Source organism: Haemaphysalis longicornis, unplaced genomic scaffold (genome assembly GCF_048455015.1).
Source record: "Haemaphysalis longicornis isolate Haplotype H1 unplaced genomic scaffold, Haemaphysalis longicornis Haplotype H1 scaffold_2, whole genome shotgun sequence".
Classification (NCBI taxonomy): domain Eukaryota; kingdom Metazoa; phylum Arthropoda; class Arachnida; order Ixodida; family Ixodidae; genus Haemaphysalis; species Haemaphysalis longicornis.
In genome coordinates, this window is record NW_027526295.1 from 288537277 (window position 1) to 288679810 (window position 142534).

Here is a 142534-nt window from a genome sequence, read left to right on the forward strand (position 1 = left end):
AAGAAAGGGCTATGGATTTGTTAAGAACACTTCGAGCATTTGTGAAAAAGATGGATGCATTGTTTACGTTTTGTGCGGAAGATAGCTATGTGGTAGTGTCTTGGGGGCCAGCAGATAAAGCGTTATCAGCGGCTTGTGTGCTTCGGGAAAATTCAATTTTGCATACACTGTCGGTGGCTGCGCTGTAGATGTAAGTCTTTTTGTTGATTGTAAGCTTGTTAGAACGGAGCGAGTAAGTCTGCCCGCTAGCTTTGCCGAACTCTATCAACTTCTTTCGTGATTGAAGCGTTTCACGACAAAAATCTTTGCTGATAGAGACTCCTGTGTTTTTTAGTTTTGCCTTTCGCGACAGAATACTATCCTTTGTTTTAAATGACAAGAACTTTACGATAATCGGTCGGTTTCAGCGAGCTACGGTTACGGTTACGGTTTCGGTTACGGTACGGTTACGGTTTCAGCAAGGCTTTCCTCCTCAAATCTTGTAGTGGCGTCACGTTAAGAAACCAATCATAGCCCCTTTGTCTGCACAACATGTCGGCGCATAAGAGCGGGAGCGCAAATGGTCAGGAATAAAGTTTGTTACGGAACACTCTTAAAAAAAAGGACGGGGCATTCACTAATGGAATATACTAACAAGTTACTACTTGTCCCAGTACACACTAGGTACTTAGTAAGTGGAGGTAGTAAATGTAGCACTTGTAAGAATTACTAACCGAAGCAGGCAGTAAGCACCACTACCCCCACTAGTAAAGTCCGAGCGATAGCACTCTTCTGAGCTACATGCGTTTACTAACTGGCTATGCACAAGCTAGTCATAAGCACGACCTTAATCTAGTGCATACTACTTCCTACACTCAGTTAATTTACTAACCATGCAGTTGTTAGTGGCAGAACCTGCGTACAAAAACCGCGGGTAGTAAGGTTCGTAAGGAGTTAGTAAATACGGCCGTTACTACCTTTTTACGACCTTTTTTATTAGGAATGAATGCTTACTAACTAATAAACTCTGTGGGGTCGGGTACAGCTACAACATCGGCGCCATGGTGACATTTGCCCGCAACTCAACAGGCGATGTCGATCTCTGATACGACGGATCAATATGGCCGAACTCCCAGTCAACAACGCGGGCGAGCGGCGCAGTCAGAAGTAGCCATGTTTTAAGTAAACCAAGTATTTGTCAACTGTTTACGCTGTTTCACAGTAGTTTAAACTGTCGTCCTGCTAGCCTGTATTCTTGCTCAAACTTGCCAACGTGTCTCACACAGCCTCTAATGAGAATTACGCGAACGTGAACTTCCTGACCTGAAGGGATAAATTACAAAAGGCATAAAATGGAAATTACTACCTGAAAACGTTTATCTAAGGAACTTCGGGTAGTCAGGAATTAATACCAACCCAATTTTTACTCTGCAAGCGTAAAAATAAGGAGCGAGGAGCAGTGATACAGCGCGTCGCTGAGTCCCACCATCACGCAGTTGGATTGCTTTCCTGCAATAAACAATGCAGTTAACGTTGTTTCATCTATTGGGTATGATCCCTTATGGTTTACTGCAGAAGTATTCAGCAGTAAGTTCGCTGTTAAAGCTCTTCATAGTCTATAATTTATGCAAACAAACCAAAACGCTGAGCAGCTTTTAGGTTGCAGTTTTCGGCCGGGCTCGCTCTTTATGTCTGTGGTAGAATGAGCAAAGTGTCCGACTTCAATGCAGGTTGACCCAGTGGCAGCAAGTTCATATCACACACGGTGTTTTTTTTTTTTTTTTTAGAGCGAAGCTGTCTATGGCTAGATTTCATCAGGTCGTTTCCGACTAGTGATATAGACAAGAATCGCATGCGAGCGTAGCGCCACCCGGCCTTCAGGCGCCCACTCAAATCACGGGACCGTAAAACTCCCCCCACACCTTCACCTTGTGAAAAAACTCATAAAAATGAAATGAGCTCATACTAACGCGTAAGACTTGGAGGTAGCGAAGCTGTACGAAACCTTCACGACCACCACGACAGTTTAAGGCCACGATTGCAGCCGATTTGCTTCTGGGCTGCCGCAACGACTTTTACTCCATCATTATTGCTAAAAGTGTGAGCTTTCTTCATTTTTTGGAAGTGATAATCACCGGGCATCACCTTGGAGGGGCGTACAGTATGACGCGTCTTTCTCGTTGCGAGCAGGTGTCGTGACCATTACGGCGAACGCTAGTTTTTTGTAGTCAATCTTGACCATGCAGCATCCCTAAGCGGGTATGCTTGGCTTGACAAACGTGCGCCGGGGACGCTTGGCGGTCGCCGCAAGCACGCACACACGAGCACTCGGTGTTTTTTTTTTATTATTTAACTGCCGGGCGGTCGCCGCAATCTTGGTCAACCTCTCTAAGTGGGTGTGCTTGGCTTGACAAACCTTCCCCGGAAACGCTGGGCGGTGGCCGCGAGGCACGAACACAGGAGCGCTCGGCATTTTCTTGGTATTTTTGACTGCGCACATGAAAAAACAATGATTTGTTAAACAGCTTCGCTGTTAAAAAAAGCACGTCCTAGGCCTTTATTATTTTGATAAAAGACGGCTCATACTTGTCTTCTAAAAGTTTCTTTCACGCACGGCATTTAAGTTTAGAGGTGCAGCCAATTTTATGGGGATCGGTGTAACCTTGGTCTTTGTAAGATGGCTTCCTCACATTGAGTGTTGCACAGTGAAGCATGTGCATCTACGGAGGGAGCCTATGGTAACATAAAACAGCTCTAAATCTTGTTCTACTGAAACTGCCCCGGAACCGTTTAGACAATAATTAGCCGGCAAGAGAAATCCACCATTCGGCCTAGTTTCATTTACTTGCCACGATTAGTTAATTCACAGGGAAGTTGTAAATATTGTGGAATTACCGTCAGCTGTAAGTACAGGTGCCGTCACAAGTAATTGGAGCCCGGGAGCTGTGGCCAAACCACATAGGAGCGCTGTGTAGCTGCACCGGCGTCAAAACAAAAGGACTAGAACACGCATTCGCACCTGAATTCGGGAACTGAACCTGAATTCGGGAATTGTTCGCAGCATACATCGTCCTCGGCAATGGCGCTGATAGCAGGCACATCTGGCAACGTTTTTGGCACACTTTCAGTGCACGCGAGCCGCCGAAGAAGTGGCGTTCTCACAGGGATCTGCAGTTGCAGCTTTTTTTCTTCAAATATTTGTTGGTGCGCATGCGATCAGCGCCATCGCCGAGACCAGTATGCTGCGAAGAATTCTCGCGTTCAGGTTAAAACAATTAAGTGTTTGGAGATGTTTAGGTGGGCTATCGCCGTCGGCAGGTGCGAATGCGTGTTCTAGTCCTTTTGTTTTGACGCCGGTGCAGCTACACAGCGTTCCTATGTGGTTTGGCCACCGCTCCCGTGCTCCAATTACTTGTACATGGCTATGTACGGAGGGAGTATGCTTTCAGAAAATGGCTGTAACTCTTCTTTTATCTAAACTATCCCGGAACAAATTATATGTCAATTAGCCGCTAAGACAGATGTAGCATTACGCCGAGTTCCATTTACTTTTCAAAATTGCATATCGCGCAGTGAAGATGTAAATATTGTGGCGTTCCCGCTCGCAGTGAGCACAATCAGGGAGGGAAACGGGCAGCCCATGTTTTGTCCGCTGTAATAAAACTCGAGTCCGCCCAAGTTTCGTTCGGGTAATCCAATGCGATACGCTACTGTCGCATTCATGTAAACGCGCTTAAACAAACGTGTTTTGTTTCGTGCACTCCTTGGACTGCGCCCCGGTAAATGCACATTGTCGCTCACGTTTAGGCTCGACACCACAGCTTCGCCAGTCATCCTTCTTCACAGAGCGGAAGGACCCTGAATTTTTTAGAAGTTTCGCTTTGAGTGTGCCCATTTCACATTTTTCAACGGCGCATGCCCCGTGCGATAAACGACGCCCTCCGAATACGTTTAGCTGAAAGAGAGGGCTTGTCCTCTCCTGCTTCTGTTATGTCGTGTCTGTCGCACTCTATTATTCGGAACAATAGTACGGGTAATGAATTTCGACCTGAAGAACTCGGTGATAAAGTCAATTTCCTATTATCTTTTATAGAAGCTGCACACAATCCACTGGAGCACCGCGGCAGCTGGAGTGTCGGTGGCGAAGTTTGCCTCTCCGCGTCCTCGAAGAAGAGACGAGATTATGAACATCTACAGCAGCTGACCCTCCCCTGTGTTTGTGGCTGGAGTAAGGCCGACGCCAAGCTTGCGGAAATGTCACACGAGCCCGAAATTCCCGTGAATGACATCAGCATGTCTCCTATCCACATTTACGAAGCGAGAGGGCGAGGTGGCACTGCTGCGTGGCGTAACACAGAATAGCAATTTCGTAACGTGGCATGCCGTAAGAGTATGCCGACAAATAACTATCCCCTCCCCCTTATCTCCCCTTTCTTCGCCGGTCTCGTTTGCAACCGCCGTTCTTTTTTTATTTGTCGGGGTAAAGTTCAGGAGAAGAGCCAGGGATCTTCACACAGCGTATACGGTGTTCACTTTCCCCACTTAGGCCCCCAGGCTCTCTTTCTTACTGATTCGCGCGACACATCTTTAAGGCAAAGCTTTCTACGCTTCTCTGGAGCAGTCCAACCACCGTTACGCCAAGACGCACTGCTGGAAAACCAACGTACGCAATGAGAGCCTCAAACAAGGAACACTTGCCGGGGTTGGAATCGAACCCGGGTCCGTCGCGTTGTGAAACCGACGTCTACCCTGTTGCGCCGTTCCGACATTGTCTGAACATCTTGATGAATTCATAGCGTAGTTGGAAGTTAGCGCTGTGTTATGTGTTCTCTCTCTGTCCTCGTCCTTTTTGCGCTATGAATTCATCAAGATCGCCACACCAACTTGCCCAAGAATCCGTACTAGTTGTCTGAACAGTTTGGAAAGTTTTCACTGACTTGGCTCAGGCTGCGTGGGAGAGAGCTTCACATTTTAACCGTCTTTCTTATTTATTTTTCTTTATTGATACTGCAATCCCACATTGGGATTTTGGCAGGAGAGTACAAATGATGAGAAGATCACAGAAAGGCCAACAACAAATACATAGGTACACAAGAGAAAAAAAACAGAATAACGGGCATATAATGTCAGCACTAAGTTAAACACTGAGTTCAACAAGGTAAGTGAAGGCTGTTGTACTTGGGTGTTAGTAAGTCGACTCCATTCAGTAATGGTCCACGGAAAGAAAGAGTACTTAAGGTATTGTTGCGTGTACGAAAAGGAGTAATTGTCATTCGATGTCCTTGCCTAGTGGCATATACGGACGAAAATGTTATCTTGGAAATGTCTCACTTTTATAGGGCCTTTTGTTATTTGAGACAGAAATGTTAGCCTGGATGAACGGTTTCTTCAGTGTGGTAAGTTGGCTCTGGATAACAGGGTTGAAACAGAAGTGCACCCGTAGCTGTTATAAATAAATCCTGGACCGCCGGCGTTGGGCCCGATCACCGACCCCTAATGAATGCCAGTGAAGAAAGGGCTTGGATTTTTCGTCGGACGGCCCGAGAACACTTGCCGTAATGACTCTCTCTCTCTCTCTCTCTCTCTCTCTCTCTCTCTCTCTCTCTCTCTCTCTCTCTCTCTCTCTCTCTCTCTCTCTCTCTCTCTCTCTCTCTCTCTCTCTCTCTCTCTCTCATTCCCGGATGTTTTATCGACGAGGCTGCGTATTAAATTACGGCCAGCGTTCCCGCCTCGAGTGCACGCGAGAAACGCGAAGCATAAGGCGGTAGCGCAGAGCTGCTTGTTTTCTTCACGAACCCGTTACGGACCCCCCCCCTCCCCCCGTTTTTCTTTTTTTGCCCTGGCAGTTTCTGCGGGGCTGTTTCTGCCAATTACGGAGGGCTTTTTTTCCCCTCGAGGAAACGCGCAGAGCGATTTGTTCGCTCGCATCCATGGTCTCAGGCGAGGCAGGTTCTGCTTCCGCGGACCTGCAGCCGGAGCGTCCGAGATCATCCGTCTCCCTTTGCCTGGTCGGGGTTGACTGCCCTTGGCATGGCCCACACAAAATAACGAGGAGAGAGGCGGAAGAAGCCGGCTGAGCGCATTCTGTGGCTATCTTCTTTTTCTTTTTTTAGGAATACATGATGCACAGATCGTACGGAGCACCTCATGTAAGCGCCCCCCTTCTTGGAGCGTTTTCTGACAGGTGCCCTGCGCGGCGCGTGGCCCCAACCGTGGTCCGCGGCAGCCGCGCGCGGAGCGTGCGGAAAGACGAATGTGGCGCGTAATTGCGCGCGACAGCCGCCGCGGAATCCCGCTTTCCAATAACGTGCGCGCACCGAGCCTCGCTCGCAGGCAATCTCGACCGGTCAGGGCGCACTTAATCGGTGCCCGCCTGAACAGCAGCCGAGCGAGCGGCGGTAGCTTCTCTCAAGTGTAGCGGTAGTTTCACTCAGTGCATTCGAGACAGCGTTGGATTTTTGGAAAAGCCTTTACCGCTGGTGTCTCGCTTCGTGTCAGTGGTTTAAATTTAGCTCTCGTGCGAGACAATGCGCGAGCAATCGACCGAAGAAAAGAGTTCGAGGGCGCTTCATTTTGCGATCCACCTGGACGCTTTCAAACTGCTTCGATCTGCCTCCCACGCGTTTCGCCGCTGCTCGTTCCTGCCACCGTGTGCGGGAGAGCTGACGGCAATTTCGCTGATCGTCGTTTAGCTTTCCTCCTCCCGCTCCCTTCATCCCCAGTGGACTGGTGCGGACGACCAGATCTTGCTGCTGCTAAGTTTCAAATCTCGCCATGGAACGTCCCGTGCATTGGAACGCTTCTCGAGCACCGTCTCGCTGTCACGGACGCCTGCGCCAACGTCGCGCCGACGCCAGCCAGCCTTATCGCTTAATAGGTAATTTAATGCTTTCGCATTAAAAATCGGGAACACAACTTTCGCTTGCGTTGCTTTCTTCCGTCAGCTTTGAATTGTTTCTGCAACAGTATTTGTCGTTTCAAATTTCCTCTTTAACGTTATCTCTCTTTTGCGTGCCTTCCCAACCGCCGCTTTCCTCCAGACGGCCCTTCCTGGGGCGCCGCCCCAGAGAACGTGTGTTCGCGTAGCAAAGACTGTACAGGTAGAAAAGTTGCGCAGAAAGTCTCGAGCGCGCAGTGGCCAAGACGCGCCAGCGAAGCCGGTTTTCCTCTCCGTCGGCTATTTCCACGCGCGTGAAATCGTTGATTGTTTACAAGCGCTCCGCAAAACGTGACCTGGCTACGTGGCTGCTCTCGCTACGGACCTCGTTAGAAAAGAAACTGCACGCCCACACGCAAACAACCGCACGCGCGCGTATATTGGTATATCAGGTGGGGAGGAGACAAACAGATCTCCTAAAGTACTTCACTTAACTATGGTAGGCAAGATTAGCCAATGACCACCGTCGTCACGAGAAAGCTTTGTCTAAATCCACTTTCGTGAATTTATATAATTTATACACTAAAAACCCGCACTCCTCCGTCTGACGACGGCGATGGTTGAACGCGAAGCTTTCTCGCGAGGGATTCTTTGGTTGGCCAATCGGCCACTGCGAGTATGTGCTACTCTGGAGGTACGCACCACTTTTCTAGAGAGAGAGAGCCAAACTTTCGTAATACCCCCAGGCCTAACATTTGGGTTCGGGGTGCACGGCGCGAATCGGTACCTGCTGCTTCGCGTTCGCTTCGACCATGTCGAAATGGAGCAGTCGGATAGACGCCGGTTTCATAGCGCCAGGGACCCAGGCTCGATTCCGGCCTATTACGCGCTAGAGTTGCAAGCACAATATGACCGAAAAGAAGGAAAATGCGAAATAAGCTTAGCTAGTTAATTGGGGCTCTTCGATTCTAAACTGTCCCGCGTGTAAATCCTTACCGAACTTCAACTACGATAGTCCTTCTTGGGTATGCCTAAACCCTGACATTTTGGTCTGTCTGTATGTCTGTACCGCGATGCAGCCACCCAGTGCAAAATAGTCTGAAACGAGAAGTTTATATAGGCGAAAACCTTTCAAAACAACTAAGTCATGGTACCATCCTTTATAATTGCTAAGATTGTCGAGCCAAAAAAAAAGAGCATCAAGCAAATTTTAAGACAGAACGTCAATACATACCCGGTGCTAGGCATTGTTCGTTCTTTAATTGGAAATACTAGATATGCGCTTGATACTCGCGATAGCAAATAAGAAAGCGAAGTTTAAACCAAAATTTTCACCTCAAAATGCAAAGAAAGACTCGCGCCCGAGCACTTTTTGGAATGCCTTGGGGCGGATTTCCAGGTCCGACGGTAACGGGAAGTTGCAATAGATGGCAACGCTGGAAAATTGAATTGACTTGAGCAAACCTCCACAGTGGTTATCGAGGGATCCCTCGATAACCACTGTGGAGAAAGAGCGTGAGAGGCGGGCGAAGGAGAGGGGAGAGGCAGTCGCTTGGCAGGGGTGGCAAGGGACTCTCGTCTGTCGCCTGTATTTGAAGCGAAGTGAGGAGATACGCGGCCATTCACTTTATTCCGATTTTTTCCAACGCAAGGGCAGGCCTCGGACTGCCCGCGGGTTGTCTATCGCTCTTCGGTACTCGTCAATTGAAGACCGCAAAGGAAACTAGCCAACGAAGAATGCAGTCTTCTTCGTTGGCACAAGTGGCACTGGCGACTGAGTTCTTTACCGTAGCAGTGGCGATAAATTGGGAACTGAGTTTTATTTCCCCCCGCTCTAGAAGTAATTTCTTCTAACGATAGTACAGTTCCCCACGTGAAAATAACGGTATTGTCGGCGCTATGTTGATAACGTCGGGAGTACAGTGCCTGGCCTAAAAAAATGGCGCAGTGGGTCGACGGAACCAAGCGCTCTATGCTGGTCGAAATACGGCATCGGCAATGTAACTCGAATTTTTTTTATTTTCTTAAGCACAATTAACGTGAGCTTATAGCCGTGTTAAGAGGAACTTCGAAGCCAACGGAAAACTTGTCCAACTCATTCAATTTTAGTAAAAGTGCAAGAAAGCACCTCATTAAAAATAAAAAAGAAAACATGGAACACAGACGGAGTGAGAATAAATAAACGAGATGGCAATGAGGAGTTAGAGAAAGGTGGAATGGAAGATGCTCGAGATAGTACGCCTTCCCTTCCCACGAGACAGCTGGCGGGTTGGCAGCGCAGTCTGCAGAACTGGTTGGGGCTACGATCGTAGTCTGAAACATAGCAGCCCGACGCGCGGTTTCACCATGTTCCACTCTGGAAGTTAACACGCGCGCTGATGCTGGCGCTGCTGCCCCCATGCGCTGCCCCAACCCACCGGGAGCGTTTCGTCGAACGAGCGGTAGGTGGCGACCCGCGTCCAGCAGCTCCGCTCGGCGCCGCTGACTGCGCAGACGGGCGGCGAGTGAGGCTTCGAGGCTTTCAAGCCGGCGTCGAGGGAGCCGGCAGTCGTCGTGTTGTGTTGCCGGTGAGCGGTGAGTGGGGAACAGAGCTCAGTGCCGATTTCTTTTGTCATTCCTGTGCTGTAAGCCGCCGGCGTTGCCGCCATGGCCGTCAACGAGGCTGAGAAAACTCAGGTGAACGAGATGGTGAACGACTTTATGCGGTACCAACTGAACCGGCGCGGCCTGCAGTGGAATACGTGCCCGCCATTGCCGCGACCGTCCAAAGTGGTTCTGGTCCTGCGGACGCTGGGAGAAGAATTCATCACCAAGTACCGCGAGGAATTCAGCCAAATGTGTGGCCGGCTCGACATGACTCCATCCGTGGCTCAGACGGCCTACATGGACGTCCTGAACGAGCTTTTCAGCGAAGGGATTACGTGGGGCCGCATCGTGGGTGCCTTCGCATTCAGTGTGGAGCTGTCGGCGCTCTGCGTCGAAAAGAACTGGTCAGAGCTGGTGGACAGCATCGCATCGTGGTTGTCTTCGTACGTATGTACGAGGCTCCTTCCGTGGATAAAAGACCACCAAGGATGGGTAAGCAGCGTTCAGCCCTGCGTTGGCCGAACCGGCGCATTCAAACGCAGCCAACGGCTGCCCCGCTGCTAGACTAGTTGTATCCGGCTGCCACGCAAGATATTGTCTGTTAGCTGCTGTCGCCGCATAATTAGTCATTCAGTTAGTCATGCGTATTCAAATTTCCCCGCTGTTTGATCTGAATCCCAAATTTCTTCGTTCAGTGGTCTACTAATCGTTAGCAGTCGCCCCCTGTGGCTAGCTAACTGGTGTAGCAACGCATAACGAATCATAGCACGGGCTGATATTGTAAGTTCTTGTTGCTGTCTAGGAGGGTTCATATTTGACGTATCATGACCATTTGTGGACATAACCAGTTACTGCCATCCCTGGTCGTTTACCGGGGCAACGCTTTAGGGAATATATTTTCAAAGCTCATTCGAGTTCTAGTGAAGTTCCTTAATCACACACATAATATCGGCCGAGGCAGTGCAGTAATGGATTCCAGATGTTGGCGTTATAGCAAAAAAGATAAACGATAGGAGCATTCAAGGCGCTGGAGCCCAACTTTTGCACCAGGAACAAAGCGCATCAGCCTTTAGCGGCGCCTTGCTTATTGGCGTGGTGGCAGTGTCGCAAGCGCATACCTCCGTCCTTTCAAAAGAATGTTCCTCGCCCAGTCAATGGGGAGTCTCTTCCGGCTCGTTCTGAGCTCTTATCGCGTCGCCAGGCTGAGTGCCCTCCGCTGTTCCATCGCTCGGCGTCTTCTCAACGGACCTTTCTGGCGGAGGGCCCCTTGCTCAACGTTGCCCTTGCTCTGGGTCACACGCTAGTCTCTGGTGTCATTTTTCGGCGAGTTGGCGTTATTACGAAGTATAGCTGCCTCTAAGGTGCTTGCTCCACTGAGGGCCGCATTCTGTCCCTTTTTTTTTTTGTTTGTTGCTAACACGCATTTATAGGAACGCAGTGACGAATTCCCGCTGCCTTGCCGCGAGACGCGCATGGCGTCTGTGTTTTCGGGCAGAGAGCCGGTCGGCGGACGAACGCGTAGTAATGGTTTGCTGCTGCGTACCAGACGATCCGCATTCGGCCTTGCGTTACCTCGGGTACGCGTTGCGTCCGACGAGGCAGCCCTCAAGCAAGGCGCCGCGTGCCCTACTGCGCAGCGGCCTGTTTTTTTCCAAGCCGGGCCGAAGGCGGGCTTCGACTGGGGTGCTGGCGAAAGCGGCGCATCTTGAAGTACGCCTGCCACGTCGTGTTTGTCGGCCGCTGGTGGACCCATTTATGGCGGTTCGCTTGTAGCACACGCTGGCCTGCGCTTTTTTTTTTTTTTTTCTTAACCGAATTTGTTAAACCAGAAAAGGCGCGAGGTACGGTGATAGCGGGACTGCATCGTCACATGCAGGGAGCAGCTGTGACGGGGCATCGTTTTATCGGCTCTATCGTGGCCCACGGATCAGTTGTCTCCGGTAGGAATGGCTTTGCTGGGGGAATCCGGCAACTATTTGCCTCAACATGCGCCAAGCGATAAGCAATCTCTGCCACCGCGTAGCTCTCGGCGCCTGTTTTTGTTTGCTATTGCTGAGCTTGGGGAAATTTCCTGCTGTTCGTCTACGCAAAACGAGGCCACGGCCCGTTTAGTTGCATGCGTCGACAGCACTTGTAAATAAAATCGGCGCCCTCGCGTTCTTGGCTCGTTTTCTTCTTCAATCGGCCACCGCGTAGCTCTCGGCGCCTGTTTTTGTTTGCTATTGCTGAGCTTGGGGAAATTTCCCGCTGTTCGTCTAGGCAAAACGAGGCTGCGGTGTTTTCAGTGGGTGTTCCATTCCTGATGTCTGTCGCGATGTTCGTTAATTTATTCGTGCACAACGATGATATTCGTTCTATTCTGTGAATGATTAATTACTTCGTCGTAATTTCGAAACCCTCTTTGAATTAGGTGAAAGCTTTTGGTAATTCCGCTTCTACACTAGGCAAAATTGGCACGTTAAGTATTAAGTTGCAACACAACGGAGTGGCTTCCACGCTTCAAATGAAGTTTAAGCACCTGAATGTACCTTAATCAGCGTCGTCTATTTTTGTGAATACTCTTACACTTGGCATTGTGAACACTTGAACTGCGGCGTCCGTTACACGGTCGTCGCCATTGGCTGTACTTGCTCAACCCGTCAGGTCAGGTTATTATAAGTGCACACCAGGTGATACGGGAACATCTCCAGCTACCGCGGTGCTCATTTGCACCCGAGATAAATGTGTCATTGACTGCGCTGGCTCACCGATTTAGTTGCATGCGTCGACAGCACTTATAAATAAATAAAATCGGCGCCCTCGCGTTCTTGGCTCGTTTCTTCTTCAATCGGAACCGCTGGTTGCATTGGGTCTTTTCTTTCATCGTTTTCTTGCGTGCCTAGTAGGGATAACGAATTCGTTCAGGCATGACCGCGTCGAAGGAATCTCGACGAACAACGCGATAATTCCATGGGATCTGACAATGTTGGCCGCTGAGCCAGGGTGCCCGTAGCCCTGTTTGGGCCACCGGAAAAGGGCCGTAATGGTAGCAAAGCGTCGCCGCTGCCCGATAAAACGGTGGGAAGGAGGCCGTGCGAACGCGCCCGAGGCAGTCAGTGGCGGAGGCCTTGGCTCCACATCCGAGGGGGCCCAAAGAACTTGGCTGCGGCGATCGCGAAGCGGATCATGCAAGGCGGCCGGACTAGCTGGTTTATTGCGAACGCGTGGTTTGCGCTTAGCGCTGGCCCTCGCGTTGCAGCGAATTTGCACTCGGTAGGGGCGCCTTCCAAGGTGAGTCGTGTCGTGACTGCCGGCGTCTGGCTCTGCATGTTGCGCGACTGGCCTGGCCTGCTCGCTGTGAGCGTTCTCTGGAGTAAGAGGTAGCGAGAAATATCTGCGTTTATCGATCAGGAAAGAAAACCGGTTATCTCCCAAAGGTGGGTGGCATTCCTTAGTTCGGGGTGGCCCTAGGTGTCTCTGGCGACAGGCAAAAATAATTCGCTACCAGTGCTTGAGATATGTTGCATACAGGGGTGAGACAGCTGCGCATATTGCGCAGATTTGATACAAATTTGTTTTCCTGCGCCAGGCTGCTCCAAAAGCTTGAAAATTGTAAAAATTGCGCCAAACTGCTCCAAAACAGTCTGAAGCCAAGGATTTTAACGCTCCCGTCAGTTTCAGTGGGGGAAATGCTTACTGGCGGCATTATTTACCAGCACCCCCAATGTGATGGTGTTTGTAAAGCTTAAATCTGATTGATCATACAATTGTACCAGAGATAGTTTTTTTTTTTTTTTTCGAAAGTCACAATGTCGGGTTGCACATGTTATAAACTGTGCGTTTTCGGTTTTTCCATCGAAAACTATTGCAAAGTCCTGTAGAAAAAATAATTATGTCTACTAAGGCGTCAAACTATTTGTGCAAGTTGAACAAAAACGGCAATTTTTGGAGCGCCGTATCTCCGGAGACATTACTGGGCGCCGCCATCTTGGTGTGGTAAAGATGGGGAAAACATGGCCGCCGGGCGAAGCATTTGCTTGTGGTTCAGGCAGAGTGCTCTTCGCCGATGTCTACCTTGGTTTAGTTATGGGGTAGCTGGGTTTACATTTAGTCCTTTGATCTGTTGCGGGGCTCGAAAGACGGGAGTTCATCCAAAACAACATGGCGCCCGCGAATTCGCGGTGTTTCGGCCTTGAGTGTGAGTCCGGTGCGTGTTTGAAGGGAAATTTCGGACTCGTTGCGGTGTTATAAAACGCTGAGTTATTGCTGCCTTTCACAGCGAGCTTGCGAGTGGCAGAAATGGGACGATCGATGCTGCAGAAGCAGCGGTGCAGGCTACATTGCCGCAAAATGTTTAAGCAGTGTCCGATAGCGGGACGGGCTATTATTTCACGCTAGTAATAATGGTTCATTTATCTGAAGTGAAATTCAATGCCAAGAGTACGACCGTTTTGCGCAACTTTTGCCGTGGCTCTACACTTGTGCGTACAGCAGAGTCCGAGATAACAAAAATAACAATTTCGGCATTCACATGATTATAAAAATGCCTTACGATTGCTTAGTTTTTCAATTCGATATTTTCAACGGAGCTCTACTATATTCATAGAACCTAAGAATTTAAAAGTGGTTTATAAAAAGGTAGTGCAGTTCGTACCTCGTGATACTCTGGCAGAAAAAAAAAAGTTTATTGAGAGGCTGTTTCAGTGTTCTATAGTACGTTCGAAACCGATTTAAGAGTGCATTTCTTCCCCACGAGTTGCCAAAAATTTGATTTTTTTTTAGTCCCCTGAGGTGACATAATATATGTCGTTCTTCTGCTACAATTCAAGGTTCTTCTGCTCCAAAATCGAGATTTCGCTGCTCCAAAAACTGCTCCCAAATCTCATTCAGCTGTCTCACCCCTGTGCATACAATCCGCCAGTTGAATAGGCAGGGGGGGGGGGGGGGTGGCAGTTTGCGTTTATCCTGTGATTCATAATGGGATCTGATGCGCCGATGCTACGTATACACCGAGGCTGAGTGGCACTGAAGGGCTTGCAGTCGCGTTATTCAGACTCGGGCGGCAAAGTATCGCGCACACGTGCATACCCCCGCACTTCGTGTGCTGCTTCGCACACAGCGCATCGCCGGGCCTTCCTTCGTGTCGACAGTGCAGGTTGCGCTGCTTCGCCGTTTCATTCGCTTTCTGGCCGTGGCTAAGGCGTGTGGGGAGGCAGATTGAAGGGCTTGGCTGGCATACCGAGTACAGCAGTAGCGAGCAATTTCGCGCAGTGCGGGCCCAGTCTGGCAGCCAGACACGAAGATGCATTTTACAGGACGACTGACTGCGCTAGCCACTTCCAGGTTTCAGTTCCCGGATGCGTTTGGTGTACGGCTAAATAGAGCAACTTTTTTTGTCAATTCATGCGTTTGCGAAAGATACGGGGAAGGCGTTCGTATCACGCGTTTTTCCCGTGGCGTGGCGCGATTTCTTCCTCGTGTCGGCGAAGATATTTTGTATCGAATCACGCTGCCGTTCGGTGTCCTCTTCTGCAGCCAGCTCGTATCGCGGTTGAGCGGCTGGCTTGGCGTGAGCGGCGACAGCTGCTCAACTTGGAATACGAATGGCGCTCGGCCTGTGTAGGTGGATAGCCCCCTCGGGGCCGTTGAACCGCGCTGGCCTGTTGCAAGACGCAAGCGCTTCTTTGCTCTGGAGACTCTAAGCGCAGGTGCTCTTGTCGGCGCTGTTGCTTCTATTTTGTTGCCGTTCAGAACGGAGGAAGCGACGTGCTTCAATAGGGATAACTGTTGTTACGACAAATTAATGCAAGAGGACACGTTTGGTAGCAACTGAGGGTTGCGCTACTGATTTCGCAGCAACTTGTCTGCGTTGGTACGACCAGTCGAGTGCGTCTTAAGGGCAGTGCGTGTTTTAGCTGCAAAGCTTCGAGGCAGGCCTATACTTTAGCGGTCAGGTAATATAGCGGTGGTTAAACCAGTCGTGAGCGGGGTCAGTGGGATCGCAACATTGGACAGCTTGGCAGGGCTAATTTCTCAGAACGAGGTGAGGCTGTCGTCTTCAGCTGCACCAGGAACAGGCGGTGGACCACCCTGGTAGCAGAATGGCCACGAGAAGGCTGGGGCGAAGGTAGAGAAATAGTATCACGGAGAGTGTTGCCGGAAGTGCAGGGCGTTTCTAGATGTGCTTTAAACGACCGATGCCAGATCGTGATATACCGTTGATCACGGGCTGAACAGGGGATGTCAACAATATCATCACAAAGGGCGGAGACACGATGGAGTTTTGGTCAGTACCGAATGGAAGATGAGGCATTCGTACAGGTGCTGAATGATGTTGCGAGCGTTGTTAGATGGCGGCAGAGCAGGGTTAGCCGGTGCTTATTGGCTGTGCCGCGTTGACCCGATCGTCGCGGAGCCACACTCGCGCAGTGCGAAAGCCGTCTGCCGAGCTGGCAATGTCAGTTGGACATCCGGTTGGCAGCGGCAACGCGGAAGGCGTTTGGACGGCTGCCGCCTCCCCCACTTCTCGTTTGCCGCTCGGAATGTTTCTGTAAAGGCCGATCCTCGCGACGGACCGAGTCCGCGGTCCAATCGGCCACGTGATGAGACGTCACGGTCCGCCGCGGTCCGATCCAAAGCAGAGCGCATCCACACGGCGGGCCGGCTGAACGGACCGCGACTGACCGTCTGAACTCGCAAGCTAGAAAGTTGAACACAGGCGCCGTTTGGCCGCGACAACATGTTGTAACGCACAAGCCTGCACGAAACGTTTCATCCCCACAATAACAGCCACCCGCGTGGAAGCCGGGCGGCCGCGCTCACGCAGCCGCCGGCGTCGTTCGCACGAAGGCGACACGACGAGCGGCGACGGCGGGCCGACCCGGCCCTTCACCGCTCGCTGTAACCGAACTCTTCCCGTAAAGTAAGGTCCACATGCGTGAAACAATGTGATAATGATGGCTAGAATCGCACTAGTAAGAGCCATAGGATCCGCTGGTAAAAGCGCGGATCAAGTATGCGTCGCTATTGTAAGCTTAACCCGCCGCTTATCCCACCGGGGGGTGATTGACAGGCTCCTTCGAGCGCTTCGAAACAGCCGCGAACTTTACCCGGCTTCGCCCACGCCAGACCACACTGATTGATGTCGCGGTCCGCCGTCGAGACTGCGGACCGAAAAGCCTCGGCGAATATTTGGACCGCGAGCGCCGCGGTCCTGCGCGGACCAACCGCAGTGCGCGAGAATTGGTAACGTCCTATCACGTGATGCGCGTACCGCAGTCCAAATAATCGTTTTGGTCCGCCGCGTGGATCGGCCTTAACCGCTCCCTCGTGCAGCGCGCACTTTTAATGGCACGGCAGCGCAAGGGGTGGTCGCCGATGGCGAGCACGCATCCAGGGTGAGCGTGCGCGTCAACCAGTCTTGACAGTTGCGGAACTTTTCCCCTTTTTTAGAATAGTTCCACGTTTGCGAACTATCCCGGACATTCAGCGCATGTGGTTTCAACCGAAATGGGGGGGAGGGGGGTGGGAGGGGAGGGTACTTAAATCTCGTCACTCAACCTAAGAAGCAGACTAGCTTCCACAGCGCCATTTAGACGGGCGGGCGGAACCGTTTAGCCACGCTTCACGGTGCTATGCCGACGTCATGAGGTGCGACGTCACGGCATCTGTTGTTACGCGCCACGATTTCTGCTTGGCTGTGTACGTCATTGTTTTGTTCAGCAGCACATTGCAGCTTTTTCAGAAAGCGTTGCGGGTGCGACTGGTGGCGTCTCGGTGGGAGTTTAATCGAAGCCTTTCGGCAATCAGTGGCGGGAATATTTTGCTCGGCGCTGGAAACGGCAGCGCGTATTTCTCCCACGGGCAGCGAACTATCGAGGAGGGACGCGCGTCGTCCGCGCCAACCGTGTGCGCCCAGCTGCTTGTAGTGCTGGGGCGAACGTGCGTTTCGCCAGCTGTTCTACGGCGTCCTGTTTGGGCAAACATTCTCCTCGCCCGCTCCCCTTCTTCAACGTGCGCTTAGCTCTGCCGGTGCCAACCTGCGAGCTGCTCGTGGGTGTCAAACCAGGTCGTCTTGGGCACGCGCTGGTTGCTGCCCGCTGGCGCTGTCTCCCTTGGCACGAACGTCATCCGAGCCTCATTCGTGCTGCGGTAATCCGCCCCACTAACCCGGACTGCGACGTCGCATGTATGCGTGTGCACGCTGGCCGTTCATCCGCACTCCCATGCATTTGGCGCTGTTTTGGGACTACCGTTAGTGCTTTGTAAGCATGGAACAGGCACGCCGCCTGCATGTGCACATGTAGCTTGCCGGGCCAGCGTGCATTCTCACGTTGGGGGGAAAACCAGCGAAGACACGAGGCAAAGAAAGGACAACACACTCGCTGGGGAACACGTCAGCGAGTGTGTTGTTCTTTCTCCCGCGTTTTTTTTTTTTCTTCACTGGTTTTTCCAAAATGCATGTGGGCATTGCCTTGCTTCGCGCATGTGCCTCTTAAGAGAAGAACGAGAATTCCATCCACTGCCCAGGCGACCTCTAGCCTTGGAAGTAACCGATTTTGCCCGATTGTCCTTGGCAGACCTCGGGGAAGGGGGGGGGGGGGGGGGGGGGTCTCGTAAATCGGCGTCTGAAGGTATCCTGTTGCCAGTGTCTTCAGTGTGGAGAAAGTTAAGAAACGGTGTCGGAACTCGCGCTGGCCGACGAAATAGTATGGGGTGACAGCGGTGTAGTCGCCAGCGTCTTGATTTCAGTGGGACTTACGAAACGCCGGCAGGCACGGCTTGTCTAGATGTTGCAGCCGCCGTGCATGGCGCACTCTGGCGGCAAACCGAATGTTATCGTGCGCAGGCGGGGCACCGAATCCCCTCTCCGTGGGGCGCATATGTACAGTCGAAAGCTTTATGACAGTTAAGCAGAGCACTCTGGCGAGAGGCTGGCGCGCTCTCGCAGTTTGTGCGTTTAGCGGCCGCACTCCCTGAAACCGCTTTATCGCGCGGGTGCCTGCTGCATTAGTAACGTCACGGAAGATAACGCATTTTTTATCACCCAATCGGGGAGCGAAAAGAAAGTTTTCACGCGTTCGGTGGGTTTTGCGCTTTATAAAAAGCCCCTCATCGGCACAAGTATTCTCTGGAATCGTTTCCGGATACCCAACGTAGCTTCCGCAGCAGACAACAGCGCAATCAACCGTTTTCGGGGAGTGGATCCGCCGAATGTACGAACTACGTAAGTTCGTCATCTCATCGCTAGACCGCTCTGCATGTACTGAAGCGGCACGCGCTCCCGTGTTTACTGTCACAAAGCTTTCGACTGTACAGTCGGAAACAAATGAGAAGCCAGCTTCGAAATTGAAGCAGAACACGGAGAAGCGAAGAATACGCTTCGGGGAGGTCACCAAGCGACTCGTTGAGGTCCACGTATTCGGAAAGCCACATTTACAGACTTTGTAGCTGTTCTGGAGCCTTGGATGGAGAGAAGTCGCGCTGTTCGTGTGTTCCCGTTCGCATTTCATCTGTCCGTGACTGTAGGTGGCGATCCGGGCGCTGCATGGTCGTCGTCCTTCCCTCCCTGCCCCGCAGGCGCGCAACCCGTCTGCCCGTGGGAGGCATCTCGGATCGTTCACACGCGCGCCTCGTGATGCGCCAGACGCGGTCGCTCTGCGGTTCGCCGCGAAGCGCGCTGACGCTGCTGCTGCTCACGCCCTTAATGGTTTGAGAATTTCGCCGCCACCGGGTTCCCAGGATGACGAGCATTCTCGAGATGACGACGCCCACGAGAAACTGGTGCTCGGTGCATGACTTTTGCTTGCTGCTTTGTGGACAGCGGAACGGGCCTGTTTTTCTGTTTTTCCACCTTGTTCACCTCGTTGTACCCGCGATATGAGCTGTCACCTTTTTCTTTTTGTTTTCCTGTGCGAATTTTTCGGGCGTTTCGCGTGTTGCTGTTGTGCGATTGGTGAGCTTCGGGAACTGTTCCCTGTAGGAGGAAATGATGTGCGCCCCTTCGCGACACACGAAGGGGGAGGGGGGTATTCGAGTTGTATTTTGGGGGGTTTGCTGACGCTCTGGAGAGCCTTGCGCTGCTGTGGAGCTGTTAGCAACACTCTTTCGCAAAAGAATCAGGCGTAGCGCGAATAATTTAAGGTCTTGAGGAGCCCTGCGCCTTCTTCAAAACATAGGACGCATTGCTATTAGCCGGAATGCCGAATGGGCGAGGAGCGCGGGCAGATCGGACGAGGCGTGTTCACTGGGAAACAACGAAGCGCCGTGCGCCGCGCAGCTGCCGTTTTTCCTGCGTATATGGCGGGCTCCTCGCACGCGGTTTGCTCACATGGTTAACATCTGCCGTGGCTCGCCGTTGTGGAACTTCGTTCCCGAAGACTTCGAGGCGCGCACAGGACGCCAGTTTGTGTCTGTTGCGCATTGCAGCAGCGCGTGTTGTATCCGCACAAAGAAAAGACTGCCATAAACTCGGCGGGGGAGGTCCGTAAATCAGCGGCACGTAATCGCCGCAGGCCCGCGTTCCTCGTGCGCGCTTTTCTTTTGCCCGCGTCGTTTGCCTTGGTTCCCACACTGCACGCATCCTCTCTCCGGGACCGCCTTTGCATTGGCGGCGGGACAACCCGACCGCCGGATGAGGGGGCCTCCCGCGATTTGCATCCTCTTCCCGGGTGTCGTGTTTCCGCCGCCGCGGCATCCCGCATCTCCTCTTCGTCTCCTTATTCCGGATCGTCGTCCCTCCTCCTCCACCGCGTTGCGGCTGCTTTCGCGGGGACTGCGCCGCGTTGAGTTGTGGAGAAGGAAAAACGAGCATGATGGCTGTCCGCGATTTTTTCGTTCTGCCCTTGCCCGTGCAGTGCGTCGTAGCGGACGTATAACGGCAGTCCGGCTTCCCTCCCTCGTCGTAGGCCGCCCTTGGGGTGCATCGCTCGTTTAATCACGAGGCCGCCTCTAAGTGGGAGCGGCATTTGCATACGCCATGCAAATGGCCGCCTTCGTTCGTCGCCGGCCGAGGCGGCAGCCGCACTTTTCGCCCCCTTCTCTCTCGGTAATAGGCCGCCGCGGATATGATTTGTTCGCATTTGTCTAGCGATCCTGTCATTGCCGACTGCACTCCCCGCCTCGCTTTGCATGCGCGCCTTCGTGCGGAGTAGCACTTGCGCTATCCGGACGTTTTGCAACAACCAGCGGACCGGTGCTGGCGTTTCAAGTGGTGCGTTGAGGCCATGCATAGTGGCTGTGACTTCGGGCCCAGACAGTTACTTATTAGCGCTGAAAGTGCTATTGATTGGATATCGAGGTCCTTCTTGCAGGATTCGGGTGGGAATGAACTTGTTTGAGCGAATGCAGGTGCCTTTGAACGCCGTATCCGTTGTCGGGATGCTTTTAAAGCCCTGCAGATGTGGGTCTGGGCGTCGGCTTGCCTGTGCATGTTCAGTTCCTTAGCATTTATGTGTTCTCACCGAGGAAACCAGTCTGTAACGCTTGATGCGGTACACCTTCGGCGCCCAAGAAATTGCGATATTGATAAAAATAAACGTAATGCAGAAAGAAGTGAGTTGGTGGTAAGCAAAAGTAGGCTGAATTTTCGCTGAAACTACAGCCCAGTAAACTACACACAAAGACAAGAAAAGGACATACGCAGCGATGACTTCTAACTCGCTGTTAACACGGAAAACATTTATATACATGTAGCATATGGTAGCACGATAGCTTAAAAGCAGATAAACGATAAAAACGCAGTACATTTATCCATCCGCCGTTGCCGTCCAGCGCCAACACGTACTTCAACAGCGCCAACGGCAGCTAGCCCAACACCTCAACCTTACTGAATTTATGGTTCGAATGCAGGGATCTTTTCAGGGTTCGAATGCAGGCACCGTCCGTTCGTTCTCGCCAGCGGCGAAAAATAGGTCCGTGTGTATCCTTGGCCGCCAATGTGGCCCCGGGATTCTAGCGCCCTGCCGCGGTCCTCCCTGGGAGTGGCACCGAGTCTAGAGGAAGCACACTCGACTGCATTCCCATGGCTGTTGTGGCCGGGCGTGTCTCCGCGTCGCAACAAGGCGCGCAGCCCTGTTCCATGCGGCACGCACTAAATCCCGAATCGGTGCGCGGTGGTGTGCAGGGCCGCCGCGTCCCCCTTGGTCACCACACTGACCGCTCACTCATGGGGTGTTCCAGTGGTTATCGGGCACGCTGCCGGCTGAGTCCTGTTTTCCTGGGAAAGGTCAGCAGCGGTGGGGGCAAAATGGCTTGTGTGTGATGATCTCGACCCGCGTGGCTTTCTTTCGGGGTTCGATTGGGCGCTCTGGCGAGGCAGTGTGCAGATGTCGTACACCCTGTTCACCGCAGTGTGGCGCTGTGAACAGCCACCTGTAGAGGAAGGACGTGGCCGTTCCCGAGTTCTTCCGGTGACCGGTCGTAAGGGCGACCGTCGTCCCCCAGTTTGGCACCTCTGGGCCGCCCCGTCGGTCGTAAAGAGCGCCGCTGTTGGTGGGCTCCTCTGGGACGAGTCTCGGGTTGTTTTCGTTCCGTGCCGCCGCCGCCGCCGCAGTGGCATCTTTCCCCTCCCTTCCGACGGGGACGCCTTTGCTTTCTGCGAGTGGTGTTTTGTCGCCGACTGCAGTGTTTGTCTTTGGGGTTACTTTTGTTTTGTTACGCTTCTTCCCGGTGTTGTTTCGTTCTTTTCTTTGGTTGCCTGTGGCTCATGAGAGCCCCGGTCATTTCTTCGTGAGCAGGATAGCAGTATCTCGGGGATGGCCCTGTTACGAGCTAAATGTCTTCCGGAAATGCTCGGTCAGGAGAGACAAGAGCTCGCCCGCCAGACAGATAGCGGGTCCGCAGAAACGACAGCGATAGCAGAGCTGCTCACGACGCCTGGTTTTTGTGTTTGGGCAACCGCTGTCGTCGTCGCGTTGGTTGCCGAGTGCATGGCGAGGTTCCCACGCGGAGCCCTGGACATCGCTCAGCCGGCGCATAGGCGTCGAGCAGTGACCCCCGACGATGGCCGCCGGACCCTTGGTTAAGCGCGGGGGCGGCCGCGCGCGGAGCGGAAACAGGAAGCGCGCCGCTTCCGACGGGCGTGACGCCGGCGTGGAAATAGAAACAGCGGCGAGGGGGAGGCCAGAAAATGAGGGCGCGGGGCTGTGGTGGGTGGGATGAGGGGGGCCCCCTCTTCGCTCTCGCTCTTCCTTCGCTTGCGTCGGGTGGGGGGGTCGAACTTGCTTCTTTTTCCTTCTGTTGCGGAAGCGCTTCCACCCTACCTCCCCAGATTTCGGGGGCTGTAATGAAGCCCTAGCAACGGCGTCTCCGTTGCCAAGGGGCCAGCCGGAGTGCTGGCGGCGCAGTAGGGGAGCAGCAGGGTACCTTAGGCCTGAGGTTATTGTGGTCTGACGTCGTCACTGGTAGAGCCACCAAATAACCTGATCTAGTGGCGCTGGTCACTGGGTCACCGCAGCTTAGCGTAGAGTTCACGTTGCTTCGAAAGTTTCCAAGGGTAACGCTAATGCTGCCAAATGTTTAAGCCTAAACGTTGGTCTAACAAGGGCGATCCGCCGAGTCTAGTCGTACTAACGTTACTGGTCAGTCTCTCGCGGCTTCGAAGAGTAAGGCCTCGTTAAACAAACCGCCCGGTTTCGTTTGGTTATGCATGCTCATTGTCAGTGTTAGCTGCCAGTGTGTCGGGGTGTCGCTGTTGCAGCCATGTTCGCTCACGCCGCTAGGTTTCCTGGAGAATAATCACGGGCGTAATCGTGATGGATTACCGTCGCGTCGCTCGGGGTCTGTACGGATTTTCACGCCACGTTTTGATCAGGGAAGCAGAGGAACACGGAACAATTCCCGCGATGACTGAACGCCAACGAAATGTCGCTGTTACTTGCCGCGCCGGGGGCAGGAAAGCCGAAGGCCAGAAATGTGCTTGGTCAAGGAAGGCGTCGGGCGTGGGCCGGTTCCTTTGGCCTGCTCGTCCGAGGAGCGCGCGTCTGTTGGCGGCGGCGAGCCCGGTGATGGGACCAGCTGCTGCTTCCGGGTTCCCGGCGGCGGCGTTTTCGGAACGGCCTGTTTTTCTTTCGCCCGAAGGCCCAGCTGGCTCCTCTCGGAGGAGCGACGTCTGCACGCTTGCGCAAGCCCAGCTTAGCCTCGCTTTTCGGCGCGAGTACACACGGAGCGCGCAGGAGGGGACGGGCCGCCGGTTCCGTGCAGATCGCAACGTTTGGCCCAGCTAGTCGCCGTTGATGTTTCCGTTTCGTCCTTGGTGCGCTGGGATATGAGAACCTATCGGTCCGAATGTTTGGGTCGCACTGTGGGAGCTGCGTTGGCACTATTACAAGCGACAGACTGATTGGGCAACTAACTGTATAGCCCTTGGTTGCGTGGGGTTACCTGAAGCAGCCATGCCTGTGGTTTCTCCCGCGAATCTCCGTTTAGGAGAACTTGTTGGTGGGTGAGTTGGTGCATCTGCAACGTCCTTTTGTTCTGCAGCGACTCTCCGTTCGCGTCGCGGAGCGGGTGCACGCGGTAAAACCCCGCGAATGAAGGCCTTGCATGGGAGTTTGGCATGTCAGGAGGGAAACGGGTCTCCAAGGGAGAGAAGGTGCCCATTCCGTACAGGATTTAAAAATTCTTGGATGGTTTACGCCGCCGGTGGTGGATGCCTTGGTCGCCGTGCATGACAGCGCGACAAAATTTTCGCGCTCCGCCCCCCCCCCCCCCCCCTTTCCTGGGCACGTGGGTTGTAGTTGACCCTTGCTTAAATCGTGCGTTCTAGTTCAGTGGCATTACAACCAAAACGGCGCAAAACAGAGTTAGCTAGCCTGGAGAGACGCAGCCGACACCCATCCATGCTTTTCGCTTTCGTGGGGATGCGGTCTGGCAGGTACGCACCATTGTCGTGTCGTCGCTCTGCAGGCCCCTTGGCCCGGTCCACGAGCGGCCCATGGGCGCGGCACCACCGACGTAGCGCTGCGGATGGGCGACGGCGGCTGTGGTGCTGCCTTGGGTGGTGGCGTTTGGCGGGTGTTGTTCGGGCCAATTAGTCTCGCCTCGGAGGCACCGATGCAGGCTCGGCTGCCCGTATACAGGATCGGTGGCCGAAGGGAGGCTGCTTGAAGGAAGAACCGTTGATGAGTGAAGGCCAGTACTGCTGTCGGTGTGCGCGACTGTTTCAATTTTTCCCCGGAATGGAAAAGTGTGGAAAGCCCGGCCGTCGGAAGACATGGTTTTATCCGTAAAATGGCGCGGCTTGCACTAGTGGCGCAAGGCTGGAGAAACAGCGGTGGTCGACCTGGCTCCTTCCGGTTTCGCTAAATTTTGCCAAGTTCTGTTAGGTTTCGCAATGTTCTTGGTAGGCTATGCTCAGTGTTGAAGGGTGAGGCCAATTCCAGCCGATTTTACAAGATGTTCTCGAGCAGCGAGCGACACCACATTCGCGATGCGCGTTGCACACTTATTTGGCCGACCCGTGTTTTGCAAAACACGAGTCGGCATGCAGAGTCGCCTGGCGCTGTGTGTCGCCGCCGGCGCTTTTTTTTTTAATGCCGCACGTTTCCTGAGTAAAGTTGAGCCCGGCTGCGAGGCTAGCTCTCGGCGCTGCTGGAAGCCGGAGCCCTCATGGGAGGTTAGGCCGGTAGGCTAGCGCCTGCCCCGGGCTGTTATCTGACACGCGCTGCTTTTTCGCTCTCCTTCCTCGCCAGGAGGCACCGCGTGCGTCTTCTTCCCCCATTTTTTTTCCCTCGTTTTGTTGCATACGCCACCGAACCCAGCTCAAGCCTCAACAGCTCCGCCTTTAATAAGGCGCCTGACTGGTATTTGTACTGTGCATATAACAGCTAGTGTTTGTGATGTGGCTGCTCGCATTCTGCCTTGCGATCTCACCAGCGTGGCGTCCGACTTCACCGAATCGCACGTACTGCGAAATGAAAGCGGCACTTTGAGTGCAATTGATTTCGTTTTTTTCTGTCCTGCGTGCGTGTGTGTATGTGTGTGAGAGAGGAATTGCGGGAAAATTGGCTGCGAAACCAGTAATGCCGGCTTTGCACTATGAAATTCTGATATATTTACGTCCCGATAAACGCAAAGTCGGCCGTACGGTGATGCGCCTAGTAGACGCGGTGCTCAGCGAAGCTGGCTGGCTGACTGAAGCACGCGAACGCAGGGAACGCGCATTTACGCCGTCGGCTTTGAACTGTACCGACTGACCAAGGAACACGGGACGTATCCCCCCCCTCACTCGGAGATTGCGCGGTGACCAGTGTAACCCTAAAACAACAAAGGATTGCTCGGCTTAACTCTTTCGCTACCGCGCCTATCAAAATCGATCAATTTGATCGATACTTTTGGGAGCGCCTTTTCATAGCGTTCCAGGCGTTTCTCGAACAAGTAAAGCTGTTCGGAGTTAGATCAGAAAATGGCCTTTCAAAATCAGTTTTGTTTTCATTTTTGCAACGGAAACGTGATTTTTGACACGCTTTTGAATCACCTGGGTGTGGAAAAGGGGCGTGGTCTTCGCGCGTCACGGCTACCAACGAAGAATGCGTGCAACTCGTAATTACTCCGCACCAGCGCTTGTTTTTTTGTTATCAGGGCGTGAATGGGGAACTAGCAAACGATTTTCAATCGTCAGGTTCGCGCTCTGACAGCAATAATCCCAGAAATCGGCTGAAAATGTCAAGCAGTGCCTGGTTGCAAAGTTACTTTATGATTTTAGGCAGTTTTATTGCCTTTGCGCACGTTGTTCTAAGTACTGCGGTAGTTCTACTTACCCCAGGACCATTCGCAAACAGTTTAAAACAGTTTCGGTTTCGTTTCTGCATCGCAAAATTCATATTTAGCGCTACTACGCAGTTACCCGACTTCAAGGCTACCTGCCATGGCGCCTGAAGCGTCCGCGACTGATCCTCGAACAAAGCACGGCGCTCCTGATTTCCCCCCACCCTAACCCGATTTCTGCAATAAGAACTTCAGATGCAAGTCAAAAGGTCACACCCAGTCGCCAGATATCTGTTCCGCCGAGGACAGCGCTTCAAACCGGCCTTACACTGCCAGCTGTTCGCCTTCCAGTTTCGTTTCCATGCGAGTGTATATCCGGGCTTCTAATGTTGCTGCTTAGTTGAACCACGGCCGGGCTCGACTCTTCTCCTCCCGCGCTCCCCTTACGGCCTTCGCAAAACCGGCTCGGCGCATGGGATTTTTTCTGACGCCTAGTTGGGGCGGCTGACCGCACGAGGGCAGCACCACCTCACCGAAAGGTCCGCGTCGCCGCGTCTCCGCGCAAGGGAAGAGCAAGGCAGCTTGAGCGTCGACAACATAACCAGTGAGCTTTCGCGGTGGCATTTCCGCGTGAAACGGGGCAGTTGGTGTAACTGATATGGCCCAGATTTTTCTTGTTCTGGTACAAAAACGATATACACGGAAGGCACCGTCTACGCAATAAAAACAAAGCGAAAGTTGTTCGCGTATATACTATATTTGCTTGCAACAATATTCCTGACTTGAGGCGCACCGTGACACAAAGTTTTATTTTATGCCCAGCTTTATACAATTTTGGGAAAAAAGTATATCCCGTATGACTATACCTGAATAAAAAAGCAACACTCCTCACAAGAACTGCCTAATGTAGACGTGTAAAACGCAAAAAATAACACCAAGGACGAAAAAGGACGACAGGCACAAGCGCTACTTCCGACTATATTCGTACCTCAGGGATGCGGGTTCGAATCCCGGCCACGGCGGCTGCTTTTCTGGTGGAAGCGAAAAGCGAAAAGCCTGTGCGTTTGAGATTTCGAAGGACGTTTAAGATACACAGATGGTCAAAATTAATCCGGAGCTTTCCTCTACGGTGCGCTTAATCGCCTGTGTAGCGTCGGCGCATTTAACCTCATAATCAATCAGACAGCATTTATTCGTAAAAACGCTCATATATTACACAAAAAATGCGCACATCAGCGAACAATTAGATTCCACAGCGTATGTAACCATCTGTCAGGCGACAAAATGGCAATATGTTCTGACACAGCTCATGTTCTTAAGTACAGATAACGACTAGGCAACAACCGACCACTGTGTGACACCCGGTACCACACATAAAAAAGGAAGAAAAAAAACAAGGCATATAAAGCAGGGTGCGGCCGTTTGGAACTATTCAGGGGCAAGATACCCAATTTATTTGGCTGATAAACCGAACGACGGTATACATATGGCAGTGTGACCAAGGCGAGTCATCTACAACGCCAAATGCTTTCTTGTGCGAGCTGGTTTTTCTGCTTTGCTACCCTACAGTCTCATTAAAGAGAGGCGTGCATTCGCATTTCCGGCAATGTGCACTGAGTTGCAGTGTATATATAAAAATATATATTCCTTGTGAGCTGTAGTGTTCCTACCCCGTGGTGCGAGTTTTTCCGATTGATTCCTCGGAAAAATTGGCGAGTCCTGCATATTTATATACAGCTTGGCAATCCTCCTTGACAAATCGTAAATCCGATTGTTGAGTGTATAGCAGTTTAACGATGGGGCTTCAACTGACCAAATAATGCTAGCTTGTTTGAAGGCAACAGCACTACAATACAGCAGCCACTATGTTAATGTAGCGATTTTAAGTCCTTCAATTGAACCTGCAGAACACGAAGCCATTTCTCCACATTGCGGTCGATCTTCACGACATCTTTTCATGGCGCCACCAATATTTTTCGCCGCTATGGGTGCTGGCCAGCGTTAGTAGGTAATATGCTAGCAGCTTACTCGGCAACAGCGCATATTCATGGGAGGATGTGCAACCATGCACTTTCCGCGTCACAAGTTGTCACTCATGTGGCAGTAACCGGCGCTGCGGCGCACACACTGCGCCTGTGAACGGGCTTGGCGGCGGCGGAGCAACAGTGAGCTAGCAGCGCCACCCCCAACTTGCGGCGGCAGGCAGCAAGGCGCCTCAATGCGAAGGCCGTAAGGGGAGCGCGGGAGGAGGAGAGTCGAGTCCGGCCGTGGTTGAACATGTCTATTCGGACGGAGTCTCTGGTAAGTTTCTGTACTGTTTCATTTGAAAAATGTTAGGTGGCGCTGCAATAGATAAGGCTCGTTGTGCTGATCTTTTTTAGCGCGCAACTGCTACTCGGCGAAAGATCGCAGGGCACGATTCTAGCTCATCGTACCTCATTTTGGCGAGCAAGGCTACAATTGCGAGTAAGAAGATTATAATAAAGCTCAGCTTTATGTTTTGAGAGATAACTGACCGTGAACGACAACAAGCATCAGCCACGGCGTTCCGTTTTCAACTTCTTGCATGTTTTTTTCCGCATCGCGTGCTTGTCCCAAATATTGTGCTCACTGTAAATGCAAAGTCAGCCATTGACAAGATGTTTTAAGTGCGAATGCACTTTATAAGCGACCCCAAACCATCCACCGCCGGCGGCGGCGTCGGCGGCGGCGGCGTCCGCAGTGCTCCTCTATATTTAAAAAAGAAACAGCATCCGGCGCCAGGTTTCGATCCGAGGACTTTGCGGCCGCAGCGCGACGCTCTACCGACCAAGCCACGGACGCGACGCTGATATCAGTGTTAGTGACGCGCCTTATATCTTTAACGCATTCAAACTACGTCGTCAGCGGCGTGCGTTGGTGACTCAGCGGCGTTATAGCGGCTTGATAACTGCGTGGTGTACACGTGATACTACAAACCCGATGGAAGAGATGGAAGAGAAGGCGGCGAGGCGGTGGGCTGCGGGGGCCGAGCGCAAGCGGGCCGACAACCGTGCATTCGCACTTTCACATTCTCCCCCTCGGGGAAATGCGGGGGAATTTTTTACGTTATGTGGGGGCAAATCGGTGCCCCTGATAATGACAAACTGCCAGATTTATTCCAGGAAACCACCCGAAATTGCACATTTTGAATTGGAGGTTGGGCTTCACCGCATGACACGAGCACCGTGCATGCTAACATTTTTTTTTTATATCTGACAAACTGTTCCGCGCAAGTCAACATTTTTTCTAGGGCGTGTTTTTGAAATGTTTTCCTACAAAATGTATATTCTAATTTTTTTCTACTACCGGTGGTTTGATATACACAACTCCTTTTTTATCATTTTTTTTCGACAACTTGACAAATTTTGGGTTTGATATTTTTTTACAACTATGATATTGTCGCGAAGCCGAGGTCTCTTGATGTTGTTGGTTCGGTTTTTGCGTTCTGTGCCCGCAGCCAGGGCTCTTCCTCCAAAGTGTTGTGTGTAAAAGCGCTTCGGACGCGGCTGGGCCCTGGGCCTTTTTTCTGAGAAACGGCTCCGGCGCGTGTGTCTGCCCGTCGGCCGACCGGGAGACGACGGCTGTTGGGGGAAGCGAACCCTCGCCTCGGCTTGTACTGGCGTCTCCGACCCCCGTTGCGCGCCTACGCGGGCCGCTGTGTTCTTCCGACGACCTTCCCTTTTCCCCTGTTTACTTTTGTGCGTTTTGTCTAACTACTTGCTCTACGCCCGTAATTCTCCAAGCGCGCGTTTTCGAGTCGAAACCTTGTGTCTGTGTTTTTGGTCCTTTTCACTTTGGCGGGGACATGTCTGATTGGAGCTTAGAAGCGTCTTCCTGATTGGCTGCGGGTGTGCCTAAGACTTGCTCCCGATAGTCCGCACACGCTAGGATGCGCTTTTTCCCCCAATGCGTCCCCCCAAAGCAAATATAATGCGGCCCCTCTGGCGATTGAGGGAGAGCAACACCAGGACAGCCGCTTGCTGCCGATCGTCGGGGCCAGACGCCGGGAGCCCTTCGCCCGCCAGCTATGTACCAAGTACTCTTAATCTTTTGACTGCCTCTTTTCATCTATGTAATAAGTGTAACTGTTTCAACTTTGTATGTGCTAAATGTCACCAATGTCATCAGTAAAGTAACCAAGTTAACTTTAAAACTTCTTCGACGTCTCGACTTTTTCCTTCGGATCTTCATGCTACAGTAGCGGCAGTATGTAACCAAAATACTACGTTACAATATATAAAAACCTTTAAAAAACTGGTATTATTCGAAACGCCGTCAAATAATCTGCATTTTGTGCTCCTGCAATTAGTGCCTAACCAATTTTTTAGCAGGAAAAAAAATGTTTTCTTGGACCCCTAAAATTAGTCAATTTTCCGGCGGTAGCGAAAGAGTTAACCCCTGACCGATATCCACGCGACAATACCTGGTGGTTACACAGACGAGGCAGCCCAATCGTCGTAATTTCTGGGCAGCTTTTGTGATGTCCAATTCTCGCGACGCCCTCTTGACGAGTGAGCGACGTGTTGAGGCGGGTGCTCACCTTGCGCTCTTCCTTATCTTCTCGTGCTCCCGTTAGCCGAGGGAGGGGGAGCTCTTGGGCGCCACCTATTCATTTGGGTTCTCTGCGCTAATCCGAGCGTTTTCCGGCCAGGGAAGGCGCTGTGCTCCGGCAGTGGTGTAGGCTGGGGGAGGGCGAAATCGAATTAGGCGCAGCTTCGAGGCGGCGCGGAAGATGGCTCTTGCTCGTGCGGGCTTTATGAAAGAAATGAGGCCGATCCCGCTTGCTGGTCTGCCCCCCCTCCCCTCGCGCGGCTTTCTCATTCACCCCGGCTGCGTATGTTTGGTTGGGCCTTTGGCGTCGTCGCCGTCATTATCGTCTTCCCTGGCGCACCTTGTGTGGCCTCACCTCGTTCGCGCTGCGGCTGCCCATTTATAATTCAGCGCTCCGCTCCCGCCGCCGGGGTTCGCGCTCCTGAGTGCGCTGGGCGAAATTGCGTTCACCGAGCTGCCGCAGAGGTCCCTCGTGGTTTTCCCGCTCGTGCCGTAGGCCAGCGCCTCCTCTGCGGAGCCGCTTTCTCCCGTTTAATTGTTGGGGCCGCTGTTCCTTTCGGCAGATTCTACAGGCCGCTGAAGTCTGGCGCGCTCAATGAGAACGTTAACCTTATTGTCGTACTGCGAGTAAAATAATGCGGTAATTTGTTCGGGCACGTGACACCCCTTGCCATTTCCTCGCAAAGCAGCGCATGTCGTGCTGATTTACTGAACGAGCGTCCGCGTGGGAAACTCGCCTCGGAGCGCGCATGCACTGCGGCGACCCTTGAATGGTGCGGCCGCGTGAAAGGGAAACTGCAGCGCCGACCACGCAGTGCTGTGACCCCATTCGTGGCCTCCCTCGGACGCGACGTGAGTGCGCATTGTCTTTCCGGCCCGTCTTTTCGGTGCTGCCGGTCCCGGGTCTCTTTGTTTCTCCTAATCATTCTTGATGGCACTAATAGGCGCTCGTGCGTTGTCCTTATCGTCATTCTTAAATGGCCCGGTACGCGGGGACGGCTGTGCTACTACGAGGGGAGTGGCTGGAAGCAGACCGAGATCGTTGCAGGAGTTGCACAAACGTCGTCGAGAAGACCCCCCCCCCCTCCTCCTCCTCCTCCTCCTCTGCGAATTCTCTCTGAAGCGTGTCAGCCGGCAACGTAATCTTCAACCCCCGGCCTCGGCCGCTCGCGTGTCTCGGCCCCCATCTGGCGGGCGAGCAGCCCATTGTTTCGTCCTCTCCGTGCTCGTTAGAAATTAGTGCCTCGCGGCTGCGACGCACGAGGCCTGCAAACTGCGCGGGTGCAGGGAAGACCAGCATTGTCCTGGTTCCGCCTCGCTGCGCTTTCCTCGGCGCTCGTCTTGGCGCTTTCCCTCCTCCGGGGTTCCTCGCTTCGTTCGGTGCCGTCTCTCCGTGTGCTCATCGTCTTCCCTCTCCCTCTCGTTCTCCCCGATTCCATTCTTGCTGCTGCCCGCGCGGGGGAAGCCGTACGATCCACGGAACGGTGGTTCATTCTGCACGGTTGTGGGCTCCGTTGATTCTGTCGCCCGTCGTCCTTCGCGCCGCCAGCCGGGCAGTGTTGGCCCTTGTTCGCAGCGATTCTTGTTTGCGCCGTGCTTGTTCGTAGGGGGGCTGTGCTTGTACCTTTACACTGACCGGACGTTCTCTCGGACTCGACGAAGCCAGTTAGTACCTATTTGTTGTTCGTGCTCGGAGTTTGTCTCGCGCCTCTCGACCTGCACCCTCCTTAACTTCTATCCGTCCTCGAGTGTTTTCCCGAGATGTGCAATCAAATCCTCCTCCCGTTCAGTGGCGGTCCCAAGGGGGGGGGGGGGGCGAAGGGGGCGGTCGCCCCCCCCCCCCAAAGAGGTCCTCAGTTTCTTATTTTTAGTTTTTTTAAGCATTCCTCTTGCGCGAAGTTAAATCCCAGCGGGTTGCACCGCATACGCGCACACGCCTCCATGGTTATCACCACCTCCGCAGAATTGGCGCAAGGAGGCGAGCGAATCTTAATTCGCCTGCCCCGCCTCCCCCCCCCCCCCCCCCCCAAAAATCGCCCCCCCCCCCAAAACCGATCTCTGGGACCGCTACTGCTCCCGTTCCGTGCTCGGAACAATCCCTTCCCCCCCCCCCCCCCTCTTAGGTCTCCCATTTTGACGGCCGGCTTCCCTCGCAATGTTAACGAATTCTCGTCTGTTCGGAAAGCGGCTTAGTTTTGTTTGTCTGATAGCCACGTAGTGGGCACCGCTTGCGTCAATTTGGCTGCGAATTTCGCTTCGCGCGGCTTGGCGGCCCACGTGGGCGGGCCGCCGTTGTGGGTCCACGTGCGTCGGCGGCGGTCGCTTTCGCAAGCTTCTCCTTCGGTCGCCGCAGAAAGGCCTCTTTGAGCTCTGAGGCAACGCGCCGGTGTGTTCACTTCAGAGCTGCCCCCGGTGCGGGGAAGGGGCAGTTTGTCGCGAGGGGGCGCGCGCCACATCTCGGATCTTGGGGAACGCGCGCGCCCTTGCGTCACTTCCAGAAATACCCGCTGCAGCTGAGTCACGGGTTGCGTGCCTTTACGGAACTGCAGCGCACGGATCGGAGGGGAAGATGCCCTCCGTGTAGCGTCATTGCGCACGCTTGCTTGCACAAGTATCGTCTCCCGGAAGGAAGGGGAAAAAAAGACGTCGAAAGCGACTTGCCTGGTTCCGCGCGTGCTTGCATGCGTGTGTTCTCGGAAACCTATGCGTTCACAATCGCTAGGATTGTGGACCTCCTACTACGAATGGAGACTAGAGTGCCTAACGGAAAGCTCTTGTCGGTTCGCTCCGAACGCTCGACAGCTTTGTGTGACTGGAGAGTTAATTCTCTCCAAAACGCGTGCGAAATTGACTCCTTTTCTTTCGTGAGGGGATTGGGTGGCTCCAACGTGCGCGGATCTTCATATTGCGAAAGCATTGATTCTGACTCGGTTGCGGATGTGCTCGGGCACTCACTAACGCGGACTGGTTTTGACGCATACTAGCCCTTGACTTGTCGGAACGCACCTTTCCTTGTTCCCTGAGGATTTGGGGCCCTCCTCATGTGCTTGCCTTGGTGCTTGGAGATAGTTCCGGCGAGTGCGATCGACCTTAAGTAGCTATTTAATTTTCACCTGGAAAGTGCGCGTGATGAAATGCTAGCTGTTAGAGCAGCTATTGGGCTCGTCGCGTTGTGCACTGCTTGCCTGAGCAGCCATTCCAGTGCTTCCACGTTTGTTTTCGTCGGCGCCGCCGGGAGCGCGCCGACGAAAACAGTCGTGTCGGTGGCGCCAGCCTTGAGCGCGCCTTTTTTCAAACATACGCGTTTCCCGCGCCTCTTCCGGCCACGAGGCACCAGGTGCAATTCGTTACGGCACACCAGCCGCTGGGAAGGGGCGCGTGTCTGGCTGGAGGGAGGCTGCGCGCGAGATTTGCAGCCTGATGAGACTGGCTCCTCACGATCCGAGCGATAATGCGGGGCCGCCTTCTGGGAGCGGGGCCGGGGAGCGGATAAAAACGGACCCGGGGTTGCGGTAGGTGAACGCCGGTAAGGAGGCCGTTCTCCAGCAATGAATGTCTTGTCCTTGTGCCTTGTATTGGGTATCGTTTGTGGCAGCACGTTTCGGGCTGGTTGCCGCCTTTCTGACGCTGAACCCAGATCGCATTGGCACGGAAGTTCTACGTTTACTTTATCCAGTCGTCGGGGCAGAACGGAACACCCTGGCGCTAGTGCTCGCAATGGATTTTGCTGCGGTCTTCCCAATACGCTCAGATTGTTGCGGTCATAACTGTCCACTACGTTTTGTGGGCGAGCAGTGGCAGCGTTAATCACAGCTGTTAATACCATAACATCTTGGCAACAGTGCGAGGAGGACGGGAACATGTTAAGCGGACAAAAGCGCTGGTGGGCTTCCGAGCTCGCCTTGCATCTCCCCCTTTTTGCGCTGATGCCTTAGTGTCAGCGTACCAACTTGCCCAGCTTACTACCACGATGCTGCGACGTTGAGGTACCGTGTTTTGGTCGTTATTGGATCTGGGGCTTCGCTCTTTAGCGGCACCTCAGCGCCGTGACGATCTCTGCGACGTTGCCTGCGCGTTTGCGCCACAGCGCCGGACGCCCTGGACATGCGGGAGTGGTCGAAAGCGCAATCGCCATTGGGGGAACTTTCAGTCGCTGCTAGAAGCGAATGCGCAGCCGGAGCGACAGCCGCCGAGCTCCTGCGACAAAGGTTGTTGGGTTTGGAGGCATTGTGTGCGTCTTGGCGCTCCATAATGACCGGTGGCCTCGGCGACTTGCGGCACAGCGATTATGGCCAGCCAACGGACGTCCACTTCCGGCGCTTAACGAACGCATTTCGCGCATGACGGGCCGGCCACGCACGGTGTGCACGCGCAGGAAAAGGCGACGTGTCGCGCGAGCAGAGGCCAGAGAAGACAAAAGGTCGCCTTGAGAACGCGCTCCTGGCATAGTATTATGCAAGCGCGCAGGTGTCTTTCTTCCCCAAGTGCGCCGCAACGGGCGGCCCGCCAATGGACGGCGGCCTCTTCCTCGGGAGGCGACGACGGCAGGTGCGTCTCCTCCTCCTCACGTTACATTATCATTACCACGAGACGTGGTTGCTCTTCGTGGCCTCCCTCACCGCTCGCGCTGGGAACGGCGTCTTCTCAGCTGCGAACGGGTTGCCATGGGCCGTCCGCGCAGGCGTAAGCGAGCGACCTGAAGAAGCAGTCACCAACGCGAAAGTCGAGATGTTTACGTGCGGCCCCTCGCTGGCACGTGTCAATTCGGAACTAGCGCGCGCTAAACTCTGGTCTGCTGCGGTCCGGCGCTGCTGTCGAGGGCAGGCAGCCCCCACCCCCCAGTGGTTGCTCCAGCTGTCCGCGACTCCCTGCATTGCTGTCCGGATCGTGAGGCTCGCGCGCCCCGAAGTGTCGCTAGACGCGTGCACGAGGGTTGCGCGCAATTTCTGAGCGTCGCCCAGACAGCCGCTGCGAATCGGGGCTTCTGACGCGGCGTCAGGGCAATTGCGCGCTGACTCCCCGAATGGATGGCGCTAGGCCCGCGGTCGCTAGCCCCGGCGTGCACGTGGAGGGGACCGTTTCAGGACTCGCGAGGGTGACACGCGCTGGAGCACCCGACGCCCAAAAATACTTCCTCCTGGCCCCGGGTTTCGAGCGTCGACCGAGCTCCCTCGCCCTCATGGCCACGTTTGGGACGCTCTGTCTAAGTCGGCCTTTCTCGGGGGAAAACCCGGGCAACTCTCGCTTGCACGTTGCCCTTTCCTTTCAGGACTTTTCTGGCGAACGCATTGTGTACAGACTTCACCTGCCGAACGTTTATACTACACAGGACATGTGTGGCTCCATTTGCAATGAAGCAACGCGCATAATGTGTTTAACACCTTCTAGCTCTTATAGACAGGGTATTCTCGAATGTCACGCATATTTCCGGCCTGGCTTTATGGTTTCATTTCTTGGTAGCACACGGCTTACGTCCAAGGGCGTCGCAGAACGTTTTGCAGGGGGGGGGGGGGGGGGGGGGGGGGGGGGGCATCCATTAGGGGGGGGGGGGTGAGAGTACGGTTGGATAGCACCAAAAAGGCGCTATTTGTGATTACAAAAATTACAAACAGCGAATTAGAATAAGACCTGAAGGATATACATGGATTTTATTACCGAACAAAAAAATAAAGTTAATTAAGAACATGCGAAAAGTTACTGTCACAAGAAGAGTGGCCAGTCTCGCTGCGTGAGAATTCTTGACTCGCGCCAACTGATCACCAGCACAATACATTCACATACATAGAACTGCACTCCACCAATCTTCCTTGAATAGCAGCTGCAGACGCCTCGGCTTTTTCTGGGCAAATTGCGAGATGACATGTGTGATGAAGTCTGTTGAAATGGCTCACACAATAAAGATACTACTCGCCTCACTGGCTTTCAATGCAGTACAGGCGTACAAACGTTTTGAGGGGCTGATTTATAGGTTCTGTTTAGGGGCTTGGGTGGTGCCGACATTTCGCCATTTCGAAGGAAAGGGTGTACAAGGTGATGGGACGGCACGGGAGGATGTTACTCTCCCTACTAGGTGTAGCGGTTACGATTTCTTTTTGCTAGATATAGCTGCAACTTTGTCCGAAAACTGAAGTTCTTGCGGTAAGACTGCATAAATCTAGAGTTTAGGGGGAAAAAAGACAAAAAAAAAACGTCAAACCTTTCAGAATTGTTCGCTATTTTCAATAGCCAGCACAGACAGCCTGTTTCACTGCCGTCACATGACCGGCAATGTTAGTCAGTGTCTAAAGTGCAATGTTCACCGCAGTCCTGAAGGGCGTTTCTTACGGATACGCAGGACCTGAGTGTGCTAATCATTTGAGTACCGTGGATTGTTGCGCTAGTTGGTTCACGTACATAATTAAAAAAAACTTTGCGCTAATGACGCGACAAAGGAGAGAACGTCGGTGTCGTTCTCTCCTCTCTTCCGTCCTTCAGGGCAAAGTTTTAATTATGGGCCAACCAAGCTGTGCAGCTTTTTGTAGTGCATAAAAATATCCGAATTTCCAAGGGGGGCAGTTGCGCCCCTTGCCCCCCCTTTCAGACGCCCATGCTTACGTCACTTTTTCGGCGCGTGTGGACTCGTGCCCGCCAAATGTCTGAGGGGGCCAGGACTAGCAGGGCCGCTCGGCTGTTCAGACACCTCCGAAGGGAAACCATTGGCGGTTGAACGTCTCAGCGGCAGCGCATCCCACTTCGTTCCATTCATGTGGGCGCCAAGAGCTGTTCCTAGCCCCCCTTTGTTTCTGCCCCGCCGCCATGTTTCTGTGCTGCTGGCATGCGAAGGCACCGGCGCGGAATGCCGCTTCCCGTGGGCCTTTTGTTGCCGCATCCTCTTCCTATTGTCCGGCGTGCCCGGAGACCTTGGACGCGCGCCATTGTGGAGGAGAGAGCTCTGCGCGGCTGCCTGCATCAGTGCGGCATCATCGCAGTAGCGGTCCGTATTGTTGCTACGCGCTTATGAACTTTTGTGCCGCGGTGTGCGACGCCACCGTAGGCGTGGGGGGTACCTAAGCGAACCGCCGTCACCTCGTTGCAGTCGCGCTGCCGTACCGTGCCCGTGGAGCCACTCGTTTTACTCCGATGCTCGGTACGGCGTCGTCCGACATCGCACTTCGGCTTGAGTAAACAGCCATAAATCGCGCTTCCCGTTCTCGCTGCGCTCCGTAGCCGGCGCCTTGGCGCCGCAATGGAGTCATAACTTGCGTGGGCACCCTCCCCGGCTCATTTCTTCCCGCTTCATAATCCGCGATGCACACACACATTTATTAAGCGCCCGCCTCTTTCTTTTTTTTTTTTTGCTGCTGCCCGGCCGTTCCTGTCGGGACTTCTTCTCGGTGCCCGTGAAAGTGCGTGTTCGGAGTGTTTGCATAAGGCACCCGCCTCTGCGCGGAGTGTCGAGCATCTGCGCGCATTAAGGCCAACCCGTGTGGCAGCAGCAGCAGCAATGCCGACCGCGACACTGCTGAGCCTCTGGCAAGGCTGCGTCGCTCGGGGGACCCGCCGTAATGACGGCCCATTAGCCAAGCCGCAGGGACTCCTCACGCCTGCCGTGTTTTCTCGCGCATAAGGGGAACCCGACCAAGCGCACCCTAGAGCCTTCTCACCAAATAGGCCGTGTCCAATGTGACGTGTATAGAATGCAAGCGCTGTTGCGAATAGGTCTCGATTACGAACGCAAAGCGAAAGAAACGTCTTCAAGTCAGGGGCAGAGGATACGTTACCTGTAAAGAAAATCTCTTTTCTACATCCTCATCACGTGCAAGTAAGTAGTGGTGGTTCGACTGATACCTCTGTTTCCGCGCACCGCAGCTTTCTTGCACCGTTTCATACACGCCTAGGTCGGCAGCTCTCGTGGGTCCTCAGCGTGATGGACGCAGGTATGTGGCAGTCGGACTGCGTAAATCCCCGTTCCCGTGATGTCTGGTCTTCCGCACAGTGCGTGGGGTTGCGTGCTGTACCCGAGGAGACGCGGTGTGTCGCCGACGGCGCGTGCACAGCGCGGCGTTCCTTGCATGCCGATGAGCCGCACGTACACTGAGTGGGAAGAGCTCGGGGGCCTCTCGTTTATCAAACTTCCCTCCGCGGTGCCTGGTTGGGAGCCACTGCGGAGGTGTTTATAGGAATTCTGCTGCGCACTGGCTGGGGGCGGGGGCTAGCGAGCGCGTGTGGTGCCCATTTCTGCCCGCGGCCTTAGCTCATTTCGTCCCATTTGCGGCTGCCTTGTGCAGGGAAACTTCGGTGAAAGGAAAACAGTCGTGCTTCTGTGCCGCCGTCGAGGTTTTCAGGGGATGAATCCACGGAAAGATGACGCTCCTGGGCTGTTTCGGGCACGTCCACTGTCCCGATGGATCATCCGCGTAGGTAAATGGGTTCGCCAAGCGAGACGAGGCTTATCCTTCCGCCGTGCTCGATCCACTCTATCTGGGCGTACGAAAGAATACATAGTTGCGCCACGACGCATACAATTAAGGTAGGCGGCGCGGGACAAGGCGGCGCAAATGATTGTTTTCCGCGCGGACGGTGTGCTGCGGTCACTTGCGTATGTCCTTCCCCGATCACGTGCGCTCCTTCGACCTTGATTGGCGAGAGCTAGGCCTTTGTCCCGTGGTTCCCCTGGGCTTTATCTAATTCGGTGCCGTGCGGTATGCGACGGTACGCGATGGTCTCTCGGACGCCAAGAGCCGCGGGCGCGTCCTCGGTCAAAGGTGCGCTTCCAACTTAATGGGCCCCGGGGTGGAAGGTCGCGGCGTCGTTGCGACGCCGTTAAATGCGCGCACTTACAGGCTGCGCGCTTTGTCTCCACGCTTGGCAAATGGTCACGGGGCAGGTGCATGCATATATCTGTCCGCGAGCGAGAGATGGATGGCCCTATCCCCGGGCGTTGTGTCGCTATCGAGCCAGCAGCATTCCTCCTTGGTTTCGCTTTCCCGCGACACCTGCGGAGGATGTGGGCGTGTTCGTGGTGCTTTTTCACCTTCCCGCTGATCCCCCCCCCCCCCCCCCCCCCCCTCTCCCGCACGCGCTCTTCTCGTGCGAGGTGCCCGGTCGGTCATCGTAATGCTCTTTTCCTCTGGACTGGGTCCCCACCGCGGTCCTGTCCCGTACCATTTCCCGCCGGTCGTCGCGAGTCACGGCGCTTAGCTGCTGCTTCTTTCGAGCTGCTGATCATTACCGCCAGTCCTCTTGCGGGGTCCTTGAGCCGCGCACCCTGTGTGTCGCCACGGTTTTGCTAGCAGGGCCCCTGCAACCGACGTCGCCTGCAACTGCAGTGGACAAGTTCACCTTGGTGGGGCGCATCGTGCGCCAGCTTTCTTTGTGACGTTAACGCGGAGGTCTTGCGAGGCGCACTGCGAAGGGGGGCCGGTTGTGGGCAATGGCTGATGGGAAATACCTGCACGCTTGAATTTGCGCTGCATTCTGCAATCGATGCATTGCAGCAACTGGTTGTGCCAGTACCTTCGGTCGCCATTGCTGCAGCGCCACTGCTTCGGGGAGTGGCAGCGCCCTTTGGCTCGTAGGGCGAATGTTTCCGTTGCGCTAAAGTTGACCAGACGTCCAGATTTAGGCGGCACCTGTCCCGGTAGCCTGCTTGTGGTAGGTACTACAGGCACATCAACAAAATTGGAGAATCGATAAAGGCTATTCATTCAAGCAAGGAGTGTTTACTGGCCAGGAAAAAACCTGGAGGACCAGGAAGGCGGCTTGGTGCAGATGTAGTGCAGTCTTTCACTTAAGCTATGTGCCTCGTTCATCCTCTTAGCCCCGTCCCGCTTTGGGGTCCGGGTAATATGGTCACTTTGGTGTATACGTGACCATCTCGACCCTCTTTCTTGGCAGGAAACTGATTTTTGTCGCAGGAAAGGGCATAGCAGGACGATGCCTAGCATGGAGCCTTCTCGTCATCATTCGAAAGCTTTTTTACGGGAAAGTCGTGCTGTTCGTTGTTGGTCTAGACAAAGACTGGCCCCAAAACTTAGCAACCCTTTCCTGGCGTCAGGGATGAACGGAACGTCGTCACTGCCTGTAGTGATTTTGCCATTCAGTGACTGTGTTTTTGTATGCACGTTATGGCCAGCTTCGTTATAGGCCATTTGATCTGAGATAAGCGTGGGTTATTTTTATTTTATTTCCTTAAAGAGTGTTCGGGATCACCATTTATTTCATTGAATGCTCTCGTACGCGTAGCTCTCCCCACGCACGCCCTCCTCCTTGGGAGAAAAGGCGTGTCGGGAATAGGGAGCTTGCAGCACTGTCGCAACCAGCTAGCAGCCCCCGTGCGCCTCGGTCGGTCTTTTCACTCGTGGTACACACGACTCATTGTTTGGAGCGAGGCGCTGGGCCGAGTGAATCCCGACGGACGAAAACTTTCGTATTCCGCCCGGGCGCCCCGAGCTTGCTTTCTTCCGTGCAGCGAGTCGTAGTGCGAAATCGGTTTCCGGGCAGCCATCCATCACTGTGCGCGTTCGCCAACCTCCCCCAGGAAAGCGCGGTGCCGCTCTGCCGGACCGAATCCATCACGTGCGCATCCTGCCCCCCTTCGACGATATTATGCGGGCCCGAATCCGCGCCGCAACTATCGACACACGGGGGACGGAAGAGAAAAAATGAGCCGCGACCCCCTCCACGCCGGCGGCGTCTTCCGCCATTCGGTCGGCGCTTGCGGCGCTGAAAAGCCCCCGTTTCCTCGCGCATCCCTCTGCTCTACTTGCGCCGCCCCTTGAAAAACGCGAACGTGTACGCGAGCCTGTCTGTGCACTTGGGAACGGCAAATTCAGTTCGCGCTGGGGCGCTCTTTTGTCGCTCGATGCTCATCACTGTGCCGCTTCTACGAACGCCGAGTCGACTATGTCGGCTTTGTTTTGTCGTCCGCGTGCGCTCGTCGATTCGCACCGACGGTATAAGCGTTCAGTGGACATGTCTGCGTAGACATCAGTCGTTTTCATGACTTGACCTTCGTTGCAATCTAACATACCGGTCGTAAAAGGGCTCGCTAGATATGTATTCGTTTTATCAAGAAAAATGCCAAAATTCAGAGAATTGTGTCATTCTTATGCCGCTTGTGTAGTGCGTGTTCTTTGCAGCCAAATATGGCTATGGGTTTTTAAAGTTTTGTTTCTTTTCGCCAGTGATGTAAATTTATACTATTAAGCGAAGTGCCTTTACTTCGCTAATTGTTTGCTTTTTCCGAGGATGCAAGTTGTACTGCAAAGTGGGTTCTTTTTAGCGCTTTTTTTTTCGTTTTTCCAACGTTATTTTGCGGACTGGTTGTGTGTTCTTCGGTTTTTGGGGATAATGTGCAAATGCATGTTTTTGCTTTTGTCAAATCATTTTGCTGATTTTTTTTATTTCTTGTTTTTCACATTTCTGCCCCTCCAATCAAAATCCATTAATTTTGCGCCATATGCTGCATTCTTTAAAGTCCTCAACGTACAGCTCGTCTTGAAATTTAACGGCACTTCTGCGGCGAGCGGAAAACAGGGCGCAGTCGCCGAAGACACGCGGGCAGGAAGGAGCCTGCGGTTCCCCGCGCGTTCCACGCTCCCGGGCTGTGTAATCTGTGCACCGGCGGCGCATCCATCATATTCAAGTGAGGTTCGTGCGCGCGTACGAAAATCGGTGCAGACCGGGAAACCCTCCGGGCTTGGGGCCCTGAATTCTTCCGATTGAAGTAGCACGCGCCTGTTTCCTTTTTCGCCTTCTCTCCTCGATCAAATGCAGCTGGCGGTGTATGTATGCATGTCGAGATTGAGCCTACTCTCTCTTTCGCCGTCTGCACCTCCTCCTCCTCCTCTCCTTCCTCCCTGCGGAGGAGGCAGTTTAGAGCAGGAAAACAGCGCAAAAAAACTAGGTTCAAGGAATACACAGACGAGGGCTGTTTTCCGGTTCAGATTGAACCAACTTGCCCCCAGTTAAGGCGTGCCTGGGGCAGTGGCGTGAGTGTTGATTTTGTGCAACGTTTAAGTTCGAGGACGGACCTTTTGCAGCTGAGAAACATTACGCGTCGGAGTGGGTGTTTTACGGTTCGAGCTGCAGCAGTGGAGTGCCGCGGACTAATCGCACCTGAAGTCGCTTGCCGTTGTGTACACTAGCATTGCTTTATTTTCTCCTTCATCGGTGAGGGAAATGGCACCACTGTGCGGTCTCAAATTGGAGATTTTCGGGCACAGTGTCTGCGTGGTGCATTGGGCTCGCCGCTGAGCCTCTGCCGCCGCTCGGAAATGAACCCGCTCGGGAGTAATCCGCCGCGCATCTGTGCCCGGGTTCGGACGCCGTCAAACGGCATAAGCTGCCGCCGAGAGCGCGCCGTGCGATGAACCCGGGAAATTCGATAACGAGCTCGAGCGCCGCTGTAGAGCCCCCTCCCGCGTTCGCCTGGGCCGGGTTTGTGCGAGCGGTGATCGCGTAAATGAGTTTGGATCCCGCCGGGGCGCCGCGCCTCTCCCCCTTTCTGTTCGGGCACGCGGGCATTAGCGTCACCTCCGTCTGGCGTGCCACCTAATTGCTGCCGCCGTCGTTCCTCAACCATAGCTCGCGCAGAGGTGCGCCAGGAGATCACCGTCAACGTGCGCGGGGCGTCAAAGACTGCTATTGCCGTGTCATTCTCCGAATGCCGGAAATAGAGCATGGACGGGGCGGCAGGCCGTCGTGGCGAGGGAGCGTGTACTCTCCGTAGACTTCCCACAATTCGGCGCTTTGGCAGTGGTGTTTCTTCTTTCTTCTTTCTTTTAATGTGGGAAGGGGGGTGGGATAGGTAGTGCTTTGAAACGCACAACTTAAAATTCGAAACTTATAGTCGCGCGTTGGGTTAGCAACCAGCTACCTGTGTACCACGTTGGTCGCATATTCGTTACTTGGAAGGAATAGACTCGTCCGTGAGCAAGAGAGACGTCTGGCCAATATAAAAGTGCTCCCCAGACCTTTTCTTTTTTTTTTTTTTCATATCTGGCTTGTGCTGAAGAAAACCGAAACTTCTGCAGCTGAGCACGCGGTTCACCACGCGCGGCTCCTGTGGTCATTAAAATTCCCGTTCTTCGCTCCACGTGGGCGGCTAGGTATGCCATCACGGGCGCGCGTTTCATTCACTACTGGCCTGGGAGTGGGCGCCCCGTCGGGCGCCTCTGAGCATCCCGAGGGCTCATCATCAGGGGAGGGCTTGTGCCGCCGCGCAAGAACGCGCGCCCGGACTGCGTCGCAGTTATGAGAGTGCGCTCCCCATCCCTCGCACCGGGGTCCCGCTTCCCGCAAGCGTCCTCGGCTCTTCTGAGGGCTCGATGGCGTTGCCAGTGACAGTGGCATGTCCACTCTACGTGGCAGGCTGCACGTGTGCGGAGACAACGTCGCCCATTGCCACTTGGAGCGTGCCACTTTTCCACTCCTCCTCCTCAGCCCTACCCTTAGCGGTCATCTGCCGCCAGCTTGAGACCGGATCATTCCCCACCTTCGCCATCACGGCAGCGATCTTTTTGGCATCTACGCATGTCGGCGCTGTTCTGCCCCTCGCGCATTGCTATCCCACATTGGTTCGGCAGTGATAGCATCCCACTATCCAGGATCCAATCCCATGCCACCCTTCTTACCATCACCAGCGATGGGAGGCAGCCCTGGGTGACCAAAACCCCCGAGTCCAAGAAGACGTGGCACGCTTGGCCGACGGCACCGGGACCCCGCGCGAGAGGCCCCCTGCTGCCCGACGGACGGGCTATTTGCCTTAGGTCGCAGGTGTGGCCAAATGAAGCTCTTCTGTCGGTCGTACGGCATTCCGTCGAATGCCGTACCGACCGGAGCGAGAAACGACGGACGCCCGTGCTAAGTTCCTCTTTTCTTCAGTGTGTGACGTGTTTGCCACGCGGATAGTTGCGGGAAAGTTGTAGCCTTCGTCATTCCTTTCTTGGCGCATCTTTTCCGTACTGCTGTCTTTGTGCGCGTTTCCCGTTCCCGTGACTTCCAACCATCTACAGTGCCTGAGTGCCGTGGCGCCGGAAGTCTTTCTGTGTCCGTGTTTTATTTCGCGCTGTAGCATCTTTTACAATGCCGCTCCGCCCTCGCGTTATAAGTTTGGCATTTTGGCGACGCTGTAAATCTGTGTTCAACGTTCACATGGATAACGACCAGCGCCAGTCTTGCTGCGTGGGGCGTGCGCACACCCATAGTCAGGGACTGTATTCTTCCCTCCTCATCGTCACCGTTTCTTCTCCCTTCGGGGTCGTTTCTTCCCCGTGGCTGGTTCGTGCCGTGGCAGCGCAGAGCAGCTATCTCTCCCCGCAGCCGTGTCCGGCGCTTCCAGGAATTGTGCAGAGAGGCGCGCTGCCGGGTCCGGCTCTCAATTTGTGAAGAACAGTGGGCCGTACTAAGCGAGTTTCGCGCACTTTGCGCCGCCAAAGTTCGCTTTGCGGAACCGCGTGTCCCGCAGTTTTCTCTGCCTGGGGAAGCGTGGCGAGAGCGACAGGCCAGCCGCGTCCCATTATCGATTCTCGCGCAGGCCCTTCGCGCTCCCGCGGCTTGGGACGCGAGGGTGGGGAATCGCCCACTTATGCTTGTTTGCGGTTCTCCTTTTTTTTTTTTCTTTTTTTCTTCGGCTAGTGTTGAGATGGCTGGGGAGCAGGAGAGGGATCTCGGGGCTAAAAGAGCAGCGGATGGTGCGGCGCATGCGCGCTCTTCCAGCTAGCTTTCCGCGCGGCATTCGACGGGCTTCCCCAACGCACTCCAGATACGAATGTCTCACCCCGGCGCCGCGATTCCTGGAGGGATTGAAGGCCTCTCCGGCTTCGTAGTGGCCGATATGAAATGCTGCTCAGTACGGCTGAGTTGTCAAATCTGGCGAGAAGGCGTCAGAGCCCTGGATGACGGGCAGGCTTTCTTCGTACTTCGACGCACCTCTTTCTGGCTTAGCAAGAGCTGCACGGGAACGGAGGGGGGGAAAAAAAACTGAGTTGTTTTTTTTTTTACAGGGTACAGGCGATATGCTGTAGCGTCGTCAGTATGGCTTCCTTTGAGGCGGCTTTAAATCTGGCCTAGTTTTTATTTTTATTTTTTTTTCTCGTGACGTCGTCGTTCTTCGGCTCGCTTAGGCGACTCCCTTGTGTGCTGCTGGTGTTTTGAGAAAGCGCCCAAGGGGGAATCTGCAAGCACAGCATCTTCATCCACTCCCTGTGTTCCATCGCCGCCGATGGGGCCCGCCTGGCTGCTTTGGTAAGCAAGGGAACAAATTGTTGGGAAGCGCGCACCGCACAGTTGGTGCGATACACTATGCTCGGGGCGTTTGGCCAAACCCCGGTCTCCGAATTTACTTTTTCCTTTCCTTAACAAGGTTCGCGCACTTTTGTTTGGGTCAGAGTACCGTATTTGCATGATTCTACCGCGCACACGAAATAATGCCACCAACAGGCGCCTCAAAATATCCCAAAACATTTAATTTAACATAAATCCGCACACCTTGTGGACAGCTAAAGCCCTTCAGTGAAGCTCTGCGCTTAAAATGTGGTCCCTTTGTTTTCGGCCATCGCGAACACTACTCCGGAACGCCTTACGCACGGGCTGCTGTCCGGTTTAGTTCTGTTCCCGCGGAAAGGATGACTGGGCGTTTAAACGAGGCCTCCATCATTCATTGAGTTTGTTTTTCTTGAGGTTTTTGTTTGATTGTAACGCGCAGGTATTTTTTAACGCCTTTTTTCATAAAACAAGGTGCGCGTCACAGTCGTGCAAATGCGGTACGCTCTGCTTCTCGTCTCGGTCGCTCAATGGAAGCACGTGTGTTCCATTTGCTTGCTAAGGAACCGCTGCCCTTCCAGGTCGCGACTTGTTTGAGCCAACTGAAGCGTGTAGTAGTCAAGGAGGCTCTCATTGGGAGCATTCTCGGAGTGCGTGAGACGTAACACTGGTACGGCGTTTTAACCGTGAAGTAGTAATGCGCGTTTTATCCTTCCTCTGTAGAGTAGAGCAAGGCACTGTGCAGTGGGCCATCTCAAACAGCACAGCATGTCGCTTCGACTTGGGGAAATAGAGGAACAGGCTCGTGCGTGACTTCAGTAACTGCAAAGACCGCCGGGGCCACTTTCACATTGCAAACCTTCCAGCGTGTCGCACCGTGCTACCGCAACCAAGCGGCCCCGGTGCCGAGTGCCTCGGCCCTGTCTGTCCGGTCTGCGTGCCTGCGACTATTCGTGCCTCCTCGGCCCGCCGTGTCTCGAAGCGGCTCACGGTAGCCGGCGGCTGCTGCTGCAGGGCCTGTCCGCCCAATTTGTGTGCTTTTGCTCGCGCCGCCCCGATGGGTGCCGGGCCGATGGTCGGCCATTACCCGTCCGGGTGACGGACTCTGTGATTAGCCGGCTTCGACCCGCCGCGTCTCCCTTGGCTGCTGCTGCCGCGGGGCGAGCGAGGAACGCGGATGTAGCCGCTCGTGCGCGCTTGCTTGCAGGTGCCTCGCGGAGCGAGAGATTGCGCTGTTGCAGAGCGAGCTCTGCAGTGCCCGGCCGCTCTCTCCCTCCGGCCGGCCGGCCGCGCCGGTCGCGAGTACAAGTCGTTCCGGGAATCGAGGCCAACGGGGCCTTTTTTTTCTGCCATGTCGGCGGCGCTCTGCTGCAAGGTGCCGGCCGCTGGCTGGTCCACCCCAGTCGCCTTCTTTCTGCGGGCCCTGCGTCGTCTTTTCCTCAGTGCAGTCTCGCACAGTTCGGCCTTTCAATGCCGTTCACGCGCCTCGACAAAAGTACAGGTTGCGCAGATATACAGGCAGTCGTCAGTTAATGCCAACGCGTTCTCACGCCGCTTCACTATGCGTTTCCTTGGTGACATTTTTCGCGATATTTTTTTAATGAACTCGTGAGGGTGCTGGATTAGACGCGATGGTTTCTTTTCGTCTCTTCCTTTTCAGTTCTTATAGACGGAGCTAGGAGAACCGAAATGTGTGAACGCCGTTTTCTTTTTCTTTTTTAATTGCGCGGCTTCGAATATTGTCTGGTCATTTTTAATTTCTCCAATTTTTTTTACTACCCTAAGTTTACTCTACGCCTTGTTAAGGGGGATGGAGGGCAAAACCGACTAAAATTTGCTTTTATTAGTGCCAAAATATTCGAACATTTTTGAGAACGTCACCAACACGTGGCATCCTCGAATGCGCACCAGAAGTCATTTAAAAATGGCTCCAAACGCGCCCCCACGTGACCCCGCCTAGTCAGTTTCGTGTGGCGCACAATGGTATTTAACATTGTTATATTTTGTTTAAAAACACGCAATAACGTTTATTTCCACAATTGCTTACATAGCTCTAGCTCCTGTAATTTTTCTGTAATTCAGTATATGTCGCCACGGTGCTGCGTTAGTTGAATTAGCATTTCGCATGGATTGCGAAACGTTTGTTTACGTTGGCTCGGTCGTCTATCATTGTTTGCGCGCACATAATTGGTTTCTTTTTCGACATATTAGAGCGATCTTTCACGCCTGGCGTCAACTGTGCTACTAGCATTGCTTTTCGCAGAATCTGCGCAAAAAACAATTAAAAAAAATGAAGTAAAAACTTTGAAGTGGGATTTCTCGTGACACCGTTTCCGCTGAGAAAATGAACATTTTCTCTTCAACTATTTCAGTTTCCAAACCATTTCTTTGTGAGTGTTTTATCAATCCTGTGTACACATTCTGAACCGAACGAAATTTTTTTTTCTCAATCGCACTTTTTGATGACGAAAATAATTAAAATTTGTGCTTTCTAATGGTTTTTTTTTTTAAGAAATAGTTATTGCGACCGTTATTATTTTGGTTCAGAAGAAAGCGTGGGGCATTTAACACAAATGTTTCAGCCCTGTGCCTATAAAAACATTTCTGAAAATGCTCCTAAGTCGAGCAAAAAAAAGCTAAAAAAAACTGGAATGTTATTATAAAAACCGTTAAATATTTCTGTATGATATTTTGCACACGGTTAGTAGATATTCATTATAAGTATACCCAAAATTTAAAGTTGGTTGCTCAAAAGGATGCGGAGTTAGCCGCAGACGTGGTTGGGATACCTACGTCCACTATCGATCCATCCCCACTTAAGGGCCTCAACTTTGCCATTCAGATGCAAGGTCGGTGCTTTTCTGCGATTTTATGCTTTTTTGCGATGTTAATGCTATAGCGTTATATTGCGCCCACGCCGCTTGTGCGTGTTTTTATTTTCAAGTGCGTAGGCTGCTTGCGCGCACGCTGTTCGGTTTCCGGTGCTGAAGTTCGGGCCATCGAGGCGTCTCGCAGCTGCCGCTCTTCCAGTGCGGCTCCCTCTGCGGCAGGCAGTCGTCATGTTGCGGGGCCTCGTCGCCTTCGTTGCATGCCCACTGCTCTTGGAATGTCGGAAACAGCGGCGAAATTACCTGGCCGATTGGGCGCCGGCCACGCATTCTGTCGCGCTTGCCAGGGACGGGCAAGCGGCCACGCTGGCGTCGCCGTCCAGCTCCGTGAGAGGCAAAAAGAGGCGGCACCGCTGCCCCTGCTCCAAGAACGGATCCCTGGAGGGGGCAGGATGTCGCTTTTTGGTCGCAGCCCCGGCAACCCGCCGCGGCCGTCGTCTGGCGAGAGGCAGCCTCAATCTGGCAGATAAGCCGGCCTATAATCTCGCGCACAGCGCTGCCTGTGGCAAACCGGTTAAGTCCACTTTCTCCTTCGGGTGGCTGCCCTGGCGTCGCTGCTTGCGGGGCCTGTGCCGTCCAGCGCAGCTGTATTCGTACCTGGGGGAGGAGGCCGGCTCTCCGTCGTGTGGGATGTGCAGGTATGTCGTGGCGCGGGCGAACAGAAAAACAAGACAGCAAGAGCAGCGGGAAGAAAATGGCGCACCCCTGCCCCCTTTGGGCCCGCTCCGTTAGGCGCTGGCAGTTGTGCTGCCTCTGCGTGTCCCTGCAGGCTGGATCGATGGAATGCGGCGGGTTCGTGGCCCCCGAGGGAAGCGGGCTGTGTGTGTCCTCCCCTCTGGCCGCCCTTCGCCTCCGCTGGGAAAAGGGTGACGCCTCGCTTCCAGGGCGCGATGGATGACACCTTACGGGGGGCCGTATACCGCAGGAGGTGTGCGCTCGGAACGGTCGCGCGTTGTGGGTGCGCACTACATGTGTGCGCGACAGTGAGGTACACTCCACGTAGATAGCCAATGATTGCTGCGAGTGGGTTGTCTCCGCGTCGTCCATCTTTTCGCTTCTGGACCATTGATGTGTGCGGTTTAGTGTCGGCTATTAGTTTATCGGGCCTCTGGCACGCTGACTACTGCGTTGCTAAACCGAAATCTCACGGGACGTTTTCGCTTTTATAGGTGGCACTAGCATATTCTCGCTTTTGTAGCCGAAGGCCGTAGCGTTTTCGGCCGGGAAATAAGCCTCGGGGTGCGCGTCCAAGCTGTTGTGGCGCGGAGTGAGGCTCATGCGGCTGCGCAGGGCATCCTTGCGAAGGTGCCAGTCTACGTCCCAGGCGTCTGCTAAGTGCAACAAGGCGCGCACAATGGCTCCCCTCGGAGGAGAGAGAGCGCGCGGCAGGTGGGAGAGGGCAGGGGAGTCGTGCGATTCAAGGGCCCCGTCTCGGCGGTCAAGGTTAGTTGCCGCTGGTTAACGGCACTTGACCGCCGCGGGTAATAGTCGGCGGCGCTGATCAGTCGCCGTGTTCGTCACGCCTCCTTCCTTCTCCGGGGCGGTCGGGCAGGCCCTATTAATTGTGCCCGTCTCGGTGGTTGTGCGACGGGCACGGAGTAGCAGTGCTTTCGCCGCCGCCAGGCTGGCGTCGTCTCGTTAACTGGCGGCCATTGTCGTCGTGTCATGGTGCGCCGTTCCTCCGGCACGGCCTCGGATTGGCTCTCGGCGCCGGACTGCCCTTGCCTGGCAAGCGTCTGAGGTGCGTCCAACGAAATTACTAGCATAGTGGAATGCCTGCACGGCGTCGCGGAGGCTGGATCGCGTGCCTCCGTTTCCATTGAATCCGTTAATAAGGGGCAGTTATTCGACATCTCTGGGGAGTTTCCATATCGCTAAGGAACGGCACGACGCCACATGGTGGTTCTTGCCCCCGGGACCCGCCGTGGTGGCTGAGGCGTTGTGCTGCAGTGCTGAGCCCAAGGACGCGGGCACTGTACCGGCCGCGGTGGCGTTTTAAAGACGATTGCCTTTCTGGGGCTACTTAAACCCAGAAATTTTGGTCTGTCTGTCTGCAACTCGATTCAGCCACCCGGCCAAAGTAAAATGCTTACTGCGCAATAGTCTTGTATACTCACAGCCAAATGTAAACGTCTAAGTCCGGTTTATATGTTCATACTTGTCAACTTTGTCGAACAAGAACAAGACATTACGCAAATATAAGACAGGAAATCAGTACACAAGGGATATTTACAGTGTTCCTTTATTTAAAAAATTCCTGGGTGCTTGGTTTTTCGATAGCAGATGATATTCGACATCTGCAGCACAACGCGTACCGCCTGGTGTTGCCCGAGCCACCTCCGGGCGGCATATGAGAAATCACGCGGCAACAGCAAAGAAAGGTTCCACTAGCTAGGTTTCACGTTCTGCTTGGAACGCACGTGGAGCACGGCAACGCGGTTCTTAAACCTTGAAGTCGGCCGCCTCGATTCACGCGCGTCTTCGTAGTACTGCAGCGCTGGCATCGTCAACCCCGTTTGTAGCAGTGCAACGCGGTAAATTTAAATCGCCTTGAGCAAACCTTGGCAAATGTCTACAAAGACTATCGTCTTTTGACGACATTTGCAACGAAAGGAGCAGATACGCGGCCAATTTTTTTCATGTGGAGGCGGTAAGCAAGAACGGCGGTGCGTATTTCGGCGCACGTTCACATCCCCAGGTGGCCAAAATTAATCCGGAGCCCGCCACTACGGCGCGCCGTGCTCCGCTGCGTTAAACAAAATTTGATTCTTTCCCCATGGTACATTGGATACTTTATTTGGTGGCCGTCTCCACTTCGCTTAATTTCATTTATTTCCACCTTAAAGGCCCGCAACTTGTTACACGTATTACTCAGCTTGAAGAAAACAAAGTTAAAAACACGAGAAAGAAAAACATTACAAAGATACAACAAGCGGAATGACGGTAAAGCTAATGCGCACCTGCCCAGTCGCTATGCTAAAACTCTAATAACACGCGTGAAGAAGGCATAGACGTGATATGAGCCAGGGTGACTCGAGTGGATGCAGGTTGGGGGAGGACTGTGAACAGATGAAGCGGGCGGCACGATTCTGTGTGGCTCCCCATTTCTGAGTGAGGTATGCTTCTGACGGATCATCATCATCATTCCAATGTGGTGTGCGATGTTCAATTGAGGGCTGCACTGACGACTTCCTCTGGGCGGCCCTTTGATTAACCGAAGCTGGGAGTCGGGGGTCGCAAAATCGAATTTAGGCACCGCAAGGTTTCGGTGGGGGTAAATTTGTGTGACGAGCACGTGTAAATTGTGCTGTCAACCGTCCGCCCGGTGCGATGCTTTTGTTGACCAGCAGATTTATTTACTCTGGCCACTGCCGCGTCGGCTTCGACGAGAGCGAGCCGTCACGGAGCGGGTTCTCAGCGGCCGGCGACTGTGACGTCTGCTCTGTCGTCCCCTGAACCCGGCTCCGGGGCGGTTTCGTGTTGCTCGCCTGTGGTGCAACCGCGCGACCACCGCCGGCGCCCAGGCCCCACTCGCCTGGCAGCGGCGGGAACAGATGTGGGGGACTACTACTACTAGGTGATTGGGGTGAAGAGGAAAGCAAGTGCGCTGGGGATATAATTGCGCCCAGCGGGGGGCTCACCTGCATGCAACCCATTGCGGGGGATGAAAGGTTAGAGAGGAGAAAGGGGTGACAAAAGGGATGGGTAAGCTAGGAAAGAAGAGCCTGTAGGGAAGCGCTCCCGGATCGCGCATTCACGTACGTTCTCGCAACTGTGCTAAAGGTATTTCCAGTCTTGGCAGCGATCACCCGCCGAATGTTGGTGGAGAAAAGCTATAGTTCATCTCATAAGCTACATGCAGCACTGTGGAGGCTACATTGTTATCAATAGTGCGCCCACTGAGGGCGCCTAATCCGCCGTGAAGGGGGTCCTGAAAGGACACTCCCTTCTCCCCTCTCGGCAAGTGGCACCGCACGGCCCCGGCGCCTTTTGTCGCTTCCTTCGCGGTGAGTTAGGCGGCCTGAGGGGGACAACAATGTAGCCTCCACAGTGCTGCATGTAGGTTGTGAGATGAACTATAGTAATAGGCTAGTACCTCGTCCCTGCGCTCGTCACGACGCAAGGACATGGCGACTAGTAGCCGCCGGTCGCTCTTGAGGTGTAGGATCATGGTCCCGTCCCAGGTCGGCGTAACTGTCAGAATGTTTATTTAACCCTATTTTTTTGGTCGTGGGTCACTGCACGCGGCAGGTTGAGATTTTATTTCGCTATTTAATTGCTCACCAGGGTGTTCTCATAGGCATTGATTTAAACGTGAGCGTCGACTTTGTTCGCATTACAGCCTCGCTGTGCGGTCCTGCCCTTGAGGTTTCAGCCGCGGGGCTGTGATGGCTGGCGCGTTTGAGGAGTGCAGCCTTCTTTATGCTGTTTGTTTTGTTCCCGCTTGACCGGAGAAAGAACGGGTCCACCTGGGTTCCCGGAACGCATTCCGAGAGGGATTTCACCCGCGGGAGGAGGAGGAGGAGGAGGGAGGCGGCTCTCTCTCGCCGGGTACAAGGGCGTCGGTCGGCGCCGAAGAAAAGTGAAAACAACCCATCTACGGGCGGGGTGGGGGACGCCAGTTGGAGACCGGCGGTGCTCGTGAAGGACGTCGGAGAACCTTCCCGTGCCCCCCTCTCCTCCTCGTCTGCCGGAATTCCCAGCGCTGCAAAGCTCGCTTTCTTTGTCGGTAGGCGTGCGTGGACGGAGTGCGCCGAAACGATTTCTTGCCGCTGCAGGCTGTCCCATTTGTTGGCAGCCTTGCAATTGCGAATCGGCCCCTCACCTGTCCGCTCGTCTGCACGTCGAAGAGCTTTCCTCTGCTGCTCATGCCAGTTCGCCAGTGTTGTCGCGCGGCGTCCGTCCTCGGCCTCTCGCGCAACAGGCCGCACGTCGCTTCCCGGCAGCCTCCCGTCGGTGTCCCACTCCGATGGCGCGCACTGCCGCAGTGCTCGCAGCTGAGCCGAGCCGCTCGTAAATACGTACGCCGCTGTTTGGCCACTCGGTCACGTCTCGGCTGGGAACGGGTCCCTCCACCACCGGGGAGGTCTGGGACCACTTGTGGCGCCCTCCTCGACTCGCGCGCACCGGGGCCGTCCGGGCTTTCCCGCGGAACACGCGAGCATGGGACGCCGTCGTCGTCCCCTCTGCATTCCAGAGACCCCCTCCACCCTTCGGTGGGTCCTGGGAATGCTCCGAGTGCAGGTGTCGCTGGTCCGTAGGGCCTACACTGTCCCTTCTCGTGCTGTTGTGCGCGCGGGGCTAGTCCCGCTAGTGTTTTAGCAACTCGGGGCGACAGACCCCGCGCTACTAGCGATGCGTGTGGTTGAAGTATGCGTGAGGGTCGACGTGTAGCTTGTTCGTTGCCAGTCGCTGCTTTCCATGTGACGACGACTAGGCGTCGAGGGCAGTTGGCTTGTCGCCTTCATTTCTCAAACTGTTGGGGTGTGCGAACCGCCACAGCGCCGGCATCATGCGGCGTCATTTATCTCTCAAAGACCGGCAGCCAGCTATGCGAGAGCGTTGGCTTCGGCCGAAGAGCACGCCTGGCAGCGGCGGTTCGACGGCCCTGCGAATTCCTCCGGAGACGCGGCGTTCCTTCGAGGGCAACTATCGCCGCCGAAGAGCGAGTCGGCCGAACGGCGGCCTTTTTACTGGCCGCGGGGGGAGGAGGGGGCCCCTGGGGGGGTCCCTCGTGACGAGGGCAAGATAGCAAAAGAGAAAAGCGCGTGGCGGGCCAGGGGAGGAGGAGCGCATTCCATCGTGCCCAGGAACAGGAACTCAATGGGAAACGTGCGGTCCCACGACCTTCGCTGCTGGCTGGCTGGGAGGGTCCCTTCGCGCCGTGCTGGGGCTTGTTGCCGCCCCGGCCCTGCCGAATTTCCCGGGGAGGGACCTGTGCCTCAGCACGGACCGGCAGTCGACGCTTTCCGCGTGCGGACGTGGGGCGGCGGAGGAGAAAGCCCTTTGTCGGCTTCCTGGAGGGGCTGTCCGCAACCAAGTGCGGCCTCCACCTCGCTGCTGGGGGCTGTGTGTGAATTTCAGGCACAGTGGTGTTACTGCCCAGGAGGGTCAGTGCGTAACAGTGTAACGACGAAATTCGTCTGTTTTCTCCTCTTGCCATTTTGGGGCGAGCAAGGGTATCGCAGCGCGGAGTGTTTCTGCGGCCACTGCGGCACGCGGGTCAGCAGGCCGTGTGTGTCGGCCGGAGGTGAGCGAGGGTGCCGCGGCCAACGGAAGGCCCGACCTGCCGGATTCGTGCAAGGTGCGTGGCTCGGAAGAGCTGCGTGCTCGGTACAGCGGTACAGGGTTCGCGAGGAGAAAAGAAGGGAGAATTAGCGGTGGCCCGTTGGGAGGGTCGGGGTGTATGCGCCACCGTGCGACGACTTCGGGCCCCGAAGATTCCCCTCGGGGAGGGGACTGCGTACGGTCCAGGCGCACCCGAATTGCGTCGCCTATCAACGGTACTCCACCGCAGGCGACCAGCGGACCGCAGCTAAGACATCCCCCACTCCCTTTCCCCACTGTCTCTAGTCGTCCACCCTCCTTCACGTGAACTGCACTAACTTGTTTACCAGCCTCCCTGAGAGATATCTGCCGTGCCTTTGTTAGTAGTTGGGGAAAGCCACCAAACCCGGCTCTTGTCCGCTTTACTGCCCCCCTTCCTGTCGCCGCATTCTTGGGCTCGTGTCGGCGAGTACCGTCTTGCTTTGTCTTCGGTGTACCCTCTGTCGGTCTGCGGTCCGGTTCGGCTCCAAAGGGGTAACTGAGGCGTGTGCACGTAGCGTGCGTGCCGTAACCCGCTAGTGCATTTCTTCTCGGGGCTGTCAAAGTAAATGTGCTTGTTCATGTAATGGGTATGCCGTGTATCGACTCCTGCCTCACGCTATTGGCATGAGCAGGCGTGAACCTGAGCGGGTCCGAACGGCATCCTCTGATTCGCATGCAGTTGCTTGTAGCCCCTCCCGCCCGATGCATCGGCCATTGTAGCGTAACCTTTCGTTCATGACGAACATGTACGAAATAAGCTATGGGCCCATCCATGTTGTACCCGAGCATTGACACTCGGGTGGCCCAAGCGGAGTAGGTTCAGCTTGCTCGCGGACTCCTCGCTATCATCCAGCGATCTGCTCCTCTTTTGGAGGGGGCTGAGAAGGGGCCCAAAGCGCTCCCCGTCATCGATGCGGTCGCGAGGCTGTAGGCGTGTCGGCCGGCGAAGGAAGGCGCCTGGAAAAGGGTTCCGCACCTCGGCGGACGATTGCGCCCGCGATCGATGCTCGGGAGGCCTCAGCTGCAGGGCTCGTCCCCCTCCCGCTTGTGCGCAGGGAGGCCGACCGCGCCTAATTAAATTTCCCGAAATCGCGGAGCTCTTTGTCTCCTTCGAGTGGGGTTTGTCAGCCCTGTCTGCTCGTCTCGCTTCTCGAGTGCATTCGCCACTGCTCCGGGGCCATCCCTTTCCGGCCGGCAACCGCTTCTATCTGGCCGTTCCGCGGGTCTATGCGCCGTGTGCCGCGCTTTAATGTCGGGTTTACTTTGACGTTGTTGTGAATACAGTACCTGCGTAGATCTGGATAGGTTTCTGAATTTGCTATAGGATGGCTTCTTCTGTGCCAAGTTTTAAATGCAGAGCATTTCTTTAACTCGCATGTAGCGTCCGCCGTCCGTCCGCAACAGCTCAGCGCGCAGGCGCGCCCTCTCCCCCACTCCTCCTCTCCCGCATCACGCTACCCTCCTCGCTCTCAACAACAGGTCCGCACTCCTCCCCTTACACTATATAAAAAAATAATACTCATCGGCGCCTGGTTTCGATCCCACGACCCTGCGGGCGGAACGCAAGGTACATGGTGCTCTACCCACTGCGCCAGAAAGCCGACACAGAATGAAAGGCTACGAACGCGCCTTATATCCTTGACTCATTCAAACTACGTCAAGAAGCAGCTGATACAACGCATTCACTACCACCAACTCCCCAAACACTAAACGTTATCGCAATACACCCACCCCCTATGCGACGCATTTACTCAAGTCCCCCTCGCGGGGAGATGGGCCCAATTTTTTAGTAGTGTGACGAGTGCTCCCATCTAGTCCTTCGTGTCTAGCGGACCTTGCCATGGTTTTCGGCCGGCTTGCATCACTTGGAGCACAGTCATCCAAGCCGTCGCCCTTGCTATTTTTCGGAGGGTGTGATTCCGTAGTGACGGGGAGCTCTTGCCTGGGCTGTACTGATGTCTGTCCAAATGCACGTTAGCCGTCATTTCTGGTCAGTCCGCCGGGGTGTTTTCCTCTCAATAGGGAGCGGCTCGTCTGCAGGTGATGCCTCGAGGATTGCTTCTCTACTCGCTCGGTTACCCGCAGTCTAGGGATTCTCTAGGCGTCGCTATTTCCTTGCAGTGATGCGCTGCATCCCGTTTCGAAAAAGGCCCTATTCTTTCTTGCGTCTCCCACCGTTGGCCAGAAAGGAAGCTGCGTTACATTCCGGGCACTCGTACTATTCCATGGCGTTGAGATAATAGAAATGTAAATAAGTGGTTCGCTTTATTTGACCTCACAGTGCTGGGATACTTTTCACATGTGCTGCGGCTTTTGTTTGGTCATGTTCGGCATTGGGTTGTTGAACTCGTACACCCCTCTCCCCTCCCGTGACGAGACATTTTTAAACTTGAAATTGGTTCCCATTTTCCCTGTCTTTGTACACGCAACGTAATTGGCAAGGCTGGTCAAGTAACATTGCGGGCATTTGAAAAGGTTTGACAATTCGGAGTGAATTAATAATTGTTCGGCAGAGACGAGTGAAGACCGGTCAAACGGCGCGTCTCGTATATTGTGCTCTTATTTACACCTATCACCAGGTTAGCCCAATTTTTCATAGTTTGCGTCTTGCATACCCAGAGGGAGAAGTCGTCACCTCTGCATATGTATATACATACACACACCGCTACGGAAAGCAGCGAGTGGTTAATCGCATCGCATATCGAGACAGATAAACAATCGTTATGCTTGTGCGGCTGCTGGCCAATTCCTAGCGCTCGGATCGCACGGCCCTTGTGCAGCTCGACACGCCGCCTCTCCGCGTGCCCATGCATCCATTCGACAAGCCAGCGCTCGACGGGCCGTAAAAGGCCAGCCGGGGGAGAGAGGGTGCCGGCTGTCTTTCTGCGCCGCTCCGGTCTTCCAACGACTGCGCGGCTCTGCATGCATGAAACTAAAGCGACGGAAAACGTAAAAGGAGTTTCTTCCCCTCTCTCGTCAGCTGCGAGGGGGTCGCCGTAAAAGGAAAACAAAACTCATTCGCTCGTTGCTTTCTTCTGTTTAGGCGCTTTCGCAGGAGGCGCTCTTTCTCGCATCCTTGCGCCCTCGCTCGCTCCCTCGCCGCCCGTTCTCCTCCTCCTCCACCGCTGCCGCCGCCGTGGTGCGTTCTTTCGCCGGCAGGCCGGCTTGGCGTATACATAAGTTGTAGGGACCGCGTTCCTGGAATTTTCTCGCCTCCTCAATGAACTTTCCTCCTCGCCCGGTTGCCGTCACGAGGCGTAATGGAGGCCGAGTCACGTGCCGCCGTCGCTCGCTCCCTCCTCCTCTTCCTCTTCGGGGCTCCTCGTGGGAACGCGGCTTCTTCGCACCCGGCGCCGTCGGGTCGTCTGCTGCCGCCGTGGTCGTTCGTTGCAGGCCAGGCTGCAGTCGGCGCCGTACTTTTAAAGTTTCCGCCCGACTGTGTGTGTTCTTTGACCTTCGGCCCAAGCCGGCACTTGCAGTTCGTTTCTGTGCGCGGTTGCGTGCCGGTTAACATCGCAGCTTCTTTTGAGTCCCGCTGTCCTGGTTCTGCATGCGTTATACGGTAGAGGCTGTCAGAGTGGCCGGTTTTAGTAAGGACTTGTCTTGGAAAGAGATTAAACTGTTTAATGACAGGAAAAATGATTACATTGCGTTATAGGATCGGGGAAATAGCACTGAGAACGTCCGTCGCGATGCGCGGCGGTGGGGCGACTCCCTGCGCACGAAGTTCAGTTCACCCTCGCAAGCGAGAGTCCGAAATCCGAACCACACGCACACAACACGTATAAACGCTGGCGCCGTCTCGGGGAGGCGTTGGCGGCGTAAGCTGCGGCGGTGTCGTGTACGCTGCATGGCCGTCTTCTCCGCTTTCCGTTCATACTTCTTTTCCTTTCGTTTGTCGGCCGCCAGCGAATTATTCGTAGCCCCTGACAAGGCAGTGGTGTGAAGTGCCCGAAACGCGAGGCACCACTGGGAATAACGGTTAGGGCTGTACGTTATATGTTGTGTAGTCCCGTCGTAGTTCATATGGCCCACTCCCCGAAAAACCGTCGTCGCAGTCCTGTCAAGAAAATGCCCGGCGCTGTAAAAAAGGCATTTGTGGTCCCATGGGATTCGATCCTGGTTTCCACAGTCGAAGCACAAATCTTTTTTGTTGCTGCGCCAAGCAAAACAAAAACATAACAGCTGTACGCAGCAAGCAGTGATCCGGGTAACACCTGGACGGCCAGCGCACTTTCGTCTCCATGGGTGCTCGTAAGAACAGGCAACACTTCCTCGTCGCTGTTTTCTTTCTCCATCACATTGCGCATCCTCGCAGAACTCTCAACAAAACGGTCCCGAGCGCCAAAAAACGTTATCTCCGCACTTTGCCAGCGATTGAGCAAAAGTTGGAGCAGCGCGTGACAAGTGCACGTGCCGGCACGTGAGTGGAAGAGGTGCACCCCAGCCGCGCAGGACTCTGAATCTGAGGAAGCTGCGGCGTGGGGCACGGGTTTGCTCGTTCAAGTATTTCGCGCCAAAATGAAATAAAAGCGAATCAAAAGACGCTGACACATGTAGCACTGAAGCAGATAGCGAGTACCGCCAGTCTTTCGCCTTCAAAGCACGTGAGCAGACGGGTGTAGGAAAAAATGGTCCCGGAAAAAATGGTCCCGGAAAAAATGGTCCCGGAAAAAATGGTCCCGGAAGAAATGGTCCCGGAAAAAATGGTCCCAAATCCAAGGTAGGAAAAAATGGTCCTGGAAAAATTGGTCCCGAAGCCAAGGCAGGAAAAAGTAGTCTTGTTCGAGTAAATCCGGTTAATCGCACCAAGAACGTTTGTTTTACTGAAATTCAGGTTGGGTTGCTTTCATGGCCTCTCCCATATTTATTTTCTAATTTGCCGTTACGCTAGCTTAATCCACAGATGTTTCGCATTGATGACGTCTCAACCACATATAGCATGCATAAATCTCAGCACATCTCTGTGTTGAATCCGCACGTTGTGTGAAGGATAAACCGCTTCTACACAACCTCGGCAGGTGAAGGTATACCGACACGAAAAACAGGATCCTGGTATGTGTAGTGAAAGGAACGAGCGTCAGAGGGGGCTGCCCAGGGGGCTAATCAGGCGTGGACGGGGGCTTTCGTACGACCTATTGTAAAGTTTGTACGAAAGTTCAAGGCACATCAACAGAAAATTTCGCCTTCACATTCTCAGAGTTGTAAGCACCCCCTGCAATTTTTTACATGTTTTTTTCCTTAACTTTTCCTTACACTATTTGTTGATATTTGTTTCTCTTGAATGCTTTCTTCTTTTGTTTATTCATGCTTTGGAGTTAAAGATTGTATATTTGAATTGTATTTACATTTACATTTTGGTGGCCGGACATTTCGGTGCACGCACTTTTCAGCGCACGGTCGTTTCAGCGCACGGACGTTTCGGTGCACGATGTCTCGGTGCGATCATTTCGGTGCACGGGATGTCCCAGACATTAACTTAAAGCTTTAGCTTTAATATCTTAATTTCGATATGACTTTACGTTCGAGAGTTGAGTTTGGGCCGCGCTGCGCAGAAACGAAGGCTAAACCAAGGCGGAGCATCAGCGCGTAAATCCCTACCGTAAAATTCCGAGCAAGCGCCCCCCCCCTCAGCAAGTCGGAATTACCAGCAAAGTGGAGGGGGGGCGCTATCCCGGAACAGCACCGAAATTCAAGATGGCGGCGACAATTGTTTTTACGAAAAAAAAACGCAGTGCGCGTGGTTTTAAACTTTCATTAGGAAGATGAACTTTATTACGCAGAAGATGTTACTGTTAGTTACTTTGGAAACCATTGAAAAACTTAGCAGAAAAAAAAAAAAAGTTCACAGCACTCTGCTGCCCCAGTCTTCGGGTGCCACGGCTTGATCTTAGTGCTGTTCGTCACTTTCGAAACCATCCACAGACTCCTCAGTGTCTGTAGCAAAAAAAAGTTCGGCGCACTCGGCTTCCAGTCCGCCCCGGTCTTCTGCCACCACGGCTCCGACATCTGCCAGCCCGCCGTGCAGGTCGCCGTCCTCGGAGCCATCGAGTGCGTTGGCAATGCCGCACCCCTTTAAGGAGCGCGCCACTGTTTCCTCCAGTACAGCAGCCCACGCCTCGGCAACAAAATCAAGGACCTGCTGCCGCGACGGCTTCTTAAAGTTGCCTTTTGGCGTCATTTCGCCATCGCAAGGAGTTTGCGGAAGTCCGGAAGGCGCTTACTGCCTCCGCAGATTTCTTGGGCGTCCTCTGGCTCTCGTTCATGGCGTGGCGCATTGCAACGCCGAACCGCTGCTTCCACCTGCTTATGTAGTGGCTGAAAGCTACAAAGTTACCCAACTGCATGCTGTTTTCACAGCCTCTTCAGATAGCGCCGGTTACTAACGGCGCGTCCCGCACTTTTTTCGCGCTCTAAGAACTCGAACAGCGCATCCACGTACTCGCTGAACACTGGGGCGCAGTTCCGTAGCTTCCGTCGAAGTTTTGCTTTTCCAAAGTTTTGCTGCAGGAGATTGTCGAAATTGTTCTCCCATTCCCGTATGCGCTTTCGGTCGAGCTTAAACTGTCGAGAGGTCCGGTGCACGTTTTTTCCGTGCTCTCGGTGCCATCGGATCACCTCGATTTTCTTTGCAACTGTGTAGGAATGCATGACCTACCACCGCCAAAACAAAGAAACAAATGGCGCGAACTTCGCCGCGAAGTTGAAACAGGATTGGATTGGACTGGATTCTTAGACTGGATCCGGCAAACCAGTGTTGCCTGCACGCGGTGCGTGATAACTGCGCGGGAGGAGGGGGGGGGGGGGGCGCTTTCCCGGAACGGCGCGGAAATTTGAAATTAGCACTAAAGTGGTGGGGGGGCGCTTGCACGGGTGGGGGCGCTTGCTCGGAATTTTACGGTATTTCAATTTACACCGATTCTGATAAAACCTCGCAGCGTAGAGCTTTAATGACCTTCCAGACACTGAGATAGCTGTGTCCGACTAAGCTTCTAAACCGGCGGTTCCAGTCCTCGCAGTTGTTTGTGCGGTTTTAATCCAATTACTTGCACTAAATTTTTAATCGATGCTCAGCCCTACCATCCATCCATCCATCCATCCATCCATCCATCTGTACATACATCGCCCACCCATCCATCCATATTTTAGCCTCCACAGGAGTTAATTTCTGCCCCTTGTAGGAATATTAAAGCATTCCATCTCTTTCTCAACCCTTTGACTAAAACGCAAGCGCACAAAAGCAAAGCCGCAAAAAAGTTGACTAACTTGAAAATCTGACTAACTTGAAGAGAAACACGTCGACTGGAGCATGGGACCATTTTTTCCTAGATGGTCACTGGGACCATTTTTTCCGTGACCATTTTTTCCGTGACCATTTTTTCCGGGACCATTTTTTCCGGGACCATTTTCTCCGGGACCATTTTTTCCGGGACCATTTTTTCCGGACCATTTTTTCCGTTTCCGAAGCAGACGTCAGTGCCTCGAGCAAGTGTGTTTCCAAATGACCTGGTCCTCTCTCGGCAAAGGCATTGTAGTTAGGGCAATTTCTTGCCTTTCACTGCACTGCTCAGCGCTGCGTACAGTTTTTAGTTTGCATCCTCCGCGCAGTCCCAATGTTTGGGCGCACATTACTCTTTGAGCGGCTACGAAGGGCGGGGCAGCGCGTCGTCCCGTGAGAGATGATGGCGGCCCGATATGGCGGCGGAGGTTCGGCTACGGACGCTCGAGAACGGCGGTGCAGGCGCGGGCCTCGCTCAGGGTGGACGTGCCGAGCAGACCCGGATGTGGGCTGTGGGAGTAGCGGCACGTGAGCACCAGCGGCACGTGAGCACCTCCTCGTCCCTCTGGGCCCATTGTTGCTCTTGGCCGGGCGCCCGCCGATCGCTAAGGGGCCGCCGTGCACGGCGGCAAATGACGCCTGCACCAACACCAGCCTCCTCTTTCGGCGGCGCGATTCTTTGTGCTCCGCCGAGATTGGGGGCTTCGATGAGAGCGGCCTGCCGGGGAGGATCTTCTATCTTGGTCGGTCCCGATCGCTGCTGCGCGGCCTCCGGCGTGCTTGGCGGCACGGCGGCCGGTACCTGCTGGGCTGCCGGCTCCTCGTTTACCTCTCTCCCGTGTGTGCGTGTATGCGTACGCGGGAACGCTTCCTGCGAGTCGCGGGGGACGCGTTGTTTTCTCTACCTCGAGCACCTGGAGGTAATACTTTTCGCGCTCTCCTGCCGGCTTCCCTTTGATGGCTCTCCGACTTTTCGCCACAGTAGTCCATCCGAGCCCTGGTGTTTCGACCGCGCGTCTCACTCTGGAGACGGGGTGCGATGCGCAGCCAGTTTTCTCGGCACATCCTCGCGTCTCTTCTCCAAACCAAGAACACGTTTGCAGAGTTGCCTTCTTTCGCCGTTGCGAAGTGGATACGTCTGGTCGTCCTATGGCGGCTGGAAGTCGTGTGTGAGCTGCAAGTTTAACGCGCAGGTGTCGCTGTCTGCTTCTGGGTGAAGACTGTTGTTGTAGAAGCATGTATTTGAGCCGGCAAAATTAAATAGAATGCCCTGGGCGACCGCTGCTTCTTTGACCCTGGCGTTCCATAGTGTAGAGCTGGGAGCCGACTGGTCAGCCCGCCCTCCCACTGCTCCGGGTTGGGTGGGGAAAGTAGGAGGGGGTTTGGGTGGTCGGTGCATGCACATGCGAAATGGTTCGTCGAATGACATGTTGGGCAGTCGCAAGCTTCCCAGTTGACGAGAAAACCCCCCGGGGGTGGCGTCCCGCAAGCCCGAGGACCCCCAAGGGCCGTGTTTTGGCGCATTCCTTTGGCTACACGTGCTGGCTGTGGGGAAAGGCCATCCGGTTGGGCGAGGAGTGGTGTGCACGCCGTGGGGTGTGGCGATCCGTCGAGCGGGCCCTTTCGACCCGTGTGGCGTCTTCTCCTCTGGGGCGGCACGCTTACATGACAGGGCCCGTTGCGCAACGGCCCATGGCGGCGGCGTCCTGATTGACCGGCGCGAAAAATTCGTGGCATGGGAGCGGGTGAACGTCCGGCCACGCTCTTGCGTGTGCGCCGCCTTGGGTTGCTGCTGCAGCGACCGTCACACGAGTGCGTCTGTCAGCTGTGCCAGACGGCAGCGAATGCACGTCCGAAGCGCCTTTTCCAAGAGCGCTCCGAGGGGACTGCAAAGCAAGAATGCTGCTTGCCTTGCTTGAGTCGGCGTCACCGCCTGTCTCACGGCCCCGTGCAGATACGGCTGGCCATGAGTCTGCTACCGCGTATGCCGGTCTTTCTAGCCAGTGTGATATACCGTAAAATTCCGAGCAAGCGCCCCCCCCTCAGCAAGTCGGAATTACCAGCAAAGTGGAGGGGGGGCGCTATCCCGGAACAGCACCGAAATTCAAGATGGCGGCGACAATTGTTTTTACGAAAAAAAAAACGCAGTGCGCGTGGTTTTAAACTTTCATTAGGAAGATGAACTTTATTACGCAGAAGATGTTACTGTTAGTTACTTTGGAAACCATTGAAAAACTTAGCAGAAAAAAAAAAAAGTTCACAGCACTCTGCTGCCCCAGTCTTCGGGTGCCACGGCTTGATCTTAGTGCTGTTCGTCACTTTCGAAACCATCCACAGACTCCTCAGTGTCTGTAGCAAAAAAAAGTTCGGCGCACTCGGCTTCCAGTCCGCCCCGGTCTTCTGCCACCACGGCTCCGACATCTGCCAGCCCGCCGTGCAGGTCGCCGTCCTCGGAGCCATCGAGTGCGTTGGCAATGCCGCACCCCTTTAAGGAGCGCGCCACTGTTTCCTCCAGTACAGCAGCCCACGCCTCGGCAACAAAATCAAGGACCTGCTGCCGCGACGGCTTCTTAAAGTTGCCTTTTGGCGTCATTTCGCCATCGCAAGGAGTTTGCGGAAGTCCGGAAGGCGCTTACTGCCTCCGCAGATTTCTTGGGCGTCCTCTGGCTCTCGTTCATGGCGTGGCGCATTGCAACGCCGAACCGCTGCTTCCACCTGCTTATGTAGTGGCTGAAAGCTACAAAGTTACCCAACTGCATGCTGTTTTCACAGCCTCTTCAGATAGCGCCGGTTACTAACGGCGCGTCCCGCACTTTTTTCGCGCTCTAAGAACTCGAACAGCGCATCCACGTACTCGCTGAACACTGGGGCGCAGTTCCGTAGCTTCCGTCGAAGTTTTGCTTTTCCAAAGTTTTGCTGCAGGAGATTGTCGAAATTGTTCTCCCATTCCCGTATGCGCTTTCGGTCGAGCTTAAACTGTCGAGAGGTCCGGTGCACGTTTTTTCCGTGCTCTCGGTGCCATCGGATCACCTCGATTTTCTTTGCAACTGTGTAGGAATGCATGACCTACCACCGCCAAAACAAAGAAACAAATGGCGCGAACTTCGCCGCGAAGTTGAAACAGGATTGGATTGGACTGGATTCTTAGACTGGATCCGGCAAACCAGTGTTGCCTGCACGCGGTGCGTGATAACTGCGCGGGAGGTAGGGGGGGGGGGGGGGGGGGCGCTTTCCCGGAACGGCGCGGAAATTTGAAATTAGCACTAAAGTGGTGGGGGGGCGCTTGCACGGGTGGGGGCGCTTGCTCGGAATTTTACGGTACGCTTAAATATACGTATGTGTGTGTGTGGGTGTGTGTGTGTGTATATATATATATATATATATATATATATATATATATATATATATATATATATATATTGTAACGTAGTATTTTGGTTACATTACTGCCGCTACTGTAGCATGAAGATCGGAAGGAAAAAGTCGAGACGTCGAAGAGGTTTTAAAGTTAACTTGTTTACTTTACAGATGACATTGGTGACATTTAGCACATATGAATTAGAATGAATACACTTATTACATAGATGAAAAAGGCAGCCAAAAGATTCAGAGTACATAGCGGGACATAGTTGGCGGGCGAATGGCTCCCGGCGGGAGGGCACGACGACGAGCGGCAGAGTGCGGCTCTCCTGGTGTTGCTCCCCTCTCTCCGCTCGCCAGAGGGGCCGCGTTATATTTGCTTTGGGGGGACGCATTGGGGGAAAAAGCGCATCCTAGCGTGTGCGGACTACCGGGAGCAAGTCTAAGGCACACCCGCAGCCAATCAGGAAGACGCTTCTAAGCTCCAATCAGACATGTCCCCGCCAAAGTGAAAAGGACCAAAAACACAGGCACAAGGTTTCGACTCGAAAACGCGCGCTTGGAGAATTTACGGGCGTAGAGAAAGTAGTTAGACAAAACACACTAAAGTAAACAGGGGAAAAGGAAAGGTCGTCTGAAGAACACGGAGCCCGAAGGCGAGCAGCGCACACGCCACAGGGGGAATGGAACGCCGCGGCCGCGGTAATACAAGCCGAGGCGAGGGTTCGCTTCCCCCAACAGCCGTCGTCTCCCGGTCGGCCGACGGGCAGACACACTCGGCAACACGTTTCTTAGAAAAGCGGGGCCTCGGTGGCCGAGCCGCGTCCGAAGCGCTTTTACACACAACACTTTGGAGGAAGAGCCCCGGCGGCGGCACAGAACTAAAAACAACTAGAAAACATCATCAGACCTCCGCTTCGCGACACCTTCCCCGACGGAAAAAAGAGTGCCCTCACTCTTGCACAAAGTCTAAACCATAAAAACACATTTTCACAAACTGACGGTGATACTCAAATGACATGGCATACGAACTCAAGAATAAGAAACACAGACTCAAACACAGGAGTCGACAAACTATCTCCGCTGAATCACTCACCACATACGCGTGCACCTAATAGAGTTCCGTGGCGCTTCACGCACGCATAGTCTGTTGTCCAGCACAGGCGAAAACATTCCATTCACACGAGACAAGAAGAAAATAACAAGAACACCATTAATAACATTGGAACAGCATGCACGTTCTAAAACTCATACACTAAAAAGATCGAAAAGCCAGCTCCGCTATGCCGCACACTCAGTTCTGGGGAGCTTGACGCGAAACAAAATCTGTCCTTAGAAAACAGGTCGCATAAACATGACGCAAAGTACCCACTATCCAACTTCAAGTAACCAGCAAATAAAAATAAAAACAAGCGCATTCCCGGCCATCGTCACTCAAGCAAATACTCAGTGCCTTAAAGATAGGAGTACAAACAGTTCATAAGAAGGCACTAGAAAACTGAAATAAAATTATATCCGAGGGCTCACTGTATTGAACTCACGCACAAGTGCAAACCTACGCACTTCAGCCACTGTTGGGCACTTTACTCGACACAACATTTCTGGATTCAACCCAACTCGTACAAAACAGCCCTACTCGTCTCCCGTACTTAAAGTAGAACCGCACATTCGTTAAAACACTCGAAGCTAAAAAACATGTTACAACGAAACTGCAACTCTGTAAACATGAAACCTATGAGGCACAAAAACTTGGCGGTCGCGCATATGAGGTATGATACAAAATAAACATTGGCGCCTGACGAAGCCTTTCAGAACAGTTCAGACGCTCCTAACCGCTCAATACTCAGATACAAACAATAAAATCGAAAGAAAAAACGTTCATACTTGTTCATGAACACGAGCGGAAACGATACAGCTAAAACATGATAAATAGTCTAAGATACCGTACATGCTTACAGAAGAAGAAAAGAGTCATATCTCAGCAGTGGTGAGAAACTTCCGCCAACCCGACGCATTCGCAAAACTGCGCGCCCGCTAGCTCTCCCCGTCCGCGGCATCCCGGGCACCCCTGCTGGTGTCTTTGTATTGTACTTCGAGCAGCGGCGTGCAGCGTAAACATCTCTCAACTCCTCGTTTCCTTCAGACCCCCAACCCCGAAGTGGCTGCCGTATTTGCTTCAAGACATAACCTAATTCCGGTGGAAAGGAGCCGAGGAAACGGATATCAGCAATCTCTAATATAGCGAGATTTGCGCGAAAATCAGCCTTTTCATAGGCGCGTGGGGGTCTTCTTCGGGGCTCCTTCGCCGGGAGAGCCGAACGCTTGTGCCGTTAAGATTCTGACTACAAAGCTGTCCAACTCCCGCGCGAAGAGCCCACATACCCCACGATAAAACTGCTGCACGCTCATAAATGTTTGCCTCAGCATCAACAGCGGCTAGTTACATAAGCAGGCTGGTGCTGGCAAAGAAAATGAATCAAAGACAACCAATCAGTGGGCGCCCCGGACGCACGGAGAAGGAAAGCCTACAGGCCTACAGTCATGCGGTGCGCCGAGAGGCAAAAATCTCTCACCTTACTGCATGCGCGGGAAGTTCACCGCCGCGGTGGAGATCGGCGGTCGCGGGGACGGTCGGTCTGCGTCTTGCCCGGGGGGTCTTCCTCGCAGGAGCCGGTGGCGAGCATGAGGGGCCCGGCTTGCCTCGGGCTGGTAGCGCGGTGACGATCGTGGAGTTAGACAGTCTTTTGCGCTGTCGCACATGTCGCTTGCCTTGAACGCCCATGGTGCCCGGAAGAATGAAGCGAAGTGAGATGAGTTTTGTCCGGTGCACTGGATGAAGAGCTTGGCGATGAGCAGCAGGAAGATGAAAGATGAGGGGGGGGAGCCCATGATGGTAGAGGGGGTCTTCGCTACCGCGCACCTATCACCACTTTTGTAACGTAGTATTTTGGTTACATTACTGCCGCTACTGTAGCATGAAGATCGGAAGGAAAAAGTCGAGACGTCGAAGAGGTTTTAAAGTTAACTTGTTTACTTTACAGATGACATTGGTGACATTTAGCACATATGAATTAGAATGAATACACTTATTACATAGATGAAAAAGGCAGCCAAAAGATTCAGAGTACATAGCGGGACATAGTTGGCGGGCGAATGGCTCCCGGCGGGAGGGCACGACGACGAGCGGCAGAGTGCGGCTCTCCTGGTGTTGCTCCCCTCTCTCCGCTCGCCAGAGGGGCCGCGTTATATTTGCTTTGGGGGGACGCATTGGGGGAAAAAGCGCATCCTAGCGTGTGCGGACTACCGGGAGCAAGTCTAAGGCACACCCGCAGCCAATCAGGAAGACGCTTCTAAGCTCCAATCAGACATGTCCCCGCCAAAGTGAAAAGGACCAAAAACACAGGCACAAGGTTTCGACTCGAAAACGCGCGCTTGGAGAATTTACGGGCGTAGAGAAAGTAGTTAGACAAAACACACTAAAGTAAACAGGGGAAAAGGAAAGGTCGTCTGAAGAACACGGAGCCCGAAGGCGAGCAGCGCACACGCCACAGGGGGAATGGAACGCCGCGGCCGCGGTAATACAAGCCGAGGCGAGGGTTCGCTTCCCCCAACAGCCGTCGTCTCCCGGTCGGCCGACGGGCAGACACACTCGGCAACACGTTTCTTAGAAAAGCGGGGCCTCGGTGGCCGAGCCGCGTCCGAAGCGCTTTTACACACAACACTTTGGAGGAAGAGCCCCGGCGGCGGCACAGAACTAAAAACAACTAGAAAACATCATCAGACCTCCGCTTCGCGACAATATAGCTAATCAAAATAGAAAATGAGGGGATCGTAGAAATAACACAGAAATAAGGGTTGGCAGCCAAGAAAACCTCGGAAAGCAAAGGGGAGGTTGTGGTAGGTCATTGAAACAAAGAATTTGGAAAGAAAGAAAGAAAGCAGAGGAAAAATGCCCGCCGCTTTCTTTCCGAGTAAAAAACCAACTAGCCCCATTTCAAGCTCTGATTGTACCACGTTGACGCTGGCGTGCAGCTAACGGGCTGTATTAAAGATGATAGTCTTTCGTGGGCTACGTACGCGCAGAAATGTTGGTCTGCTTGTCTGAAAGAGAATTTATTAGCAGGGTGCCTCACTTCACGCGCGTCTCCGCCGTACGGCAGCGCTGGCATTGAGGCAACCGACTTGGAGCAGTGGAACGCGGCAAATTTAAATTCGCTTGAGCAAACCTCCAGCGTATTACCTTGGGAGGAACGAGACGGGAGAGGAACAGAATGAGAGGTGGGCGGAAAGAGAGGGGCGACAGTGGCGCCAGTCGGCTGTCGTCTTCCGTGGTCATTTTTTAGTGTTCCCTTCTGCGTCACTGTTGACGTCGTGTAGCACGAAATGTTTTTTTGGTTAAAGGAACGTATTTCCTGAATGAGCTGATTGAGTTACCAAAGACTTTTCTGAAAATAAAAGCAAAATAGCGCGAAAAACGACGACACAAGAGAGAACAGATACAGCTGTGTGTCTGTTCGTTCTATCTCCCTTGTTTCGTCCTTGTGGCGTGGTGGGAGAACGACCATCAAAAGAAATGAATTACTGCGCAAAAAAACGACATTCCAAACTTAGGCCAGTCTGAAAAGGTAAAAAAAAAAGTGTTGGCAGTGTGAGCTAGATCGTGACTCGGATGAAGATCGAATGGGAGAATCTAGGTTTTGAGAATTTAAAGGTTTAATTATTGAGAAAAACTGAGGTTGCAGTAGATCAGGACAGAGGAGCACGGGGAGAAAACGTCTGACGCGGTGCACAGGCGTGGGGCGACTCTCTTGTGAACAACACACACGTAAGCGAGAGAGAGAGAGAGCCAACATAAACACCCGCGTTGCGTCTGGCGTCTCCCTGTTCTCGGGCATAACACACCCGAGCCAGGGGCGCGTTCGTGCTCTTGAAAAGCTCGGGTCCTCGCGGCGCGGCCGTGGCCGTAAATTGCGGTCGTTCTCCGCGTCTTCAGGCGGCAGCTCCGGTGGTGTTCAGTGGCTAAGTGCCCCGTGGCCGTCCGTTTTCACTTCTCGGCGCAGGGAGTTCTTGGAATCGTGGGAGGCAGCTGACAGCACTTTGAGAGCTGTGTAACTGCAGAAAGTGCGTATGTAAAGCTGATGACGTGACGTACTAAAGTCAAATTGTCAGTAAAGCGGGAAGTGTAAAATCAAATTGTGGGCCGTAGATCGTTCTGGGGCACGGTACGTGCCAGAATTCCGAAACATGAAAAAGAAAAAAACTAAAAATGAAAATCTAGTTTTGAAAAGACCGGATGGAGTATGTAATGTTAGAAAGCTGAGACGCCTGAAGAAACTTGAGCAGAACAAGCGAACATTACTGGGTAGACTGCAGGGACTGAGTATTATATCTTATAGCGCTTTCCATTGGGCGAACAGGAGCACTTCTAACTGCGCCCAAAGTGCTCTCGCGAGTTCTGGCGTCTTCCAGTGGTCGGGCAGGAGCAGGGGCGTTGTATTTCATTGGTCGATGAGGAGCACTTTTTTGGCGCTGAGAGCAGCCGAGAGCAGTTCTCGGTGCTCCGTCGCCAGCGGCGGAGTAACAGGGAACGCCGAGGAAGTCACATGACCTCTTTTGCGTCACTTCTGGTTTTATCCCCGGGTGGCGGAGGAAAAATGGCGGATTAATCCAGCAGCCGCGGTAGTCGCTCAGTGCGTACGGCAGCAGCTAAGCGCGGCCGTCTGGACAAGGAATTGCTGCTACTTTTAGATGATGAAAGCACCACAGATTCAAGCGCAAGCTCATCATCTGACAGCAGTAGCAGCGACGACGACGACGATTTGACATTGCATGAGTTTATGTTCGAGCACCTGTTCACCCCGCCGGAGCAGCGACCGAAGGTATACATACAGTCGTATCTGGAAAAGACGGTGGACGCTGTTATCGTTCGCAGCTAATTTTTGGGAGACACGATGGTGACCCCTTTATCATGAACATGAACATCCGCTCGGCTTCTTCATTCGTCGCCATGCGGAAGGTAGACACAAAACCACCGGCACGTATCTGGCAAAACTGGCGAGGAATAACTGCGTGTGGACATCACGAGCGCGCGAAATGCTCGGGGAAGCGAGCGCGGGAAGCGTTTGGTCACATGACTCTTGACATCTCGCCCTCCCCCTCTTTTCACTGCTCCCGGAGCAGCGCGAATGTTTCATTCGCGGAACGAAAGCACACGTCCCCGTTACTCCCGAGTGCTGCTCTGGCTGCTCGCTCCACTTGCTCCTGTTCGCCCAATGGAATTCGCCATTAGAAAGGGGGCTGGACACTCGTCGCAAATGCCATACGCACTAGAGTAGTGGTGGTCTCAGTACTACCCCGACCGTTTAACGGTCAGCTTGCTCGGTGTCTGTTAATTGGCGTCTTGCGGTCTTCTCCTCGTGAGAGGCGGCCTCGTCAAATGGCCCATCTGAATCGCGCGGGGGGCAGTTTCCGCGTGCAAAAGCGAGGCAAATCTCGCCATGCGCACATTACATTTTTACTGCGCTGCAGTCGTGAAGCGACGGTTGGCGTCCGCGAAGAGCGACGCGATCGTTATTTTATCCCCGCGTGCTTGGCGGCTTCTTGCCCTCAACGCGCCACAATCACGGCTCGGTCGCTCGGTGTACACGCGGATCCGCTTCGCGCTTCCACGGGACAGGCAGGCAGGCAGCCAGCCAGCGCAGGCGGCGGCGCTGCGGTAGCGGCTCTGCTTCGGCTCTGCCGGTGGGTGTGCTGTGGCGGCCGCAATGTTTTTCGACCTTCAAGACACGCGCTCGTCAGGCAGTGCACTCGTGCGCGCCGTGCGCGGAGCACCGTAACAACCGGCTTGCCGCATGATTCACGGCGACGACCGGGCGCCCTCGATCGTCGCCGCCGCTGAGAACACGTGCCGGTGCAGCGCCACGTACGGCGGCCTTCGCCGATGCTCGATATTGAAGTCGTTGCCGGTTGCCTTTAATCGCTGTCAGGGCTTCCTTCCCCCGTCTCCGTTCGTTGCCTGTGCCCGCTTCCTTCCAGCGCCCGAAAACAAACACCCTTCCCGATTCATTTGCGGGCCACGGGTTACGTGCGACAGTGTCCCGACGCCTCTGTCGCGAATGTCGGAGGAAGGAGGAGTGTGCAGTTAATTGTATGCGCAACATTAACCCCTGGTGTCTTTACCCCGCGAGAACACCGCGCACCATGTTCTGGGTGCCTTCGGCGGTGCGGGGCCCAGCCGAGGGAACGGTTGGGCTGATGCCGAGCCCCACTTGGGCCCCGGCTTCTCCTGGACGGTGTCCGAGCGGAGCTTTCTTGTCTGCCGAAGATGCGTATGCCGTATGACAAGCTTCCCGTTAAACGCTTTCCGAAAGGGAGGCACGTCGAGGCCAAGCTTTGCAGTTTCCCCTGCTTTCGACACTTTCATGCAATGCCGTCTGAAAACGAGAACGTCACCGTTACAGATGTTACCTGTTCAGTGCCCAATCGTTTATCGAGCATGATGTGAGCCGGATCCGAAGCACAAAAATGTCAAATGGTGAACTGCCTATCGAAGTGCGACACACCAATAAAGTTGAATTAATGACTAATGCAGAGAGGAGGCTCAAAAGCCCTTTGGGTAGGGGATTTGAAAAAACTTCACTAATTAGCTGTAGTACTGAAGTTGTAACAAAAAAAAAACTGGTTGAGTCCTCTGCCATAGGAATCAGTCGAACACGAAAGTGAAATGTGCAGCGAAATCTGCAGCTGAGCAGGATTTGCGCGTCGGCGGTTGTGTTGTGGCTGTGCTTGGCGAGCGAAGCAAGCTGTAGTGGCGTCATTTCCGTGACGGGTATGACGTCAGTGAAATCTTGGGGTATGGCTGCATAAAACACTTCCGTGTTAAAATATAAAACCCGAAAACGAACAACCGTAAGTATAAAGCACTTTTTAGTACTAAAGGTTGCTTCCCCGCAAGAAGTTGTGTGCAAGGGTGCACCCTTTACAGGCCGCTTGCTTTGTTGTACAGGCCTCACTTAGCGTCACTAATTAAGGGCTTTAGTGACGCTAGCCTCACTTCCGTGGCGAACATGACGTCAGCGAAATCTTCGTGTATCTGGGAATAACACTTTTCGTGTTGTGTTCGTCACCACTCTTTGAACACAGTTCGTGGTTAGCGGACTTTCTGAAAACTGGTTGCTTGAAGGTTTTCTTGAACAAGTTAAAGGGCAGTGGAAGCGGCAGTAGTATAGCATGAGGCTCGTGCAGTGCTGGCATCTTGCTTCTGGAGGCTTTCGGCACTATTTTCAGATCTCGTGAGTGCCAAGAGGACTGTTGTAGTTAATGGACTGTGCTGCAATATTACCACCCTGGCAAAAAAAGGGGGGGAATGATAAGCAGCGTAACAGGTGTGGGGTGACCAGCGCATGCTGCAGTGCAAATAATCCGGTGCAAGAGGGAGAGAGAGAGAGAGTAAACGTTATTTTGACCTCCGGTGAGACGCGTCACGCTTTCTGTGTACAGTCCATTGCCAGTCCATCGCTAATGCCTCGAGCGTCTCCCAAGCTACCGGCCGCGGTGTCCCGATTTGGCGTACTCTGCGCGTAGTGTCATTTGTAGCCCGTTCTTTCAGTGCGCAAAACCCGGGGCGCCGCTTTCCAATAGCGAACGCCCGCCCGAGCCTGGCCGGTGTGCTTTTCGATCCGCGCGAGTTGCCACCCGTTCGTGGACGGTGCGGGAGCGTTTCTTGCGCGATTAGCGGCGAGCGAGAATCCCGCCGTTTATCCTGCCGACACCTTGTGTGCGCGAAGTTCCCCAGCGCGCGTCTTGCCCCCGTTCCGGCACTATTTCGACGTTTCAGCCGCTGCGAAATCGTTTGCGCGGTCGAAAAGCGGTTCCGTTTGATTTGCTGAGCCCTGCATTCCGCGTGGTGTGCGGTCCGGCGTTCCGGGGGCGTCTCAAGGAGGGCGTTCGTGGCCCCTTGCGGACAACCCACGCAGCAGCGGCGGCGGCCGACGTGAGCCGTAATCCTGGCTCTCCGAGAGGCGCCGGCGACGCTATCCGGCGGACCGCACGCGATCTTCGCCTTGTGTCAAGTGCGCGTGCACCGCGTCGTCTCCGGGCAGCGCCTTTCGCCGTGGGAGCGCGAACTTCGCCCCCTTTGCTCGGCGAGTGCTCTTCCCTCTTCGGTGGTGAGCAATGCCGCGCGCTTTTCGCGCGCTGTTGCTGTGCCGGTGCGGTTTCATTGGATAACGCCGATTCCTGCGCCGTTGAAGCCGGTCGCACGCTTGTCCCCCTGCGATAAATGGCGACATTCCGTCGGTGTAAGCACGATAACGCTTCTGGTCTCCCTGAAGACGTCTGTGATGTCAACTCGCAGAAATTCTGCGCTCGCTGATGGTTAATTTTGCGGTTCCTTCATTGGCTTATTTCGCCCGTCACTTTGTGAGCGTCCTCTGTGCTTCTCAATCATCCGCGTCAGGTGTACGCTCAACTTTGTGTGTGCGTACCCTGCTTCTCCCGCATTGTTTTCCGAACGCACATCCGGCGGCCGCTGAGCGTGAGACGCGGGTTCTTCTTTCGGTCGCCTGTCAGCCGCTTCCCCTTCGATGACGGACGTCGACATCCGCCGTGAAACAAGGCGCCAGAACGCTCGTGTTATCCGGAATTCGCCGCTGTGGCGAGGGCGAGCTGATGTGCGTCGCGTCTTTCGTCGTGCCGAGGCGGAAGAGGCCGCCGACGAGGTCTGAAGAAAAGCGCGAGGAGGAGGGCCAAGTCGCTTGCATAGGAGGAGCGTTCGCGCGCTCGGGCGTGGGAACGTCGCCTCCAATCGGTTCTGGCGGCTCGTCTTAGTCGTTCTTCCCACTGTTCACGCAGTGCCCGAACTTGGTCCTTTCCCGTCTCTTTTCTCTGTTGCTCTTTCGACGCCCCCTCCCGTGGTTTCGCCGTTGATTTGGCTCCTATCTTGTTTGCTTCCCACGTGCGTGCGCGCGCGCTGCCGGCGAGTCAAGTAAGTGCTGTTGCGCGGCTTATTCGTGACGAAACTTTATTGACTCGGCCGTCTCGACCTGGCTAGCTTCCCGCCTGTTCCCAAGTCCTTCTATTTTGCTATCCCGGGGTCGGCCGGCTGTTTTGTTCCGGCCACACACACGAGCTGAAATGGCCAAGTAGAGCGGTAATGTGCGAGCGGAGGCGCCCTTGCCGCTGCGCGCTGAGTCGTGTGCTCGCGCGTGCTGGTGAGTTTCGGGATTTGGCGCTCTCCAGCAGCTGTCTCGCGTACCGTGAAGGCGCCGTCGACTTCCCACCCCGACCTCCTGCGCGTGCGCCCCATGTGCTTGCGAGAGAGACAATTTCCTTCCGCGGTTATGCGCCTTGGAAAGGTCGCGCACGTACCATATTACCACGCCCCGACGCGCAGCCGATTCGGGTATCGAGGTTCCCTACGTAGCCACCTCACGCTGTTCTGCTTGCGTATTTAGGCTTTCATGTGTTCGCTTTCGAAACCAACGCAATCTTGTGTAAGCAAATTTTATTTCTCCATTGATACAGCTGGGTAACTAATATCCTCGTTGCATTTGTCAGGGGCTACGAAGAATTCGCTGGGGGCCGACGAACGAAAGAAAAAAGAAGTACGAACGGAAAGCGGAGAAGACGGCCCTGCAGCGTATACGACACCGCCAACGCCTCCCCGAGACGCCGCCAGTGTTTATACGTACCATCACGTGGCCCCGAGACGGTGCCGGCGTTTATACGTGTTGTGTGCGTGTGGTTCGGATTTCGGACTCTCGCTTGCGAGGGTGAACTGAACTTCGTGCGCAGGGAGTCGCCCCACGCCGCGCATCGCGACGGGCGTTCTCAGTGCTATTTCCCCGATCCTATAACGCAATGTAATCATTTTTCCTGTCATTGAACAGTTTAATCTCTTTCCAAGACAAGTCCTTACTAAAACCGGCCATTCTGACACATTAAAAAAGAATCAATACCACGCTGATGCAATGTATTTTTTGGTGCACATGTGCGGATGTAATTGCAGCGTTCCTTATTTTTTTTTTTTTTTTTTCGGGTAATGGTGTAGCTGCTTTGCCGTGCTTCACGTGCTGGGAAGGTGCCTGGAGACGTGTACGAAATTTTGTCGAGGGTCTCGCATGCGCTGGCTGTGCGCAACCGGGTGTCGAACCCCGCGTGGGCGGTCCCAAGACGGGCGCTCCCCTCTCGTCGCTGATTCACGCCGTTGTCGAGTCTGGCGCCCGGTCTCCTCCGGCCGTCGTTTATGGCCACTTTGGCCTTATTCCGCTGTCGCCGCCGAGCGCGTCGGGGCCTGAGGAGGGGCACTTATTAAACGGCCGCCTGTCTGTCGCCTTCCTTCCTCGCGCCGCGTTCGGCATCGTTCTTCCGGCCTACGGCTAGCGTCTATCGCTGTGCGCTTCCACCAGGCTCCATTCATCTCTCTCTTTACCGCACTTCTGGCCGACGAGCCCCTGGATTGACAGACTTCATTTTCGCGAATAGCCGCTGTTGCTACGGCTAACATCCCGTGCTTCGTTAGCCACTCCCGCCACGGCTGGATACCTGCTTCTCAGTTCTGATCGGATCGACCATTATCAGCGGTGTACCGTCGGGGCAACTCTCGGCAACCGCAGGATGAAATCATATCCGAGGCTCCGATCCTCTGGCTTCCTGGATGCGTCCGTTCTCGTCTGGGGTCGCGCGGCCACCTCAATCTATTCGCGAGAGCGCTCGTTGTGCTAGCCGGCCTCCGGGATGCGGATGCGGCTCTTGAGCAGGGATCTCCCCGTGTCGTCACTGCAGGCTGCCACGTCGCCATCGGATGCGCCGCGTTACGGTGCGCGGTGCGTCTTGTTTCTCAGCGCGCTCGCTGGTTCCCATGTCGCGATGACTCGGCATCGGCGCCGCTTTTTCCCATGGCCCCTGCGCCGCCGTTGCTATGCTCTCGCCGTGCTGCCTCTGTCGTCTTCGCGAGGATGCGGGGAAGGGCGTCCCGCGACCCCAGAGCGCGATCTCCTTAGATTCGCCCCGCGTAGCTTTTTTTCTCCTCCTCCTCCTCCTCCTCCGCTCGCGTTTGCATTTTTCGGTTACGACCCGCGCGGTGCGCCAGTCTCTCCCGCTCCCTCTCCCCGCCACGTCGGTGTCGCGTCTCGTCTTGGAATGCGGTTCATGGGCGGTGCCGCGCCTCGGAGTCTGCTTTGACGAGCCGTCGAACGCCGCCGTTGGACCGGCCGTGAATCCTGCGAGGCGCGCTTAGAAGGAATGCCACTCCTCCAGACGGCTGCTGCGCGAGTGCCCGAGGTCGCGACGGCGCTCTTGTTTTGTTGCCAAAAGACAAGCGTCATAATGAATACGTGGCGCTGTACAATCCGGCCTAATTGTGGGAAACAGACCGCAGAAGAGATGCTAGGAGGGCCTGGCCATCCCGCACGGTTTCCGTCTGCCCGTAACAGATTGGATGTGCGGGGGAGGTGGAAGCGTCTTTCCCTGTCCTTCGCACTGAACGTCGTGGCCCGTGCCACCACCACATGCCGCATCCATTCGCGCTGGGAACTAGTTGAGTTAACTGGGCGACCAGGAGATACCGCTTCGTAAAAATTCCGAAGGTGCAAAGGTAATTAGTGCCCTTCTATTCTATGAAGATGGATAACCTGTGAAGCTGGACGCGAAATATATCTCGGGAATCACGTTGTCCCAAAAAGATTTCTTTTCCAGCACGTGCTGTACATCAGGTATGACTTAACTTGGCATCTGTGTAGATTGTGCCAAGTGCGTTAAAGCGTGTTGACGTGGGGGTGTGCTATTAACTGTTTTATGTCTGTTTTTAGTTTTATCTCACTTTTTACTGGTGTTAACATGAAGAGTGCCTATCAAAGGTGCAAGGTTTCTCTTATTAAATTTAGTTGGAAGTCAGCGCTCGTCCCGTGGTAGTGTCCTTGTTCGCGCTGTATGTAGCTATTTTCTAAGTTTAATTTATCGGCCGCCCAGCTAGCCTTATTGTCTGTTTCCCGCAAAGGCCAGAAGCAGTTTCATTTCACGCGTGTGGCTGGCCGGACTCCCCCTCGAATCCATCACGTTTCTTCCGCCGATCCCGCTCGGCGTCGTTAGTGGCCGATGCTGTCTTTCTTGGCTTCTTCGGGATGCGGCTTGGCCGCGGACACGAGGCCGAGCGCCTCCCGTGACCGGACCTTGGGAGCGAGGAGATGATACCAGTAGCCCGGTCGGTGCCCGGGAATCGATTACCGCTGCTGCCCCGTGACAGGGGATGCCGAAGAAGCGGAGAGGCGGGTCGCCAATCCCCCCGCAGAGGTGTCCATGGCCCTTCTCTGGGGTCGCTGGTGAAGACGGCCGCTGTGGAATGCTGCCCCCCTGCCAGTGACGCGGAAGGGGTTTCGATCGCTTCAGCGGATAGCCTTTCGTTGCGGCAGTCGTTTTAAATGTCAAGTTGCTTCAAGAAGCGGGGCCCGCACCCTGGGTCAAAGCTCGGACTTGCTTGGCGGGGCCCGCTTTCTTGGGGCGTTGTGTTGGTGCCCTAACGGCGGGGTTCGGCCTTGAGGCTGCAGTCGAGCCACCACGCGGAATGCAGTAGCAGGCTCCACTGGCGGTGTATGTACGAGTCCTTCCATTTCAGCCACTCGGCCAACCTCTGCGGGGTCGGCCCAACGACTGCGGGCCGTCGTGGCCTCTGCACGTCCCCGCTGCGTGGCCTCCGCGCCCCTCCTCCTCGAACAGGATGCGGCGGAATGAGGCGGGCCGTTGTTCCCTGTCAATTCCAGTAGCAGGGGCGCCGCATTCTCGGCGGGCCGTCACGGCGGCCGGCAAAAAGGAGGCGCTGCCGAACCGACCACTCTTGGAACGGGATTTGTCTCGGAGGTGCGCTGCTTTTGTTTGCCTCGAGCAGTCGCAAAGGCTGCCGCCCGTACGCATGCCAACGCCCGGATGTTTTCGGGCACAGTTGGCGATCCTCGCGCTTGACGGCCCCTGCGGCCTGGCGGCAAGTGCTGCAGCGCTCTCGGTCGTCTCGCACATGTCACCCGTTTATTGTCTGCGGCGCTCGGAGACTTGCCGCGGTGTGGTGCGCGTTCTCCGTGTGTCTACCGGGAAGGTCGCGGGATGAACGTGTGCGCAAGCCAGAGCGGGCAAGAGGACAGCCGTTGTTCGAAGATTCCTGTTGGGCTCGCCGTGTCTGCTGCGTGACAGTTCGAACTTGGCGAAAGGACCCGCACCCGGTTGTTTAGGCGCGCTGTCCGTGAGTCGGAGCCACGAGCGCTCGTGCTTGGATGCAGCAGAGCTCGTATTTTGCTCCCTTCTGGCGCCGCGTCGGGGGCAGTCCAGCGGCCACTTCCGGGTCTCGCAGAGAGGAGGCCGCCCATGGTTCTGCTGCCACAAGGGACGCGCCCTCCATTCCGCGCCGCCTTCTCCGAGTGCGCTGGCGCGAAAGAGCGGCGTCGTGTGTGGCGCCTCGTGGCTTTATTCTTTTCGGTCCGCGCTGTAACAGCCGCCTTGTACGCCCGGACCCGTCGGCAGAGGAAAAAGCAGCGCCCGCTTGCATACGATATATCCGCGTCGGACGCTGCGAGTGCGGTACAGTGGAGACTGTTTCCCGTTCAAGACAAGCAACTCCGTGCCGCGATCGTCAGACTTTTTGGCTCTGAATGGCTGTCTTGATAAGAGTAGAAAAATTCACGGGACACCCAGGTCTGCTTACGTGCTCTGAAGGCAGAAGCCTGGCGATACTTAACTTTTTCTTTGCTGCTACATCGTATTTGCGTCTGTTTACTATTTCATTTTTCTTTTTCTCTTTTGGCGCGAATTCGACAGGCTTCCTCACCATGTATCTCTCTCTCTCTCTCTCTCTCTCTCTCTCTCTCTCTCTCTCTCTCGTTTCTTCGTCTTACGGCGCAAATCATGCGAGCCAGCTGACTGGCACACGCCAGTTTCCCTAGAATCAAGGTTCTGCGCGGCTGATGTGCACCTGTTTTGCCCACGCGCCGTCGCGTTCACACGGCACGCAGTATTCCTTCTGCCACCTTTACGCTTGCCATTCACAGTGAGGGAATTTTGTGAAGCGGGCCCATTAGCCCCTCAAAGCTTTCGATTGCAGGCCAATCCCCCCCTGAGTGTCGCGAAGAAAAAAACATCTCTTGCACCGCTGGCAACGTGACGAGATAGCTCCGTGGTATCGCATGTGGCTACTTTTGTGGAGACCCGGGTTTATAAATCCGATCGAATCATGTCTTTTCGCAGTTACTCTTTATAGCGGCGGTCATTTTCTTGACCGGACGACGACTGCTGCCGATACAACTCGGGCTTGTACTCGTGCACACGTTGTGCAGCGTAGGGGCACGACATGACGAATTTCTCTCCGCGTCTCTGAAGGCACTTCAATTGCGCTGTTGACACAGCAGGAAACAAATGCACGCTGCCCAGTCTGTCTGGCTATATCCAAATCTGCAGTTGCACCGTTGTATCGCGATTGTTCGGCGGAATTCGCTATGACCAGCCTTATGGAGTTGCAGTTTTGTCTAAACTTGGCCGACCGTTCCTTTATTACATCTTAAAGAAAACAAATGCGGTTATTTCGCACTTGCATGTCGACCTTATGCGCAAGGGTTCAGCGCAAATGCGCAACATCATCCGCGTTTGCACAGCATTTGTGAGAATGTTGTGTAGTGGGGCACCCCTGCTGGGCGTCAACCGTTGTTTACGGGGTTTCGTCCGAGCCGAGTTCGGGGTCGGAGCACCGGGTTGCCGCAAGGGGAGCCTCGGAAGAGCACTTAAGCTCCGGGATATGAATCACCCGCGGAGGAGGCCGCGTTGGTTGTTGGGTGGGCGGATGAGGAGGGGAGTGTGGGACCTCGTTGCGTCTGCGGCGAGCAGAAGAGGGGAGGCAGTGCCTCCGTCGGGGGCGTCGTGGCGGCCTGACCTTGGACAGCCTCGGAGATGCGACAGCCTCCGCATCGCTCAGCGGCCCCTTGTTGTGGCTCGCCTCACCCTTGTCGACTGATCAGCAGGCTCGCTTCGTAGTGGCGATCCTTCGACCGTAGTGCTAACATAAGCCCTTGTTGCTCCGGGTGCAGCGGCGCAGCGCGGAGGCTTCCCGGTGGCCCTGGGAGGCGTCGTTTGAGCTCAGCCTGGGAAAGGGCCGCGTCATCGGCCCTTCCGAGAGCGTGAGCAGCGACCCTGTCGCCGAGTGGCGACGCACGCGCAGTTTTGGCCAAAAGCGATCTTCACCTGGAAGCTTGGTGCTCTCTCTGCATTTTCGATTGGATGCTTGCGTGTCTGCGGCCGAAGACTGCAGCGTGTCCACCAAGGTTGCTGCGGTACTGCGTGTCAAACCCTACTATTCACGTGCGCTGGAAAGCAGCCGCTGTGAAATCGCTCCTGGTACGAGCGGTGGTCTCTCATGGTATTTGTTTCCACGGCATAGCTAGACAGCGCTTTTCTCCAGAACCTCGTTGAATATTTGTGCTGAGTGATCGTTAGGAAAACGCTGCGGTTGGGTACCGTGTCGGCTTGACAAGCGTACCACAGGCAGAAATGGGCCTTCTGCAAACCCTGCGTTGCGTTTGATTTCTTCGGCTCAGCCAACGCGTGAGCCGCATTCCCTCGCGACGTATTCGGGATGTTTGGGCACGTGCTGGAAAAGGCCAAGGAACGGCTTTATGCAAAGTAGAGCAAGGGTTCGTCTCGCCTTCGTTGAGCGCTCCCATCCGCCCTTTACGGCGTGCAGACTACCCCCCAGCCTCAGATAGCCCCATCACGCGCCCGCGGACGCCGTGACCCACGATGCGTGAAATCCGGGGGCCTTGGGCGATCCCATCCTCGGAACGCGATTTGTCTTCTCGTGGCTTCCTCTGCTTGTTTGTCCCCTTCTTTTTACTCTTTCGAGGGGGTAACCTCGTTACAGGCTGCGGCGGCAGCTTGCCCCCGTGTCCTTCACTTTTCCGCTGTTTGTTTCTGTGGTTTCCCTCCCACGGCCCGCCCTGTTCGTCTGTTCAAGTGCGGTCACGATCGCTGCGCGTGAAACCGGTGGCGCAGAAAACTCTCCGACGGCTGTTCGGTGAAATGAGCGCTGCTAGCTCCTGCGGCGAGTAGTCCTACACGACGTGCGGTAGTCTGGCGCCGTGGGTCCGATGAATTTGCTCGCTCGTGCTCCAGGGCTCGCTGCCAGAGTGCGTGGGCGTTATAATCGAGTGCGCCGGTCCGCCTTAATACTGTTTACTTCGAGGAAGCTCGCTGGCAAGTTGTATGATCAAAGCCGGGTCAGGTACTCGGACGTTGAGGTTACAGTTCACCGTTAAAGATCCCCAGGTGGTCAAAATTAATCCGGAGCCCTCCACTGCGGCGCGCCTCATCGCCTGCGTTGCGTCGTCGCGTTAAACCCTACAATCAATCGAGGGGACAGTTCACTCTGCCGGGACGACGCGCCTGCTTTCCTCGACCGCTGTCAATGCTGTAGCGGTTAGCGGTGCACGCCGGACAATTGCGCCGCCGGAGATGACGAACTGGGCGCCGCCGCCTACGCAGAGGAGTCGGTCGCCAGAGCACGGCGGCGGGCAGCAGCTCTCCTCCGAGAAGATCCGGCTGGGGAGCCTCGCAGGAGGAGAGCGGGGGCGCATTCCTGAAGGCGCGCGAGGAGCAGTGAGAAATGGCGCTCCGGTCTGCGCAGTCCGTCAAGCCGGCTTCCCACGGCCAAGAGGCGGCGCCTTTTCGGCGGCGCTCGCACAGATCGGTGGGCTCCTACGTGCCGAGGTGGTTGGCTGCTGGCCGTAAACGCCGCTCGCGTGCCCCGGGGAGGAAAAGTCCTTCCTTAGTGGGAAGTGTGTGTGTGGCGGTCCCGAAAGACAAAGCGCCTTTCCCCGCGAGGCTTCCTTCCGGCTATCTTGGCGTGCCCTGATCGAGGCTGTGATTTACGTCCCGCCGGGGAGGCCGAGCGGTCCTCATTTTCTGCCGCTGGCTGCGCGGCCTCCGCGCCCTCGTTTTCGCCCCACTCGGATAAGGTGGTCGCCGAAGCGAGGAAACGGACCGACCGCTCAAGGGGCTCCCGCGCCTGCGAGAACAGGGTGAAGAGCACGACACCTCCGTCGGAGAAGTAGGCCCTTTCTTTCTTTCTTTTTTTTTTTTTTTTGCCCTCCCTTCCGCAGCAAACGCTGTTCTGTAGGAGCTTCGTGGTAGAAAAACAAAAGCCCTTTGTTCCCCAACTTGGCGGCGATTGCTCACTCTCCGGTTGGCCCGCATTTCTACATCCGGGAGGCGGGGGAACGCTTTGTCCTGCGTCGGAGGCGCGCAACATTGTTCTCTGCTCACAGCGCACATTGCCTGTCCACATTGGCTGCCTCGTACCTGGCGCATATCGTGTGCGCCGTGGGTGAAGCGCTTGTGCGTTGCGTCTCACCGACGGCGCCTGCTGTCCGCACGTGCGCGCCGTCGCTCCCTGGTGATGACGCCGGATGCGAGCGTTTCGGTGAAGACCCCCTCCTTGGTCCGGGTTCATCAACGACCGTCGCCGCTCCACTGTCGGTAGGCCAAGTGTGGCGACGGGGCTACGCCCGCGGGCCTCGGCGGCTGTCTGCGATCCCACGCCCCATGCCTTGCTCGCTGCTGCTAATTTCCCCAAGGTCGTTCTCACGGCGCGCATTGGGGAGCGCGTGGCGCACACGTCGTCGCCACCGGCTGCCATTGCGTGCGCGCCTGGTGGGCGTTCGCGGTTTCCCCCTTGGCTCGCGTCCCCGGTGGTCGGTCGTCCGCCCTCCCCTCTAGGTTTTCTCTCGGAGCTGTCCCCCAGCTCCGAGCCTTCTCAGCACTCCTTCGTGCCGAGCAGCAAAGGCGAACGGTAAACATCGGCAGCCAGCCTAGGAAACGACCGCGGACCACGCCACGCCGACACGCCCCGAGCCATCCCGAGGTCTCGAGGCGCCGCCAGACGTCAGTGTTTGTGCCTGCAAGTGTTCTCGGAGGGTTCGGTTTTCAGACTCCCATGGGGGCGCGTGAACTTCGTGCAGTGAGTCGCCGCACGCCCGCGCACCAAGACGGATCGTTTCCCCAGTGCTCTCGCAGCCAAGTGCTGCTCACCTCCCGAACTCTGACGGTCGCGAAGGGCCCCGGCTAACCCGGTTTTTCGAGTTTCTCTCTCCCTCTCTCTCACCCTGAAACTGTGCACCTTGTGTAGCCGAGTTTTTTTTAGCAATTACACCTTCTGAATTTTCCCGAGCCAAGTCACTCCCTTTTGTTCTCACTGTCAGCCGCGACGAAGCTAACGAGGCGACAGTGCCTCACCAAGCCGCGACCAGTGACTGTGGTCGTCCGTTAACAGGAGTGGTGTTAGGTGGCCGCCGCTGTAAGGAGAGCATATTGAACCCGGTCTCCGCCCTAGCTGATGCTCTAACCCAGCGCACTGCCAGAATGTAGCCTGATGCGTGCGCCTTGACAGGTTCACGCGACGGCGCGTGAGTAGAGTTGGCCGTGGAAGTGCGGCCGGTGTGCCTGTTCGAGTAGTTCGCGTCCCAAGACGACCAAACGGAAGCGAAAAGAGACCCAGACGCGATGCAGCGGCAAGCAAGTCTTCCATAATCGCTGCCCTTCAAATCGCGGAAGCAGACTTTAGGGCCTTCGGAAATTTTCTTTTTCTCCGACTAGCGCCATGCGTCAGGGTGCCCCCTGTTGCCTCCGTATCGCGCGCCATTTCTGTGCGACATAATCGAGCGATGACCAGCTGGGCCGCTGTGAGAAATTAAACAAACGAGGCTGTTCAGACTTCTTGAGTTTGTTCCACTCGTGCTGCTGGGAACTCGTTTTCTTTTGAAGCTAGTGTTACCCTGGCCACGGTTGTGTCTAGATGCAAATTAGACCAAGAAATGAATGGGGGTGGTTAGACTGGAGTATTTGGGGCGTAGCGAAACATGCGAGACAGCACAAAGCTACGATGCGGCCGAAAAATTAGATCGCCCATGTTTTGTCTGCATGCCCGCTCTATGAAGCTCTCAGTTCTCTTCTGCTACTCTCAGCGCTAGATCGCAGGGTGTTCCTTCTGTCTTGAGCGATCCGAAGAGGCGTTGTAGGACGTGAGTTTTTTTTTTTTTTTTTTTTCTACTTCGTAACCCGTGGACCACCAGGGCAAGAGTGGCTGCGGAAAGACGGGACTAGAGGCAGGGAAAGACAACTCGATGGAGGGGTGAAATTGTGAATATTCTGGGGTGTCACGAGACAGGAATTATTGGACGACGACGGTGCTGGTGGTGATTATGTTGATGGGGAAGCTGTCGCCCAGCGCGGCAGTCTTGCCGGCAGCAAGGTTGCACCTTTTGCTTCTTCTCGTCTCTCTCTTCTGCTGTGGCGCTCGGGGAGCCCTTGCCGTTGAGACGTCAGCCGGGAGCCCTCCGTGTCCTCGTTCCCAGGCCGTGCAGCGCCCCCTCCGCGTGGCTTCGCGGGGCCTGTAGCGCAGTCGCCGCGGAACGGGGCTGGACGTCTCGTCACGTCAACACACTACCGCGTGGGAAACGAGGACCCGGTCAGTCCTCGCGAGAAAGAACCGATTAACGGCAACGGAAAGGCGAGGAAAAAATTGCCGCACATTTGTCGCCGGAAACGACGCCTCGCCTGCGGGCGCACCATTCCAGTGAACTAGAACATGGTTCACTGTAGCACCATTGCTCTAATAAGGCGCTCCGGCGCGAGGCTGCGGAGGCGAGTGCAAGACGTTCGAAAAGCGGGCGCAGGGCCGCTTGGCGTGCCGCGTCTTTCTTTTTACTGCCACTCCCGCGGTCCTAGCCCGCGCCTGTTTACCTAACGTGGTCGTAACACCTCGCAGCACGCCGCGACGAACAATGCTGAGCGCCGGTGAGAACCCTGCGCCAAGCTTGTCGAGTGTGTCTCACTGCCGTCGCACCTTGGCCTGTTCAGGCTCGTGCCTTGGACGTCGGCCCTTGTGTTCGTGTCACGCTCGTGTTTGGAGGAGGGGCTGTCGGAAAAGCGTGCCTTCTGCAGGCACAAAGGCTCTATTGTTCTTCTGGCTGGCCCCGTATCCGCTGCGAGCGTTGCTCAACGTTTGGCGAAGACAACCCGTTGTGTCCGCCTCACCGCAACTGAGCAAACTGTCGTCCCGCGGCCGGCCTGTCGTCACCGCTGCCGCACGGACCTTCTCTATTCCGCCACCGTGACGCGTGAAGTGGGTGCTGCGTTTCCCCGTTTCTCGCGCGGGACAAAGAGGTGGGTGAGGCGGCGGCGGCCGTTTCTTTCTGTCGGGGCTCCTCAAACGCGTTAATGTGGCGGGGGGGGGGGGACGTCACGCCTCTTTGGGGATGCGCGTGCTGCTCATTTGCAAACACCCGTCGCCGGGAATCTCGTCTCGCCCGTTTTCCTCTCCTGCGCGTAATTTTTCGCCTCGCAGCATGCCTGCTCCGCCAGCTTGCTTCCGAAAGTTGCGCCGCCGTCTCCGGCGATCAGGCATGGACCCCTCCCGTCCGAGCTCTGCTCAACTTAATATTCCGCTTGCGGCGTTCACAGAGCCGGGAAAGGGGTCCTTGTTGTTAAAAAAAAAAATTCAGTCAGATTTTTTTTTTCTAGTGACTGGTCGCATGGCCGGCCTCCACCTGCTTTTACGCCTGATCAGTAAACATGTTTACCCCGAGTCCTTTATTACCGCCGTGTGCTTAACACGAAAGAGACTTGTGATATCCCAAATTTCTTCTCGGATGAAGATTAGTTATGGCTTTAACGCGGGAGCGCTGGGTGCCCCACCACGAAAAATCTGTCTGTCGTGTGTGAAGCTTGTCAATAAAGGCCACCGAGCTGCCTCGCGGCGTATAGCGTTGCCAGGCAGCGACGTTCTGTCGGGGTGTGAAGCCTCTCAGTCCAGGTCAGAGGGAAAGGACGCCGCGCGAACGAGCAAACGCCAGGCAACGCCTAGGAGCGTTCGGAGCGCGTCGTCTGCTACCGTTCTTCGCTCCTGCGCTGCCCCTCCACCCTGCACAGCGACTGCCTGCGTCTGGATCAGTGACTATGGCGGGAACAGCTGCCGCTTTGTGCCAACGGAGTGCCGTATTTGCACAGGCTGCACAGATGACAACAGCACGGGGTGGCGATCAGCGCGTATATTACGGGGCTTTACCTCCCCGTGTTTGTGCAGCGTACCGCCTATATCATCCTTATCGTTTTGCAATGGCTTCACAGAAGCACCTGGGCGGATATCGACGCTCACCGGTGCGCCCGGTGACCCTGAAGGGGTAGCTGAAAACCAGTCTGCAACAGCGGGCCAGTGGTGGCGCTCCCTTTTCCGGCGCCACGACTCTCGTTCATCTGAGTGAAGCGACTTTCGCGTGTCCCTCATTGGCATAGAAAAAGCCCACTTGTGGTAGCGATGAAACGGGCGGCTTAATACAAGACGATAACAGCCGCGACATGTGCACAGCGGGCGGGCAGTCATCACGCCTCGTCTCGGCTAAGCACTCGAAGATCCGTAGCATGGCGGGACCCACGAAGACGCAGGAAGCCCGTCTCCCGATCCAGCGGTCTCCACTGCTGTCGGGGGCGAAGCACACAAACAGCTCTAGCTTGCCCACTCTGCAGCCCAGAGTGCGCAAACAGCGAACCAGCGCATCGTCGATTATGGAAGTGCAGCGGTGCGCGTTCGCGTATCCTCGCTCCTGTTCCCTGCCAGCAAACGCGGCTCGCGTGTCAGCATTGGGCCGACTTTGACGTGCGGTGTCGCCTAGCCTAGCGCCTCGACGACGCACGGATGTCACCGGAGCGTCTCTTGACATTTCGCGGTTTGGCGGACCGGAAAAATGCCGCCAATCAAATTTTTTTCGCGCAGCAGCTTTTATAAGTGTGCACTTGGTCGCCGTCTTTACGTTCTGGGAAAACGGAAGTGAACTTGGTAAACTTCGGTTTCGCCGTCGACACGCGCGGGCTGGTTTTGAACGTGGGGCCTCATCCCCTCATGACCGGCCCGGATCTCTCTCTCTCTCTCTCTCTCTCTCTCTCTCTCTCTCTCTCTCTCTCTCTCTCTCTCTCTCTCTCTCTCTCTCTCTCTCTCTCTCTCTCTCTCTCTCTCTCTCTCTCTCTCTCTCTCTCTCTCTCTCTCTCTCTCATTTATTTTAGAAAAAGAAATTTCTGCCGCCTTCGCTTTCTGTGTACGATTTCTCGCGAGTTGGAGCGCACGCGCAGTGGCTTGATATCCAAAGTGAGCCACCGCTCGCTCTCGGATACGGGCAGCCAAGTGGCGTCGTCAAGGTACGATGGGCACAGCAATTGCCGTGCTCCTGCGCTCATCAGCATCCCTAGTGAGGAAGTCGGCCGCCGAATCGATGGCGCCGTCCTACCGTGCTCACTAACGTGTATCGTTCCCCGAGGTCGTGAGTTTTCCCGATATTCTTCATGCGACAGCGAAAAGGCCGCAGTCTGTTGAGCGAAGCGGCTCCTGAACTCGCATGACTGAAGAAAGTTCGCATTGATGGAACGCTGCTCGTGTGAAGCAGCGGTGGCTGCTGTGCCCGTGACCCGCGTGCGGCGGCAGCCTCGCCCATTTGCGCAACAGTCGCCAGCAGACCGCTCTGCGAGGCAGTATGTCGCACCGAAAAGTTGTTTAGACGCTGGTCGAAACATTCGAGCTTGCCAAGCTGTATGGCGGTATAGTTACTTCGGCGCGCGCAAAGCTGAACAGTTCGGCGAAAAATGCATTTCAATATCGTGGGCCGTTTGCGTTGCGTTGTTCCGTTTTCTTTTTTCTTTTTCTTTTTTTTGCGTTCTGTGGCTACAAGTTGGCTACAAGTTCTCAGTTTCGCGGCAACGGCAGCCGCCTTGAGAGGAATACGCGATCTGCCATCTGTGGTTCTTGCTCGAACGTGTTTAGTTTCAAAACTGCCGCCTTTTCCTGTTTTTAGAAGCCCTTGCGTTAGCGCTTTTTAGTCGTCCTTCTGAAAATCCTTTAGCCGTGTGCTTTTCCGCCTGTCGCGCGAAAAAGCGCACGCTGTGTGCTGTCGGGGACGAGCTGATTTGGCCACTGTGCTTTTTGCCCTGCACTCTTCTGCAGAAATTCAGAGAATTGTCTACGAATGCGGAGCATTCTTATGCGCTTGTCTTTTGAGTGTTTTTACATCTACACTATTGTGGAAATGCAGGGCGTTACACGGTCCTGGCTGTGAGGGTAATCGGCCTAATGATACGCATTAAACAAAAAACGCCGGCTATTGCTAATAGAACACTGACCAGTTACTTGTCGCAGTATCCACTAGGTACTGGCCACGCATAGTCCAGTAGAAAGCCGCGCGTGACAACGTGTTGATCGGCTGAGCGTGCAGGTCGACGTAGACACATTCAACACGCGCATATCGCACTTTGACAGGCAATAAATTGAGCAAGAAAACCAACAAAATGCACAGGGAGAGCGAGTATAACTTAGTTACTATAGAATTACATCTGCGGTTCTTGCTTTTATAGCCAGCAGCGGAAATTCCTCTGGTAGTCAGTGGGCTTGTCGGAAAAGCCAAATATTTTAGCGATAATTTCAAAATTGTGCATTTTAATGTGAGCATATACAAGTCATCATGTGGATTTGCAAAAACTTTTTAATCGGGATTGAGTGGGAAAAGGGCTGTAGTTACCATGTTCAATAACTCGTATAATTTTGTTACTATATATGAGTGAATGTTAGCATCGAACAAGCGGCAGCCTGCGCGGTCTAGACTAGTAACGATAGCATTTAGGTTTCATACTTTCCATACTTGGTGTCAGGACCCACGTACCTTTCTGGGGGTAATAACAACCCGCCAACTGGCATTTTTGTTCAGAGAGTGCGCGCGAATGCTTGGCGGCCTTTGTGGACGGCGACCACTGGCTGAGCTCTCTCTCCTCCTTCCTCTGCCTGTGCAGGACGGCCTGGTCGTGTTCAGCGAGGAGCGCGACGACACCGGGGCGGCCGAGTCGCCGTGGCCCATCTTCAAGAACGTGGTCTGCGGAGTGGCCGTCACCGCCCTGGGTGCCCTCACGCTCGGAGCTTTCCTCACGTCCAAGTCGTAGGCCCGTCCTCCTCCACGTTGAGACTGTCGCCGCCATGCGCGCCTTCCCGTGTGCAGCGGCTGTGCGCACGGCGACGCGACCGCGAAGCTGGACTGGAGATGTATCGCGGACCTTTCTTTTTCCCCCTCTCTGTTCTCGGTCTGTAGGCACGCCTTGGTTTTTCGTGCCGTGTCGAGCCTCTTCGCTTGGATGAGGCAGCGTCCTTCTTCAGTGCTTCTTCGTGTGGATGTGCGCGCGCGCCCCTGTGTTTGCGTGCGGGGAACAGTTCTTCACTGCCGTTTTTATGGAACGTGTGATTGCTCTTCGAGTGTGGTGCGCCCTATTTATAATTTATGTTAGCGCTGAAGCCTCAGCTGAAGGAGTACCTTGAATTTTATACCGGGAGCGGACGCAGTATTAGATGGCAGGATAATGGAGGCGCAGCCGTGTTCTCTCTCCGCGTGGTCTGTGTAAAAAGTTCTCTTCCTCCCTCCTCCTCGCTTCAGCCCTTCGCCGCAATCAGTCGCGTGGTTCGGGGAGCCACTTTTTAATCTTCCAAGCAATGTCCCGCCGGTCAAGGCGGGTTCTGCCTTGATGTAGCAACGAGGCTTGTGGGCGCCGGCCGAACACCGCGAGGGTTCTTCTGTATTCGACGGCAAGTTTTTATACATATATAAATATACATAGCTATTAGAGAGTAAGCGCTTCACTCTACTCGCGCGATTCATTTTTCGTTTCAGTGTTAGTGTTTCGTCGCCCTGTCGTGATGCATCCATGTTCCTGTGTTCAACAGCAGTCCCGATTGTTTTTTTTTTTTTCCTCTTATCTCGTGCTACTGTACATACCTTGCGTTTTTTGGAACCTGAAAAGAGAGCAAAACTATTGAAGTACGAAATAAAATCACGTTATGCCCGACAAAGACGTGTGGTGTATGCACCGAAGGCGCTCAGTGTGCCTTGGAATGCTGTGGCTCACGAGGGGGAGTGGTGGCCGTAACCCGCGAGTTTCCCGGACACTGCACCGCCTCAAAGGGCCAGTTCAGGTGAGCGTATACCTGGCGGGCTAATACCCCATCTTGTCCCGAAGAGCCGCGACTTACGCGGGGCTGCGTATGTAAACATTGCTATGAAGATAACCCGCGTTATAGCGCCGGAGACGGCAACTCATCTCAAAGCGGGTATTTTGTGCAATGTACAGTCATGGACAAATTAAATGCGAACACGAAAATATGAACTAGAACAATCAAAATTGAAAAATACTGTTCGTTGAAGTCCAATAATGCCGCGCTATTGGTGTATTTGGGAAGCCGCATTTGCCGACTGTTTTTGTAACCAAACCATGCGTCATTTTGACTTGCATGGCCAGAAATCTCGCTATTCGTGTATTAAGCTTCATAATTTCGTGTTCGCGTACCATGTGTCTGTGATTGTGCATTGAGCTTGCTTTGTCCTGCACCACCTTGTGCAGATCGGCCTAGGTCTGGAAGTAGAATGGCTACTGGCTACCGCACGTTGCCCTTCAATGCGAGGCTTTGGGACACGCTTATCGCAGTACATAATGCGTGCAAATTAATGTTAATTTTCACCCGACGAGGGAGGCTAAGGTAGTCATCTCGGGAATATCAATGGAGCCGTGACTCTGCGAGGTATATGGGGGAGGGGGGGGGGAACAGGTGCAGTTTAGGACGTGTGTTGGTGCTTGAAGATAATAAAAAGGGGGGCCCGCGAGCATCCGCACGTTTTCGACGGTGTAAGTGCTCTGTTGCAGCACCGAAAGCCTTCAAGAGGTTCTTCGAAAGGGCTTGTAGCGGCCCCGTCACCACCACTGCGGCCTCGTTACCCACCGTGGTGTTCTGGGGAAGGGCCGCTCTCTTGCCTGCATACGCTCAACAAACTGCCCTGCTCGTGTATGCGATTGGTAGGCTGTAAAAGGTAAACGGCGAGACTTTTGTCACTAACTGTACGTATCCCCTGCGGTAATCCTACCGGCGGACTGCTTCTGCAGGGCGACGTGGCAAAATGGCTTCACACCTGGAACGAATGTCAGAAATGGACCTTGCTCGTTATCATAACTCCAATTGTAGGCGCTATCACGATGTATGCATACATCGTGATAGCGCCCACAATTGGAGTGATTGCGTAATTCACAATTGCATCCGCAAGAGGCCGCTGAAAACGAAAACGGATTTATTTTGTTGTTCTTGGGAATGAATTGGAGTAGCAGGAAAGTTAGTGGCTCCCCTGCAACGTGGTGATAGTTCAGCGAAAGTCGAGAGCCTTAGTTCGCCCGTAATTGGCGGTGGAAGAGAAAACCGCAGTGACGTAACACCAGATGGAAGCGTCTTCCCCTGCTCGTCCAGCCGTGAAATAGTGATAATCCATGCAGCGTTGCCATAGTCCAATTCGGAACCACATAGTGAAATTCTGGTGAAATTTGGTGGCTACTGGTGTTAGGGGTACCGGTACGGCTACACCAGAAACCAGAATATCTGGTGAGAAGTGGGGAAAAAGTGTGTTGGGGCTTTGAGCCATGGTTTTCTTTCCCTGAATGGAAGCTTTTCCAGCCCCTAAACACAGTGTCTGGCACTACTGGACTGCAGGCACGTTTCAGTGTTCTCCGAAGATCTTTTTTAATGAAAGTAACGAAAATGAAAACTTCTCATTTCTTGCTTAAAGCAAAGCACACCGAATGTATTCTTCCAAAATTCTTTATGCAGGACGTCTTACGAGCGTTTCGTCTCAACAAATTCTTCTAGCTTGTTTTCTATGGCGTTTGATTGTACCAGAACCAGTGGCACCAGGTCTTGCGTTTCAACATCAATATACGAAAAAGGTGCAGCGAGCGTACCCATAGAAAATGGAACAAGAACTTCGTTTACCTATGAATAAAAAATTTGATTTCACTTCGCTGGCATTCATTTAACCTTGTTAGAGGTAACTAATTTTGCCAACCCCTGCGACACTGGCGTCCGAATGTTGTTCGACTCATCTGAGGGAGCTTCGAATGCCATTCAGAATCCGCCGTGCCCTACTGCAATTTCGATGGTATTTGAAATCTGCGTGGCACTGCTGTTGTTGAATTCTGTTTTTACGTAATGCAGCAATCAAATTTAGCAGCAGACTTTGGCAGTAAAATATATCAAATTATAAATAACGCAAGCTTTGACAGTTTTTCTTATTTCTAAATCGCAATCCAAGTTTTTTTATACTTTTGGGTGCATCTTTTGTGCTGTCTGGTCACACTGGTTTCTCGCTTGCGCGCACTGGTGCTGACAGTATAGAATCATTGCGTCTTGGTATCATGATTTAAGTGAATGAAAAAGTACACGAAGTCCCAAAATGAAGAATATTTTGTTTAAGTACGCCAGTAAAATATTTGTAATGCTGACTTGGAACGCTCTGCGCGAGAGTGCAAGAAATGGCATTCGAGAGCCCCGAATGGCTCTCGGGGTGCTCATTTGCCTCTAATGTCATTCGAGCTAAAGGCCATTTCAAAGCCCCGTGGAGCAGCACGACTAGGCATTTGAGTCGCATGGCATTCGGACGCCAGTGTAGCTGGGGTATTAATTACAGATGTAATTACAGAAGTCGCCCCTTCAGCGGTAGAATGGACGAAAGCAACAAAAACACCTCCTTAAACACCGTTTCGTAAAATTGCATGTACAGCAGAGGTGCAGGAGTCAGACATACGTTATAATGGCCGTATTTTAGTGCCCGTGAAATCGGGTGAATTTTGACCAGGGGGTGGTGTGGCAGCCTCTTTCCAACCCGGCAACGCTGTATCCATGTCAGTGAACCGGCGGGGATGGCGGGGCGACCGATGCGGCATTCCCCAGCGCACTTGGCTCGTTGAAAATTCGCGTAAATCGGCTACTAAAACTCTCAACATGAGCTACACGTGCTCTACTTTTATCTGGTTAGCTATTCCACAATCATCACTGCTCCATCTTGTGTCTTTTTTTTTTAATTTGCGGCAGGCGAAGGTCCGCACGTGTGGGTCGAGGCTTCATTGGAAGCGTTAAATCCAATAGAACGCGTCCCAATGCCAGCGGTAGCGAAATGGTGGGAGTAATTCGTAAGAGATCTGGGGCAGGCAAATTCGCAAAGTTTCACCAACTCCTACCCCAACTGTCCGCATGGAGTTAGACTCCACTCCAAACGTTCTTAATCTAAGCCTGTGTTGGTGAGCTCCACTATACTTCTATACAGCGAATCTGGAGCCAAACAGTACAAAACCACGAGTGATGCCTGGAAACTGATTAACCCGATAGCGTAGCTTTTGAGTGCCTCGCGCAAATGTAATCGACATCCTCCCGTCGTCCGCGCAATTCCCGTTGCCTCGTATCAGCTGGCGTCCTATATATCGACGTGAGCAAGGCAAGGGAGAGGTGTTCTTTTTGCACGCTGAGCTGGCACACGAGTCCGTCGTGGCAAAAGCGGGGCCCATAAAGTTCGGCCCATCAACCACGCCGTCACGCGCCATAATTCAGGTGGCAAACTGCTCGGACGACGTAACTTGTAGCACAGCGTGGGTCGTGCGTGCACGGACGCACTCTGTTCCACGGGATTAGGTACGGTTCCTCCATCTGTCACCCGGATAAGTTCATCCCGGCAGAATTGGCGAGAGAGAGAAAGCATGCCGACGGCCGTGTGCATAACGCCTGTGGTAACCGCCCTGGGCAGACCGCCCCTGTCGACCTACTTCTGGCTACATATGTATGTGGAGATTTGCTGCCGTTAAAGTCGCTTTCCGGTAGTAGAACTAAGGCCGCTAGATGACACTCGAAATTCGAGGATCGATTCACTTAAGAGGTCAACAACTATCGCATGAGGCAAACGAAGCCTGCGTGATGACCTTATCTGTGCTACGTGATTTCATACTTAATCTATCTGCCAAAATCCTGCCAATGCGCAGGTTACATTATAAAGTGAAAGTATCAGGAATTGCATCTCCCCTACGCCGAAGCGGGTGACGTCCAGTTTGATAGTGGACAGGAGCAAACAGGTTTCGATGTCCGCGAGTGCATTAAAATATGAAATTTGTCTAGCGCAAAAACCAGGCGGAAGAACTTGAAAGCCGTTTCGCTAAGGTTAGTGCTAAAAGTGTAGCACTGGAGCAACGAAGCACCGCTGAGTTGTTTTTGGTTGCCCCGTTCTTGTGTAGTTATATAGCTTAGCCACCACTTCGGGGCCAACAAAACCACATTAGCCCGGCGCCGTTTCCGCTGCAGTTCGGCTCGCCGAAAGCGACGTTGAACATCGAGGTCGGCCGAAGGACTTGACCCGTCCACTCCCTCAAAGTATCGCGACAAGATAAGGCGGTAGACAAGGTGGTCCACTGCACAAACACGGAGGGGGTAGGCCTCGTAAGCTGGAACCCGTCAAACGCTAAACTCCCCTCCGCACTGTCGTCCTATGTGCATCCCGTGCAGTTGCCGCGCTCTCCGAAGGCGCATACAGCAGCCGCGTTTGCTGGCACAGTCGCTGCTCAGTGTGCTTTAGGTGGCCGTGGGAAGTGGTCGCGGTGCTGGGCGGAAGAACAGAGCAGGAGACGTGGCGCTCCGCTCGCTCCCGCCTGCAGCGCCACGCAGAGGGGCTCCCAGGTGCTGCCTGGCAAGGCGTCTTCTCGCTCGCGCGGCATTCTTTCCCTCTGTCGCCTCGTCTGAGAGGCTTCACACTCCGACAGAACGTCGCTGCTTGGCAACGCTTTATCTCCGTGGCGTGGCATTTTCCTGCGCTCTATGACCGGAATTACTGGCCTCACACACGGTAGCCGTAATGCGGGCAGCTAGCCAGCCCTCTCACGCTCAAATAGCTTCAATAACTGTCAAGGTTCTTTTTTAATTGACAGCATATCTTTCCTCTGCGCTGCAGATGTTGCTGAAAAACGGTGGTCTTCTGTCGCTGCTGCCACGCAACTGTAGCGAGGTAAACATGTACGCAGCTTTTAGTGTGCGTGTGTGTTTGTGTCTGTGGGAAGAGAAGAGCGGAAATGCCCTTGTGTTGAGATTTAGGCGGGTGTTTAAGGTTCTCAGGTGGCAGAAATTATTCGGGATACCTCCACTATACGGCTCGTCTCATGGCCCAGGTGTAGACCCCCCCCCCCCTCTTCCGGTTATAAAAATGCTTGTGAAGATCTTTTGGGCGCTACTTTAAATCTGTAAATATCTATAATCTTTACGAAATCAGTGTTCGGTTTTTCTCAACTCGTTACTTGTACATTGTGTGGATCAGGGGATTTTTGATTCACTATGGCTGTGCCCTGCGCTAGGTCATTTTGAAACAAAAACTAAAGCTTTTAGATGCGACTGCATCTCATTCACTCGCCTTGTCCCTCCATACGGCGTTGTTGTTGTCCGTCCACACCCCTCTCCCATTCTCCTCGCCGCGCGAGCTGCGCTCTCCGCCGCTCACCCCCTCTCCTCTCCGATAGCGAACACTCTCTCGCGAGGGTCATTGGATTGGATTCGATTGGATTGGCTTGGCTTGGATTGGATTGGATTACAGTGGATTGTGTTGCGTCATAGCCGCGGCAGGGGGTTCACGGCACGTTTCACGCGATGGGAGAATCAACCTAACGGAAACAACGGAACCCCCTATGCGTCGCATCTACACAGGGGTTCCCGCGTGGGAGTAATTTTATAATGCTGTTCGTTGTTATCTTGCACTCGGCAGCTGGACCACGCCGTTTCACTTAGATTTAGCAACGTACCAGAATTCGGGCGTAGATTTGCTGTCTGAAGTCAACTCAATTGAGTATGCAAGCACAAAACGCGCGATCTTGTGAATCGATTTGCTTCAGAAGTCGGTGCCCCTGTTAATTGATTGCATGGCTATGCTAAAGCCCATTTTACCGCTGCAAGGCACTCTTCTCACTGCTGCAAAAGCTTCTGCTGCTCCAAATTACACTTCCTGGCTGCAATAAAATCCCGTTTCACCCTGTTCCGATGAAGACTGCTTGCTGCCCCGAAAACAGCTCCAAAACGAGTCTGGCCAGCCGCAACGCTTCGTGTGCGACGACCTATGTCACGTCTGTAAATCTCGCAGTTAAAGCTGGGTAAATAGGCGATACCATCCTCGTTAAACTTCCATTTGGTGCGCGCGCACGCAGTCTGGACAAACAAGAGTCCCTTCCGGCGACACGGGCAGAGGCGCTCCTTTGTTCAAGCGTTATCCGCGGGTACGGAGCTCGAACAAGGCTGAGTCGGGCGCCCGCGAAGAATGTTCGCGGCGGCAGCGGAGTCAGTGGCTGTGGAAACAACCTCGTCGCTTTTGTGGCCCATTCTTCCGCAGTAACACGGGCTCTCGTTTTCTGTTCTGCATGCGACAGTCAGTTACCGCCCTCACTAGAAATGGCACAATTTTATGCGGAATCGACTGCACCTGAAAAACGCGTTTATTGAATCAACGACAACTCCGGGAACTCGTGAACTCAGCTAGGAGGAAATAGGAAATGCTACGAGGAAATTCTTTAGAGCTGAATCATTTCCTTGGACCACGGCAGAATCGCGCTGACGCGACGCTATAAGGACAAAGGCCCTCTTGACTCTTTTAACCGACACAGTGTCGATCGAGGTTCTATAACATTGAAATCCTAACATCTTTTCTATTCCTATGGCATATTTTTGCTGCGCTCCTGATTTATTTCATTTTATTCTCCCTCTTACTCATTGTCCCTGCGTACGTCTTCCCGCTTTCTTGATCCTTTCGCCTCACTGTGTTCACCCCCATTTGAAGTAGAATCAAGCCCCACAGTTTGTGGAGCTTACCTCTTCAGTGTTTAAAAGCGCCCATCCACCCAAGCAGAGCTCCTTGCAGTGCGGGGCGCTCTGCTGCACACAACGCTATTTCTCACCCCGGCTTCAACACGGTGTACCGTCTACACTGATTCACCCGCTATACGGCCAGAGGGCTTCCGAAAACTCTTACGTCTAACGAACTTGTGTTACAAATCCAGGACATGGTGGAGATTTACCCCTGCCGTGTTCGCGTGTCATGGCGTCAACGCAACGGCCACTTTGGAATGAAGGCTGCAGGTGCTGGTAATATCCGGCTCTTCTAACACCTTCCCCAGCGGCAACGTGCCTCGCCAGTGGAAAAGCCCCGCTTATGCATGAGGTCCTGCTCCGACGACTTCGCCAGGGGGCGGCCCTCACGCCGGCTCTTACCGAGGACCTGGCCACCTCAGTACCGTGCCCCTTCTGAGTCAACGTGCCCCTTATGCCCCGCTCCTGCTGAGCACGCTTCAACGGAGCACCCAGCTTGCCGGTCCTGCGAAGGTCCTCAATAAAACGTGTTGGGCTATTTAGTACATACTTGAAGGGAGGCTTAGCGCGAAGAACACGAAGACGGTGGCAGACGAGACAGGCGCTCGTCTGGGTACCCGAGATACTATTTTGGCAAATTCTGACGTGCAGAGCGAACAGACAGTTTACATGCGGATGCCTTTCGATCATATTTAAGTAAGGAGAAAGACAGCGAACAAAAAAACAAGATATTATGTGTGTGTGTGTGAGAGAGAGAGAGAGAAACTTGCAGATCGCCTACTTTATTGGCAGCGGGAAGCTAGCTGAGAGATACGTTCAGTGGGCAAGTAGTATACAAAATAAACACGATGCATAAAGGTTCGCGATTGATCTCTCTGGAATTTCGTTGTCCATAGCACGGCACCCTGTGATTGTGCTTCATACGCGCTTCATTCGGCGACGCCGTTCGCAAGCCGCTGTCTCATCGCGTAAAACGATAAAGCACAAAACAGAAAAATACAAAAGAAAATTGGCTCCAATCCACGCTGTGAAGGTGGTTGGAAAGCAAAGCTGTGTACGACCCCCACAACAATTCCACATGCGACGTCACTTGAATTCACGCACGTGGCACTACAAAGCGTGAAACCAGATTCTTCCAGCCGTTACCAGGGGGTCGCGGGGGCGCCGTCCCGAATGCAGCAGCGTCGGCCACGGCCGTGCCGTGAGCGGCGGACGCCGCCGCTGTAGCCCGGCCGTGCGTAGGCAGAAAGAAAACGGAGAGGAGCGTGTTTCGAAGAGTGAGACAGCGGAACCTAGCTAGCTCGGGGCTACACCACCGCGCGACACAAGCTCAGACACCGAAACAATCCGGCATGTGAGCTAGCTTAGTGATTCCCATTTATACAGATTTAACCTAAATAGTTCGCAAGTTCGAGAATTGCGAGAAAGCTGACGGTACTTTTATAATCGCTATTTATCAGAACCAGTTGCTCCATTCGTCTTTTGTAATACCTGTTAAAGCACAACCGAATTGGTGTTCAGCAATTTAGAAAATGCAGTCCCATTAATTCGTGACAAGTTGTGCGCTAAATTTGGCGTTTCTCTAGGTGTCTGTAAGTGCTCTCTACATTTTGTTTTCCCGCCCTGCAAACCAATCCTTAACGTACCTTTGCCGTACGACCACTTAATTCCGTCGGGTCCGGGTAACCCAGGAGGCGCTGTCGAACAAGTTGATTGATTGTAGGGTTTAACGCGCCGACGCAACGCAGGCGATGAGGCGCGCCGTAGTGGAGGGCTCCGGATTAATTTTGACCACCTGGGGATCTTTATCGTGCGCCTAAATCTCGCACACACGGGCGTTTTTGCTTTTCGCCTCCATCAGAAAAGCGGCCGCCGCGGCCGGGAATCGAACCCGCGACCTCGTGCTGAGCAGCGCAACGTGTCGAACAAGTTAATCGAACCGTGGGAAGTAAGCGCGCAGTGGGCGCGAAGCTGCGCCAAAACAGGCCCAACACCGTCAAAGACGACAAAGCCGACGGAAGGGCCCCTTCGACGCCCCGCCGGGGTGAGCACGGGGAACGCTGGGTGATGGCGCCCTACCGCCGCGCCACCTACACTGTGCTCCGTGAGTGAAAAGCGGCCTCCGCCTCCCAGCCGCGTTGGGAGTTTCTTGTCCCGCACGCCACGAAAGAACCGTTTGCTGGTAGAGGTAGAAAGCTTCGCTTTAAAACATTACGGGCAAATATCTATCAGGACGCGAGGAGCAGTTGCGCCAAAGCAGGCGCAATTGTCACATTAGGCAGCAAATGTGCCATCGAGGTGAAGGGAATGCTACAAAGGCGTCGCTCTGCGGTGCTTTAGTGACCATCGCAGCACCACTGCAGGAAGCGAGAAAATATGCGTGCCTGCGAGTAAAAAAGGACGCGCATGCGCACCTCGCCGCTGTCCACAACAGGCGCCAGGCCTCCAGAGGGCGCATCGGTGGCTTTTGCCACGCGCTCGCGTTGTCCGGAATATTAAAGGAGTGATGACACCAAAAATGTCATGTTCCTTTTTTATTGATTGTATCAATGCTTAACCGCCTAGCGAACCCCAAACAGCGCTTTAAATACTTGAGCGCAAGATCATTAATTACATTAAACGGCCTGAAAATCGCCGGTTTTGGTTTTCCGCGCATCCAACCAGGAGGGCGCGTGTGATAGAATCACGGAATGACCTCACCATTTTGTGCGGACGTCAAAACACCGCAAAGGCCGAAAAAGCCGTTGTTTCGGCCGCCCCGCCGCCGGAGCTGCTCATGAGCGGATGAGCTGCCTGAAGGCGTTAGGCCTAGCATTGCAGATGAAATATGATGACCGCTTCCAATAAAAGACCTGATGCGGCATCTGGTGCGATCCTGGGCTTTATTATCGGCTCCTGTCCCGCGTGCGGAACTTTATTTTTGGCAACAGTGTCTTTCTGGGCAGCGGTTTTGCCTGTAGCTCTGGCTTCGTATATTACTTTATGAACGCGCCATCGCCCAATCGCCGATCACCGGGCCGCGCGCCTGAAGTGACGTCACGAGTTTCTGACGCGCGTTGGAGGCAGACGGCTTCGTCACTTCTTTTCGCTCTCACGAAATGATGTCACGCTGATGTCCATTTGCTGCGAAACGCTCCACGTGCTGTTCTGTTCCGTCAGCGCGATAAATCAGATCAAATTGAAGTATGTTCCCCTCGTCGCAGGCCGCTGATGTTTCAGCCAAGGAATTCTGTTGAGTAAAGGAATATCAACACGAGAAATTCGTGTCAGTACCCATTTAAGACCCCGCATGTACATATCATTATTATATTAACCGTACAAGTGTTATTGCTAATAATAAAGATGTGATGATAATGAAAAAAAAAACTTGAGGCTGCTGTTGATTTTATAATTGCTTTACAGTAGAAGCTACTTTGTGCAGGAAAGCTGAAATTCATGTCGAAATCAGATGGCGTGGTTCGTCGGCTTTCCTGCCAGATGACCGTCCCCTCCGTATTCACGGGATCTTCATGCACGGTCGCTTTCTTTTCCGTAATAAACAGTAATTCCTGCTTAAGTTTATCTGCAGTGTAGCGGTTTTTGCTTCAAATACGGTTGTCTTGTCATAGAACGAGTGCTCTAGTGATCCCGCAGAGTTCCTGTTCCAAAACACATCCCTGGACGGTTAAGCAAGCATTCTTGGCCCCTCGTAAAATTTCCTTTAAATTGGATGGCGGAAGCGCTTCTTCGATTTTACGCAAAATTCCGTCTCTCCTAAGGCAGCTTCTCCGAAATTACGGTGAGGGTATCGGCTGTTCGCCGAGTCCTGCTTTTACCGCACACGAACTTGTGAGAAAGCGTCCCATGTGGCGGCGTACCGCTCAGCACAAGCGGTTCAGTCAACCCTGTGTGAACGACGGGATGAAGGCGTTCAGTGCGTGTCCAGGCACGCATGCCTCCGTGATCGGGGCCTTCTCGGTGCCCCATTGCGCGCACGCAACGAGAACCCTCCCGGTCCTCCTCTCGGCGACCCCTTGCATGCGGATCCGGCGGGCACAATGGAAACCTGGCTCTGGCGACGCTGCGGGGCGGAAGGGGGAAGGGGTCCGCTCTTAGGGCCCGTGATTGCGGCCCGCGAGAGCTGCAAAAAACCGACGCCGCCCGCTGTCGCACGGCACTGTCTCTGAGAGAAAAATCTCAGCCTCTCTGACTATTCTTCCACCGTGTCTCTGACTTCGACCGCAGGCCACTTGGACCGGGGATTCATTTGTCAACGACGGAACCATACAGCGAGCACGGAGCGAGAGTCTCTGCAGTTACATACGTTCCTATTCTTCGGCCGGCGGACAAAGTGATTTCTCATTCTGGGCTCCTCCACTTGGCAGCTGTCGCGCGCGCACGCCCGGAGGCTTCAATGGCGCGCCGCGTGGCCCTTGTTTTCCACCGCCGATCCTCGGGACATGTGGGAAAAGAGCTTGGCCCGGGCCACCGGACGCAGTCTGCGCTCGAACCAGACCGAGGGTGGCTGCAGCGGCCGAAGGAGGTGCGCTGTTCGGCGCGACGGTTGAGCAGCGACCACGTTTGCAGGACTCTGCCGGACAAACCCCTTTGAAAAGAGTGGAGCTCCGGATGTGGCCCCGCTCGGACCGCCGAGCCCCGCTTCCGTCGCCCGGACCGCCGTGGCGTCCGGCCCAGCTTCCAAGCGCTGGGTCCATTGTTGCGGCCCTGCGCTGCGGGAAAAGGGTTCATCTGGAGCGGGGGGAACTCTGCGGTTTCTGGGAAGTAAGGACGAAGAAGGGCTAGGGTTTCCTTTTTGCTTGCATGTGTGCTGCGCTCTTAATGACGCCTATTAATCTTCCGCGAGAATGGACGTGCCGAAAGCTGGACCACAGATGGTTCATCATCCGAGCAGGGTCACACTGTGCGGCTTTCTCAACAGCCTGTCGCCCTCAACTTGATTGATCGTGGTGCGCGTCCGTTGTAATTCCGCTCGGCAATCTACATAGGCTGCACGGGAAATGAGTCGCGTTCGGAGGGTATAGTGAGCCATCGCCCAATCGAGCCTCCCGCGGATAGCTTCTTAGTTGCCTTCGACTCGATCCCCAAGAATATGCACAGCGCTAGTTCTTACACTGAGTGCAAATTTCTATGATGAAGGGGGAACTGACAGGGAGATGGCTTTAATATAGTTCTCTGCAGAACTAAATATCTGGGACAAGGCTGTTCTTTTTCTTTTGTATCTCCTTATTGTTTCGTTTTGCGGCTTTTGTCGTCGCGAGCACAAGGCGCTTGAACGCCTCTTACGCAGCTTTAGACGGCACAAGCGAGCACCATGTCGCCGCGTCGCGATAAGAGGTCGCTGCGCGGCTGCAGCAAGCGAAGCATCTAAAATCACGCCTTTAACTATGAATGACAGCGCAGGGTTCGCTTCGGGCTTTACCTCGGAGCCGCTTCCAGTTCTCTGTCACAGCTTGCGGGGGGCTCCGCGAGCTATTTTTGGGACGTTGCCGTCCTGCACGTCTTTTTTGGAAAGCGGGGAAGGGGGAGCGAGTTGCTCTTGTTTTCCTCCTCGCCGTCTCTGGTCGTACAGCTGACTGACGCTGGGCGGATTCATGAATGGCTGGGCCATGCCTGAATGTGGTGAGCATCTGTGCCCACGCACTCCGAGCCTCCCACTGATCTCGTGGGTCTCGTCTGTCAAAAAAAAAAAAAAAAAATCTGCGATGCGCAAGCACTCTTGATGTAGCGAATGCGAAAACATTAGTGTTTAAATGCGGCACGCTTACGCCGGTACTGCGGGCACCGCCGTGTTTCGCAGCTGCTGTTGATGTAGGCGCTTCAGTGTCCATATATAGCTGCACATATCACGCCGATGAAATTTGTACAAGTGTCTCGTGGGACGAAGAGCGTTCATGCTATGTACGGTGATGACGCGGCGCCTATAGGGGCACGTGTCCTCGCATCATCATCATCACCAAGAGCATCATCCTTTTCTTTCTTCGCGAAGTTTCCTCCCTGTTTTGTTTAGTAGGGCTTGGAGGCTTGGTCAATCTCCCTTGTTGGCGCTCCATACGTACGCTACTAGAGAGAACATGCTTTGATACTTTCCTTGAAGATGTGCTTTGCCAACTTGCTTTCGGGGAGGAGCCGCGCAGCACGAGCGACGCATTCGGTCAGGGGAACAGCAGCCAGCAGAAGCCCTTCGAAAAGAACTGCAGAAGGATCAAGTTGGGCTAGTTGGTTCATAGCGACCATATCGAACAAGCAGCGCAAAAGGGACGAGACAAAAGAAGCATGAATGTGTCGTCGTTCCTTCGAAAGGCAGCTGGAAAGTAAAAAAGACAAACTAGAGCTCTACATCTCTACCTCACCACCGCATTACCGCCTTGCAAGGAACCGATACACTATAGCCCGAACTGCAAGTGTTAAATCTTTATAATCATCATCGCGGCACCAATTCAATTATGATAATCGGTGCCCGTCATTACTCGTGAGCAGCTCTCCCTCGAGATGCTTCGTCTTTCTCCATCCGCCATCTTGTAAAATAGAACCACCATCACATCACCGATACGTATCGGCCCTTGGTCTCTCCTTTTATTTTAAAACTAGGATTCGACCCCTACATACGACTCTGCGCACCGAACTGCAATCCGAACGGCCCAAATGCTCACCGCCCAATATCATATCGTCCATCGCTTATACGTTCGTCAAGTTATTCCACGAAAGCTTAGACGACCCAGTCTCTTCAACGTAAGCAGCCCTCCGCAGCACCGCTCTCCATGAAATTGACGCCCTGCTCTGCGGATCCATCAGATCGCTGACGGCAACCCGCTGATTCTGCGTGAGGGATTCAACGCCCCTCACCATTCCTGGGGATACACCATCCAAGAAGGCGCAGCACTGCTTCAGTCTACTCAGCATTATCTTTTTTACAATATGCGACGATTTGACGATCCCTACAAGACAGGGCATACAGGGCTACACGTTCACTTCACGCAACCATTAATCGGCACAATTCGTCCTCCTCCAACTAAAAGAGCAAGTAATTGATAACCCAGCTGCAGACACTTACCGTCGGAGGGCAAGGTGCCTTTGACAACATTGCACATATAGCAATTCTACAGGGCGATCTTCAATTATGCTCGCGCTTTCACATGCAGCCTACTGCCATCTGCCTCCGACCCGTCCAACAGGACCTTTTTAAAGCGAAGCTTTATAACTCTACACCCCCCCATTCAAATGTTTTGTTGTGACCGTTGGTAATAGAAAACTCCAGCGAACAAATAAAAGAAGTAACTGGCACCGCCAGGAATAGCACCTGGAACGACTAGAGAAACGGAGTGAAAGCCCGTTGTCTTACCGATTGGGCTACCAGCCCACGCGGTGGCAGGCGAGACAGACGGTGCACTCACCGAACACATCTGCGGGTTTAACCCCTGCGATCTCGCGGAATGCCAGGTGATAGCGTCACCGCCGCGCGCTCCGCCCACGGCGCGTGTAGCGGCCGTATGCGCTAGGAGTTGGTAAAACTTAAAGGAAGCTCCCACCAACGCATGGCATCTCACTTCTCCTCCGTCCCTGGCGCAGATCTTGTCCCCTCCGTCGGCGGCGGCAGAGAGGGAGAAGTGAGATCGTCTAAGACCGGGCTTGAGCTTCCTTTCATTTTATAAAAAAAATTTTCCACTCATGTGCTTCACCAATACAGCTCATCCAACCACAATTCATGGATCATGCATGCATTGATTTAACATTAGCAAGGAACATCTCTTGAAGTAATAAACGGTGTGGTTAAGTGCATTTCTTTTGCCTCTGGTTTCACTCTTTGCAAAGCCACGTGTGTGAATTCGTGACGTCGCATGGGTTAACGCTGTGGGTGTCATTTACATCTTCGTTTTCCAGCCACCTCTACAGGGTGGATTGGCGCGCATTTCTTTTGCACACCCGTGAAAAAACTCCCCTAGGATCCGTTATCGCCCCCTACTCTTCAATATCGCTTTCCTTGAGCTACCATCCAGACTCTACAACATTCTTGATCCCCGCCATGCCTTTTAAGCCGATGACCTAACGATATGGACGACAACAAGCTTTTCGGGACAACAGCAGAACAAGCTCCAACAAGCCATAAACGATATGCCTGAATACTTACGTGGTCGACGACCCAGCTGCGCCTCTAACAGATCCGCCCTTCTCATACACCGGGCTCGAACACGCGACCGACCCCCAAAACCTGCGCCGGGTCCATCCGTTACAATCGCCACAGCTCCCGTGCCGCAAGCCAATACCCTCCGAATCGTAGGCGTCCCTTTTAGTACCTATGGGTCGGGGGTGGCACTATATACTACCACAATTACGCTGAACAACTGCACAGCCGACTTACGTCATCGGCCGCATCTGCGCCCAGCGCCACGGGCTAAAGGAACGAGACACGTGCCGCATCGTTCAAGCCCTCCTGGCCAGCCGCATAGCCTTCGGAACACCACGTGTTCGCCTGAAACCTAAAAAAAAAAAAACATCCAAAACTCAACGCTGTGGCCCGCAAGGCTTACAAGATAGCCCTCGCACCCCACCACCCCTTCACGCCGACTGATGAGTACCTGCTCAAACTCGACCGGGCAACGCAAACCTTCCAGGGACTGAAGCGGCACTCGCCGCTTTCCGCAAATTCACAACCCGGGCATTCGCAGGACGCAGAAAAGGCCGCCAAAATCCAACCACCTCCCAGTCGCGAGCCGTTATGCAGATCTCCTTTATCACTACCGACACATTCTCCTTGCTACGTTTCCCCTCATCCTCCTTTCAACACCAGCAATGAACGCTTTTGGCGCTGCCTAAAACCGAGACATCCTACAACATAACAATCCTACGTAGCATATCAACAATGTACCCTAGCATGGCCATCCTGTAAAACCCCCAACACTGCGTACAACCTATATGGACTTGTCCTCACCACCAAAACACGATCCATTTTCCTTCCCTTGAGAAGTTAAAGTGCGAGCTGACCAGAGGCGCAGGTCAACCTTGTGTCTCGTGCAAGAGTGGTTGCCACGGCTCGCGGATTTCCGAATTAGAAAGGCCACAAAAACCACCATCTTGAGCTTCAATAAACAGTTACTAAACACAACACGCTGCGCTCCTGGAACGTACTTTGGCAGGGGATTGACCATGTTTTTCGGTCCAGTTGCAGAAGGAAACGTGTCTGCGCTTAACACTTACGATTGATGTGTTTGTGAAGCTCAAGAAAAAAAATCTTCTTTCCCTCAAACACGTCATTTGTGACCCTGCACTCGTAGGCGTAAGTTTCTCGTTGGTTACTTTGTGCTAGAAAGTATAGACGAAGGCCGCATTGCTATTCTCATCACTCGTTCGAACACAGAGACGCCAAAACCGCCCCGTTCAGCTGATGTGGCCCTTGTGGGTAGCGTTAACATGCCTCTTCTGTGCTCTCGAAGGCGCCGGTCCCGCCTCATACTCAAGTTCTCCATCGCCTTCATGATCGCCTTCACGCTGTTCGTTCTCTGGAAGGACGCGTGGAACCACCGCGAGCGGTCCTCTCCTCGAAATCGCTCCAACCGCGCGCGGCGCGTCGGCAAGAAGTCGGCCAACAACGCCTGGAAGTGGATTCCCACCACCGAGGGGACTGCGGTCGCCTACTACGACGCCCTGTCGACGCCGGATGCCGACATTGACGGCGTGGTGAACCCCCCGCCCGAAGACGCCGAAGAGGAGGAGTTCATGGGCCGGTTCCGCCAGGACTGGGGACGTGACGGCAAGGGCGTGCATCTCTACGGGACGGAAAAAGTGCTGGCCGACCGTCAGTTTAGCAAGGCTGGCTTCAATGTGTACGTGAGCGATCGGATACCCCTCAACCGGTCCCTGCCCGACAGCCGGCCGGGCCAGTGCCGGGCGCTGAACTACCCCAAGGACCTGCCCTCGGTGAGCGTGGTGATCACCTTCTACAACGAGATCCTGTCGGCCCTGCTGCGCACCGTCTACAGCGTGGTGAACAGGAGCCCCACGCGCATCCTGCGGGAGATCGTTCTCGTGGACGACTTCAGCGACCTGCCCGAGGTCAAGGGCCAGCTGTACCGCTTCCTCAAGCGCCGCTTCCGGCCGGGCTTCGTGCGCCTGCTGCGGCTGGCCCAGCGCGAGGGCCTCATCAGGGCCCGCCTGGCCGGGGCCAAGGCGGCCCAGGGCGACGTGATCGTCTTCCTCGACTCGCACTGCGAGGTCAACGACGGCTGGCTCCCGCCGCTCGTCAGCGTGGTCAACGACGACCCCACGACCATTGCCAGCCCTGTCATTACTGTCATCGACGAGAAGTCCTTCGCTCACGTGGTGTGTAGAACAACCTTTCAACACCTTTTGACGGGAAACTTAATATATATTGGTCTTTCCGAGACAGTTGCCACAGAAACGGGTGCTCTGTTACAGAGGCATTACGGTTCAATTCAAATCGGACGAGAATAAGTGAGGTTGTAGCGCGAGCATGACATTTAATTGTTTGAATAGTGCTACAAAGGCTGGAAATTTCAGTTTGAACGTAAAAACCATGAACGGTAGGAAAGAAAACATGGACACAATGCTTGCGTTGTCTCCGTTCCACGTACGTGTGGTCTTGTCCGCATTTTGTGTCCGTGTTTTCTTTTCCAGAGTCCGGGGGTTTTACGTCGAAGCTGAATTCTTCCGTCAATGTGAACCAACTTGCTTGATACCGAGCAACGCTACAAAGAGTTTCTTGGGGTCTATGTGAAAGAAATACACGTACAAGTACGCGGTTTTTTGCAATTCTAACACAATCTGACTGCAGTAAGAGAAGTTCCAGTACATTCGCAGAAATCAGCAGCGTTTGAGTGATCATGGCAGAGCAAAGCAAGATGAGGTGACTAATAAATTTAGGATTAGCGCCGAGACTGCATGAGTATATACCGTATACGTAAGCTTAGCAGGCTGAGGGCCCGTCAGTGTTCTGTTTGTCTGAATAGGCGTCTTCAGGAGCTAGCGAACCCTCCAGAGCAGAACCCGCTCAGTGGGGATGGCGTGACGTCAGTGGCCGAGCGCCGGCGAGCGGGCCTAGGAGCGGGAGCGCGCCTTATGCGGAAGGATGATGTCACCTGGGAAACAAAACACCATCGGAAGAAAAGACGCTGGCTCGCTCTGTCGGCTACTACGCCGCATCTTCCCTGTAAATGACGTTGGGAGTCTTCAGGCACGATGCTTCGAATCTCGCAGTCAACTATTGCGCAGTGGTTGGCGCGTCGGAGTGGAAGCAAACGAAATTCATCAGCAGAACTCAACAAGAAAGCACCATGAGCAAAAAGGGCGTCCCAACAGGACTCCCCCCAAAAGAAAATAGCGGATACCACGCATAGGTAGGAATAGACGTAAAGCGAAGCTTCGCACTTGTGTTTGAACAGTGGCGTCGAGTCATCACTTGCATGTTTTTAAGGTGCACGTACGTAGATTGCCGCGTCGTCGGAAACGTCATGCAGGAGGATCGTAACCATGGGGTCCAAGTTTAACGGCAGGTCGGCGATTTTTTTTACAATAACGGAATAACTGCCTTGCGTTAGGCGCTCGGTCTTCATGAGGTGTTCCGCTTGTAGCTTTTGGGCGTATAGTGCTCGTGACGCTCGTCGTCTTTCGTGGCCGCCACGCGTCGCTGTTTTGCCTCGCGTCTTTGAGCCATACTTTGCACCGCGTTTCGCTGCGTAGCGGAGATGCTTCTGTTGGCCAGTACGCGGTTAAAACGTAGTGTAAGAAGCCCGAAGGTGCGTGTAAGCGAGACCACAGCAGCAGCAGCGGCCTAAAAGCCAGGAGGAGAGGTAAACATTGCTACGTGGCGGCAGGACGAATGACAGGACGAATGTTTTGGTGAAGTTGCGGAGTTCATCCCCACCCTGGCCCCTGCGGTGCTTCGTCTGGCCTACTGAACATCGCTCAAAGGCTCTTGTATCACGTCGGCCCGGCCCAGACCCGGTGAGCCATGGGCGCACCAGTCCCCAGCCTATTACCGGCCGAGACCAACCGACGTGACCTGCCGTGAGCTGAACAGATGTCGACGCCGTTCCCCTGCCCAGACCTCCGGCGCGTCTCCGAGACCTCCGGACGTTGATTCACTGCATCGGTGGTCATTGCTGTTTCGGGCCCAGTGCTCACCACAACCATCCTCACCAGCCGTGGCGGCGAGGACTCGTGCAATTTTTCATCTCATCGCGCATCGTCACCACATCCGTACATTTCCTACGGCCTCGACCGGACCGGTCGCTTTCGGCAAGGAGGATGCGTCACGGGAGAAGGGCACAGAGATCTCCGGGGGAAGAAGAGCCAGCTGCGCGGGCTCTCACGGCCCACATCGTGTGCATTGTGCAAATACATCGCTCACATCTTCCATGGTTCATTTCCTGTGTCCTGCTGCCAAGTAACAATGCTAAAGCTTTGTTCTGAAACCTGTTTACGCGGCGAGGCATGGCCGCATTCACCTCTCCTGCAGGAAGCACCCTGCGCCTGCACTCGAATTTGGCCGGAAGCAGAATCATCACCCTATATCAGCACGTCTTCAGCGGCGGAACAAGCATAGCATAGTGCGTTTGGCGCTGGCGTCACGTCGCGTGACAGGTGAACGCGATAGCGCGTGAGTAAAACAGCTGCACCCCGGCCAAGGGGAACTCCGACTCTGGGGAAACTTTGTCGTGCTCTGCTGCTGCCGCCTGTCGAAGTAATTTGCGCAAAAGACAAAGAAACGAAAACGAAGAGGCGCGATTGGAAGAACGGTAAGGAAGACTTTGATAATTACGCAGAGGAAGCCATTATGCTTTCGGCTCGAAGTAAGTTTTCTAACGAGAGTTCTCGTTTTTGTCGATTCTTTGGATAGGGGCCGCGTTTTTTAGTGCGGTCGTTTTGATTTTGTTATTTTATTCTGGTACCGTTACCTCGGCGGACCCCCAGATGGTACCTGCACAACAGCAGCTGGCAGCAATGTAAAGGACTGCTTTGCACCGCGTCAGCAGAATCCGTTACGAAACCGCACTTAGAGAACAGGTATACAGGTAAGCGTGGCGCGCGCTGCCTTGAGCCGGGCATTTTGTTGGTTTCTTGTGTGCCGGCAAGGCCGCGACGTTTACGCACGCGTGTGTAATCCTCTCACGCTGAGTCACGGAGAGTAGAATGCGCTAACGCCGCTAAAGGCCGCCGGCGCCCTTTTAAGAGGAAAGCGCGCATGCGAGCGGGCAGGCCACCTTGCTTCCTCCACGACAGTGAGACTCCTGGGGCGCCTCTCGCCAGCCAAGTATGCGGGAAGCTGCGGGTGCTAGGCATTCGAACGAAATTCTCTCGCTGCAAGGTATGCATGGTAATAACCACGGAGCCAGGAAACCTCCCAGAGGCGTTTCGCTCCTTGCAGTGGGTCTGCCTTGTGTGAACAGCTGGACCGCGGCCAAGGGGCCGTCACTTCATCAATGAAAGAGCCTTGATCGACAAACTTCGCGCTCTCCTTCGCTCCCCCCTCCCCATTTCTTTGCCGAGGTAGTGGAACAAACTCCTCCCTGATTACGTGTCCCGCCGGCGGTGGCGTCGCCCGCCGCCTCCGCCCGCGCTCTCAGGCAGGCCTCAGGAGGCGGCGTGCGTAGTGAAGCCGAACGGCCTTCGGAGTCCGCAGGTGCTCGTTCGCACGCGCGCGCGCAGGTGTCTCCACGCGTGCGAGTGCTCGTACCCGAGTCTACAAAGTAGCCACCAGTCCGTTTCCGGAGTTTCTCGCCGAAGTTATACGCCGCGGCCTTGGCACTGTCCCCTATGGCATCGTCGTTCTCTATTGTGTTTGAATTCCCCACTCCTTCGCGCTCTGTTCGTTAGGCGGCCCCGGCTTGGCAGAGTCGAGAAGCGGCCGAGCGCCGTAAAAAAGGCGGGGAAAGGGCAGCGAGCTATGATTCAGCTCGCGCACCGTCTGTTTTTTTCGCTTTTCCCGCGCTGCTATGCGAGAGCCTGTCGCCGAGGGCTGCGCGGCGGCTGCCTTTTCCCCTTCGGGCCGACACCCTTGAATGTGAATGCATTAAATCCGCGTGTACGTGGGAGGTCGCCCCTCGGGACAAGAACGCGCCGCTTCCTTGGCCTTTGCAGCCGTCGGAGCAGCCTTTCCCACGCCATTCGCACCAAGCTGCTGACGCCGTCCCCTTGGCTTCATTCATTGTTTTCTTATTTTCGGTCCGTTTATAGTACCCGCTCCTGGAACTATTCACCTAGAACGCAAGCATTTCCGCATCTCCTCAAGAACCGGGTGACGCAAAAAGCGTCCTGCTGCGGCTTATCGGGGTTCCTTTCTCGTACCTCCGTTTTGTGTCAACCGTAATGGTGCACGCTCTTAGCCCTGCGTCGCGCAAAATCTTACCTATTGCGCGTTGCAGCGAGGGTGTCGCTCCAAGATGGCGGCATCGCTCGGAGGTTCTTCAGCCTGGCTCTTCTTCATCATCGCCATAAGCGGTTGCCTGTTAGGTGCGATTTCCCACAAAAGGGCTTTGCATATGGCGGGCACGCTGTCATATGCCAAATTGGGAAACCGTGTCACGGAAGGCGCCGTTGCAGTCACGAGCCTCTCTCACGTGCCAGCATTTCGCAAAATCGGAGACCACGAGCAGTGGCCTAGCCAGGAATTTCGTTTGTTTATTTATTTATTTATTTATTTATTTATTTATTTATTTATTTATTTATTTATTTATTTATTTATTTATTTATTTATTTATTCCACGTTCCTACAGCGCTCGTAGGGCATCATTGTAGGGGGGCTATTTCGAACAGTATACAGTACATAAATTTGTCAGTGTGAGACAAATAACAATGAAACACTTGTTTGAACAACAATACATAAGGCAAATATCTGGAAAAAAAATTATACAGCACGCTCTATAGACTCAGCAAAATTCGTGGCAAGAAACACTTCGTTTGGGAGGTTATTTCAGTCACTAATAGTGTTAGGAAAAAATGAATGTTTGAACACATCAATGCGACATTGGTATTCTCTAATCTTTCTTGCATTGTCTCTGCGTGCGGATACATACTGTGGCTGTTTTAAATACAATACTGTTTAAACACAATTCTGTTCTAAATTCGTTCTGGGTGGGGGTCGACTTTCGATTACTTGTGCATATACATACGAGAAACGGCTGTTATGTCGGCCACTTCGGCTTTCACCTTTGGAGTCAAAATGAAGAAGCAGGAGTGCACAAACTACATGTCGCCCCAAATAGATGTTGGCGAAATTTTGCTACCGTAAAAACAAAACTAGCACCCCTCGAACTAACGTGCGACCTACGTGTCCAGGATAAAATCCGATTCCTTGACATTTGTTTTTCTTTTCACCCCGATCACATTTGCAGAAGCTTGGGGCCAATAAGTCGTTGCTGTCCATTCAAAACTCGTTGAAAGCGGTATTGTGAACTTGCGCGTCAGGAATGTTCTGAAGAACTCTTGCGAGCACGAAACGGGCTAAAGCATTGCAAAGCAGACGGTCTGCTTGGCAGAAGCAGGTTACCCAACGCGTATCACGGTATCGGTGGCTGAGTGCATACTCTGGAAGCCACGCATGAAAGAGCCTGTTGATGCGCAACTGCCGACGGAAAAAAGGCAGGTGGCGGCGATCCCGTACCTGCATCGCATGTCCCATAAGCTCAGAAAGATAGCTTCCCGCTCCAACGTCAAAATAGCTTTTTTTATGCTCCCGAGAAGCTGGGAAAGTCGGGCCGATTGGAAACGGCCAAATGGTCTGCGAATCCCTCTTTCAAGACAAAGCCCAGAAACAGATTTGTCACGCGCACAGAGCGTGTCATTTATCAGATTCCGCTACGTTGCGGCAAGTTTTACGAGGGGCAATCAGGCAGACGCCTGAGCTCGGAATCGGAATGGGGCTTCCTTGCTTCACACGGCAAAACGTGCGGCTGTTCTCTTCCCCTCTTTAAAAAGTGTGTTGTTTTGGCCAAGCACGGTCACTTTCGTACACGCTAAATTTTGGAAGCGAAAGCCACCGCTGATTTCGGTGATTTTTGCTTTGCAAAACGTCTGTGGCTTTTCGGGGCATAAAAGATGGATTTTTTAAACTTCAAACCCATAATTTGGTTCCTTCCGGATAGTTTCTCTTTCGCGAATGCGCTACGGCTTGTTCTCTCCTGCCTCTGATAAATTTTGTCTATGAAGGTTTTTATCTGTGCACTTTTATTCTGACACTTCTATCGATCCGTGAACTGTGCTGAACTTTATACGGTTTTATTTGCATTGTTCGAGGTATAATGACTACCTACTGGTTGATTGAAATTAAATGTGAATGAATGAATGAATGACTCGTAAAGCTTACAAAAACAGTACGACGGACGATTTGGGAAAAAGTTGCTCGAAGGCAACTTGACCAGCCCAAAAGCCCGGTAGACACACAGGGCAGCAAGACAGCGGGACGAGAAAAAAAGAAAAAAAAATCAGAAAAGAAAAAGAGAAGTAAAAATAAAAATTCAAACAAGAAATCACCAGTACAATGTAATCAAAACAAATTGACATCTTTGTCACCAAAAAAATAAAATACAAACAAGAATAACCAGTATATTCTAGTTAAAAAAAATTTACAGCTTTGTCACCACATAGCAACAGGAAAAACGTGGGAGAAATAAGATTTCAAAAAAATACCTAGGAAGAAGTACAATCACAGACGAAGTATACATCACTGCTGAAGGTAAAATGCCAGTAGGTTTGATTGGGATCCAGGATTTACGTTTTGATCAATGAGATAATTTAACAATGTTGGTAATGTGTGACGTAGCATTTGTACTCCATAGTTAGTTCTTCATTGGGGTATTTGCCAGAAATCAGGAGATCGTGTGTTATTACAGATATTATGACGCCCCAGAGAAGCTATATTACAAATATAGTTTAGATTATTCTTTTGTTCCCTATTGTACAGTAATGCCAAACGATAAAAAAATAAGTGTACAAGTTTTAATAACCTGAGCTCACTGAAAAGCTGTTCTGTAGGAAAATCGTACGGCTTCTTGCAAATTATTCGAATTGCTTTTTTCTGAAGTGGGAAGAGACAATTCAAGTTTGTTGTTGATGTTGTACCCCATACAAGGTTGCAGTAACATAGGGAACTAAAAAATAAGGCATTGTAAATCAGAAATTTGATTTTGCAATAGAGGTACCTAAGGCGAAAAAGTGTACCTACGATTTTGGAACGTTTGCCTGCAAGACAGTGTACCTGATGACTCCAGGTCATATGTTCATCAAACCAAACGCTTAATGTTTTCATTGAACTCACGATTTCAATTTCTGAGGATGCCAAAGTTACATCTGCTTCAATTGTGATGTTTTTGTTCATTGCATGAAATAGTACTGCTTTAGTTTTGCCTGTGTTTATTTTAAGGCCATTTTCAACACACCATTCATGGATGCTTTTTAACACCGAGTTAGAATTTTGTATTAGGGTCCTCACTTTGTTAGATTTAAATAGCAGAGTAGTATCATCAGCATAAATAACGTATTTAGTGTCATAATCTACATTTAATATGTCATTGATGTATATGTTAAAAAGAAGAGGGCCTAATATACTTCCTTGAGGAATGCCAATTTTCACCGATTTAATTTTGGAGGGGTTGTCTAACTGTACATACTGGGTTCTATTTGCTAAATATGAAGTGATAAGTTTTAAGGCAACACCGCGAACACCATAACAAGATAGCTTCTTGGTATGTATGTGGTGGTTGGGTTTTGGGCGATTGGTGTTGCAAGTTAGCGCACCGTGTGTCTTCTTTGTTGTATTGCCCCTCGTCTTGCGCTGCGCCGTGCACCAACTCACCCGAACCAGTGCTCTGCTGATCCCCGGTGTCCACATTTCTGGGTCGGGGGGGATGGGAGGCTGAAGCCCCACGCGGCACGCCCCGCCCGTTTCGCCGAGCTTTAAAGGAGCCATGAAGACAAAATACAAGTTGGGTTTATTAGAAAGAGTGCTTAGTCCCGATAACAATGATACCAATATCATCGCAATCTTCGAACAAATAACGGATATATAAAAGAAAACGTGTGAAGCAGTCGCGACCCCCTAGCCAATTTCCCGCAACGTTTCTATGACGTCACGGAACCTTGTTTGTGCGATTGGCGGCCGCCTAACTGACCTGTCGCGACGACACATGACTGGACGCCTGTAATGGGGCCTATAGTTCCATTTGACCGCATCACTTGAATGCTAACGTGCAGTTAACGCACTGAAAATTGTTTTATTGTTGGCCCGTATGACGTCATTCTTGCTCACAACACGTCACTGTGGCGCTAAATTTGAAAGTTTTTAAATACTTCTTGCTTTGTTTTCGTTAAAAAACATCTTTTGTGGCTCAATGGAGCTGAGTGAGATCCTGAATCCTAGTTCTTTCAAATTAAACGAAGTTGTATTTTCTCTTCATGGCGACTTTAGAATGGAAGGGAATTTAAAGCCAGTCGCTATGCGCCCGCGAAACAGCGCTCCCCATCGTCGCCGCGCAGGGTGGGGGCTCGCTGTTCCTGCAGCTGGGCAGCTTCCAGTGGGACGGCGACTTCATCTGGATCGCGCCCCCGCCGGGCTGGCGCGACTTCATGGACGCCGCCAAGCCCGTGCGCAGTCCGACCATCGCAGGGGGCCTGTTCGCCGTGGACAAGCGCTTCTTCTTCCAGATGGGCAGCTACGACTCCGGCATGAACGGCTGGGGCGGCGAGAACCTCGAGCTCTCCTTCCGCATATGGATGTGCGGAGGGCGCCTCCTCGTGGTGCCCTGCTCGCAGGTCAGTCCCCGCCCTCTCGGATCACGCTTGCTCGCCTTTCGTTGCGCGACTTACGCGACAATGTAGAAATAAGAGGCTTTCTTTCGACACTTTAATAGATGTGAAATTAAGGATAACTATTTCTAACCAAACGAATATTTCTTATTTACCCTCAGCACATCTTAGAGCCGCACGGTGACAGCTTCACCGCGGATGTGCGATTGGCTATGCCAGCCTTTGCACTCGAACCACTCGAAATTGGGATTTTCTGTTTGATATGCGCACTGCGCGTGCGGCATGTCCTGTTCGCCCGGGAGGGACGCGCGCAGCCGACGAAGGGCATGCAGTGTGGCCGTTCGGTGGCCGACGATGGTATGGTCGGGGGATGCCGGTCACCACAGTGAGAGACCCGGTGCATGCTTCTGACACGACCACAGGAGCAGCCGAGGCGGCCTCCAAGGAAGCTTCTGGTGAATCAGCAAGGTTGCTCACTGGTCGGAGCAATTCCTCGTTGCGTTCAGGACTCTGCGGCTTGTCTCTCCATGGCGGTGCGAGCGAGCCAACTGGATGGTGCGAAGCGCCGATCTGAGGGCAGACACAATCGACCGGTCACTCACATTATAGTCACATTTATCCATGTTTCACTCACCCAAAGTTGAACTCTTACGCTTCTCTGCACTTGAAACATTCGTTCTCACCCATGCTTTGATTTGTAGTTGTGTTTTGCACACCTGTACACACCTGTACTCAGCTGTACTCTTGCTCCCATTCACGTGTTCCCGTACGAACCTGTACTCTGCCGCATGTACGTGTACCCACCCTCACCGGCCGTTGTCTCACAGGTGTCCCTCACGTGTAAGTACGGTTACCAACTCTTCAATGAACGAAGTCGAGACGGGAGGGGGGTGGGGGGGGGGGGGGGTAGCGTACCCTAACATATGGAGGCAGCGAAATCAGCTTACTTTCTCGCGGTAACTTCCAGACAAATTTATTGTTTTTTAAGTGTTGCGGCCTCTTGAAGTGGTACTTCAGCTGGCTACGAGCGTGCTCGCAATAATTTCTCTTGCTGGAGAGTGTACTCGTAAAAGTTGTCATACTTCAGGTGGAAGTTCAGCTTTACTTGCAGCTCTGCCTGGACAAGTTCGGGCCAACTTCGTGTTCCTGAGCGTGACGTGCCTTGTTGAGCGTGCCTTGGATAGCAAAAAAATTTAACTGGGCGGTCTGGAACAAATCCGGGATATAAAGCTATCACGACAGGGACGACGTGGGACTCCGGACGTTGTATGAAAAGTCGGGACAGTCCCGTGAAATCCGGGATGGTTGGTAACCCTACGTGTAATCGTCGCTTGTATTGACAGGCTCGCTCAATACGTACTGCCTCGAAGACACCGGGCACGAAGATACCTAGATAGACACCGGGGTAAAGTGTATGCTACCAGTCCAACCAACCCGTCGCATTCTCTTAGTGAGGCAGGGCCCGCGATCGGAGTTTCGGCATTTAAAAATCCCGCTTTGCCCGCAGGTGGGCCACGTATTCCGTTCGCAGCGGCCCTACACGATCCCCAACGAGAGGGACAGCCACGCGCGCAACACGAAGCGCGCCGCCGAGGTATGGATGGACGAGTACCGGCACATCTTCTACGAGCGGAAGCCCATCTTCCAGGAGCTGGACGCGGGAGACCTGAGCGAGCGCAAGAAGCTGCGCGAGGACCTGCGCTGCTACAACTTCCGCTGGTACCTCGACAACGTCTTCCCCGGAGAGGTGCCGCCCCTGCCGGACCCTGCGGCGCCGGCGCCAGAGCCCGCGGGGGCGCCGGAGGCCTCCTCCTAGCACCCGCTCTCTTGGACATTGCAGTGAAGCCTCCAGAGACAGAACCTAATGCGCATAGCGCGAGGCTCGTCCCTTGGGATGCCTCGGCCCGATCCGTGAACGGTTGAAGTAAACTCATTTTCGTCAATACGGGTGAAGCTGAAGAGGGACTGTGCAAGTTTAGTTTTTGCGTATCAAGGTTTCAGTCGAGCGGGAACGGCTTTCTTACCACGGCCGGTCCCCCTGTGCGACATTTGACGCTCTTCTATCCGTCCGCTCGAATTCAACCGTAGTGCAATTCGGGTGAGGAGATCAAGGCTAGAAAATTAGAGCAAGAGTGGTCCCGTTCCGCGGTTAAAATCCATCTCGTGGATGAAAGGTGGGCGCAGACATTTGCTTATGAACATCGATTGCCCCTTTGCATTGCAGCAGCCCGCCATATACAGCACTGCTTCTTCACATCCAGCATCAAAGTGCCGAGAAAGTGGCAAACTTCGTTTTTAACGGTAAAAGCATGACTGGGCGAATTGGTAATTGATGACCTGCATGGACATCTGCCCACCTGTTCCAGTGTTTTGGCCCAGTTTTCATGCTTGTAAGAACGTCAAGTGAGAGCGGTAATCCTACATAATTTACAATGCGTCAGATAACTATAAGAAACCTCCTGCAATGCGCTAATGTAACCTGTGGTGCTGAGAAGAATGCATAGAAGAGTCCTTTTTTTTTCTTTACAGTGTAAACTAGCTTTCGGCAAGCGCAAAACAACTCAGTTCTTCAGCATCAGGTCTTAGCGTTACGGCAAGCTTGGAGAGATCTAACTCCCGTGTAACACCCAAAGAACGCATGCATATAGGCGTTGGTTCTAAAGGTGTTCCTGCGTTAAACTTTGATACAATGACAGTATATCATGGATGAAGAGGCTTGGTAACTGCATGAACTTATGCGAGTAAAGGTTCGGGCCAAAAAGCTTAGATGATAAATTTTCAAGAAGGTTGAGTGTTTGCTATTACCAGAATTTGTTTAGGGCACAAAATTCTTGTTTTATGCAACAAAAAAAGGTTTTGCAGATGGTTAAAGTGCGAATTTTCAGGCTAATTGCACGGCTTTAATAGTATATGCACTAATATGCTCTAATACTGTGCCGTCGTATGATACGCTGTTGCATCTGGAAGCATTCAACATTATCCTGGTTGTACCGACCCGCTCAGTTGCATGATATCAATATACGTTCGTCCACATCAATTGCTTTTTCTGACCTCGTTCACTGAAGATCCATTTTTTTTTTTTTTCATTTTCATCTATGATATTTCGGAGAGAGCCGGAAGCTTGTCGACATCATTCCCAACCAGAGGGTGCCGTAACGCGGCAACCTCTGAACGCCGAGCACACAATCTTCCCCTGCCTCGGCGACGGAATGCGAGCGGGCCGCGTCTCGACTCTCGAGCACCATGGGGTCGGCCCGCGACTTTCGCCGCGCATGGCACTCGCGCGCGTGGTGCTAATTGGATGACGTGATGCAGTGCACGGCCGTCCCTAGAAGCGGCGGTGCTTGTCTGCGCCGGGCATGCTTCAGCGCGTAGCCGTGTGTTTTGGCTGCGCGGCCACTGACTCGCGCCCGGACGCCGGCACGCACAAAAGACATCCATCGCGGTCCCGTTATCGTCGTCCCTCGGGCTAGACCGGCGACGCCCTCTTCCGCTCGATAATCGGCAAAGGTGCCGCTGCTGTCACAAGTGGAGCAGAGCCGCTCAGAGCCTGTCGCAGACAACGGTCAGTTGATCTCGGCGTTACGTGTATCTTGGCGCCACACGAACACGCAACCTGTAGTGCAAAAACCGTGGTCAGATGTTGTAACAGAAAAGCGGGCGCTGCGTTTTACAATCGGTGGCAGTTTGGCAACATGCCCCGAGTAAATCTGGGTAGTTCTTTGTTACCAACGTTGTGCCCTTGCGGTGCTGCACTGTTTCTGTACAATATGACTTGACAAATGGTCGTTGAGAGAGCCTTCTGTAGAGCCCACAACGCGTCCGTCAACGCACCGCGAGCCCTCCCGACGCGCCTGCAGGGACATTTTTGCTGGTATCCCCACAAGATTACACCGCAATGGTTTGCATTTCGACAAAGCAAGAGCGCAAGGACGCCCTTCGTGAAAGTGCTTGGTCATCATCATCATCACACCACCACTATCGTCGTTGTCGTCGCCGTCATCATCATCATCATCATACTGTCTACGCCCAGTGCAGGGCAAAGGCATCTCCCATGGATCTCCCCAAGTTTCCCGATCCTATGCTAACTGCGCCAATTTATCCCCGCGAACTTCTTGATCACCTAACTTTCTGCCGCCCCCTGCCGCGCTTGCCTACTCTAGGGATCCACCCTCGGTTATCTTGCTTTCGCATTAAATGCATGCCCTGCCCACGCCCACTTATTCTTAATTTCTACTAATATGTCCTTAACAGGCGTTTGTTCCTTGACCCACTCCGCTCTCTTCTTGTCCCTTAACGTTACACCTATCATCTTTCGTTCCATTGCGCGCTGAGTCGTCCTCAATTTAAGTTGAACCCTCTTAGTGAGCTTCCAAGTTTCTGCCCCGTAGGTGAGTGCCGGTAATATGCAGCTGCCATGAACTTTCTCCTTCAGGGACAATGGTAGGCTGCCAGTCATTATCTGAGAATATCTGCCGTATGCACTCCACCCCATTCTTATCCTTCTAATTATCTCTGCCTCATGGTTATATATTCTTTTACCAATTCCACTGCCTCGCCACCTATCCCAAACTGCTGTGATGTCCCGAGGTTATTGATCATTATTTTAGTTTTCTGCATATTAATTTTCAGGCCCACGGTTCTACTCTGCTTGTCCAGTGCCGTAAGCATGCTTTGCAATTCGTCCCCCGAGTTACCTTGCAAGGCAACGTCATCAGCGAGTCTGAGGTTACTGGAGTATTCTCAATTAACCCTTACGCCCACCTGCTCCCAATCAAATGTTCTGAATACATCTTGAAAACATGCTGTGAATAACAGCATGGTGGAATAAGCATGATGGAACAACATGGTGCGAATAAGTGCTTGGTAAAAAAGCTGGAGGTGGCCCTCAGACTGTCGCACCGGCTGTTGCATGCAATACCGTCTCTGGTTTCTAGTCTAGATTCAACTCCAACTAAGGCTGCGCTACATTAGCGGCCCCGTGGCGCAGCTGGAGAAGGGTGTAACAAAGAGATCGAGTAGAGCAATAGAACGAATTGGGTCACCCCTTTTTCCAGCCGAACGCGCGACAAGAAAATGCGCAGTAAAATGCTTCTATGCACGGCACGTAGCCTAGGTGGGCCTTGCCTGCAGCGCTGCTCATGCGGGTAGCGGCCGCGGCAGTGAACGGGGCCGCTCGAGCCGGCAGTTTTACATGGAAGCGGTATATGTCTAATCACCCCAGTCCTCGTACCCGTGTGGAACGAAACTCGGCGTGTGGAACGACAACTAGGAGTCTTCTATTCACCGCATGGGAAATTTCAGTAAAAGAAGAAAGAGGTGTAGGGCCTTTAATTTTGATTGATGTTTCCCCCGAGAAATGTCTTCCCAGCGATGCACTCTTGTATAGTTGTGAAGCCGACTGGATGGAGATCGGCGTAAGCTTGGTTTTTCTAGGCTGGCGTTCCCACGTCGTGTGTTGCGCAGTGAAGCATTGCCATCTGCGGAGGGAGCACGGTTGCAGCTTCATTTCTCGAATGCGTACCTGTCCGCCAAATCCGGCGGCTACATAGGAGTTTGTGCGCTTTACGCCAGCAGTCCCCCACAACTCACGGTGAAGTCCTCTGTCACCTGCCCGGGCTGAATGGCATCACTGGCATCGGGCCGCTATCAGTGCCAATTCCGCGGCGTTGCGGGGAAAGCGAGCGCGGTGACTGAAATTGCTCACTTCAACTCACGTGACACCCGCAAGCATACGACAAGGATCATTTGTAGCTTTTTTGTACGAGCAAGTATAAACGTTTCGAATAAGTCATACTTGGTGGAATAGCGCGTGAGGAAAGTGCTGCAGAAGGAACCAGCGGTTGGGAGGAGGATGGCAGCCGCACGACGGCTCCACATTTGTCTCCCAGCTTTGAGCCAAAGCTGCCAGCGCCATCTGGTAACTACGAGGTCGTATTTTCTCGCCTGCAGCGTGAGCTACGAGCTGGAAAAAAATATCTGAAGGAGGAAGAGGAGTCGAAAACCGTTTAGTCAGCGTTTCGCAAACAGGCGCCGCTGCCTCCGCAGTCAGCAGCACCGAGTGATGGTTCAGCGTTTTCCTACACGCGAACCCGCGGCTGCAGCGAGATATGCTTGCAGGGGTGAGGAGGAGCGACGATGTCCGCCTCCTATTTTCACAAATTTGCCTAGCCTTTCTTCTTTGACCCTGCGCGCACGTGTCTGTCAGCCAGACGGCGGCGGCGGGGTGGTGCAGCAGGAAACAAAAAAGGCACGGGCCGATGGAAGAACGGAGCTGCCGCCGCCGATGCGAGCGTGCAAGCAGCCGGTGAAGTGAACAAAACTGACAACTTTCTCTCCTCCGCACATTGTCAGCTGCGGCGCGCGTGTGCCGTTTCCTGAATCCTCGGGCTTCCCTTTTTAGCGCAGATTGACACTTTTCCCTATGCGGGGAACTCCGCGGTGTCTCCACTTTTGATCGATTCGGAGGGGTTGGTTGGGTTGACGGGCGCCGGCCGCGCACCTCGCTACAAGCACGCGCGGATATATATATATATATATATATATATATATATATATATATATCGTGTAGCGCGGACAGCTCGAACGTTTCCACCTCCCAGACAAGAAGGCTTAAGAAACTGAGTGAGGTCCGCCTAGTATGCCTGTTATCGCCGCCAAGAGATTAGTTCAACGGCATCCGCATGCTATGGTTTCTTTTTGTTTCCTTCAAAGCTTGCTCGTCACTCGCATCAGCTGAATGGAGCCCGTATGACGACTCCGCTCAGACACATTCTCGTTATCTAGGCGCTGTTGGCCCGCTACGAAGCGGATGGGTCTGCGCGGGCCCTCTCGGTTCATTCAGGCGACAGCCGGCAACGGCGCGTGTAGGCGTTGACGCGACGCGGCACGTCAGAATCGCATCGGGAGACCAATTCGGAGCACGCCACCCAAAGCACCCACCCGACGGCGTGCACATAGTAGTGCGCAGATGCGGAAACGGAAGGAACCGATTCCTCCCTTTTTTTTTCCGCCCTCTCTCTTCCTTTGGCTGACAGAGAAGTCACACGCGATGGACGTGCGAAAATCAAGTTTCTGCGATGTTGACTGAGTGAATCCCGCCGCTGTCAAAGGGAACGCAGACTGTTTAGCGGAGCCAGAGACTCGTATATGCAGGGCGCAATTCGGAGTCATGCCCGATAACCTTTCGGGCCTGATTTTGCTATGACGGGCCTAATTGGAACCAAGAGAGCGTTGATGGTGTACAATGACTGGAGCATGTATTTTCGAAGCCTTGAACGGCTGCCTCACATATCGGTTGATTTGCGCTGAAGCACCGCAGCCTGGCTTCAGTGTTCGAGCTCAAACTGTGCCGACATGTTGGCGTTTCTCTGTCAGTTATTCAAGAGTGGAAAGCACACGCTGAGGCTGCAATGTTCCAAGTAAATGTTCCTCCTCCTTTTCTGTTTCTGATGAGGTGACTTCTTCGGTTCTTTCATCTGGAATAGTGTCTGCGTACCGGCACCGATGACGACGACGACAATGTTGAAATACTCTTTAAAGCTGCATGGTTGCCCTGAACATGCTCAAAATAATTAAAAGACTGAGCAGTCAAAGGAATTAATAAAACAACTCCGTTGTAGACGACAATGTTGAAATACGCTTTAAGGCTGCATGGTTGCCATGAACATGTTCAAAATAATTAAAATATGTAGTTAGCAGTCAAAGAAATTAAGAAAACAACTCCGTTATAAAATTGATCTAGCTAGCCCCTCCGATTGTGCAGCGCGGTACCCCTTCAGAGACGGGCCCTGCATGTCGACTGACCCCTGGAAAAGCACGCTTTTTTCCGTAAACAGCCTTCCTGTATACCCTGCCGGCTTCTCTTGCTGCATAAGGATTTAACCACCGCCCGCGCTTCTGCTTTCCTGCAACGGACGCGACCGCATGTTAGTCGGGATAAAGCGGCAAAACACCATGACGCATGCGTATCCGCCGGCGCACCTGAATGCCCCTTCGGACCTTTCACTACCCGCGTTCAGAACGCTTGAACTTGCCTTTAAGTTACATTGGGTTTTATCGCATTGGCTTTGCCTCATTACGTACAAGCTTGCAGTGCAGCATATTTACAGGCTTCATGTACGTGCCTTCGGCAGGCACGACCACAGAAGACCCTCGCAGTTCCTGACGCAAGACGCCGTCACCGCGGGTGGGTGAATCACGCTGCCGCCTGTACCCAGTGCATTCCGCACGCACAGCCTTTCGCGCATCTTTATAAGACCTACTCGGAGTGTTACAAACTGGATTTCCGTTATAGTATCCGCTTTTCGGGAGCCGCAGAGCTGGAGCCATCCTATCGGGGCAAAAATGCTGCGCAGTGCAAGTACCATTAACGCTGCTTTTATTCAACACGCCAACTGGCACACGTCGTCACAATGCATCCGCGAGAGAAATTAGCCAGATCATCTGCCCGTTTCGACGATCGGGACCAGTCCGAGGTCGTCCTGCTGGGCCGGACTCGCTGCGTGCACACAAGGCACTCAATGCTGCGCTGACGCTGTCGCGAAGCAGATGCTTGTCAGATAGATGCTTGGCAGATAGCTGAAACGCTGCACATGAACTCTATGCAGCATAGGCTTGCATGTTCTGTATTTAATAGTACCCTCGCCTCCTTTATCCCTGGAATCCTCTATCCGCGTTCTTTTTCCGCCTAAACCTTCTTGCACACACACAGCAGCTGGACGGAGCTTACACCGTTGGGGCGACCTCTTTGTAATTTTTTCTTTTCGGTAAAATGTACATATCTCCCTCCCTCCCTTCTTCCTCCTCCTCTCTCTTATGACAATATGCGGCAAGAGCACAGGTTTTTTTGCAGTGACAGGAGGGGAAAGGCTTAATTCCGTGGTCGGGCTTGCCGGAAACACTTGCCGAGGCCTGTAAGTAATGCTGCACCGCAAGCTTATGCGTAGAGGGGCAAAGCCAACGCTACCGAACCCAACGTGAGCCAAAAACAAATACAGTCGATCCCGCATATATCGAACCCAGATGTATCGAATTATTGCATTTATCGAACAGTCCAAACATCCCGTTGGAAATCCTATGCAAAAAAAATATTTTATATATCGAACTATTGATACATCAAACTATTTTGCGACCCCCTTAGAGTTCGATATATCCGGGCTCGACTACTACCATTCTGATCTAAACCATCTACAGGTTCTGAAAATTTCGCACTGAGACGTTTTGCCCGTGTCCATCATGACTGCTTGGATGTGAACCGCAGCTGGAGTTTATATTGTCCATATTGCGCACTTAGCTTCGATTTTCTTGTTCTATTCCCGATGTTATATCTATTGCTCACTAGGAAAAACTTAATCCTGCTTTAAATTTCACGCAAATTCGAGTAGCAGTATTGCGGTAAAAACAATGTATCCACCAACATGCCCACACTGCAGCGAACATCTAACACTGTGCCACACCACGTGGGCTTGCCAGAACACACCAGCAGCCCCCGTTATTCGCACCCCCACCCTCGAACAGTGGGAGGCGACGCTGTGGAGTTCGGACCCTGAGGACCAGCGACAGTTGGTGGACCGGGCACGCAGGACCGCAGCTGCCGCAGGGGCCCTGGACCGAGGGCTTCTCCCGCTTTCAAGAGCGAACCTCTTTTACTTGAATAAATGTTTCAACACCACCAACCCACAAAGTATAGTAATGTGTCAATGAAATTCAGCAAAGCACTCACTGACTGCTAGACACTATTCCAGTTGTGTGAAAAGAGAGCGGGTATGTCATGAAAAGTACGACGAGGCAGACGACGAGTGCAGGGGAGTATCTGGGGGCAGAGGGTAGGGAGAGAGGTGGGCTCTAAATATCCAGGCGGGGAACGTAGGTCCACTTCCCGTGCACTATTTCGATCACTCTAACCGGGTGGAAGGCAGAGGTGAGAGCAGAGAGCAGATTGGTGGATCTGTCAAAGCACGTAATATATTCTGTGGTGCAGATTCGCACCTAAGGGGTTCGTTATAAGGCGATACCCTGAAACTGGCTTTTAAAGATTTTACGCGTTACAGCGATGTAATTATAAATTTGCGAAAACACAATTTCCCTCTTTTCCTCAAATTGGGGCAGAATTCCATAAAATCAAGCCTTAGTTCCTGACTACGCCATGGTAGAAATGTACTCTTAAATTAAAATTTCAAGTGTCTAGGTCCAGCAATTTAGGTTGGGCTTTCGTGAATCTGTCGTTAAGTCAGTCAGTCGGGCACTTCTGTTCATGTGTATAGATAACCTGAAAACTTGTCCTCTTTCGGTATCTATATACGGGTTTAGGTCGTGATCTGACAAAGCTTCAAATTTTTGTCAGCGTCAGCATCGCAAGGTATACATTGAAGAGTGCGTGCAGGAGGAACTTTGCGCCAGCCAGTACTTGCGCTCACCAACGCCGGTATCTTGGCGCGAGCTCTCCTCTTTGCCGTAGCGGTATCATCAGACGCTAAACTTTTTTCCGCTTGCTCAGGCATGGTGCAATGTGTGGTCAACAGGCCCTTGGGAACAGGAGGACATCGCGTGCAGGCGCAGGTCTGGACGTGCCCTTTGGTGTTTTCAGCAGTCTCCAAAGTATTTGTACGTGGAGTGCTGGAAGTCTCGCCGCTCGTGCATTAACAGTACGAATCTCTTGCTTCGAATGATCCCTCGTACGTGTTAAAACTTTGCACGAAGATTACCATATCTAGTTAGCGCTCTTTCGTTGTGTTGTCATCGTTGCCCGTTGGAGCCAATAATTTTGTCGAGTCTGTCGTACGGCCAACGGTGCATATCGAATGGGGTTCTGGCGGAATCGCCAAAAACGCTTTTTAAAGATGATTCTTTCTTGGCTACCTAAACGCGAAAATTTTGGTCCGTCCGTCCATCCGTCCGTCCGTCTGTCTATCTGTCTGTCTGTCTGTCTGTCAGTCGATTCGGCTGCCGGGTCAAAAGTCGAAGGAATGCGTGAACAAGAACTATATATATAGGCAAAATCATTCCAAAACACTGCAACTGGTGGCGTGCATGACACATAATCAACCTCAAAAGGAACATATCAGGCAGACTTAAAGCAAAACATAGGAACGAAACTTAATTAAAAAGCATGTAGGATTGGTTTTAATGAAGACGCCGTAAGAAAACTGCGTTGAAGACAGATGGAATAAAAGTAAACACTACAACAGGGCGTCTCCTTTAGCTCTCCCAAAAACGATGGCAACAAAAGGACCGAAGAGACGCAGCTCCAGGAAATTGCGTATAACTAAGCAAACTTCAATTGCATCCATTATGAGTGGAGTGAGAGGAGAGGAGAACAGGGTGAGGGGGGAGAGAAGGGAAAGGCTGTGAGGAGGCGGGCTCTGTCGCCTCTAGGACATTGCAGCGAAGCTAGCAGACACGCGGCGAAGTTTTTTTTAAGAAAAGCTGCTATAGTGCGTTGTTACTGGGATTTTTCGTCTTCGTCAACAACAACAAAAAGGTTAAATGGAAACACCTATTACTTGTCTTCACGTGAGTCACGTTGTTGTTACGGATGGTGCGAATTGGGGTTCTTCGCCTCAAGAGAAGAGGAGTAATGACGTAGGATCACATCCGTGTGATCAATCAAGTAATATAAAAATCTGCAGAGTATAATAAACTTTTTTACACGAGATTTATAGACTACGAAAAAGCGTTTGTTTCAATAGACACCGGAGCAGTGTCGGCAGCGTTAAAGAACCAATGAATAGAAGAGACTTATATAGGACTCCTGGACGACAGATACGAGGAATGTACGGGCAAGATAATCCTTCACAAGCTAAGCGAAAAGTTTCTCATCCAAATGCGATTGCGACGGGGAGGTACCATCTCACGAAAATTGCTCGCAGCGTGTCTAGAGGGGGTAATCAGGAAGCTAGACTGGGAAAACGCAGGTTTACGGATGAACGAAGAATACTCATCTGAGGTTTGCAGTCAACACAGTCTTACTCAGTGAATCGGCAGAACAACTGCAAAAAATGACTGAAGATCTACAATCTCAAAGCTTCGCAGTGGGAATAAAAATAAGTATGAGGTCCCTCCCCAGTCTATGGGACTATGGGACCTCCTAGAGTTATTTATGCGCTGTACCATTTCAACTGAAACAATAAACTGAAACTGAAACTGAGTAAATATAAAGTAATTATAAACAAGCATGCTGAAAGCGCCTTGTTCAGCACTGGTAGCGAAATACTGGAACAACTAAAAGAGAGAGAAGCTCTTTATTGAAGGAGCGAGTTTGCCAACATGCGTTCGTCGACATGCTACTCTGCAGGAAGGGAAACGGGAGAAGATAGTTGATCAGTAGAAAGGAGAGAAAAATTCCTGGGCCATCTTCACTAACGTGGAACCTGGGGAGGGGCGAGGCATGCAGTGTATAAGCGTATTCTTGGCGCCTTGGTGTTTTTGCCCACGGAAATGAAACCATTGGGGGATAGAGGTATGCAGCTTTGCTGCAAAAGCCTCGTGACCTTGAAGCTCGAAGTGTTCGAGCGTGAGGCGTTGGAAAACGAGTGTCCCGGTGTGCTGCTCTTTTAGTACGCGTTACGTTCTAGCGCGAGGCTTAAACGATTGTCCCAGTGTTTCAGTACTGTCACTACATCGACGATGACACGAGACCACGACATGAGACGCCGACAGCCCGAGCCCCTAAGGGTCTTCGCCCCTAAAAGATAGAGCATCATATATAGGGGCATTGGATGGAGCGAGGGCTGTCTGCATAAGGGGGTCTGTAATGTATCAGCGACGCCAATATCTTCAAGATGGCCAAATAATGCGTCAAGGACTTTCTGTTGAGCGGACGGAGAATGCTATGGCCCGATTGCTCAGCGTAGTTGGTCCAGGGTGAAGACATTTCATCTTCTGCTGTAGCCGGCTCCTTGCGTCAGTGTAGGAGACAGATATGCTCGACGGTTTCGGGGAGCCTGGACGGGTTGTCACTGCTTATCCCAACCAGGAGAAATAAATCCGGCGCAGACGAGGAGTGGCTTGGGGCGCACTCGGCAAGCACTCACAAATAATTAAAATTAAGCTACCTACATATCCTTAAAAAAATTAAAGCCGTTTCACTCAATGTGAAAGCTGTCGAAAGTGCAGGGCAGTGATTCGCCGTAATGGGTGGTGGCGCCGTTATCCGCTCACTTCTACCGCCCATCACGCTCTCTCACTCCTCTCTTGATGAATATGCAATTCAAATTTCCCGCCTGCGCAGTGCTCGCGCGCCCCCTGCATGAAACTGCGCCAGCGGGAGTTCTGCTCTTTTTGTGCTTGCTTTAATTTCGCATGCTGGAGCTGTTTTGCGTCGTTTCGAACACGCCATTTTTTTTTTTCTTGCGCGGCCGCTTTTTTCGCTTACTATCGTAGAAACCAACCCAACGAGCGTCCTAGCTAAATGAACGCGGGGGCTGCCGGTTATATACCCAGATTTTGTCTGAAATGTACCTGCAGTTTTCTTCGCGCTAAACAACGGGGAGAGGAGGAGGAGGAGGAAACAACTTTTATTGTCAGACAGACCGCGTTAAGCGCCCGATGGGGTGGCTCCCTCTTCACGGGTTCCATATGTTTCCAGGGCCGCCTGGCCCCTGTGGATCAGTCGGAGCTGGTCTTCCAGGGCGGGGCTGGATAGCAAGATCTCCCATCGCTCGTCAACGGTGAGGATAGTAGGCGAATTACTTATGGGTATAGGTGGGGGGCGGTCTTTGGAGAAATTGCACTCTCCTATAACGTGCTGGAGAGTGCCTAGTAGATTGCAGTGAGGGCATCTGTTCTTGTAGATTTCAGGGTACATTTTATTCTGGAGGCAGGGGTGAGGAAAGGAGCCTGCCTGTATTTGCCTGTATATTGCTTGTTCTGCTCTAGTCAAGGAGTGGTGGGGGTGTGGGAATGTCTTCCTACCGTCCCTGTAATATTTGACTATATCTGTGTAGCTGGTGATGGATGTATGACAAGCTCCAGCGGTTCACGAGGTTCGAACGGTTATCACTATTTAAACCGCGTAGTTTTCGAAGCCTCAGAGTGACCTCCTGACATCAGGCTTACTTGGGTCCGTTATCTTGCTGCGCCGCCCGATTCCGGCAGTCGCATCGACAGTTAGCGAGCTACGACGACAAGGCGAGCCCATAAAGTGCTCCTCACTTAAAATAAAAATTAAAGCCGTTCACTCAACGTGAAAGCTGCGGGAGGGCAGAGAAAGTGATTCGCCATAATGGGCTGTAGCGCCGTTATCCGCTCACTGCTACCACCCAAAGCAATTCAAATTTCCGGCCTCCGTAGTGCTCGCACGCCCACTGCCTGAAACAGCGCCAGCGGAAGTTCGGTTCTTATTGTGCTTGCTTTTCCTCCCAAACGTTCCGGAATTGCACTGCCACTTTTTTTCACTTACTATATAGCAACAACCAACCCAACGAGCGTTCCGAACTAAATGAATGCGGAAGCTGCCGGTTAATTACATATATTTTGCGCCAAATGTGGCTCCAATTTTTTTTTGCGCCATACAACGGGGAGATGTATGACAAGCGCCAGCATTTTGACGAGTTTCGAACAGTTTATGACCATTTTAACCACTTGGTTTTCGAAGCCTCTGCGGGACGCCCTACGACGGAACGCCGCGGGCTGTCCTCGGGTCCGTTACCTCGCGGCACCGCCTGATTCCGGCAGTCGTTCGACGTCGATCGTTACAGCGAGCTACGACGACAAGGCGAGCCCCTAAAGTGCTCTGCACTTAAAAGTATTTAACCAATGCGTTCAACGGGTCATGACATGCGGAGCAGAAACTTCGCGCCTTACTAAACATCTGGAAAGCAAACTTAGGTCGGAGCAACGCGTGCTATATGGAGCGAATAATGTTGGGAGTCAGGGTCAGGAAACGAGCATCCTGGATCAGGGTGAACATGAAAGCCTGTACCAGGTACAGTTCACGCGCAGCATTTCACCAAGACGGCTCCTGGGCCAAGCATCTGCTTTGCAATAGCGTCAGCGCAGCCTTGAATTCCAATTTAAGAAGAAGAGCTGGTCATGTAGTGAGACGAACCGACAACAGGTGGACCACAGAATGGACACCGCGAGACGGGACTAAAAGAAGGGGAAGGCCATTAACTTGATGGAGAGACGAAATAAGAAAATTCGGAGGCCAAGCATGGACTCGGGCAGCGCAGGACACATTCGGGTGGAGGTCAGTGGCAGTGGTCTTCGTTCTGCAGTGGACCTAAATAGGCTGTTGACGATGGTGATGATAATGGCGTGGGAGCGGGTTGACTGTGATTTGACAACTGAACTGCTGCGTTTCTGCGATCGAGTGATGCTTAGCTTAGCTTCGCTGGACCATCGTTTGATCAGAGATCGACCAGCAGATTTGTTTCTGGACGGCTGCGAACGGGGATGCCGTGCAGTGAAGCCCCTCCCTTTGTCGTCGCCGCAGGCGACAAGGGAGCGCACGATTGTGCTGCCGTGTGTTGAAGCAACGGGCGACTCGGCGATTTCTTCTGGCGTCGTGATATCACCACACCGAGTGCTTTTGGCGTTTTTACTTTGGCGGACGCCACAAGTAGCGATGGTGAGGCGTTAGGGAAGGGGTGGAGGTCATAGGAGTATCGGAAAACCTCCGGTGCGAAATTTTCACTTTTGCCCATCTAATGTCCGTTTTAAAGCTTCTATTCGGACCCCAAGGCGGGGCTTCGGTTTCTGCGCATGTCATTGGTCAGGGCCCTCGAAAGTTCAACTATGTCAGGTTTGAAATGGACGCGAAATGGACATTTTTAAATGTACGCAACTCGGAATTCCGCCCATGATAAATAACGTGCATGCAGCGTTCTTTATAACTTGCGGAGCCCAAGTTTCTGTGAAGTGCCAAAAGTGGAGCCATAATACTGGTCGCTGATTACCTGGCTGACAGGTGAGAGAGGAGGCTGACACGCGGAGGGAAGGAGGGTGACGATGGTGAGGAGGACGAGGTAGGTATCGGCTACGTGCAGGCGGTAGCACGATGCAAACAGCGTTAGACTAGAAAATTTCTCCGGGCCGTTTCAACACGCGCGGACTTTTCACGATGGCACTGGGAAGGACTTAAACGGTTACGCGCGTTTATTGTGACCCTGCGAGACCAGCTATCAGACATGGCCGCACACGAGGCGATGACGGGACAAACTAGTATCTGCCGCTTGTACTGTTGCCGACGTAGCTTCCGCCGTGCAATCAGAACATTCGGATCGGGGCGCTCTTTGATCTCCCGCGAAAGCCGGACGAAACGAAAACATCACACGTTCCGACTCCTGACCTATTCGGCCAAAGGTTACATTATAAGGGCCTATTTACGGAAAGCACACCATCCAGAAAGGATACGAACGAGCAGAGTCAAGCGCCGAAAGAGACAAAGAGAGAGAGAGACAGAGAGAGAGCATCCGCACGCCGAAGAGGGAATCCGAGTGCTGACGACGCAAGTCGCTCAGATCACAGAACGCCAAGCCACACGGACCAACGACGGCATTCTCGTGAGCGCCTATCGAGAACGAAGCGGCGTTGTGCGCAATTCTACAGTCTCACTGGGCCCGTTACTTCTTCGCGGTCAAGACTGCTCTCACTTGAAGTTTGCAATAAATTGATGTGAACAGTTCGACGGATTCGTTTCTCCCTAACAAACTCGAAGTTGGTTGGGTAATTCGCGTTATGGACGGCTCTGGAATGACACGGTGCGGAGTGGGAAGATGGGTGGGTAAGTGCGCGCTATGCTGATTAGAACGTTCCACGTGCACATCGCTATCGCCATTCATTTCCGCCCTTTTTCCTCTCTCTGTCCTTTCTTTAATTCTGAGCGTGCACCTTTTCAGCCCCCTTGCCTTAAAGGGAAGCTGAAGCGCTTTCCAAAAAAGTTGAGTTAGATTAACAGTTATATAGTTTCTTGCGCGCTGATTCCGAATATCACATTGAAATTTATCGTACATGAGTCCGAGTGGCATTTATCTTGCAAAAAGCGCGGCCCCGTTTGAAAGACGCGCGCTTTTCGTCTTTTGATGCCCCTGATTGGTTGCGCCCGTCATGACGTCAAAGGAGGACACCCTTCGGCCACGCGGGTTGTCGGAAGCATTGCGAACGATCGCACAGTTGCGTTTGCGGCAATTTAGCTTGCAGTCTAATTTTCGCACATGACTGGAAGTTTGTTTTATAATTTCCCGTGCTGTTGGTTCAATTATCTTGGAGCTTAAATTAAATTCAATTATCTTGGAGCTTAACGACAGAGAACCCCAAAGCAGTGACTGTGACGTCGACTAGTGGGTTCCATCAAAATATTTTTGAATAAGGCAACCAGCATAGGGGGATTTTATACCCTATGTTAATATTAGGTACCGCCTTAACTGTTTCTTATTATACACAAAACCATTTATGCCGAACATTAATGGGCGTTTTATAAACAATCTACCAGCGAAAAGCACGTACGTGCACTGCGCGAAAAAATAGCGTTCATGCGCTGTAAACGTATATGCGAGACACATCTTGCCGGTACACGCATAAACCAACAAGCACACTCTGCTTCCGCATTTCCTTTGTTCGTTGTCGCCCACCCCAGCCCCGTTACTAATCCCCGTACACAGACCCACACGCGCGCGCCATTTCGGCAGCGGCGCTACGGCGCCTCTGCGATTGCTAACTGCACTTCGATGAGTGGCGTCTTACTGCTTCACATGCATTTATTCTGAAAACACTGCAGCATACTAGTGCCTGCTCAGCATTATTGGCTGTAGTAGGGCTTGATTTTCGCTTGTGCGTTGCGCATTCTGCTACAATATTATGGCCACCTCGTTATAATTAACAGACCAGTCGGACAAGGCAGTTACGTTGTAGTTACGTTACTTTAGGTAACAATCACCAAACGTTTGTGATAATGAATCGTTGGCCTGTTTCAGCATTTTTAGATTTAGGCATTTACCGCGCTAGTCGGACAAAGGTCGTATATTTACTCTTAGCTCCTAATTTTTTTAGTATCATCATTATATATATCACCGACTATCACTGGAGCACACTTGAGGTTCAGTGACAACAAGTGCTTGCCAGGTTATAATATGCAGCCACACGGAATCTTGGGCAAACAATTAGGCCCCCGCAGTCAACACAAATTATGGCATGGTGGTGGTTCGGAGTGGTGTTTTTTTTTAATTCAAGACAAACATCACCTTATCGTGACATGTATACTTGCAAAACAAGTAATCTGGTTGTCTTGGTTCTTTTACTTTGTAGGAATACTCTTTCCTCTTAGCCGGGAGAGAACTTCTATCAGGATTGGCCCCTTGTTTTAGTATCGCCAAAAAATTGTTTTTTTTAACACTGTCCTGAGCCCAAAGGGAAAGAAAACCGACGCGTTTAACGAAAGAAGTATTTCCTGAACAAATGTGACTTGGTTTCTGGAATGGAACGAAACATCCCCGGCCAAAGTACAGCAGTATTCCCAATCCTTCCTAAATCTAGACTCTAATGTGAACATTCACGTCCGTCGCATCAAAAAAAAACAAAAACAAAAACAAACAAAAAAAAAACCGCATTGGAGCGGTTTACAAAGTATTTAACGTAGTGTAGTATATTCTCTGTCATCAAGCACAGCCACCTCGGCTGTCGCTTCCGTATGTTATCAAGCATTCCGGCGTGGCATTATTCTGCTTAGGAATACGGCATGATAACGTATGCCTCGTTTGGCGTTCGTGCATACTTTTTTTTACACGAAAATTGTACAAATGAGTGCTATCAACCACAACAACAAGTATCATTCACAAGGAAACACGGCGAAAAGAGCATGGCCGAGGCGGCCGTTCCGGCCGGAAGTCCAGGTATGACGTTTTTCAGCCGGTTTTCGCCGGCGCTCTTCTGTCTTCCGGCATCGCGCGGCGAGATGGGGGCGGGGCATCGGGCCACTTTTGTTTGCTCATTGCGCCGCTTCTATTGCATGTATTGCGAAAATATTTTGTACACATAAACTATTCAATGTGTACTTGCTGCTAGTCAACTTTTCTTTTAATTCTAAAACCGCTTCACCTTCCCTTTAAGTTCTCGCGCTCTCCGGTCCCCTTGTTGTCTGTCCCTAAACTCTCGCGCTCGGGAAGCTTCAGCAGTCGTGTTTAAGGTGCGTCCGCACAGCGATATTGACAAGCTGCCGTCACGAAGCGTTGTCACATTCGAATACGGCATCGGAGCTAACTGGTCGCTGCCGCGTTTGCAGCGACAGGCTGCGCACACGCGCACGAGTTACGAGTCGCGAACACGGATGCGCTGTCTGCTCACCGCTGCAGCCGGCTTCTCTCAAACTTCCGTGTTCGTGCAACACCTCCTATACAAAACAAAGGTCCGTGACTGGCTTCCTGAGTCTTGGTTTTTTTTTTTTTTTTTTTGTGTTCATGGGATTAACAAGCTGTAGCGCACTCTGACGATGTTGTTTTATATCAATCATTAGCAGTTGCAGTGAGAACTCCATCGGTCGCACTACGACGACGTACCTTGGAGGTGCCTCGTTCTTGTCTAAAAGGAGTTGGCTCGTGACGGCACCCCGGGGCGGGCATGTTCAGCTAGAGAACCCGTCTAGCTGTAGAACGTGCGCTCTTTTCATTCCGAATTGGAGACAACTCATGAAGAAGTTTTCGCTGCGAATGGTTCTGCTTCAGCCCCGTTTAGGTTTGTGTTTGTGGCGCCCAGCCGGCGCGTCCATCTGCGGAGCGAAGCAAACGTGGCGGCTTCTTCGTGGGCGTCCGCGTGTCGAAATCCCCGCTCCGGCGCCAGAGGGAGAGCGGGCAGTAATTGATCGCCACTGCGTGGGGGAGCGACACGTACGGTTTCGAGCGACCGTGTCCATAAGCTTCGATGCAAGTAGATACCAGCGGCTATCGCCTACGACGTTGACGCAGATATATCCCGTGCTTGGCGTCTTTATCGTGTTAGCGTGTCTGGGGGAGCTTAGTTCTTCCGCGTTCTGTACGGGGTTTTCGCCGGGGAAATTTTCACACTGTGCGGATCGATTGTTGACATTCGGATGTGCCCTTATCGTTTTGGGTCTTTGAAAGAGGCTCGGGTAAGCCGCGGGGATGAGAGGGGGGTTCGAGGGGAGAGGTGGCCGATGGCCAGTTTCAACCGGTTAACGTTAGTCACCCTGCAAAATCAAACCGCGAGTACATGGCCTTGCTTTCTTTTGGAAAGCGGGAAGGACAGCCTGAAGTTAGCCCCTTGAAGTACACAAACGTTGAAAATGCCCTCAAGCATCGCTGAAAGACTGGTAGTTCTCAAGTAGATGACTTGGCAACCGCAGAATGGAACGACACGTTCTACAGTGTCGTATGCGGCTAAGGCATTGTGCCAGCGTTGCCAGATTGGAAAAAGGCTTCGGCACCAGCTGTCAAAATTTCACCCGATTTCACCAGCACTAAAATACGGGCATTATAACGTAATTCTGGCTCCTGCATCTCTTCTGTACATGCAATTTTCCGAAACATAGTCTGTAAAATGGTGTTCTTGTTGCTTTTGTCTCTCCTATCGCTGAAGGGACGACTTCATTACTATAATTAAGTTAACAAAATGGGTTGCCTGTATAATTAAGTTAACAAAATGAGTTCGAGAGAAGGGAAATCAATTTTTTTATTCATATCTGTCGCAGCGCTACGTAAAAGAACTTCTTACACCATCTTCCATGGGCATGCTTGCTTAGAAAGTTACCGCGCATCCAATACAATGCTCACTGTACTTTTGTCCTACCTTGGTGTAAAAAGTGAAGACCTGGTGCAACTTCTACTTCTCTAAATCTAATATGCGAGTGTTTAGCATTTCACTGGTTCTGGTACAATCAAATGCCGTAGAAAACAAGCTAGTGAAGAATTTGTTAGAGAAGAAACGCTAGTAGGACGTACAGTATAAAGAATTTTGGAGGATTTTATGCAGTGTGGTTTGTTTCAAACACGAAATGTCAAGTTTTAATTTTCGTTACTTTGGAGAGTGGATTTGAAGAAATAATCCTACCGAACACACTGAAACGTGCCTGCAGTCCAGTAGTGCCAGTCACTCTTGGTGTTTAGGTGCTGGAAAAGCTTCCATTAATATAAAGAAAACCATGGTTCAAAACCCCAACACATTTCTCGCCACTTTTCACCAAATATTGTCTGGTGTAGCCGTACCGGTAGCCTAACACCAGTAGCAACCAAATTTCACCAGAATTTCACTATCTGATTCCGAATGCCAGCATACGGCAACGCTGCGTTGTGCTGCTGTGCGAAACCATCACAGGCCCGACCCCTGGCATCAGTGGCTACACATTGACGTGGGCAAGAGGTATGCAAATGCCTAAGGGTTCTAAATTGCCAATTCTCAACAAATTTACAATACTTTGAGCAATTACGGCATAATACCAGGATACGGCAGCGTCGGTGGGGTATGTGATGTGGTCAACAAAGAATAACCAGATGGAAACACCCGCAGGACCTGGCGATTCCGCATCATCGTGTGCATAAAGGGTTCCAATGCTCATACGGGATCGCAGCACGCTGAAGCAGTGACGCATAGGTCAACAATGCTAGGAAATCGCTGCATTAGGCATTCCGGCCCCTATATTACGCGAGCGGATCTTCCTGGTCAGAAGGGTACAGAGGAACGGTCGCCGAATACGACGAAGCTGTGCGAATGCGAAGGAATGGATGACGCGGCGTTCTCTGCAGCACGCCGCGAAATTATATACAGCAATAGGACGGTGAGGCCCGTTCGAGTGTCGGTTGCGGCTATCTGGCATCGTCCAATAGGCATGTACATGTACGCCTTTGATGGCGCCGACACCGAAATTACTATGCTCCTTCCCAAAGAAACCTTCCTCCATTAAGCGCCGGCCCAATGTACCCGTCATCTCCGACAACGCTTGACCTGGCCGCAGATAGAACCCAGCCTTTGCCTCCCCCTCACTCGCTGGATTAAACTACAATCACGGGCGTCGCTGGCTGGTTAGTTATTCCTCTAGTCTCTGAAACGAGGTTGTTATTAAGGCGCTCACCCGTCTTTATCGCGGGTAAATTTCGAATTCGAAACAATTCAAGGACATTTTTTTTCTTTGCTTAGCCTGGTCGTGTTGCGAGTGTTGCAAACCTCGTGAAATGTTCCGTACACACGGAATTACGGAAATACTAGAAGCACAACCGCCATTAAAGAGCACATATCTTTTTAGAAAGGTATGTTAATATAGTGTAAAACGTTTGAAGAATTTGACACCGCTTTGCGCCCTCCAGAAAAGACAAATCATAGTCCGAATGTATTCTGTATATATGCAGTTTACGGAAAACAGACGGAAGCTGATTTTACGCTTTATTAAAGACAAGCAAGTAAGCTGTGCCAAACCTTCGTATAATGAGAATTCATTTGCTTTATCTGCATTGAAAAGCATCTCTCGTTTAGTTATGCGGCCGTCGGCGCGTAAATACTCCGCATGAATTCCGTTTCCGGAAATTCCGGATATTTGAAATGAAGAGAACACACACGCACACGCGCGCACACACACACACACACGCAGGCACACACACACACACACACACACACACATGCATGCACACACGCACGCACGCAAGCACACACACACGCACGCGCACGCACACACACACACACACTCACGCACGCACGCACACACATACACGCACACACACACACGCCCGCACGCACACAGGCACGCACATACAAACACACGCACGCACACACGCGCACGCACGCACGCACGCACACAGGCACACAAGCACACAGACACAGGCACACACACAGGCACACACACACGCACACGCCCACATACAGGCACAAGCACACACGAACGCACGCACACACGCACCCACACCGCGTCATCGTGCTCAGCAGCACAGCGCCTTAGCCACAGAGCCACCACGGTGGGGGCAGCTCAATTCTTATCGGAAGGATCATGCAACACACACACACACACACACACACACACACACACACACACACACACACACACACACACACACACACACACACACACACACACACACACACACACACACACACACACACACACACGCGCGCGCACGCGCACGCGCACACGCGTGCGTGCGTGCGTGCACACAAAAGAAAACTCATTACCACATGATCTTGTGTTTCCATCTGTTAACTCGTTTATGGATGGCGTCATAGTCACACCGGAGGGTTTATAATGTGCCATTGATCGTCTTAACTCAGCACCCAGTCCATACGGCTTCTGCCCAAAAATATTTAAAATGACAATGCCTGAAATATGTATCATACTTCCGCACTCTTTCAGCTGTCACTCGACACGTGAATCGTACCGGACGACTGGAAGATCGATCGTATCACTCTTATATACAAATCAGGTGACCGATCACTGCTTTCAAATTACAAACCAATATCCTTGACTAGCATTCCTGGTAAATTACCTGAACACGTCATATGTTTAGCAGTTATGAAATATTTAAGTCAGCTTAGTTTTTCTTTAATAATCAGCACGGATTCCAAAGGGGACGTTCTTGTGAAACAATTTTTTGGACTCGTTACTGATCTTCACCAAGCTGTTCACGACTCGATAAAGATTGATGCCATATTTATTGACTTTAAAAAAAGCGTTCGATAAAGTTATTCACACTCGCCTACTGATTAAACTAAGTCGGTTCAACTTAGCGAAATTGTTAATTAGATTTCAAGTTTTTTAACCAATCGCTACCAGTTTGTTTCCGTAAGTGATCAGTATTCCGCCTTAAGAATAGTTAAATTGGCTGTTCCTCAGGCAGTGCTGCCACTCCTGCGCCAAATGCGCCAATTTGCGCCAAATGAGGTATCCTGCGCCATCCTGATAAAAAACCACGATTTTGCAAGCAAGTGCGCCAAAAGTGCGCCGAAATCTGTGTCGCGCCAATCGCCTGCAGCCTGTTACAAGCACTACTTCGCAGTGGTCTCTAGACATGTATAACTAAATCGGGTTGATAACTTGAACTCCCTTGCACCCGTAATCGTGTTTTCCGCGGTGAATTTTGGTTGGTGCCGTCACTGTACCGCCGATACAGTGTTTTCGTCTAGCAAGTCATTGCAGAGCTGGCGTACCGCGGTTAAAAGCTTTCCTTCTTGTTGTAGTTTCCAATAATTCCTGCTATAAACAATAGGTAGTTTTAGGTGGCGTTTATTGCCGGCCCTCTCCGCTCCAAGAGCCAGCGGGAGCGCCGTTTCGCGGCATGCGTGACGCGGTCGGCTGCAAGCTCTCGCTTCGCTTGTTGGGCTCGCGGAGGGGACAGCCACAAGTGAAGCGGGTCGTGAAAAACAGTAAGTCTCTCTAAAGCACGAACCTCATGGAGCGTTTTCTGCTTGCGAAAACGCGCCGCGTAAGCACCCGTACGCTGCGCGCGGCGCGGCAACATGGCGGCGGCTTCGGCCGCGAAGTGGTGTGGGGAGCTCGAGCGACCACTTTTAAGCGCTCTTTAAAACACCGCTCAAGGCGCGCACGAAGTTGCTTGTGTGGTAAAGGAGCTTGTAATGTGGGCGAAATCGGTACTATAAAACATCATCCGCGTCGCTAGTGAAAACGTCCGTGCAATACCTGCCGGGGTGGTAAGCCTAAAAACCACCGACGGAGCCAGCCGGCCGTGACCTGCCGTGACCGAGCTCTCTCGAGCGCTTCAAAACCGCCGCCATGAGGCACGCGCCTCCCCATTGGCGCAAGTCGCCAGGCTCCTCCCACTGCCGCGCGCGACGCGCGTCATTTTCTGAGCGTGGTAGAAACTGCCTCGTGCGGGCGTGAAAAAATCGCACGCGCAACGCCGACGCGCGCGATTCGCATGCAAAAGTGCTCCATGCGCATTTCTCGTGCACATTTCCAGCTAGCTTGGAAATGCGCACGAGGACTGATAGCAAGCGCCTGCATCTAATAAAACGAAAAAGTAAAACACGAGGGCTTGCCTCAACAATTAATAAACTAGAAAAGAGGCGCGAGAGGCGCGTTGGTTTTTTTGCTAGGCAGGTTTGTCGAAGCCTTTCAATATTCATTATCGTGTTGCATGTTGTCTTTTATCCACACCAGAAAGGAACTAAATACCTTGCAAATTATGTTTTGTTGCATTTTTGCTATTGCGTGGATACTTAGGGGATTTAATTGCATCAAACTTCTGGCGACTTCTAGCGACTGTTTCGAAATAAGTGGGAAAAAAATACCATTGCCCCAGGAATGACAGGTTGGGCTATAAAGAGCCAAATATGGCTACTTTTTCTTGTGGTTGTAGAACTTTTCT

At 53.2% G+C, this 142534-nt stretch overlaps 1 protein-coding gene and 1 pseudogene across 2 annotated transcripts; both read left to right on the top strand.

The window, feature by feature from the left end:
* The first annotated feature begins 9330 nt into the window (after positions 1 to 9330).
* On the top strand, positions 9331 to 91679 carry LOC144170845 (apoptosis regulator Bcl-2-like). Its single transcript, XM_077700864.1, has 2 exons — positions 9331 to 9934; positions 90635 to 91679. The coding sequence occupies exons 1-2, from the start codon at positions 9503 to 9505 to the stop codon at positions 90779 to 90781; spliced, it is 579 nt and encodes a 192-aa protein (XP_077556990.1). The 5' UTR covers positions 9331 to 9502; the 3' UTR covers positions 90782 to 91679.
* Positions 91680 to 107930: 16251 nt separating this feature from the next.
* On the top strand, positions 107931 to 122329 carry LOC144168669 (polypeptide N-acetylgalactosaminyltransferase 11 pseudogene; annotated as a pseudogene). Its single transcript, XR_013322194.1, has 3 exons — positions 107931 to 108839; positions 117009 to 117284; positions 118786 to 122329. The product of XR_013322194.1 is annotated as a polypeptide N-acetylgalactosaminyltransferase 11 pseudogene (transcript).
* Positions 122330 to 142534: the final 20205 nt, after the last annotated feature.

Coding starts and splice junctions, on each gene's coding strand:
- LOC144170845 (XM_077700864.1), top strand. CDS start 9,503: ATGGCCGTCAACGAGGCTGAGAAAACTCAGGTGAACGAGATGGTGAAC. Junction 9,935..90,634: donor TAAAAGACCACCAAGGATGG/GTAAGCAGCGTT, acceptor CTGCCTGTGCAG/GACGGCCTGGTCGTGTTCAG.